At 41.0% G+C, this 143,857-nt stretch overlaps 6 protein-coding genes across 13 annotated transcripts in view; 1 reads left to right on the top strand and 5 right to left on the bottom strand.

Moving 5' to 3' along the window:
• The window catches only part of raph1a (Ras association (RalGDS/AF-6) and pleckstrin homology domains 1a), a 62,271-nt gene extending 56,307 nt beyond the window's left edge, over window positions 1–5,964 (top strand). Inside the window, 4 exon segments of the mRNA XM_054615078.1 lie at window positions 579–677; window positions 902–1,022; window positions 1,215–1,343; window positions 3,109–5,964. Of these exon segments, the coding sequence (XP_054471053.1) occupies window positions 579–677; window positions 902–1,022; window positions 1,215–1,343; window positions 3,109–5,441 (2,682 nt within the window). The 3' untranslated portion in view covers window positions 5,442–5,964.
• Window positions 5,965–16,846: 10,882 nt separating this feature from the next.
• rif1 (replication timing regulatory factor 1) lies at window positions 16,847–38,904 on the bottom strand. Of its 5 annotated transcripts, none has more exons than XM_054615209.1 (36): window positions 38,817–38,904; window positions 36,976–37,024; window positions 35,904–36,041; window positions 35,705–35,783; window positions 35,485–35,581; window positions 35,248–35,378; window positions 35,029–35,123; window positions 33,815–34,004; window positions 33,470–33,562; window positions 33,150–33,288; window positions 32,895–33,046; window positions 32,322–32,436; window positions 32,040–32,210; window positions 31,795–31,905; window positions 31,124–31,186; window positions 30,157–30,260; window positions 29,611–29,697; window positions 29,448–29,521; window positions 28,917–29,097; window positions 28,532–28,639; window positions 28,273–28,422; window positions 27,670–27,769; window positions 27,296–27,585; window positions 27,010–27,212; window positions 26,284–26,377; window positions 26,064–26,195; window positions 25,096–25,238; window positions 24,896–24,985; window positions 24,758–24,812; window positions 20,409–23,942; window positions 20,187–20,315; window positions 19,989–20,075; window positions 18,905–19,020; window positions 18,642–18,792; window positions 18,386–18,512; window positions 16,847–18,092 (listed from the first exon to the last, which is right to left on the bottom strand). In XM_054615209.1, the coding sequence occupies exons 3-36, from the start codon at window positions 36,020–36,022 to the stop codon at window positions 17,764–17,766; spliced, it is 7,839 nt and encodes a 2,612-aa protein (XP_054471184.1). In that variant the 5' UTR covers window positions 36,023–36,041; window positions 36,976–37,024; window positions 38,817–38,904; the 3' UTR covers window positions 16,847–17,763. The 5 variants fall into 5 exon arrangements, with proteins under 5 accessions (XP_054471184.1, XP_054471187.1, XP_054471186.1 ...); XM_054615212.1 differs by having other exon boundaries at window positions 30,157–30,257; XM_054615211.1 differs by having other exon boundaries at window positions 32,040–32,207.
• Window positions 38,905–41,508: 2,604 nt separating this feature from the next.
• tnfaip6 (tumor necrosis factor, alpha-induced protein 6) lies at window positions 41,509–49,640 on the bottom strand. Its single transcript, XM_054615741.1, has 6 exons — window positions 49,494–49,640; window positions 47,384–47,521; window positions 46,618–46,779; window positions 42,461–42,689; window positions 41,824–41,864; window positions 41,509–41,737 (listed from the first exon to the last, which is right to left on the bottom strand). The coding sequence occupies exons 1-6, from the start codon at window positions 49,591–49,593 to the stop codon at window positions 41,640–41,642; spliced, it is 768 nt and encodes a 255-aa protein (XP_054471716.1). The 5' UTR covers window positions 49,594–49,640; the 3' UTR covers window positions 41,509–41,639.
• Window positions 49,641–61,698: 12,058 nt separating this feature from the next.
• On the bottom strand, window positions 61,699–109,411 carry itgb5 (integrin, beta 5). The gene is made up of 16 exons (XM_054615124.1): window positions 108,900–109,411; window positions 106,253–106,338; window positions 105,519–105,726; window positions 105,109–105,358; window positions 103,710–103,878; window positions 101,865–102,026; window positions 100,135–100,230; window positions 99,396–99,485; window positions 97,426–97,560; window positions 90,985–91,159; window positions 89,556–89,810; window positions 69,587–69,809; window positions 67,854–67,954; window positions 65,354–65,473; window positions 64,224–64,390; window positions 61,699–63,593 (listed from the first exon to the last, which is right to left on the bottom strand). The coding sequence occupies exons 1-16, from the start codon at window positions 108,964–108,966 to the stop codon at window positions 63,495–63,497; spliced, it is 2,403 nt and encodes an 800-aa protein (XP_054471099.1). The 5' UTR covers window positions 108,967–109,411; the 3' UTR covers window positions 61,699–63,494.
• Window positions 109,412–110,709: 1,298 nt separating this feature from the next.
• Window positions 110,710–118,423, bottom strand: rbm44 (RNA binding motif protein 44). Of its 3 annotated transcripts, none has more exons than XM_054615472.1 (20): window positions 118,129–118,423; window positions 117,977–118,004; window positions 117,802–117,908; window positions 117,313–117,387; window positions 117,160–117,226; window positions 117,043–117,071; window positions 116,685–116,830; window positions 116,397–116,608; window positions 115,407–115,989; window positions 115,263–115,324; window positions 114,353–114,502; window positions 114,068–114,233; window positions 113,695–113,729; window positions 113,513–113,591; window positions 113,227–113,356; window positions 113,013–113,141; window positions 112,857–112,924; window positions 112,562–112,635; window positions 111,978–112,185; window positions 110,710–111,291 (listed from the first exon to the last, which is right to left on the bottom strand). In XM_054615472.1, the coding sequence occupies exons 1-20, from the start codon at window positions 118,262–118,264 to the stop codon at window positions 110,998–111,000; spliced, it is 2,778 nt and encodes a 925-aa protein (XP_054471447.1). In that variant the 5' UTR covers window positions 118,265–118,423; the 3' UTR covers window positions 110,710–110,997. The 3 variants fall into 3 exon arrangements, with proteins under 3 accessions (XP_054471447.1, XP_054471446.1, XP_054471448.1); XM_054615471.1 differs by having other exon boundaries at window positions 110,714–111,291; window positions 113,013–113,144; window positions 118,129–118,422; XM_054615473.1 differs by having other exon boundaries at window positions 110,717–111,291; window positions 113,013–113,144; window positions 118,210–118,422.
• Window positions 118,424–128,043: 9,620 nt separating this feature from the next.
• etv5a (ETS variant transcription factor 5a) lies at window positions 128,044–138,590 on the bottom strand. Of its 2 annotated transcripts, none has more exons than XM_054615002.1 (12): window positions 138,513–138,590; window positions 138,265–138,358; window positions 138,089–138,136; window positions 137,506–137,556; window positions 135,285–135,408; window positions 134,883–135,185; window positions 133,888–134,219; window positions 131,914–131,976; window positions 131,357–131,425; window positions 130,891–131,060; window positions 130,662–130,769; window positions 128,044–130,180 (listed from the first exon to the last, which is right to left on the bottom strand). In XM_054615002.1, the coding sequence occupies exons 1-12, from the start codon at window positions 138,558–138,560 to the stop codon at window positions 129,950–129,952; spliced, it is 1,641 nt and encodes a 546-aa protein (XP_054470977.1). In that variant the 5' UTR covers window positions 138,561–138,590; the 3' UTR covers window positions 128,044–129,949. The 2 variants fall into 2 exon arrangements, with proteins under 2 accessions (XP_054470977.1, XP_054470978.1); XM_054615003.1 differs by having other exon boundaries at window positions 130,668–130,769.
• Between the last annotated feature and the right edge of the window lie 5,267 nt (window positions 138,591–143,857).

The raw sequence follows: 143,857 nt of genomic DNA, 5'->3' as shown, positions 1-143,857 counted from the left end.
AAAATTCACATTCATATTCCCCGGTTTAGGAGTCGCATTCCAGTTTGAATTCGATACAGCAGAAAAAATAAATTGCATAAGGAAACATTTCTTTTTATTTATTTTAAATGCAAAAGTGCAAGTATCGAAGGCAGACAGAATCCTCCTGCTGAGGACTGAGGTAACATTTTGCCCACTGGCAACTATGGTGAACAGTTTTTTTTCAATTAAAAACAAGGAAAATTTCAAACCTTTCTGAACAAACACCGAAAAAAAAAGGCAACAGGTCACAGTAGGCTATGATATTGAAAATACCAAAATGCATCGAAAAAATTGAAAGGTTTATGAATCCTGTGCATTAGGAGAAGTTTTTTTTAATAGCTATATTTAAACATTCAAAGCACCCAAACCTTTATCATCCCATTGATCAGCACATCTGGTTGCAGCATGTTGGATGTGTTTCCAACGGCAACGCACTGTCCTTGTCTCATTACTGTAGCTGATGAGCTCTCGCAGCTCCAGCGTTTCATGTGTGCTCGTGTTTTCTGCCTGCACTGAAACCATGACAGTCTTTCAGAGTGTGTGTGTTTTGTGTGTAGCATCCTCAGATCCAGAAGAAGTCTCAGTACATCAAGTACCTCTGCTGTGATGATGTCAGAACCCTCCAACAGTGGATCAACAGTATTCGCATCGCCAAGGTAAAAGCGTTTCCTGTTTTAAAACGTAACATTTAGCTGGTGGTATCTCATCCTGTAGAACCAGTGTTATTAATACCGTAACAGTTCCCATGCTGCACTGTGTTTAGTGAGATGAACATGCAGTAAATTAAATCAAACTGTTTCCCTCAATGATGTTATGTGTTTGCTGTCATTTTCATGTAGTTGCATATCCGCTGATACCTGTTTGTCTGTCTGTCTATCAGTACGGGAAACAACTGTACATCAACTTCCAGGAGGCAATGAGGAGGACGGAGGCGGCCTATGATTGGTCCTCCCTCTCTTCTTCCTCCATCAAGTCAGGATCCAGCTCCTCCAGCCTTCCAGGTCAGTCAGTCTGTCTGATTTGGGTCAAATGTTCCATTTATAGATATTTTCCACTGGTTAAACAAGCAAAAGCAGCAAAAATTAACCACAGTCATTTTTTTCATTATTGATAATATACATTAATAGATCAAATAAAATAGGCATAAAAAAGTAAACCAAAACTCTACTTTTGCATGCGTGTTTTCACCTCAGAGTCCCAGTCCAACCACTCCAGCCAATCGGACAGCGGCGTGTCAGAGATGACAACATCGGGCCACACCCGCTCCCAGAGTGCTGTCAGCTCCATCTTCTCCGACGCCTGGAGGAGAGGAACGCAAGGAGAGGGTGAACACACACACACACACACACACACACACACACACACACACACACACACACACACACACACACACACACACACACACACACACACACACACACACACCCTCCTGTCCTGTCATTGTCCTGTTTATGTGTAGACTACATTTCCCATATTTCCCCTCTGCTTCCCTGCCAGCGACGAAGGGTGAAGGGACGTATGGCCGTTCCTCTCTGTGCAGGAGGAGGAGGGAGTGGAGGTTAGACAGGAAGTGATGTAATAGGCATGTTGACAGTTTGGCTGCAGCCTTTAAAACATGAAGGTGTTTGTGTTGGTGCTTTGAAGTGACCTTTTAAGACCAGTTAGCATCGCACTACCTTAATCAGCACTTGTGGATGTAGCGTCAGCAAATGCTATTACTGCATTATGATTTATTTTTATATAAATTCTTTCGTATAGGAAAAACTATGCAAGGTGCGCTCACCTTCTAGTGCTTGAGGTCGTGTAGCAGAGGTGCTTGTAATGCTTGATGTGCACAGTAAAAATTCTCGTTACATTAAGTAGCTGAGCTTAAACTCTGCTATATTCACATCTAACCATCAGCTGACGGTCTACATATTTATAGGAGGTCAGATTTCTTAGATTAATGAATTTGTCTTACTGGTGATATATTTGATTTATTAGAGCTTGCAAGTGTTTTTTTGTTTTGTTGAGCCACTTTTGAATTGATCTGACCTGAACTATGAAAGATTTAGGAAGATATTACTCCACAAAGACAAAAGACAACTGTTTTCAAACCTTCTATGGTTAATTATATATTTACATTTAGTCATGTTCACCAGTGTTAAACTGTACAAATCTAAAGAAGCCAAAAAAAAACAGCAAATAGTTCTCAAGCTGCTAAACACTTTGGAGTTGCTCTTTTCTGATAGTGGTTATTTACAATTACTGATGGCGTTATTAAATCAGAAACAAAAATCTTCAAATCAGTTTGTTGTGAATTTGACTGGTGTACTGTATGTCCCTATTTTTAAATGGCTGCAGCTCAACTGTTGATTTGTTCTAACCTCGTGGTGTGATGGAATGTCCTCCTAACAAACAAATAATACTTTTTTTTAAAATGACATTGTTTATCCTAAAACTTGTTTGACACATCTGTGACCAGATTAACACCATTAAGATAAATTTAATCACATTTTAGATCCAGTTCACAACCTATTTGACCCGGTTTGGAACCAGATAATTTGTTAAATGCTGTTAAATGAAGCTGCGTGAAGATATAGATAATATATTCGCCAACTACGGGTATCCTATTGACCCAGCGCAGAGGTTAAAGTGTTGTATAGCCTAAGCTACTGCAAAGCTATTTCATTGAGTTTCCTTTTAGCCAAATGCTCACATTGTAAAAGGTAAGAACAGAAGGAATAGATCTGCTCTGCCCTGCCTTTGTCACTGCTGAAAGGAGCGATAAAGTCTGCCGTCATGGTTTGGAGTCTCCCTTGGAACATGTTCATTCCACACAACTTGATTGGAAATATTGACTCTAATAAATATAGCCTCCATCCTCAAGGTGATTATTGTAGGACAGAAAGTTTCAGTTTCAGTGTTGCGATGTGCTTGGAGTTGGAGTTTGTGTGTCCTCAGACTGCACTGGTTTGTTGTTTGACTTCTAGCATCTTGTCTCGGATTGTTTGTTTCAGAAACGTGACAATGGAAGAGACTTTTGTACAGGATTTAATTGTGTTTCTCTTCCTCCCTCTGTGCTCCCTCCTCTCCATCACCCTCTCCAGATGATGAGGATCGACCCTATCAGTAGGCCGATCCCCGTCCAGATCCTCTCCCCCCAGCCGACCTCCCGGAGCAGCTACACCGACGACCTCGTCCCATCCGACGACTCCTCTCCGTCACCGCCCTCACCACCTCCGCCCCCTCCACCCATGGCGAGTGTGGCCCAAATGCCATCGACCACCCCCTCATACATCAAGTACAGCACCCTGGCTCGCCTGCAGAGCCAGAACCAGTCCAGGACGCAGCCGGCCGGCGCCGCCTCGCCTGCCCTCCCCATCCCGTCTGCCAAATCCAATTACAACACCCTCCCAGCCGTTTACAGCACCTCCCCTCCGCTTCCACCGTCTCCCCCTCCTCCTCCTCCGCCCGCCACGCCGGCTCCTGGCTCCGCCGTGGCCGCGCTGAAATTCGGTGCATGCAGCCCCTCCGCTCTGCCACCTCCACCTCCGCTAGACGAGGACATGCAGGAGCCCTCCTACCTCCCGCCTCCTCCACCGGAGAGCCCAGAGGCCAACGGGTTACCTCCGCCTCCACCTCCAGAGCCAAACTCCGACTCCTACGCCAACTTCTCCCACAGTGGCCTCCAGCAGTTCCTGGCGCAGAAGTTTCCTCACATGGTGTACGAATTCAGCCAGGAAACAGGCGAGGATAATTCTCCTCCTCCACCTCCAGCTGAGCTTTCTCCTCCAACCACCCTGCAAGTTTTCCGGCCTCTGTCCCCCAACGCGCCCCCTCCTGCACCTCCCAAAACCTTCACTGTTGGTTTTCCCCCTCAAACTGCCCGCAAACCCTCGGGTCCTTCTTCCCTACCGATCGCCCTCTCACCTGTGTCGCCATCACAGCCCTTTATCGGCCACGGGCCGGTCAAAAAGCAGCAGAGTTTCTCGACAGGACATTCCCCAAATCAGCCTCCTCCCACTCTGCCGAAGCAGCACAGCCTCTCCTCCAAAAACCTCTCCATCTCCCCCTCCGCTTCCTCTTCTTCCGTCTCCATCGCGGCCGCTACCTCCTCTTTGGTCAAACAGATTGTCAATCAGTTTCCTGGAAACTCTTCTGCTTCCTCTCTGTCCGCGTCCAACTCCATGGAAGGATCGAAGTTCACTGCTCCTCAGTCTCCTCCGGCGGTCAAGGCCAAACCAAAGTGGCAGCCAGGAGGCGTTGTGGCTCCGCTGTCTCCAGAGTTCCCCCCACCTCCTTTTGACAGCTCGATGGGAGATTTCCCTCCACCTCCGTCTTCATCCAAGACGGGTTCCCCCATAAAGAAGTCTCCTTCCACCTCATCCACGGGATCCAACAAGCGGGGGCCTCCGCCAGCCCCGCAGAGAGCCTCCTCCATCCGGTGCAGCTCAACTGGCGAGATCCAGGATGAGAGGCCAAAGAAGGTGGAGAGCCTGGTCAGCAAGTTTGGCCAAACTCCTCAAACGGGTACGTCCTCCAGCTCCTCCTCAGCGACCGGATCTCCTTCTAAAGATTCCTCTGCACTTCCTGCTCCGCTTCCCAAGCCGGGGAAGCTGAACCTGGCCAACCTCCCGTTGGCCCTCCAGGGGCTCCAGACGGGCCAGCACCATCAGCCCACGGAGTTCCCATCCCCTCCTCCCCCACCTCCCCCGCCCAGCCCCCTCACCTCGACTCCCCGACTACTTCCCGCCTCCCCCAGTGACTTTGAGCTTTTCCCTCCTCCTCCCCACCCGTCAGAGTTCCATCAGCCCCCAAAGGTCGCCGTGGTGAACCCCCAGCCTCAGATGCATCCACCTCAACAGTCGGCACCTTCCTCCTTGTCGTCGTCGTCATGGAAACAAGGTTCGTTGAAAAAGGGGGCAGTCCTTCCTCCGACGCTGAACCGGCGGACCAGCAACACCACCCAGTACGACAATACGACGTCAATGCCCCTCTCGCCGCCTCCTCTCTCTCAAACCCCACCTCCCTCCCTGTCCTCTTATTCCTCTTCCTCCTCCCCCATCCCCCCCACCTCCCCGAAATCCCCGGGGCCGAGCACCCTGGCACTAAAGCCCCACTTCCTGGAAGACCTCAACCGCACCCTTAAGAGGAAGTCGGTGTCTCGCCACGGCTCGCTCACGTCTTCCACCCTCATCTCCTCCTCTAAGATGGAGCCCGTGGGCACCATGGACGACATGGCGCTCCTACCGCCTCCTCCGCCCGAGCTCATGCAGCAGCAGGGCGTCCGAGGACACTCCCAAACTTTGTCTCGCCACCACTCGAAATCCCACTCCACCAAACACGCCAACATCTCAGGCTATGCAACGCTGCGGCGAGGCCCACCTCCCGCTCCTCCAAAACGGGACCAAAGCACCAAACTGACGGGTGACTGGTAGAGAGCGAGGAGAATGGGTGGAGCCTAAAGAACTGAACTGACTATTTAGGTCTCATGCAGAGAAGAAATAATCAATGTCTGTCTTGACTTGTCCGTCTCTCCTCATCCTAAACCATCCACCCTTGGATTTCCGAGCAAGTAGCAAGTCGTCTTTCCTACTCTTAATCTCAGATTATGATTGTTCCTATTATCCTCATTATTACTATCATTACCAATACATGTTTAACCCAATGACATGAGTACAAAAAAGTATATATATATATGTACATATATATCTGTATACAAGCAAGCCAGAAAAATCACCTATCAAGCTTTTTTCACAATGTCTGTGCAGCTTTGCATTGAAGTATACAAAAGACAAGACTTGAATGACAACAGCAACAGAGACTATTTGCTGCACAATAACTGGTACTGCATGGAGCCGTGGCAACGGAAGGAACGTCACCGACGAAGGGAAGGAGGGATCGATGGAAGGAGCGAGAGATGCGAAAGTGGGGGGATGTGTATAGAAGTGTATGTTGTGAACCGGGGGGGGGGGGGGCCGGGGAGCATTGCCATTTATTTCAATCTTTTTTTGTGTGTGTTTTTATATAAGATTATTTAATACTGGAAAGATATTATTATTATTATTATTATTATTATTATAATTATTTTAAGTTTTTAAGAAGTGTCAGAAGAGAATGAGTTTGACTGGACTTTGGGTCTGTATTCGCAAAAATAATGTCACAGATAAGTGTTGATCTGAGTTACGGAACTAGTTAGTATTTGAATCATTTCATCTGATTTTATGTCTTTAAATTAAGAACATCATGGCTTATCGGTTGTTTAATTCATAAATGCACACTGATTGAATACATATTTGTAAATCAGATAGAGAATCAGCAGGTAAGGCAGTGCTCAGATTACAGGCCTTCAATGACGATGCATCAAATTATGTTATTTCATAATTTGTTCTAACACCTTCTCTTCTCTCTGTAAAGTCAGGACATAGCTTACACATTTACATCTCCCTTGATCTCCCTGATCTCAGCTGTCCAACTGAAAGATCATCCAGATTTAAACTTGTTAATATCCATTAGTTTTGCATAATCATTACTGTCCCAAATCTGAGCTCAGCCTTAGCAACATTAAAACAGTTTGGAAACATTTGATTGAAGGTAATTCTTTGATAACCGGTGAAAGAAGGAGATGATAGAGATGCTGGTTGAAACAGGCATGTCTGTCATCTTTAACAACTGGTCACTTTTGCTAGTAGTTATTAGAAGGTGTGTGTCCACTTAAAGCATCTAAAGAGATCAGAGAAGCCCAGGGAACAAGTGCCTGAAAAAACGAAACGCTCAAAACTGCTCACAGGTGCACTGTAACGTGACCATAACGCACAAACTGTAACTTCTGTGATGTCATCCGTCAGCTTTCTGACATGGAGACATGAAGTCTGGAGTTTAGGGTTTGCTGTTCACACACTGCCATCTATGTCAAATACCGCAGACAGAAAAAGAGGAATTTGGGCCAAATGAAGGAAGCCTTGGAGGAGCTGGTGTGGGACCAGACCTTGAGTTAGCGCCACCCAGTGGTAGCATCCAGAGAAGCAGCAACGTGCCCATGCCTAGAGGTTATAAAGGTTCAAATTCTTTACTTCTAAGTTGAGGAAATGTCTGTGTGTTGCCTCTGTTTCTGCTGTAACTCCAGCCTCCTCTGCTGTGTTAGGTATTCTAATGAGTGACGTACACAGAGCCTCTGAGTTTTCTTCTTTTTTTTTGTTGCCTAATATCAGCCAGATATTTTAGAGTTGAAATCATAAGTTGATTAACCGATAAGTCAATAGACTAATAGGAAATTCATCTGCAACAGGTTTTATATTATTTTAAGTTATGCTTAAAGCAAAGAAAAATGTCAAGAATGCGCTGGTTGCAAATCTCAAATATAAATATTCATTTTCTTTGTCACCTACGATGGTGACCTGAAATCTTTTGTGTCTTGGACTATTTTTTTGACAAAATGATGACTCAAAATGTAGGCGCAAGCTATTCTCTGACCCTACTGACCTTAAGTGCTTTGAGATTCCTGGACAAAAAAAAGAATAAAGGAGTGCTCTTGTGTCAGGAGACAGTTGTAAGCACTCTGAAAGCAGCAGTGGCACATAGAGAACGATGCCTAATGGATACACCCTGAGTCGCTTTGGGGATTAGACATCTAGTAAGTCAGTACTTATAACAGACAGGTCGGATTCTTGTCTTTAGAGACATGTTTGACAAAATGTTGTCCTTTAGATAGCGAATAGTCACTATAGTATGTTCCAGTGGGGCGCATACATCAGATTAGATATCCATCTGGATAAACCCAGTCTGTTAAATAGTTAGCTAGTCTGCAAGCATCCTTACACACTTTTACAGTTACAGAAACATGGTCTGGCATTTTAAAGAAAAACTGTGTCCAGATCAGCTGATCGAGGTTTTTTTAAAATACACTTACTGGTCGTAGGTTTTTTGATTTGATGTGCAGCTGAGCTTGGGTTTCCTGTTTCTTATCTCCATTGCAGCAGATTTAATGGTCAGTGTGACATGTGACCACCAGTGCAACAGCACAGATGCCAAAAAAACGTGATAATACTCCAGTTCTGATTTTTAAATGTGCAATCGTTTCTGTTTTTTGAAGTACTCTGATTTAATTTGAATGTACAATAATCATGGTTAAAAAAATTGTTTCAATTAGTTTTTATGATCAAATCCGTTTTGTGATATTGTTGGAGGGGAGAATTCACCCGAGAGAAGTACTTCCTATGCCCACTGCCATGCAGGAAAAAGAATTACCAAGTCTACATCATGGTGTATTTCAGTGACACTCGAGAACAACTTACAGTTTAAAACTGATCAATGTCGTGAAATATCTTGCTCAAGGACACCCAGCAGAGCACATGGCTGCTGTGGGTGTCGAACCTGCTGTTGCATTTAAAATAAATGAGAAATGAGTCAAACTGAAGTGCAGATTCTTGAGTTTTTTTCTCCACAGGTGTCATGGGATTGTTATTAGGGATTGATATGATGATGATGGGTTCTTCAGTCTGTCTATGAACCTACTTTGATATCTAATGATACATGCATTTGACATTCTGAAAATAAATATTGCAGCAAACAACTATGTGAGCACAGAATGAGGTCCCGACCGACAGCGTCGACATGGAAACTTAGCAGCCACCCTCTGATTCCCACTCAGGTAAACTCTGCACTGTTAGAGCTGCTAGCACTGTTAGCTGTAAGCCAACAGCTCAGCCATCTCCATGTGGGAACCGCTAGAAATGCTCCCCATCTCTTTAAATTCTCTGTGACTTTTGTTTTAATTCCATTGCACTCTATGTTTAGGAATGTTTATGTTTATGTATGTTTATGACATACTATACTATGACTTTTTATGAAGTATTTATCATTTATCATATGTCATTTTTCATGACATACCATAGTATGCCATGAAAAAGTCTAAGAATACCGTCATATTAAAAGTCATGGTACTGTATGTCATAAACAAGTCATTAAAAAGGGCATAGTATAATATGTCATTAAAAATCACAGTATAGTTTGATTATACTTTATATAGTGAACTTTATATAATTAACTTGTTAGTGAAGTATCCAGACCTTTATGTTCCACCACAAACTTTAACCTGATTACCTGTCACATACACACACATTCAACTCATAATTCCTTGAAGGAAACACAGAGACTAAATAATAGAAAATCCAAAACTTACAACCTCTGTATGAGTGTTTATTCATGTTTCTCATAGGAGCTGGATCACTGCAGCAGCATTATATACAGGAATGTACATTAAATAAAAAATGCATTCTAGGTTAATTCAATTAAACTGTTTACAAAGGGAACAAATATAAATGAAAAATACTGTTAATGTTTACATGTTACCAAAGAGAAACACTGGATGAGGATTGTTTCAAGGTTACATGCTGGAACAATTCACATGCATTCATGAATCCTATGATAGGAAACGCTACATTTAAGAATGACTGATATATATAAATGCAATAAATAATAATAAATAGAGGAGCTGTACAGATTATTTAACATTATTTGAGTTTCAGGACACTGATCGCTCTCACTAACATCCACATCTGTAAGCTTCCCAGTATAACCACAGCCTGAGCTGGTGGCCACTGAGTTAAGGATCTTGCTCAAGGGCACTTTATTCTGGGTTCAATGGAGAGGGGTCAGTGTCTGGGGTCCTACTGGTCCAAACAGGAAGCAGCATGGAAACAGAAAGAGGAATAGTTAATAAGAGAATTCATTCAACTACACCTTCACTTGTACATTAGTGTGATTTAATAACCACTCTAGTGACTAATCAAACCAGTTAATGAGGATACATCCACTTATTTATATAACATGACTACTGTTGTCATGGTGATTCCATCCTGGTGGTTTTAATGCGTCTCCAGCTGTAGTTACCATCACGTTGATCCACTGAGAGTCAGAGTAGATGTACAGAGCTTTTTTGTCTGTCCGCAGCACCATCACATTCTCCGCCCGAAGCCTCCTCATCTGTCTCTCTCCGTCAGCAAGAAAGATCTGGAGGGAGACGGATATTTTTTTCATTTGTAAGGGGCCAGAAAGCATTGTAAAGAATGGAAGTCACACATCGATATCATTTTTTTAAATAAGTATTATGCCAACGAACGCAAATATTACACAGTGAAAAAAGGGGAAATGTTAATTTCTTTCTTGAACGAGGTTGAATTCTGAGAGCTTCCACAATGCAAAGAAAGACATGAACCTATCACGTTGTGCTTCACCAATTCAAAAAATAATAAGAATTAAAAATGTTTTGAATTATTTCATTTTATCTCCTTTAAATGGCCAATCAGGGGATCCGTAACCACCAGCTGAAGAGGAAAACTTTAGGCTTAAACTTCAGATAAGTGAGTTTAAGTGTTGTTTATATCACAACACTGACTACAATGTGGTAATCAGTCAAAAATGTAATCCATTTCATAATGTGTGTGTGTGTGTGTGTGTGTGTGTGTGTGTGTGTGTGTGTGTGTGTGTGTGTGTGTGTGTGTGTGTGTGTGTGTGTGTGTGTGTGTGTGTGTGTGTGTGTGTGTGTGTGTGTGTGTGTGTGACACTGACCGCCTGGACTCTGTCCCACAACCTCTCTGGGGTTTGAACCTGTGAACAGTTGCATTTGGCTGAAGGACCTCGGTTTCCTGTTTCTCCCTGCAGGCCTGGTAGGACGTACACTACAACACAAGTTATCATTGAAAACTGTTTCCATTTAATTATGATGATGTTATGTTGTTTTATTGCTATGTTTGTGTGTATTTATGCATAAATATATATATGTAGAGCAATAAAAACCAAAGATCAGAGTCATGTTTGGTACGACCGGTTGATCTCACAGACCTTGTCCAGGTAGTCCAGCCTCTCCATTCACACCAGACAGCCCTGAAGGACCGGTGTGACCCAGCCTTCCTGCTGGTCCACGAGATCCCTTTGACGCCTGAGCACAATGATGTATTTCATTCATGAATAATTGATTGAACAGTAAGCTGGTTAGCAGGCAGACAACCAGAGCCAACCAGCTCTATCTCAACAGTATGATGGGGACAAATTGTTAAATATGATCGAACAACACTTTCTTCATTTTTGTTTCAGATTAAAAAATACAAAGGAAACAACAGCTGTCACTGGTTTACAAAATATCAAGGACACAGGGGACCGCATGTTGAAATAATAATAATTTAATAATAATAATAATAATAATAATTACTACAATCGATAACAAAGGTAATAACTTAAATTAAAGAAAAATTAGAAGGCAAAATGAAAAGCGAGAGAAAGAGAAGAGGAACCCTTTCTTATTTAGAATATTTTAACATACGACATATCATTACACAAGTCTAGAAATAATAATCATAATCAAACTGCATTAATGCTGAGTTATAGATGACAGACTTGCAGGATATTTGTTGATAGATTGTTATATATATGCATAATCATATATTTATTTGTTTATGCATCCACTGTTTATTCCTACCAGGGCTCCTCTGCCTCCAGGCTCTCCTCTGGGTCCTAGCTCACCCCTCTGCCCTGCATATCCCCACTGGCCTGGATCGCCCTGGAACGGCACAGCACAGAACATGAAGCCTTCACAGCTTTAACTTTAACTCACATTCATTCTTTGACTGTTAGGTGTATCGTGTCAGCCGGTGTTCTACCTTCTCTCCTGGCGCTGCAGCGACTCCACGCTGACCCTGAAGAGACACACAGACCGACTGACACAAACTGTTTTCAATCATTCATAGAATCGTGTCATATTTCCAGATTTCCCCTTTACCTTCTCTCCACCAGGTCCTCTGTTTCCTCTCACACCTTTATCACCCTGATGGAGAATTAGAAACAAATAAAGACCATGAGAAATAAGTGATGATAATGTAAGTGTTGCTCTTTGGAAAAGCCAGCAGTGTTTGAAGTGTACATAACAAAGACATGCAGCGTAACTGTCACTCACCCTGAATCCTTTACGTCCCTTACTGCCCTGTGGACGAACACACAAGGGCTATTAGTTCTGTCATCAACAAACTAACATTAAATTCATATTCAGATCAACTTTATTATCCTACACGGGAAAATGAGTTTGGTCCAGTGCTCCAGATATGACAACCACATAAAGCCCAGAGTAAAAACAATAGAATGACAAACACAACATAATCATGATAGAACACATTTGATCACAAATAAACAAAATTAAAAACCCAGTCAATCCACTTCAAGATCAACTGTAAGATCAAAATATGATACGAAAGCTAAGAAACCTGTTGATTAAGCCGCATGTTATACAGGCTGATGGCTTCAGGAAAAGAGGACAAGAGTTCTTATATATTCTTGTTATGATTTTATTAATATTTAACTCTCTTTCTCCAGGTGGGGTTTGTGATTGGAGCAAAGAGGATGGGTACTATCCTGGAACATTATTTCCAGTTTTTGCAGGATGAGTTTGGTGCACAGGACAGTGGATGTTTGTTGGTCATTGGAGGTGATGTTTTCCCGGCTGTCCTGCTTTGACGTTGCAGCCTGGCTTAGCACTAATGTGTTATTCCTGTTCTTTAAAGCAGAGGATGAGCTTAACGTCTGAGGGGAGAGGCTAAAAGTATCAGAGCATGAAAACCTCTGCTTTAAACCTTTTAAACCAAACTAAAGTATTGGTTGTTGTTGCCTGGCTTCCATCATGCACAGGTAGTCTAAAATGTCTGTAAAAATGTAAAAATGTTCAGAGAATATAAAGTCTAAAAACTCCCAAAAGGCACTGCACAACAGTAACATTTTCTACAGAGCATGCATTGCCTCAAATTCACTCAGGCAAAAACAGAATTTAAAAGTTAAACTCAATAAAATCCAGCATATGAGGTCATGTGACATACATCAAACCAGGTAGTACATGATGTGGAGACATGAAGCTACGATGTACCTTTATCATCCCAGGAGTTCCTGTGTCTCCGTACAGACCCCTCCAGCCTCGCTCCCCCTTCTCCCCCTGAGGAAGCATCAAACCACAGCATGGAAAGAGTCACGTTCCAATCATACAGGTACGTAAATTAATGTAAATAAACATTGTTTTGCTACTGTAAAACTAATCACAATGGTAGTGAAAGAGAACTCTAAATGTGGGCGGACTTTGTTACTCTGTTTTGTCTTGGCTGGATATTTTGTGACTTTTGAATATTCTGCGCCCAATGGTTTCAAAATGTAAGACAATGGATAGTCTTTCTGTGACCTTTTGACCTGGCTGTCCCATGGGTCCTTGTGTTCCAGGTTCTGCCTGTGGACCCGTCACACCAGGTGGCCCCTAAAATACACAGTTAGACAAAGCATGACTTTTCATTTTATTGTGGGGAGGAGCCTACACATGCAGAAATATGGGGTTAAATGTAGACTGTACCTTGGGTCCTCTGGGGCCTCTGCAGCCCTGTAAAGAGAAACACTATTAATGTTTGCTGCATAGTGCCAACAGCAGTGACGGAATACGGAAAAAAAGAGTAATCTACTACTTTACCTCACGCACAACTCATTAAATAACACATTTCTTGATTCCTGGTCCCAAACAGAAGCAGAATTCATAACTGAGGTCTGACATACCTTTTCCCCTTTTGCTCCTGTGATGTGTTCCGTCATATCAACCTGAAGAGTGAAATGTAAATCAGCATGATTTAGTTAGAAGTCATGCATTTAGTAAAGCTTTGTTAACACATTTTACATTTGAAGCCAACATGTGGAGGGTTTGAAAAGTGCAAGGATTGAATCTACAAACAGAGGCTTTTAACTGAGCAATGCACTCTTGATTAATCAATGTGTGTGTGTGTGTGTGTGTGTGTGTGTGTGTGTGTGTGTGTGTGTGTGTGTGTGTGTGTGTGTGTGTGTGTGTGTGTGTGTGTGTGTGTGTGTGTGTGTGTGTGTGTGTGTGTGTGTGTGTGTGTGTGAGATCACCATCAGCTCTGCTTTCCGTTTTACTGTAGGAAACACAGGCGGTGGAGGTGGAGGAGGGAAGAAGGCTTCACATTTTGGAACGGACCACCTGCTGTCCTTTCTAGATGGAAACCCTACACAGACAGACAGACAGACAGACAGACAGACAGTCAGACAGACAGACAGACAGACAGACAGACAGACAGTACAGACAGACAGACAGACAGACAGACAGACAGACAGACAGACAGACAGACAGACAGACAGACAGACAGACAGACAGTAAGACAGTAAGACAGACAGATAGACAGACAGACAGACAGACAGACAGACAGACAGACAGACAGTCAGACAGACAGACAGACAGACAGACAGACAGACAGACAGACAGACAGTAAGACAGACAGACAGACAGACAGACAGACAGTAAGACAGACAGACAGTAAGACAGACAGACAGACAGACAGACAGACAGACAGACAGACAGTAAGACAGACAGACAGACAGACAGACAGACAGACAGACAGTAAGACAGACAGACAGACAGTAAGACAGACAGACAGACAGAGTTAGTTCTAAAACTCTGTGTTTTTGTGTCCATATGTGTTTATTTTGTGTCTCTATGAAGTTCTTTGCTTCTCTCAGTAGTTGTGATTTTCTTTGCATCTCTTTAGCAGTTTTCTTAGATCTTTGTAGTCCGTCTGAGTCTCTTTGTGATCTAAAGGTCTGTTTGCCTCTGGCTCATGTTTGTACTCACGTGAGGCAGCGGCCGGCTGCAGTCCGCTGAGCAAGGCAGTCCATCCCAAAACCAGCTGAGTCAGCATCTCCTTCCTGCAACAGTGACTGAACATTAACAAAACTACACTCAACTTTACATAATGATGAAGAAATGTAAACTTTTTGATCGTGTTTCCTCAGGTTCCCTTTTTCCTAATATAGTGTTTTGTCTAAAGATCTGATCCGAGACCTTGTTTATAAACCCTGACTTCAGTACGTTAAATAGATTTATTCATTTCTTGTTGTGCTTGAGAATGTGTATTAACTTATCACCGCTCCTGACAATACAAACAATACAAACAATACAAACAACACCACCACCCACTAGTGGCAGAGAAGAAGCAGGAGGATGTAAAGCAGGTGAGATTCATGCACGCTTGATAAGTGATGAATTTCTTTGCGTAATGGGGAGTTCTGCTAAAACAGATTAAAACGTGTTCCACTGATGCTCTGATAAATAAAGCCACTGAAAGCTTAATCTTTAATTCTTCAGTCCTCAGAGTGCAGTGTGAGCGTTCTTGCAATAAAAACAGATTAAAAGTCGCCTAGTCAAGCTTTAAATCTCTTGTTCTTCTAACAAGCAAAGTGCTGTAAACATCTGCGATGACGGGGAGAAAATCTCACTAACTTCAGATTCCAGATGTTTACAATTTTTATAATTCAAGAATTCATTTATTCCAGAAATAATGCAAAAAAAAAAAGGCAGATCACTCTAAACTGTTTCCTAAAAGGTAGCGGTAGATTTAATCATGCAAACCATGTGATTTGAATTTTCAATAAGTCAGTTAACTAACCCCTGCTAAGCAATTTTCAAAATCAGCATCGGCATCTAAATAAACAGACTTCTTAAACATGTGTATCACGATCAATGTGATACTTAGAAAACTGCTGACCCGCTCAAACAGAGGCTGCACCTCAGGACATTCTCCTCACACATCCTATCAGGATTGCCAAGTGAGAAGCTGTCCTCCATTACTCTAAAACCCCATGAGACCATTAATCAGGTGGCTCTAGTGAGGGGTGTGTGAGGGAAGGCTCTGCTCTGACACACACACACACACACACACACACACACACACACACACACACACACACTGATGCTCCTCATAGCTCAGACACCAGAGCATTAAAATGACTGTGTGTTCACATGCGTTGATCTGTGTGGTGATCTGAGTGATCTGAGTGGTGATCTGAGTGGTGATCTTACCTCAGTGTTGTCTCCTCTCCACGGCGCTGTGTGGCGGCTCTCGTCCTGCAGCAGTAGATGTCTGTTGGAGCCGTTTCCCCTTCCTGGTCATCTTCCAGCAGGGCTGGAGTCCAATCTGCTAAGCTTGCAAGCTGAGTCCGACTTATCTCGATAAACTGAGGAAATGCAACGCAGCCTCTGGCAGCACTCTGCAGAAATAATCAGATAATTACTAACACAGCGAGCCAAAGAGAAGCCTGCTTATCAAGAGAGGCTGAAACGGTAAGAGGAGTCAGCTGCACCTTCTGTCACATTCTATTATATTATCATTACCATGGTTTTATCCATTTACATTCTAGGCTTCTGTCCAAGATCCTCACAGCGATCATACAGCTTAATGTAATTCTATAAAGCTCACTGATGCTCTGATCCAGAGACCTCACAGTGAGGTCAGTGGGAAAACAATATTGCATATACATGCAAATATGTCTGCTAAACATGGAGGCTTACACACAAAACATTTATAAACTCTGAACCGAGAAATAGAATTGAAACATGTTTTGTTGGACTGTAAGTTCCTGATTCTGTCCTGTAGAGCAACTTTAAACCAGTATTTCAGTGTTTTCCTAAACCATGAATCCAAACCAGAAAATAACACTTTGTTCCAATAAGTGCATGTTTGTGGTGCTGGTTAGTGTCGGCCAGTTAGAAAACCAGCTACAAAATGGGTTCTCGAGGAGAAATAGAACGAGGAATATGAAGCTTCTCTAATATCTTAGCCTGAATATGGAAACCAGATTTATTGTGTCGGTCAAATTGAGTGGAGATGTTCAAAATTAGACTTTTTGGTTTGAAGGATTCCTCAACCGCAGCTCAAAAAAGAAAAACTGTCCAGGAAAACAAAGAATTTTACATTTATTAACTTGATATCTTCAGATTAACTTTTGAAGACAGTTTTACTTTTTGTCCCCCCCCCAAAAAAATACTTAAAAACATCTGAACTATTGAGCTCCTAGTCTGATTCTATATCATAGCATTTGTACAGCGTCTCTGCAAGATGATCAACTTTGGTCTTTAAAATGCAAATTCTAAAGAATTTATATATTTGTGTATGGACATCCATTAAAATGTTAAAGATTGCACCCAGGTCATCATCACATTTCATTTTTTTCTCCCCGAAAAGTGGCAGCATTGGGGTCATTTTATGAACAACATGTTTCTTTATGCAAATCAACAAGTTTAAAAATGCAATCGAACTTATAAAAAAATCTAAGTTGTCTTTTATTGAAGCATTTTAAAAACAGATAAAGACAGAAGTGCAGACTGTCTACCACCATCTACAGTATGCGTCATGACTTAAAAAAAATGCAAGAAGACGTTAAACTGAAATGACAGAAAAATGACTAAAAATAAAAAATATACAAGAGCACTGTGTTAAATTGTAAACAGCCTAAAAACAGGCACATGGAGGATTTAAATGACAGGAGAGAAGGCATATGTACAAAATTGGTACAGAATGGTGAGAAATGATATTTTTCTTCTAAATACATTTGTAGTCATACATCAGTCTTCAGGATAGAAGGAATAAAACCATCCATGTCAGGACTACAACTATTAAAAAAACCATTTCATCCTTTTGACACAGCTTAAAAAAGTGTAACTGTGCTTCCCTTTGAGTGTTTCTTAAATTCATATAAACTATCCAACATCTCAGGCTACAGATTGGAAAAAGTGCTGCTAGAATTTATTTAAAAAAAACACTTTAAGCCAAAAAAAAAAAAAAAAAAGGCCAAGGCATTCTGAGTTAAAAGCATAAAATCTTTCTTTGTAAAAAAGTTTGTTGATTTAACGATAAAAGAAAGGGTCATCCGTTAATGCAGAGTCCTCTCGTCTCTTTAGTCTTTTAACACTTGGGTAGGGGAACGGGCTCTTCGGGGTCGGCCTTCGGTCTGGCAGAGGCGCGTCTGCAGCTCGACCACCACGCTCCTCATCAGGCCTCCTAACCGGTCGTGCATCTGGACGAGCTGCTGTGAGGAGCAGTAACTGAGTTCTAGTGGAGTCATCCTGCCGCTCAGGACCTCCACCTCCGACTGCAGCCGTCCCTCGGGGTGCAGCCGTTCTACAGGTTCGTGTTCTCCGGTCGGCGTGTCGGGGGTCTGATTCCCAGAGCCGTCTTGCTCCGGCCTCTCATCTGCAGGAACGGGCTCGTCCAACAGCTCGGTTGCTGTAAATGGAAAGGTGATGTTAACAGACTTAATAAAAGGAAGTGAAGAGGATCAATACCACTAAGTTACTTCATATACACTGTACAGGTAGTTTTGGTAGAGTGAGTATGGTATTTATCTTCTCATCTAACCATCTGCAAGAAAGAAAATAGGCCCAAAATGTCAAACTATTTCTTTGACCTTAAACCAATACTTTGGTTAAATGTAGATTTGCGCAGAAAGTAATAAATACATTTCAAGATTGCTTTAAAATTTGAGTCACAGCATACAGTGGCAGATATTTCTTACACACCTAGTGTCTCTCCTGAGGTCTTATCCTCCTCGTCCTGGTTTTGAGGAGCTGCGTTCTCCTCCAGTTCAGAGGTCATCATCTCCGTTTCATCAAAACTCTTCAACTCATCGACACCTCGTCCTTTACGCTGGAAGAGAAGTGTTCAGATGTCAAATACAAGAACGTCACTTTCATACATTTTGGAAAACTGCATTTTACCAACATCTTGTGTGTGTGATCTCAATGCTGTTTGCAGCCCTCTAATCCACAGCCATACCTGTTGTTCATAACTTCTAAGTGCCTTTTTGACATTGGAGATCTTCGGGGAGCGGATTGGCAGAGTCTTGATTTCGCTGGGAGTGAGAGCGCTGAGGTCACCGACCGTTTTGATGTTTCTCGCTCGAACAAGCTGCCCGAAACCACGAGACCTGTGAGCAGGATCAACACCGTTAGCACACAGACGCACCTGATAAGACGGTAGATGGATAGGATGAATATTTGATAAACCATTTCCTTTTATTAACCCTGTGCTGTACTCACCACATGTTGGAGGATATCTGAGGCAGCACAGCTTCCACAGGAGTAGAGCAGCCAACCAGGGCGGGATAGATACAGTCTCTGGAGACGGGCCGCGGCTCTTGGCTCATTTCAGAAATCTGGGGGAAGAAGGGTTGCAGGTACCGTTAGGACCAATAGTCTCCAACGGTTACCAGACTTAACCAATCAGAACACTGCAGAAGTGCTTCGTGATGCACCAACAGAACTCTATGAAGCTTTTAAGACACCCACTGATCATAGCGACTTCACAGCACATTAAAAAGGGCAAGTGTCACTTGTCAAGTTGCATTGTGGGTAACACAGGCGCCATGTTTTATCAGGTAAGAAGAATGTGTGCTATGCTATGAATGATAATCATTGCATGTTGATGTTTAGCAAGTATAATGTTTACAATCTTCGTTTAGTGTGTAAGCATGGTAACAGTTGCTAATTACAAACAAAAATATTGTACAAACAGAAAGTTGGATTGGTTGAGTAAAGACAGGGGATCATTGGGATTCATCGACGTCTGTACGAAGTCATGGCCATCTATTGCTCTATGGGATGTTTTTATTGTAAAACCTAAATATATGATTGTGTCCTGTGGTTATATAAATGTCATTTATGGTGCTGTTAGATTGCTGCAGGACCACTCTGCTAATAAAGCTGCGTTCCTCCCTTTGTACTTCTAGACCGCAGTGAAAGTCGTTTTTGAAACAGATATGGATTGAGGCGGAAGATTGTGTTAAATAAAAACTATATTTTTCAAATACATTCTGACTTTTGGAATGAGACGATTACAGAGACGAGGACCGAGTGCCACGTCGCTCACCAAGTGTATAGTTACTGTGTTATTAGTAATAATAATTATGTCAACGTCATACATTTTGAACTTCAAAAGATTCAGTACAGCCTTATAGCCTTGCATCCAACAGTTGTTGAAATATATATTTCCATCCCGAAGGTCACAACTCTAGCACGGCTAAAAACCCAATTACTCAACTGGTTTCTGACCTTAAGTAACCGCCTCCCAAAGAAAACGCTGACAAGAACTAATGTTGATTTGAAGTGTCTTATGGATGCATACCAGGCATTTCTTGGAGCTCTTGTAACCTGGACTGTGCAGATTTCTGGGACTCAGGATCAGCAGGCCCTTTGTCGGTGTAGTCACATACTAGAACGAGGAGCAGAAGAATGTGTCATGTTAGCTCGAAGCAGATCAGCTGCTGGAGAAAAATGTGGGTTTATTTTGATCAGAAATATGGCATTCAAGAACAAGTCATACCTTGGGCTGTGGGATCCCGCTGACCTTGGATCTTCTGGGGGAGCTGGTTCTGACGGCCGGGCTGCGACGATCGATGTCGTCTGCTAGTTCCTGATGCTGGATTGGATCGGCAAAAGAAACACGTCTGGACTGCAAAGGTTAAAAGGAGAAAATAAAAGACTTTAATAGCAGCACTTGTGTTTGAAATGCATTTTAAGATTGTACAAGTACTTTGTCTCTTACTTTGACAAGCGGTGAGGTGGTCTCCTCCTCTAGCGGTCTCTTCAGGCCCTTCTTTAGAATACTGGTTGATGGGGAGGCTGAGGGAGACCAGGTTCCTCTGGTCCTTCCACTGCTGGGGCTTTCACCAACATCTGCCGCCATTAAAGCCTCCAGGTCCTTCTGCTTCGCCGGAGAATCAGAGAAAACATCTTTGCTTGTCGATTCCGTGAACTCTGAAGCATTGCCGACGTCGGCCAGAGCGGCATCCAGATTTACAACCACGTCGTTCTCAGCGTCGGCGGTTTGAGTTTCCTCTCCGTCGTTACACTCCGCAGTTTCCTCTTCGTCGTTACACTCCGCAGTTTCCTCTCCGTCGTTACGCTCCGCAGTTTCCTCTTCGTCGTTACACTCCGCAGTTTCCTCTTCGTCGTTACACTCCGCAGTTTCCTCTCCGTCGTTACGCTCCGCAGTTTCCTCTCCGTCGTTACACTCCGCAGTTTCCTCTTCGTCGTTACACTCCGCAGTTTGGGCTTTGTCGTCTTTATCGCTCTCCTGCAGCGGCGTGATGACGTCGTCTCCCGCGTTGGCCTCCGCTTTCTGGGTTGTCGAGTCGTCTTCATTGTCCGAAGCAGACGGTTCCTCGTCCTTTGAAGAAGTTGGACACTCGACGGGGGTTTGTCCAAAGGACGCATCGTGAACGTCTTCAGCTCTGTCCTCCACTGGAACAACTGGATCTTCTTGGTGGGTTGAATCCGAGTCGTCTTGTTGTTTTCCTGTAACATTGTCCCCGGATTCTTCAAACACTTCTTCAGCCTTCTCCTCTGAAGGCTCGGAGACCTGCAGTTTCTCTGTTGTCCCGTCAGGAGGCGCTAGTTCGTCCTCGGCAGATGACACAGACGGGTCACAGGGCAACTTTTCATCAGTCTGCTCAGAACTGGTCCCGACTGATTCAGGCAGGTCAGCAGATGGCAAATCACCAGTGTCACCTTCCTGTGAAGAGGTATTCTCAACGTTTGAGTCCTCTTGTGTTTGCTCCTTGAGAGGCGACACACTGGGTGATTCGATCTTCTTTAGGTCCTCAGTCTCAGTTTTCTCTACAGCAGCCTCACCCTCTACCTCCACCTCTACCTCCACCTCCACCTCCATCGGTGATTCTTCATTACTTTGCTCCTCAGCGTTACACGTAACCTGGAGCGATTCAGAGTCCTGCAGGTCTTGGGATGCCTGTGAATCCTCTAAATCCGTTGTAGTTTTAGCTTCTATGCTTTGTGAATCGGCCTTTTGAGAAGTATCAGAATCATCCTTTACCATACTTTTATTCATTTTGCCTTCTTTAGATTCAATGGTGAGAGGACTTGGAAGAGACGCTCGAGGTTTCCGTCCTCTCTTTTTGGGCACGGGGAGATTTTCTTTGACCTCCGAGGATTCAGACTCCGAGGATTCTTTGGCGGCTGCTGGCAACGCCGGAGAAGATCTTCTTGAGTATCGGCCCCTTCCTTTGGAGGATTCTGATGACCCTGCAGGCTCTAATGACTGAGAACTCTCTGGGGTTGCGGTAGGACTTGACTTTGACTGCTCCTCTTGTACCATGCTCCTTCTGGTCCTACCTCCAATTCTGGCCTCTGGCTGAGAATTAGACCGCCTCTTTCTGTCCAATGAATCCTTATTTTCACTTTTATCTTGCGACTCTGCTTCCTCAGATGATGCCTTGCTTCTTCTGGACCGGCGCAGAGACTGGCTTTCAGAAGATGAGGGTGTGATCACTTGAGAGTCTTCTTGACTAAGGTTGTCGTCTGTGCTTTCACTTGTTATGGGTTTGTCTTTGTCCTCTGATTTATTCACCAACTTTTTTGATTTGTTGGTTCCATCTTGGGACTCGTCACTAGCTGGAGGGGCAGCGACTATCTGAGAATCTATCTCGTCCTTGTTGGTCTTTTCTAAACGCTCAGACTCTTGGGATAGGTCACCAGTTTGGGAGGAAGACGTGATAATTTGCGAATCTTTGTTTTGCTTAAAATCGTCTTTTTCAGCCTGTTCTACAATCTCAAACTCTTGGGATGTTCCGCCAGTTTGAGGAGAAGGAGTGATCGTTTGAGAACCTTTTTGCTTATCACAGTCTTTTTCAGTCGGTTCTACAAGCTCAAACTCTTGGGATTTAACACCAGTTTCAGGTGAAGGAGTGATCGTTTCAGAATCTCTATTTTGTTTATCACCATCTTTTACAGTCTGTTCTACAATCTCATACTCTTGGGATTTGCCACCTGTTGGAGGGGAAGGAGTGATCGCCTTAGAATCTGTCTTTGGCTTATCTTCATCCTTTTTGGACAGTTCTACAAGATCATGTTTGGCAGTTTGGCTGGACTCTTCCTTGTCAGGCAAAACCTTTTTCTTCATTTCAGCATCCTCCTTGGTCTCCAACGACGCTTTACTCCGCCGTCTTTGCTTACCCTGTGACTGGCTTTCGTTATCAGACGGCAAGTCAGTTTGGCTGGACTCCCGCACACTGCTGCTTCTCCTTTTGGATTCAGGTTTATCGAGGAAGTCCTGTGAACTGCTGAACAGCTTGATCTTCTTGTTTGATCGTCCCTGAGAGTTGGTTTGGCTCGACTCACGCTTGTCCCTCTGAGACCTTGTTCGTAATCCACTGTCCTCCTCAGCAGCCTGCATACTTCTCGTGTTTCGCCTGTTTTGCGCTGAGCTCGACTTTGGAGAATCCCCTTTAAGTTCCTCTCCAGAACGTCGTCTCTTCGACAGCGTGTATTTCTCATCCCGTTCCTCAGGGTCCTCTCCGGGAAGCAGAGGTTTGACTCTGTAGCGTCCGGACCGCCTTGGTTCTCCTGGAGAAGATTGAGAATCATCCAGAGATGGTTCAGATTCCTCTTCCTGGCTTGATTTTTGTATTTCCTCTGATGAAGTAGCCAATTGTGTACCCTCATTGCCCTCCACTTCAGTCTGGGTGTCCGGGATAAGGTCTTCGTCTTCTGTTGGGTCACTGGGCAGTCTCTCAGTCAGCCTTACCGGCTCACTTTTTGTCATAGAGTCTTTTGGCCTTACAGGGGAATCAAGAGGATTGTTCACAGGATACTGCGAGTTCATGCTTCCTGTCTGGGAAGACTGGGAATCCTGAGAGTGAGGACCAGTGGACGTCCGGGAAGCCCGAGCGGACGACTTCTTGCTGGCTTTGGAGCGTTCTTGGCTGTTGGAGGTCTTTATGAGGGGACCTGTGAAGGAGGACGAGCTGCTGGGGCTGGCAGGTTTTCCCTCAGCATACTTCTCCAGGGTGATAAAGGACTGACGGCGACTGTTGGGTTTCTGGGGAGTTCCTGTGACCAAATCTGAAGAACCAGAGATGTTAGGACTTGTGCCTTCTGTGGACTGCAGGTCCATGTCTTCTGCTGGATCATCACTCTTGGCTTTATCCTCCATAGAAACGTCAGCCGACTCAGGAATGATCTCCTCCTGCTGCTGCTGGTTTTCTTGCATGTTCTCCAACGCTTCTGGACTGGCAAAATCTTGAGTCTCTTCTGAATCTTCTATTTCTACTTCCTGAGGAACCTGAAAAAAAACAACAAATGCTTAAAACTAAGTCTGTCTGCAAAGGACAAAATCATACACTTTCAAAGTGTTTATATGTACACAATGCAAGTTTGGTGACATTGAGTTTTTTTTAACTCAGGACTAGTCTCAAATGACAATCAAATAGTGATGTAAACGTTTCATTGCTCCATAATATGTCACTCATTTAAAAAACAAGAATATTCTGGGGTTCTCTACTCATAACAGTAACTTAATCTGTGTCTGTGTGGGAAGGGCACACCATAAAGACAATGCATTTAGGCTAAAACATGTTTTTGTACTGCTTAAATGAATTAAAAAGCTTTTTTTTTTCTCCATGCGTTGCAAGAACATTTGGGAGCTATTCCCCCATGTGATCAGGATGTCTCCTGGATGCCTCATGGGGCATACATGTGAGGAGACTCTGGAGAAGACCCACAACATACTGGGGAGATTATACATCTGGTTTGGGAAAACTAAGGATCCCCCAGGAAGAGCAGTGCGGGATCCCAACCGCAACCAAATATTGTTAGACTATCTGATTTCTGCTTTTTTTTGTGCCACTTTTGTGGGTAACTTTTCCAACAGTGTTAGGTCAGTTAACGGTAAAAACTCCAGTTGCAGTTAATACTAAAATACACTTGGGCTGTGTTTACTATTAAGTGCTGCAAGTAACAATGTACAAAGAGTTCCTGTTCTATTCATTCTCGTTTTTGCAGAATGAAAAACAGGACAAAACAAGCCCCCAGTGGACTCTTTCCTGGTGTTTTTGTCTTTTTGACCGCGATGGGTACTGTATGTGTGTTTTTCATTACCTTGCCAGGAGCCTCTTTGGTAACCTTGTCAGCTTGTTCAGTTGCCAGTTTGTCCCTGTGGGAAAGCATTTTTTATTATACGAATGCTGTGTTAAGAGAGATTTATCTTGATTCTTGTGGCAGAAGCTCAGGACTTACAAAGAGTCTTCTTGACTCTGTGTGTACTGGGTGAAAACCGTTGTATCCAGAGAAGCATCAAGGTTGTTGTACATGGCGGGGATGTCAACCCTGTGTGCCAAAGAGAACATTAGCTCTACAGAAGACTGACAACATGGACACTTTGTCCATCTGTGGCATTAATGAAAAAACATTCAATCAGACAAGAGGATAAATCTGACCTTTTAGTCCTTTTCACCTCCTTCTGGTGCTCAGTCAGAACTCGCTCCTTCGTCTCAGGAGGAATGAAGACAAAGTCGATGGAGGCCTCTTCCTCCAACACTCCTCTGGGAGGAGGCTTAGGAGAGCCAAAGTCCAGCTTTGTCTGTTGAAGGGAACACAAAGGAAACCAGTTGTGCAACGGTGGAATGATGAGCAATGAGAAACCAAACAAGTCTGAGTCAAATATTTAGCAGCTGTAACGGTCGTTGCATCCTAACGAAATGCTTTCTCTCATTGCAAAATTGGAGATTTCTCATCTTGTTTTTTTACATTACATCAACATTGAATTAAAGCTTCAAGCAGTGAAGATCTGGCCCCTCGTCCACATCACAAACAAATAGATAAATAAATAAATAACGATCACATTTGAAGTCGATCTGATTAAATCTGCAGGAGAAGTCTGTTAGAGTAAAGCGCCTGTAAAAGGCTAAAGTTGGCTAAAATGGCACGTTATTCAAAAAGGACAGGCATTCGGGATACCTTTAAGAGGCTTTCTTGTACGTCTTGTAGGTGAAGCCCCAAAATTAGGGCTCAATTTTAGGGGGCCATTTTGCCCCACCCAAGCCTGAGACACCTCAAAATACAAAAAGTTAGTGTAACAGTGTCTCTGTATTCCAATAGTGTCCTCACAGCTTGTCGGTGCCTTAATAAACATATTTTGCAGCACTTCACGTTCCCAGTGATAAAACATCTGGCAAAGCTACTGGAAAACAAAATCCCTGTCTCCCTTGTTGACTAAAGAATGTGCCAACACAAACAGGTGACTCTGTAGATACAAGTAGTAAACATTAACCTTTCCATACATCTAAATCTCTCACATTAAGCTTTATAGTGTGTCTAATATGTTGGTCTCTAATGTAGGTTTTAACATTTTGCGCAACACAACAGGTTCCTCGTGAAACCTGGTCTGGTCCGAGTCTGAACTTACAGAAACTGACTTGGAGGCCTTCACGGAGCTGCTGTCCTTCAGCTCAGCAGCCTTTTTCAGCAGCGAGTCCCTCTTCCCCACGGACGAAACCGGCATCCCGCTGAGGTTTGATTCCATCTGGGAGCTCTCACTCTGAAGACACGAACAAGATCAGCCACAAATAACAACAATGAGAGGATAGAGAGTATAGCTAAAATCACAACACTAAAGAGCAACTCACAGAGTAATGTCCGCTGAGCTCGTCGGGAACACTGACGACCTCAAAGCCGGGAAGAATGATCGGGGTCTTCTGCTTCACTTGGCTCAATATTGGTCTGTGTAAAGAAAATGGCAACTTTTAAGATTGATGTCAGCACACCGAAATTAATATTTTTCTTCATTTGTTCAGTCATAAAACAAGAAAGTTTCTATTGTTACAGTCCCGTTGTAGCAGTATGTCATCATCATGATTTTATAAAGAAATCGCCAAACACATGCAGAAGAATCTGACAACAAAGGTTCAATGAAGTCGCTCCTTCATTTTACCCTCCACCTCTGGGGGTGGGTATGGTAGGAATTTATCGATACTAGTACTCTTATCGATACTTCTTATTGCTTCAGTTCCTTTTTGATACGCATCATTTTTTTTTTTTATGAGGAAAAACACTCAATTAAGAAAGAAATGGACATTGCTTGAAGATTCTTGTATGTAAACAAATAGTCTTTTTTTTAAGCAGTGATGCAAAAAGTTCCAAACTAAACAATTAGCTAGGTGATAGTAGAACCGTTAACCTTAACAATACTCTGAGTTTTCACTTATTTAGAACCGGTTGCTGTTCAGAACGCGGTTTTGGGACCACATGCAGCAGGTGCGGTCATCTCGGTCAACTTGAATAAACGTGCATTTGACCTTTTGCTCGGGTCAAAATGTGAACGCGGTATTAAATGTGACCCGAGGATCTTTTACCTGATCTCGTCGGGGTAAGTGAGGCTGACTGAGTTGCCGAACGTTGCGTTCCAGAACTGGGCGACCGAGCCGCGGAGCTGCTTGTTCTTGTGAGGAAACGCCACACAGAGCAGAGGAGAGAGCAGAGCCAGGAGGGCGTCGTCGTACGCCAAAGCAGAGCGCGTCTGCAGGCAGCCGAGAACGTCACAGAGGAGCTTCTCCAACTGAAAGAGAAAAGCAGATCGTTAGTATATTAATGCTTAAAAGTAAAAGAAACACTTGGGTTGTCGTCTGACAAAGAACCCACCTTTGCCTGTAGCTGTGAGGAGAACTTAGACGGCTCGCTGGCTGCTTGTTTGTAGAAGAGGGTCAGAGGTCGAACCAGAGAAGTCAGAGCTTCCTTGATGGTGTTGGCGAGAGCGAGGTTGGTGAAGAGAGCCGACAGGATGGACACCAGGGCGGCTCCTGTGGCTTCAGAGGGAGACTCGGGTCCCTCCAGATAGACCTCTAGACATTGAACCAGCAGGGACTGGAAGGTGGACAGATTCCCCAGAACCTTATTCCTCTTCCTCGTCCAGTTTACTGGAGTGTGAGGAGCTGGAAGAAGGAGTGAGTCAAGATTAAATCCTCCATTTAATCCAAGTGTGGAGAGTGAAATACGGTTAGCACAAGTTCTCTTACACTTCATCTTTTGTTGAAACTGAGGCGTGAACGGCGAGAAGTCCACACACTCCACCATGACTTGGAGGATACAGGCAACAGCATTTAACGTAGAAGGAACCTGGAGGATCAGAGAGCATCGATACATTAAAGCAGGCTTGTTTTCAAAACAAATTAAAAAGGAATATGTTCACCATTTATATGTGCAGCTATCATGTGTGATAAATAATAAGGTTTTTATTTTTGTCTTTTCTTTCAACAACAAAAAAGTTCCTGAACCTACAGACATGGATTAAAGGTTCAGTAGCAACAATCGGAATTTTCAAATGCTTTTATTTTGAAAACACATTAAAAAAGGTTTTAGCAAGAATTATATTCAGCTAGATGCCATAAAATCATATTCACTGGTTCCTTAATGTGGATGAATATTTTAAATTTAAAAGCAAATTCTGACAAAATGTGAAATATGGACCCAAGTATTTCCACAGCAATTTTTTTTATTTTATTTTCACGTTTTTTCCCCAAATAGTTGTTTTTTCTCTCAGGTTTGATAACTTCATATTTCTAGATATCACCATGTCAGTGTTTATTGTTGCTTTACAGTGATGCTAGTTTCTGACTCACCTTCAGGGCGTCTTTGTCTATCGCAGCCGTCATCTTCGCACAGAGCTCCTCGCAGCAGATGTTCTCCTCAGCCGTGACCACGAGAGCGGAGCAGCGGGCGAACACTTTGTACAGTTTGGACCACGAAGAAAGCATCGACTTATGGGCCGCCTGAACAAAAGACAAAAACAGAGTGAAAACAGGATCTCTGGATCGGTAACTCGTGGCTTTCTCAAGGACAGTTGGTGATTAAAAAGTAAGCCGGTCATTAAGAACAGACCTGCTGTAGTGGTGTTCCATGTAGTAGGTGTGTGATGGGGAACAACAAGGCAGAGTTAATGGCGCTGAAGTTGTGCTCCAGAGCGTCACCTTGGTTCACTTCATTCGACTGCACAAAAGAAGAATGAAAATGTTAATGTAGCGTTCTGCTGGCATCACGTAACTGGAGTAAAAAGCTTCTCCAACGCTCATTATGTTCTGCAATTGTACATGTATTGCTACGCTTTAATTCAGTTAATAATTAAATAAAAATAAACTAATTTTGTTCTTCACTTCCTGCTGGCAAAGTAAAGCTAGCTATAAAAGCATTCTACTTGTAGGGATCTTTTAAATAATGCCAATAAATGACAACATTGATGACCCGTTCCTTCCGTTTCTCCGCCTACCTGTGTGATGGTGTCGGTGAGCGGGCTGACCATCACGCTCCACATCCTCCACAGCTGCTCCTTGTTCTGCACGGACCCGGCGCTGCGTCTGATGGCGGCCAGCACCGCCTCCCCAAACGCCAGAGGGGAAGTGGGGCCCGACAGACCGCAGCCCACCAGAGTCTGAAGGCTCTGGAAGAACCTGCAGACGGAAAGACACGAAGAAACACTTTAATGTGAAGAGTGGGTACCACATTTATGAATGCACACAACTCCAAAGCAAAAGATTATTTGATAAAGCTTAAAAGGTGTATTATGTTTTTTTAAGGCTGGGAAAATATAAATAAATAAAAAAAAAATCAACTAGGTTTTTAAATTGGAAAAAGCACACATATTGGCAAATTAATTACCACTCATCCTGTAATTTACATTTGCACTGCCAGAGGGCGGCAAACTTATCTATCACACTGTAAGCAGGTTAAATGATGCATTAGTACTGTATTTAAAGTGGTATACCTAACAACACTCAACCTCAATGAACATCAGACCCACCTCTCGTCCTCGATGTAGGCGGAGATCAAGCTGCTGTTGTAGAGGAGGAGGATGAGGAACAGAGCCGGCGTTCCCTGAGGAATGAAATACACATTTTTAACCAAATCCTCTTTTCATAAATGAATACGAACATGAGCTTCACATAGAAGAGAGAAGCACTCACATTCAGAACATCCATCTTGCCCACTTGGTAGGAGGCGGAGCCGAGAACTCTCTGGGGAATACCTTTCACTGTGGCCTCAAACAGGATCTGAGGAAAAAGATTCAACAGATATTTAGCTTTTAGCCATTTCAACTTCTAAAAAAACCAAATGAAAAAACTAACAGAACAAATCAAATTCATAGATATTCAAATAACAGTTGGTTAAAAATCAGCCAGACAAGCAAGCTGAGATTCCCTGAAACAGAAAATCAATAAAGAAATCATCACTAAAAGTTGACAAATGAGTTCTACTAAGGAAAAAAAAAATTGGCCTTTAAATAGAGGTTACCCCCCCAAAAAATGACCAACTATGTTTAATAATGTCAATATCAAAAGCCTTAAAAGTTCTACAGTGCATCATTAAATACTACCTGTTGGTGCATGAATTAGTATTTATTTTGAGGATTTATAGAAATAGTAACTACATGTATTCTGTGTGTACCTACAGTGAGAGAGGTACATGAAAGATGAGCATTCACACTTTAAGGTTTGGGATCTGGGTCTTACCAGGACTTTGTCTGCAGGCAGAGCTTCTGAGGCGACGATGCTCTGCAGAGCCTGAAGCATCAGCGTCAACACCTCCCCGCCCTGACGGTCCTTCTTACTGCCTACTGACAGCCAGGGGAGAGAGTCATCACAATGACAAATGCAAACAAAAAACTGATTTTTTTTTAAAAGAGGCTTTTTTTGCAGGAAATGTTTTAAATTTTAGAGAAGAGAGTCATCATTGGGGACGAACCCCTCAGTGTTTGTTTCTCTTCACGGCAGTCCAGACCACGAGGACCTGACCGCTCTGACTTAAACTGATGTGACAGTGGGAATGGGCCGGGCAGGAGACGAGGACGAGGTCTTACTGGTCCTCGACCCAAAGGACAGAGCCCGGACCCAATCAGAGTGCTCTATGTGGAGCTACGAGGCGGGAACCACAACTGTAAGATCCCCGCACTGCAGAACAGCAGCCACAATAACAGTTAAAAGAGTTCTACTGAGACAATAACATAAAGGAGCGGGAAAATCATATATGAGCTCTGATTTTTCATGTTCCTTTATTTTATAGCTGGAGTTTGCAAGTTATAAAAGTGTTTCTTGTGGTAATAAAACTACAAGAAATACCAATGAACAAACAAATAAAAGCCCTTTAAATGCCTTTAGCGTCTACTCAGTATTAAAATCGTACTTGTAGTTCATGAAGTTAATAGAATCCGTAAAATCAACAAGTCACTCAAAATACTGACAAAGAAAAAAATTGTGCTTTTTAAAAGTTATCTAATTACAGACACATTTTAAAAAACTGCTTCTAAAGATGTAACAAACCATAATCGTGCATGTTTAGCTTCTGGACTGGAGAGAAGAAGATTGTTTGATTGACTATTTGATGAAAATATGGAACAAATGAAAGCAACATTAAATTGCTTTGGAGAGTTCTCTTCATAAATCACATGTAATAGAGATGACTTAACGTTAAAGTACTCACCAGATTCTATAGTTAAGTTGACAAACCGGACAAGACTCGTCCATAAAACGGCCAAAAGAGCATCTGAAGGACGAGAAGAGATGGAACTGTTAGTGTGATTATGCAATTAAAGACAGCAGGTTTTGGGTGAAAGATGCTTATGGCAGGAAATATTAGTAGAACACTTACTGCAAAAGACAGATTTACATTCAGATGATCAGCAATCAGTACCCTTATTTTTGAACCAAGTCTTGCATAGATCAAGTGATATGAAGAGCTCTAACTTCTTTAGCTGGTATTTCATTTTCCCACAAGTACGATAAAACAACCCCCCCCCCCCACCCCCACTGCAGTCAACTGTGTTGTTTTAACACGGGGCTGAGTTTGTTATGAACTCCTGCTAAGAAATGATGCAGAGAAAGCCAACAACCAGATTACGAAAGCACATGTAAAAGTTTGATTTACTGCCACTTGCTACCAACAATGATCCTCTTAATATTTTTATTACTTCACTAACATAAATCATTAAGAAACAACCATTTCCACATTTGTGAACTTTGAGTATTCACGCATGTATAGCCAACTGCGGTTTATATGGAGCTTCTGACATTAAAACTGGCTTAATTCAAAATCAGTAGAAGGTGGAGAGAAAAAAAAAAAGTGAGTGTTGGATTTCAGTGGACTCCGTTTACCTGGAGCTTCTTTGCCGACATTGATGAATCCATCTCTGATGTTGGAGGTAAGAATGGCAGCATGTTTAGTGAAAGAAGAGGCGCCGGAGAGGAGTGGGTGGTTCAATGGCTCTGGAATGAAGAGAGAATCATGTTGCAATAAAACTTTTTTTTTTCTTTTTTTTATATCATCTATCCAACACTGCAAATGTATGAAGAAACTCCATCATGTACTAGTAGGTAAAGTGTGGCTCTCTGACTCTCACCGAGACTCAGGATGAGTTTTTTCTTTGCCGCTGTGGCGATAACATCTGGTCCCAGAAAATAGTGGAGCAACATCTCCAGGCCCAGCAGCTGGATGGAGGGGAAGGTGGAGGGGATCTGGACGCTGGAGTTCAGGCTCATCCGGGACGTATTGGCCGGACTGTTGAAGCCTGCTGCAGGAGGACCACACAAAAACATAAATCACAGTCTCCGTTATTGTTCATGCTCACTCTGATGCAACTTGTGTAACGCTGTGTGTGATTGATGTGCCTGTGTAAACGGACCAGACATGGGCGTGCCAGGTGTGACGGCACCGTTTTGAGTGACGGCTCTAGACGGAGTGCCTGGGACCGAAGAGGAGTCGGATCCAATGGTGCAATGAAGCAGAGGAACAGAAACCTGGAGAGAGACAAATCAAATGAGAAAAGTTGTCAGTAGGAGAATAAATATATTTGAAATATAGATACAGAATGCCTGAGAGCCTCATATATATTTATTTTGCATAGCCCAAAATCACAAGTCAACACACAACATCCTCTGTCCCAGGACCCTCACTCCGTTAGATTTTTATATTTTGAATTGTCACCTGAATTTAGTTTTCCTTTACATAAATTAAAGAAAGAAATTTGCTCACAATTTCCTGAGGAAGGACACAGCCCCCCTTGCTATAAAATATCTTTAAAATAATACAAATCTGGACCTCACTAACTTCCTACCGATGGCTACAACTCAGAATCTGTCCTACAGATAAGAAACATACTGGTGGCTCTACGTCTTGTTTCTGCTGGGGGCAGATTGGCAGTGAAAGGTGAATGAGTGGTAACAGAAGTTGAGAGAGACAGAGGGAAATGTCCAACCTGATCAAAGTTTGGTGCCAGGTTGGGCCCGAGTTGGACCACCAGGTACCACCAGACCTCCACCTTGGTGAGCAGCAGGACTTCGGTCCGGACATTGATGGATGCGAGCGGCTGCATCAGGAGCTTCATACGTTTGGCACTGCACAGGATGTCTACAGGAGGGACATGCAAGAAAGTAAAACTCAAGCCACGGAGAGACTTTGCAAAAGCTGAAGTGAAGAGCTCAAAAAAAAAGAAAGTGAGTCAGTGGCTCACCTGGATTGAGGGCAAAGTTATCTATGAGACTCTTCCAGGCGATGAAGGCGATCTTCTTGATGGTGGGAGAAGAGCTGCGGAAACCCAGTTCCTCCAGATGCAGCAGACTGTTGATGAAAGGACCTCCTCTGTGCAGCAACTATGAAGGAAGCACATTTCAATATGCATGATGTAAACAGCTAAATACTGTATCCTTTGCAAATGAAGACAACTTTTAGTTTATTTAAGATGCAACCTACACACTGCAAGTAGTCAGTCACACACAACATTTCAGAGACAAAACATGCAGACACACACACACACACACACACACACTTTACCTTCCCGAGCAGTTTCACAAATAACGGCCAGAGCTTCAGAACATTGGCTTCATTCTTGGACATGAAAAGCTTCTGGAGCTCTGGGATCAGTTTCTGTGAAGACATAAAGAGTTGCTATTAAATTCCTTTTCCTCTTTGCAGGTGTTCATTACTAAGAAGTCAGGCAGTAGGTTAATGATTCATCTTTAAAATACATAATTCCTCATGAAAATGTTGCTGTTGTGTTAAAACCGGGGCTGAATATTTCCAGACGTTTTGTGCAGTCCATTAACATTCATTCCACGTGGTATGAAAAAAAACCCAACAACTACTGAAGCACTGTTAGTGGCAGGCAGAGACACTCACTGAGGACATCATCGGCTCCATGATACCGGCCACCTCCATCTGTTTCTCCAGCAGAAGAGGCATGCCCATCTCCATGGCGGCTGCGGCCCGTAGACGCACCTTGGAGGCGGAGTGGACAACGAGCGGGATGATGAGCTTCGCCCACCTCAGAGCTCCGTCACCCATCTGGGCCGGAGCTTGCTCCAGCATCCTTTAAAACACCGGGAACAATCAGAGCCAACTCTTATATTCACAGTCAATGTTTCAGCTTGGACAACAAAATATATTTATACGTGCAGTAGTATTTTTCTACCATGCAATGTTAGACTTCAACATTCCTGTTATTTGCATTAGAAATTGGCTGGTGTTGAATTTTTAAAAAAGACAGATATAATAAAGTTAGTTCGGAGCAGGAAAAAGACGATAAACGATTAATGAAGACAATCTTTGACTCCATTAACGCCTGAACAAACTGGATAACCGTTGAACTGAATATATAAGTCAAAGTAATAAAACCTAAATCTGGATCACTGAACATTAAACGAACCACAAAAATAGTTAAAGCAAATTGCTACGTTATCACAGAGACATCAGAGTCGGAGCTTATGACTTATTTTACATTATTTTTTCATGAATGGATAGTTAGTTAGCTGGATTATGTGGAAGAGAGAATGCCAACTTGTTAGGGGATTTAAAGTTACATTTCCTTTTCCCACCTCTCTGCTTGTTTATGGTGGACAAAGAGCTGATAGAGTTGCAATATATATTCTAGAGATATCTTTTGTGGGGAGACATACACTGAAAACTGGTCGGAGGTGACATGAATACCACAAAATCAGCTGTGTCCAGGGAGAGGAAAGTTTACCGCACAATTTCTAAAACTATTGCCAGAAATGGAGACATTTTGAGTTTTTATGGAGTGGAGAACTGCTTTCCGAAAAAATGATGTAGTCTACGTTGAAAGACATAATTCAAAGTCTGTCATGCATTTAGAGACGGAGTGCAGAGAGTGCCAGCTGCCCTTTTAGCCAAAGCGATTAATCAGAGACCTCTAATTTCAAAAAGAGGCGGAGTGATCCTTTCTTACTGCAGACAAAGAACTATACATCTCAATTGACACAGTACGTCATGTATTGGTCACAAACTAATAACAATGAAGACTTGTAGGACTCACATGTCCTGGTTGTAAATATAGATATTCCCATCCTTTAAAACACCATCTCTTGTTCTCTTACCTGATGATAACATTTAAGGCCTCGTGCTCCATCACCACAGACTGGATGTCTTCTCGGCTCCACACACTCTCCAGTGTTCCCAGTATAGGCGACACCTGAGTGAGGGAAGCAACATGGATCAAAACAGCAGCACTGAAAACACTAAAAAAATCATCACCACTACTACTGCCTGGCTTTTCAGTCATATTTCACTGTTTGTAAGCCTCTGCAGATGTTCACCTTTGGGCCGACCACACCTGGAGGAAAGCTCTGTTTGGAGATGACCCATAATGCTCTGGTGCACGTGTTCTTATCTGTCGACTTCACTACCAGGGAGCAAAGTGCTGAAAGTATTTCTGCTGCAAAGGTTTCTGGAGAAACAAGCAAAAGAGAATCAACCTCAGAAGCAATTATACTTCCAAAGAATTTATAAACAAGTGAATAAATAATTCTGTTTAAAATATGTTTATTAATTACCAGGCACTGCTGAGACAACGTGAGAATGGTACAAACAAAACCCTAAAGCTTGCAATGCTGCTTGGCTCAACTCTGCAGTCGGACTGTTTATGTGGGCCTGGACACAACAGGAGACAAAAGCAGAATTATGAATCATATATAGAAGAGATTTTATAGAAATATGGAAGATTTAGGAGCTTCCTCCAGCTTCATATGCATTAATGATGTCCAATAGACTCACCAAGATGGCTTTGCCCAAACGAGGAAAGTGCTTTTCAACTGCAGGGAGAAACTGTCGGCCTTCCTCTCCGCTGAGCCGACTGGAGAGGAAAAATAAATGATTATGTTTACTCATAATGTAGCTGTGAATGAGGCAACACATCCTCTCACACATACAGAGGACGGCCAAAGCATGGACAGGCAGAACATTAGTGACGTACTTTGCGATGGTGAGGTAGGCGTCCGTCTGTTCGGACTGTCCCGCGGCGCTGTCCTCCAGAGACTCCAGCAGGGGAAGGAAGCTGGAACTGCTCGGCGGCTCCGCCGTCGCCATCATCATTACTCGCCTCCTCAAGGCCCTTTAGAAAGAGACACAGAGAGCAGGATGGAGTTAAAGCTCGGGTTGGTAACTGGAAAATAGTTGAAGCACTAGCTCCAAAAGTTGTTAATCTGGCGAGAAAGTTGCAAAGTCGTCAACACCGAGCCCGTCCCTTCATGCCACCCTCCAAATCCATCAATACTTGCGTGCTATATGCAAGTCTCAAAAGTCATTGATGACTGTAATTATTCCTTCTGTCCATCCATATGTGTCATGAAGCGATATCTTTCTAGTGCAACAACTGTAGACTACTTTCTAAACAAAAATGCATTTAAATTAATCTAATATGTCCTTAGTCTAAAACCAAAGGTGACTGCTATTTAGCTATTTACAATCTCCCCCTTCACACCTGCAAAGTGTGTTGACAATTTTTATATTCTATACATTTACCAGTCCAAGGATAGATCTGTGCATCTTTCTTTGTCCTTAAGTGCGTTGCATTCGCATGTTTTTTTTGTATTAATGTCTTTTCTGTATGCGCGGTGTGCTTTTGAATTAGGGTTTTCTTTTCTACAGTTATTGAGAAGTTAAGTTTATTTAGTTTATTTGCACAATTGAAAAAAAATATAAAAACATAACATCGATAAATAATATTACAGTGCAGGAAGAGGCAGAAAGCCCACTGGGCTTTTTTTGAAGCCTCCACCTATATAATATTTTAAAAATAATAATATACAGAAGCACTGTGTTACAACCTGTGTCCTTTTTTTAAATAAAGTTTTACTTACTGTGCTCTGTGTGAATTAGTGTATAACTTGTGAAAACACTGCTATATTTATAAATAAACAAGTGTGTGGCCTATTTGGTGGTATTTGGTTTGCATCAGCTCTATGCACCATGGCCACCTCACAGAGATGACATCATGAATCAAAAACAAGAAAAGCAAAGACAGAAATAAGAAACACATAACTCACCTCAGAGAGATCTATGTAGAGCTGCGTCCACCCTCCACTGTATCCAGAGCTGTGGTCATTAAGGGGTCAAATGAAGACACAAAGGGTTAGGAGAGGACAGATGTGAGAGGACAGATGTGAGAGGACAGATGTGAGAGGACAGATGTTTAGAGGACAGATGTGAGAGGACACATGTGAGAGGACACATGTTTAGAGGACAGATGCGAGAGGACAGATGTGAGAGGACACATGTTTAGAGGATACATGTGAGAGGACAGATGTGAGATGACACATGTGATAGGACACATGTGAGAGGACACATGTGAGAGGACACATGTGAGAGGACAGATGTTTAGAGGACAGATGTGAGAGGACAGATGTGAGAGGACACATGTTAAAAGTACAGATGTGAGAGGACATGTTTAGAGGACAGATGTGAGAGGACACATGTTTAGAGGACAGATGTGAGAGGACAGATGTGAGAGGACACATGTTTAGAGGACACATGTGAGAGGACACATGATTAGAGGACAGATGTGAGAGGACATGTTTAGAGGACAGATGTGAGAGGACATGTTTAGAGGACAGATGTGAGAGGATACATGTTTAGAGGATACATGTGAGAGGATACATGTGAGAGGACACATGTGAGGACACATGTGAGAGGACACATGTTAAAAGTGAGAGATGTGAGGACAGATGTGAGAGGACAGATGTGAGAGGAGGATATGTGAGAGGATACACGTGAGGATACATGTGAGAGGACAGATGTGAGAGGACAGATGTGAGAGGACGCATGTTAAAAGTACAGATGTGAGGACAGATGAGAGAGGACAGATGTGAGAGGACAGATGTGAGAGGACACATGTTTAGAGGATACATGTGAGAGGATACATGTTTAGAGGATACATGTGAGAGGATACATGTGAGAGGATACATGTGAGAGGACACATGTTTAGAGGATACATGTGAGAGGACACATGATTAGAGGATACATGTGAGAGGACACATGTTTACAGGATACATGTGAGAGGACAGATGTTTACAGGATACATGTGAGAGGACAGATGTGAGAGGACACACGTTTACAGGATACATGTGAGAGGACACATGTTTAGAGGATACATGTGAGAGGACACATGTTTACAGGATACATGTGAGAGGACACATGTTTACAGGATACATGTGAGAGGACACATGATTAGAGGATACATGTGAGAGGACACATGTTTACAGGATACATGTGAGAGGACACATGTTTACAGGATACATGTGAGAGGACACATGTGAGAGGACACATGTTTAGAGGATACATGTGAGAGGATACATGTTTAGAGGATACATGTGAGAGGACACATGATTAGAGGATACATGTGAGAGGACACATGTTTAGAGGATACATGTGAGAGGACACATGTTTACAGGATACATGTGAGAGGACACATGTTTAGAGGATACATGTGAGAGGACACATGTTTAGAGGATACATGTGAGAGGATACATGTGAGAGGATACATGTATACAGGATACATGTGAGAGGATACATGTGAGAGGATACATGTTTACAGGAGGCTACCACAGGCCAGCAGTCCCATGGACAGGAACCAAAACCAGTTCCTGTAATCTAACACCCACCATCACACCTAAACGCACGCACTTTAACGCCAATCCTAATGGGAGCCCCGTGACGTCACCGGGAGCCCAGACGTCACAGCACTAGCATTGCAGCCTTGCTAACGACACCTAGCTACCCCAACAGGTTAGCTTTATTGACACTGCTGCTGCTGCTCACCTCTCAGGAAGAAACGCAGAGAGACAGACAAACCATTGGAACCAGTGCAACCACCGGACGACCAGTTCACCTTTCAGTAAATCCGATGCTTCAGCCTCTTTCCTCTTTCCTCTCTTCTCTTCTTCTCTTGTGCTCTTCTTGCCCCCGCGAAAAAAAAACACTGCTGGCGCCAAACCACCACGCCGACGTACGAATTTACCTCTGACCCCTCCTACGTCACGTCCGGCCCCGCCCCCTTTCTGCCTTATAAGGAGAACAGCGAGCTGACAGTGTTCAATGCAAATAATAATAATAACAACAAGGAAACAAAACATCAAACATAAAAAGATGAAGGAATATAATAAAAAAATGTTTTTAAATAGAATGATAAAATATACATAGATATATTCTTCCAAACATACCTCAAATATATATATATATATATATATAATATATATATATATATATATATATATATATATATAGTTATGAAGAAAATATATTTATATATATATATATAACATGACAGTGTTCAATGCAAATAAAAACAACAAGGAAATACTTTATGAGAGAAGACACAAAAGTTAAAATTAAGATAAATTAATATGAATAAAGATTTTTTTTTAATAGAAGAATGATAAAATATAATAGATATATTAATAATATATATATATATATATATATATATATATATATATATATATATATATATATATATATATATATACATAAATATATAGAGAGAGATAGTTAAAATTAAGATAAATTGATATGAATAAAGATTTTTTTTTTTTAAAAGAATATAAAATTTTATATTAATAATAATATATCTTGTATACCTTTATATATATATCTTTAATATTAATTTATATATATTTATAAATGTTTGATGTTTTCAATCAAATAATAATATATAGGAAATACTTTATGCTTTGCAGAAGACACAAAACATCAAACATAAAAAGATAAAGGAATATGAATAAAGATTTTTTTTTTAAATAGAATGATAGTAAAAAAAAAGTAAAAGTCCTGCATTCAAAAGTACAAATTTTTGCTCAAAATATGCTTAAAGTACCAAAAGTTAAAGTAGTTATTATGCAGAATAATATATATATATATATATATATTACTGGATATATATATTATGATGCATTATATTATGGATTAATATTAATAAAACATTTTTTTAAATTTATTTAATATTGAAGCTATAGTTTGTGAATTTTTGCCTTTTAGCGAGCTGACAGTGTTCAATGCAAATAATAACAACAATAAATACTTTATGCTTTGCAGAAGACACAAAACATCAAACATAATTTTTAAAATTTTTTTAAATAGAATGATAAAATATACATAGATATATTAATAATGCAAATTAAATATATTCTTCCAAACATACCTCAATATATATATATATATATATATATATATATATAGAGATAGAGAGAGAGAGAGAGAGAGAGAGAGAGAGAGTTTGGAAGAAAATATATTTATATATTATATATATTTATAAATTTGGAAGAAAATGCTTTATATTTATATGAATATATATATTTATAAATATCTCAAAATATGCTTAAAGTACCAAAAAGTTAAAGTAGTTATTATGCAGAATAAATATATATAAATATATATATATATATATACATGGTATAATTATTCATTTGCATAATAAGTTGTTGTATGCAGAATAATTTTTTATTTGCTGGGTAGTTTGTGAATTTTTGCCTTTTAAGGAGAACAGCGAGCTGACAGTGTTCAATGCAAATAATAACAACAAGGAAATACTTTATGCTTTGCAGAAGACACAAAACATCAAACATAAAAAGATAAATTAATATGAATAAAGAATGTTTTTTTAAATAGAATGATAAAATATACATCACATCTTGTATTAATAAAAATGCAAAAATATATTCTTCCAAACATACTTTTTTTTTTTTAGATTAAAATATAGGTGTATACTATATACAATATTTAAATCATAAGTCAAATTACATCTTTAGAGTGAGTAGAAAATGAGAGAGAGATTAATAATGCAAAATATAGTTTGGAAAACAAAATATAATATATATATATATATATTATATATATATTTATTAATATCTTAAAAAATCCTGCATTCATAATTATACTTAAGAAAAAGTTAAAAAAAATTGCTCAAAATATACTTAAAGTACCAAATGTTAAAGTAGTTATTATGCAAATCGCCTATTTCAGAATAATATATATATATATATATTACATTGTTGGATTATAATTATTGATGCATTAATGTGTTCATCGCTTTAAGGTTGCAGTTGGTAAAGGTGAAGCTCAGTTTAATTACTTTATGTATTGCTGGGTAGTTTGTGAATTTTCCACCAGGGATCAATAAAGTTTTATTTAAATCCATAATAATAGATCATCAGTTTATTTGTTCACAACGGCTCCTCAGAAACCTACGGGATACTTTGTCCGTGTTTTATAGTCTATGATTTAACACCAGGGTGGTAACATTTTAATTATTCATAGCAGTGACAAGATCTATGTTAGCACTAAATGAGTATTATTTTTATTTATTTTTATACGTGTATCATTCGTCTTTTGGAGAAACAGACTTATAAGGTTGGCATAAAATGCTTTGCAATGTGAAAGTCTTTGAAATTATAATTGTAATAACAGAAACTAGGTTGCTTTTCCATAAAGTAACCTTCAGGATGAGCTGAACACAAAGGTAGGATTGTTTATTTTATCTAGAACGTAAGGTCATCGTCAGAAACTTCAACACAATTTATTGACAGTATTGTTTATTTAATCAGCTATAAAGACATATTAATTACAGTACACAATGCAACCAGTAACATAATGAGCACAGCAACAGGATTACATCAGTGTATTAAACCATCGGTCAGTGGAAGTAATGGGAGTGATTCTATGAAAACAGAGAACCATTAAAGGCGATGTACTCTAACTGGAAGCCGCCGGCCGTGACCGAAGCGTCAGAGAGGAACTTCAACGTCATCACGTTTCCTGTAAAAAACAAATAAGACAAATTATTAACAGATCCATCAGTGTGCAACAGAGCAGAGTATGAAATAATGAGGAGGACATCTCACCTGTACTGATGATGTCATCAGGTAAATAATCACCACAGAATCTGCAAACAAACGAGATCACAATTAAACCTTCAGGTCTCATATCTCCAGTTTAAACACAGTTCACAGTTTGAGCTTGGTTACTGTTTGACCACTAAATTAATTTAGTGATGAAACAATTAACCAATTTATTATTTAGTTTTGATAATCAGTTCATCATGTCAGAGATTTAATGAATACAAACACCAAAAGCCATTTTTTCAAGCTTCCCAAATGTGATTCGATGAGTATTTTTCACAATTTTCTGACATTTTATAACTTCATTAATTAAAATAAAATATATATTTCCATTCACAAAAATAATTCCTTAAATGCTGCTTTTGAAAAAGAATGGGAAGTGGACCTCCACTGATTGTTATTACTGTCATTCATTTTTTTTTTTTTTTTTTTTAATTTATTTAAATTTGTTGAATATTTAATGTGGCTCACATGTTTTGCATGCATATATGTACCTTGCTTTTCATCATATTTGAGTTGAGAAGATCCTGTTCGAGTTTTTAAAATGTTTGGAAGCTACATTACATTACATTACATTACAGTCATTTAGCAGCTACATGTTTGGATACTTCCTACGTTTTCCCCCTCAGAGAGCCCTCACCTCCCAGCGAAGCCGTAGACGTCGTCGTAGCTGTCGTACACCTCCAGGTAATCTGCCAGACAGCCCGTGTCCTCCTCCACATCCAACTCCAGGAAGTGGAGGCGGATCTTCTGGCCCAGGCGCACACGGATGTGCCAGTAGCAGATCTGCTCGTCCTGGTACTCCTCGGGGAATCCGGGGGACTGAATGAGCTTCTGCTGGTCCGTCAGCACCCCCCCACACTCTTTGGCTGTGAGACACATACATGGACGAGATGGACTAAGTAATCAGCATGTTAAAAACATAAGTAAAATTGCTTCTAGGAAATTGTGTTATTCACAAGATCAATGCATTTTTGTGAGTTTATTTTAAGTACAGCTGATCAGAGAGTAAGAATACAGAGAGAGGTAGAAGATCTTCTTGACATTACATTACAGTCATTTAGCAGACGCTTTTATCCAAAGCGACTTACAATCAGTAGTATATTACATATCATTCACCCATTCACACACTGATGACAGGCTACCATGCAAGGTGCCACCATCAGACGCTAACTAACATTCATGCAACATCCAGTCCACACCGATGGCAAGCCTTCAGGAGCAACTTGGGGTTAAGTGTCTTGCCCAAGGACACATTGAAGCCAGGTATCGAACCACCGACCCTCTGATTGGAGAACTACCTTGCTCTCCACTACGCCACAGCCGCCCGGCATTGACATGTGCATACCAGAGCGTCAGTGTAGTTAGTGAAGGAACTTCAGAGAGAGTTGCCATATAAAAGGGCGCCTGGCATCAACGTACTAGAAACAGGCTGCAAAGGTGAAGTTTGGCAGGAGATTCAGTTATAAAAACGCCAGAGACTCTCAGTTACGTCCATGTTTTGATTGTTGACAAATCAGAAAACATCCTGACCCATCAGGTGAGACTGGCATGAAAAGTTTAAAAAAATCGATGGCAATTAAAAGTTATACCTAAAAAACTGATTCATTTTTCTATGTATCAGTGTATCAAGCCTGAACAGAGACAAGAGAACCACAACGCCATTTCCAATATTACTCCTAAATGATCTTACTGTTGGGGTCAAAGGAACATAAAACAGAGATACTGTATGAGCCAGAAAGAAACAAAAAACAGTCTCTCCCCCAAACTAACCAAACACAAATGACGATGTTGTCAAATCTGTATTGCAGCTAAAACAACAGGGAAGTTTGTAAGATGCCAACAGGTCCACTGCTAGAAGACCAATGAGTCAGAGAGTGTTTAAAGAGAGATAATTGTGAAATTATTAAACTTTTGGATCCTTTAATTACTTGAATAATGGTGCACAAGCTATCATGCTGCAGCTTTACTTATATGGCTTTGGCATATTAATGTATATAGCAATAAAATAATCATTGTCATGTCTTACTATATAGGACTACACTGCTAAGAGAACAAAGCATAGAATACATCTAAATGCCTGGTATGAAGGCAATGTTTCCAATGAAGTGGGCCTTGTAAATTATTCCAAGTTTAGTGGTAATTCCTCGCTAACTGAAGGTATTACAACTGAAATGTGAAAAAGTGTATATAACTACACGCAAACCAGTGAAGCTTCTTATTTCACTGCAGCAAAAGGCAGCTCTGGACCATCTTCAGATGTTGACATGAGGATAAATGCTGTTTCTGTGTTCTCAAGCAAAATGACCTCTTTGAACTCTCCAGTGAGACCTTTAATCAGCTGGTGGGATTGTGCATCTGTTCATGTGAAGCGTTGTGGGTTGAAGGGAGGCCCGTCTGTTGCGTGTGAGCTCTGAATGAATTCAGATCAGGAATAAGAAAAGCTTTTTGTTGAATGAAGGAAATGAAACACACATGTGGAGACCGGTAATAACGGCATCAAATGTATTTCCACTACACGTCCTGCAGGGAGAAGAAATGTTTTTTTAACATTGTTTCTCATTTGTGGATCAACAAAGGAAAAGTAAGCTTCATCCATCATACATCGGTTTGTGGACTGTGGTTTTGAACCCTCAAGATTGCTTTCGCCATATTGTTTTTTTGCAATCAGAAGATACACAAGAGGAACAACGGAACACTGATTCAGACTTTTTTAGGAGACCAAAATGTTCCAATTAACTTTCATGAACTGAAAGCACACTGTCAAAGTTGCTTTATGGTCTGTTTGACTCTAAATGGAGCATCATTTACTAAATGAACATCATGCTGTATTGAAGAAGACTTGAAACTAGAGATTGAGACCATAAACTCATGTTTACAATGTTTACTGAGGGAATAAATCAAGAGAGAAGTAGAGTCATTTTCTCATAGACTTCTATACAACCAGAGGAGTCGCCCCCTGATGGACACTAGAGAGAATGCAGCTTTAAGGGACTTCCGCACTGGCTTCACTTTTCAAAACAGAATGTTTCTGCCTGATGTCAACCCATAAATTATTAGAAATGAGTGTTGCAATAACATAGTTTGTCCACCAGAGAGCACCTACACATTTATTTTTCTTACGTTAACTGTGCTGCTCATTACATATAATATATTGACTCTTTCATAACTAAGGTTAAAGCTGCTATATTCAATATTCTATATTAACAATAGACCAGATCACTGTATGTCATGTGAAAGGCGTTGCTTGTACTGATGAACCATCAGAGAATTATCAGTTCCTCTCAGCTCGATGGAGCCTGAATTTAAGCATTTTTCAGTTCATTGTTTTGAGGTTTCATTGCGTTAGTTTACTCTCACAGTTCTTGCAAATCCATGACTTTATATTCTAAAATAATTTATACTTTTATTTATTTTTTTCTCCACATTTTTCCCCTAGCACCCCCAGCTCTATATGTTATTTTGTTTTTACATACAATGGCCCTAATACTCCCTCGTACATTTTCCTTACCTGTTAATGTACACTAAAGTATATATACTTTTTTTTTTTGTAATCACAGTGGCAAATTAATTCAGAGCTGCTTTTCACTTGGGTGTTTTTTATTTCTAAAATATTGATTTTAAATGATTTTCAGATAAACTTAAAAGGACACAAGTCATATAAATATGATTTGGCTCAAAAATGAATCCGGCAGATTGTAAAATCCTTATAACATTGATTTTAAACCGATTCATTCCGCCGTGGTTGTTTCTAAAACCACTCACTCACTGTGCAGCCTGTGTGTCAGTTATCACAGTTGCTCCACTGACATCTTATCCACACTGATGTTCTTAACGTCCTCCAGGTTTATTCTTGGTCCCGTCATGATAACTCACTGTGAGATTGTGGCTTTGAGTCAAGACCTCCCTCCCACTGTGGTGGTTAAGTTCTCTAAGTCATCTCTCATGTTTGACTTTAAACCTCCTGAGTGAGTCTGTGGAGCCTCAGACATGATGACATGATGACTATTCTTAACTCACTGGGACTTGACCCCAGCCATGAAGTCATCACTTACTGTTTAAACCAGTTTCGTTAAAGCCATTCAGATATTTTATTTCTATTATTTTTATTATCTATATCTATTAATTCTATTCGGCTTTAATGCCTACAAATGAATTGTTCCCATCAAAGCCATTTTCAGCAATAAGGTTCTGATGAACTCACTGACTGTTAGATGTCTAAATAGGCCAGAGTTTGCTAACATAAAAAATCAAAACAAGTTTATAAGAAGGTACTGTCAGCTTTTATGTTTTAGTTCTACTGCCCCCTCCTGGCCAACATTTGATCCCAGGTAAAAGTATCATTATGCAGAGTCTCCCTCCAGAGTGTTATAAATAACAATGCATCATATTTAAATAATATGTTCAGCATTTGTCAAATAAATGTGGTTGAGTAGAAGTAAAAAGTAGTAAAATAAAAGTTTATTTTAGGCCACTTGATGGCAGCAAAAACCAGCTGTAAAGACATAATTGACATATTTTCACCATATAGAGTTGGTATGATGAACGTCAGCTCGACTTTCTTTACCAGCTGGTTGCTAACTGTGTCTGTCTGATGTTTGGTTCTTTGAGGGAACCAAAACAGTACATTTGCGGCCTAGAAAACCCAAACAATCAGCAGAAATCTCTGCAGTCAGCTGATAATTCTGTGGGTTTGTCACTATGTCAATATTAATCCGTATAAAATAAGTTAAATACAGTACCACAGTAAATGTGTTTTAGACAGCGTTTACTGCTATTTATAAATGATATACTCACAGTCTGGGTTGTAGCAGTAAACATCCCATCTCTCGCTTTTGTTCCGTCTGGGTCCGTAGTCGACGACGCCGACCTTCCCAAAGCCACAGTTGGCTCCAGGTTTGACGATGGGGTATCCAACGTGTCCTTTGTGGAACCATCCAGCAGCACACACATGGAAACCTGAACGAGAGCGGGACAATATGTGCTTCAGTCACTGATGATAAACTACTATTATGTGTATTCTGGCAACCAAACACAGAATGTCTTTCATTCAACTCTGCCAGCCTCAAAAGTCAAAACCTGGATAAGAGCTTTTCTGGAGGCCAGTGCTGTTGATTTTGCTGTTGTCTTTAGAGTTTAGCTCTGAGTTACAATCAGCAGACCCCCAAAAGCCAGAACAGCCCAGATAAACGAGGGACCTCCCAGGTGGACCGAGTGGCTACATTCAAAGTCTGTGCCAAGTGATGTTACCCACCCAAGAAGGTGTTAACAGGCTCTAACAATACTCGAGAGGCAGCTTCAAACTTGGCACGGAGTGACGAAGTGTTTCACTCTCATGCTTCCCAACGACCTCTTAACCTGTGAACGTGTGAATCTCCTTTTCCTGCATGTTAAAAGCATTCCAGCCAGGTTTAAGAGCTGTTTAAAGGTAAACACAACCCTCCCTGGTTTTAATAGCAATTACAAAGAGTCTGTAAGTGAGTTATGATGGATTATGATCCGTACAGCTTCTCTACAGTAACTCTCCTCTAGCTTGGAGCTCTACATGTGTCTCGTCTCGGACCTATTTGACGAGCCGCCTCCAGCTGTTCGAGAGTGGCAAGCTTCCCTCCCTCGTACTTGCAGACGGCCTGGGCCTCTTTATATGTCAGCTGGTATCTCCCTTTACGTGATTCCCGGTGGTAAACTCCAGCTGCTTGTTCTGTCAAAGAGAGAGAGAGAGAGAGAGAGAGAGAGAGAGGGAGAGAGACAACAAAATAAAGTTGCTGCCACAGTCTGAAGCCAAGAGAGGAAGGGATGTCTCTGCAACCACAGTGATCTGCACTGGTGGGATAAAGAACATAGTACAAATATGAGATACTTGGACTTTTCTTGAGTTTTAACATTTTATGCAACTTAATACATTTTCTCCACAGCTTTACTTTACAGATGACATTTTTTCATCCCCTTCCTGTCCAGTAAAAACCACGTATCTCCAGATGTGTTTATGTTGAATGTTTGTGGTAAACTGAAGGATGAATCGTTCCTTTATGTGTTGAGAAAATCCTCCTACTTCTTCAGCTAAATAAACTCTTTAAGTTTATTTAGGCCTCTCAGACCAGCTCGAAAATGCATGGTCACAAAGCTGAAAACAGGCAGTTTTTTCTTTATTTAGAGGTACGTGGTTCTCATCTTATAGAATATGATGCATTGATGTAGATTAAACTAGACAATAGGATATAAGGGAGTTATCATGCAACATACACATTAATGCAGCAGTAATATTGACCCATAAACATCAGATATAATAGTAAAACACTGACAGTGAGCATTTCACTATACAATCAATACTTTTACTTTTCATTTTTCATTTATTTTTTTTACATGGCTTAACGTAGCAAAAAAACACAACGCGGAGCTTAAGCCATGCAGGTGACTATGTTTTTATCGAGAGGTTGAAGGTCAATTCAAACTAAACATAAAAGAAGAACGAGAGAGGCCATAACTGTGTGAGATTTCTTTTCTACATTCTGGAAGTTCACCAACAATTTGGTCACTTGATCCCTTGCTCTCATCAGCGGGGAGTCGTCTGCTGATCCTGTTTTGGATTTACGCATGCATGACTGCAAAACTGGGCAGAAAACACTCTGAAATAGTCGATATTTTTGATCTGTTTAACCTGTTTTATGAAAGCTTTCCACACTAATTAAACTCCAGTGCTCACTGCTACAGGAACCCTCTGCCCTTTAACCCAGATCAGGTTCTGTAAGAGCGAAATACTATTAAAAAGAAAAGAGAAAAGATTGAGAACTTCAAAAAGTAGTTGCATGAATATTAGAAAATGCTGTGCATGTGATTTGTAAGGTAAGGCATACTGTTAGCAATATGTTCTCTAACTTTAACCACATGAATACATAAAAATGGGGTTCATAAAGTCAGAGTCAGACGTGCATGTAGAGCGACTAAAGCAGCTATTAAGATTAATATGTCACACATGAGGAGAGACTCAAAGCTGTGATGTGTCAATATCTTTACCAGTTTATTCCCAAAGTGACATAAGTACCGACCTATACAAATAAATAGGTAAATAAATAAGCTGAGCTATACATTTTTTTTAATTACCTAGATCTGTTACATTTTGGAGAGCTCTGAGATGAGCTCATTCCTGCATGTTTACTGGCCTCCTTCAGCATCCAAGCCAGGCTGTAAACATGCAGCTTGGCACAAGTGAAAAGCTTCTGGAGTGTTTCCTTAATCATTAGTCCAAGTGTTACTCCTCACAGTGAGCCTTTATGTGAGGGTGTTTGTTGCTGGGCTTGCAAAAACGAACAGAAAAAAAAAATCTCAGGTAAAAGAAGCACATTTTGGGGGAAATAAAGTATATTATTTGCTAATATATTTAATTAAAATCGTGATGAAATGCAAAGCAGCACTGGTTTAAAGTCTCATGATGGAAATAAAGTGCAGATTGTACTGGTTTTGATGAATAACAGAAGGAAATAGTCCTATCTAGTAATCCACAAGAGTTATGACTATGACAGATTATATAAATATTCGATAATTTCGGTTTTTAACTTCATTACATGAAGGGAAAAGTTAAAGTGCACGTGGTTCCTCACAAAGTTGTCCAACACATAAACACCTCTTTGTTTTCTATCAACGACAGTAATAAGAAAGCAGTTTTGTTTTTTTACCCAGCCATATGGAGTTATGAAATATTCCGTTTTTGAAGCCCCACGCCTGCGCCTCCTTCAGCAGGAAGCCGAGTGTCCAGAGGAGAGTGAAGACGTGCATCCTGCAGCTCTCAGTGTGCAGCTGCTCTCTCCAGATGTTTCCAGGAGCTCGTGCCTCTGACTCTTTATAGAGGGAGGTGTGACTGCTGCATGCTGCCCCACACAGAGCACAGAGGTGGGGATCTGGGTTCACTCAAGCACTGCTGCTCAGACTACTTTTGAGAAGTTTGTATTTCATCTTGTTTTGTTCTTCCTTCTGTTAAAACATAGTGAACATTTATCTGAGAGCATGTGCTTTACAGCTTCATAGTTATGCTTTATTATAAAGTCAGAAAATATGCAGTTTTCTGGTGAAGAAAGTCTTGTTATTGTGGAATGTCAACCTGGATGTTCTTTTAGTTTTAGGACACAATAGTAATTACTTTTTTTAGTTTTAGAGGGGACACTTTTTCACACTTGAGTGACGGACCTTATTAGATGATTACATGATCTAAAATAGAGATTCATATAGATGAATGTACGGATGCATAAGATACAAAATAAAGACAGCAGCCTTTTTCACTCATTCCACAGTGTCTAATAGTGTAATAGTTTTTTTTTTTTTTAATCAGGGGTAGAAAAAGGAATAGATTATGAGTTAAAATACATCATAAAGAATCAGTGAAGACATCACCTGTGGGAGAGATGCAGTAAAATGAAGAGTAACACGTCACAAACACAACTATAAGAACAATAAACATACCGGCTGCTTTTATCTCCAATTTCTTCACTTTCTCAGTCTTTGTATTCTTGATTGTTTCAGTCATTTAATTTAATGTTAATGTGATAATATTGATAATGCAGCACAGGACACTGGTGGGATGGTATTGCTGAGTAAAAAGAGAGGAGCAAGAGTTCATGTGTGGTTTTTTTCCCAGATGTTATGCGTCTCCCACAGCTTCAGTGATGGCATACACCACCAGGAGAGAACAGGGACTGTGTGTGTTTCCAGCAGTTTGTAAACTGTAGTGTAAGTTTCTTCACAGCAGCCCGAGGGATTTTCCCAAAGCATGATTTATTTATTAAAATAATTCTCAGTTAACAGCAACAATTCAACTAGTGAGCAATAATTCAAATAAACATTTCACATTTGATTGTGTTTTTTCCAAATGTTTTTACTTTTCATATAAAGGTCAAATAAAACAGTAAAAAAAAGATAATTAAAGCTGCTCAAATTAATTTTTGGACATTATCAGTGGGTAAAAGGTCAAATGGGAAATGAGCAGCTTGTGGTGACTAACCCTGAGATGAATCACCTAATTCTGCAGATCTCCTCATTCCTAAAGGGCACTCTTTGTTTAAAAAAAACTCTGTTTAACCAAATGTACATGACCTGGTTAGCGCCAAACCACAGACGGACACAGCTAGTGACTAGCTGGTGAACAAAGTAGAGCATTTAGAGAGTATAAAGCTAGATATTTCCTTCAGGAGTTGGTGGAGACCAAAAACAGAGCTAAAAGTGGGTAAAAGTGGGTAAATATTGAACATACATTGTCCAGGTAGCCAGAAGCAAGACTTCAAATGAATATGAATAATAATACCACTGCAAAAATAAGAATATATGTAATTGTTGTCTTTGCTGCTTGTTTTGTTGTCCCACAAAAAGTCAATTACAGAAGGTTTAAAGTTTGTCGGAGAAATAATGAAATCAGCGAACATCTGTGGAATGATGAACCAGCAACTGTCAGAGATCCAAACATGACGATTTTGTATAATTTCGTTGAGATTTAACACTCATGTATTTAAATTAAATCTATCACCAAACATCTGGATGGTGTAATTAGTTGGGTGGAGTCCACGGGGGTACATGGCCTGCGGTGTTACTATAATGATATCATTGTATACAGTATATTTTGTGTCCAACAATGAGGTAATGGATGAAATACATTAGACTTTTACATTAGACGTCTTTGGAAAACCACATTTAAATATTTAGACACTGAATTTGTTTTTCAGAGAAAACGATGTGATACTCCAGTTTGAAACATGATCCCTTCCTCAGAATCATAGGTTAATGTGAGAGGGCACACACACACACACACACACACACACAAATTGTCCTGAATTGGTTCCAGATCTGGGAGGAAATGATCTGTAGCTTCTTAACTCTCAGCGAGCCTCTCCCTTTCGATCCCACAACACGGAAAGTCCGTCTCAGAAGCAGCAATTGCGACATACTGTATATTACAGCTGTGTTTTAATAGGAGACGCATCAATATTTCCATGTGTCCTACAACTACGGGAAGGGGAAACTGGTTACTCAGTAGTCTGTATCATGATTACACAACAATAAAAGTGCTCTAAATTATTTTTACTACTACGACATCATGTCTGTCAAGAGTTATAAATGGAACAAAAAGATGTTAAATGTGCTCAGGAATATGAGGACAGACAGCGTAAAGTTGACATATAGGAGACTTAATTTCCTAATTATGATGGCAAAGGTTTCACATACACATTTGAGGTTTCCCTTCCTTATACCAGTTGCCTATTTACCCATCAAACAGACATGGCATTACAGAAGGATTTAGAAAGAGTCATGTTTCTGGCCACCCAATGAAGTTATGTCTAAAATGTTCTCTCCTTTTTGCTCCATTTTGGTCAACTCCTGATGTAAACATCTGGTTCACTAGCTGCTCAATGCTCCACTATGTTCACAAGATAGTCACTAAGTTCGCCTGCGTTCCAACTGTTTAGAATCTCAATATATATATATTTTTATATATATTGAGATTCTATGTCAGTGTTTGTTTACAGTTTATTTCTATTGCTATAAAAAAACAAAACAGTTATTGCAGCCCTAAAGGGACAGTACGTAGGATTTGGTGTCATCTAGTTGTGTGGTTTCAGTTTGCAACCAAGTCTTTCAAAGACTGCGGCTACGTTAGCTGCCGATTGCAGAACCATGGTAACAATGTTCGCCTAGTCCGAGGCCATCCATACCATAATAACACTACTTTAGAGGCAACTGAAGTCAGATGGCGACTGGCAGTACCACAGTTTCGAACTCTGGGCCTCACATTACCGCAGTTTCACAAGCGTGTTGGAGAACTACGGTGGCCTTCAGGTAACGTAAAGAAACGCAGAAGGTTCTCAGTGTCTGTTTTGTCCGTTCTGGGCTACTGTAGAAACATGGCCGACTCCATGAAGAGGACCCGCTCCCTATGAAGATATGAAGAGCTCATTCTAAACAAAAACACAACCATTCTTAGTTTTAGTTGATTTTACACCACTGAAAACATAGTTATGAATATTATATTCCATTTCTGCTAATAGATCCCCCAAAAAGCTGGGCCTTTAAAGTTATTCACTGCAAACCGAGTTTACCTTAGTCATTACATTTACATTACATTACAGGCATTTAGCAGACGCTTTTATCCAAAGCGACTTACAGGAAGTGTATTCAACATAGGTATTCAAGAGAACTACTAGTCACCAGAAGTCATAAGTGCATCTCCTTTCTTAAGCAAGCATCTTAAAGCATAAACCAGAGCAAAAGTATAGTGCAGAGGCAAAATACTACGAAAACAATAATTGCAACAGACTAATACGAATACAATAAGTGCTACAAACTACTACGAATAGGATAAGACATATAAGAGAGCTTGAAGGGAAAACTTTGTATGATTTAGTTTTGTTGGGAAAAGTTCCAGATTTTGAAATCACCAGCAGTAATTCTGGAGCGTTTCCCTGAGCGTTGGGGGTAAAACAGTAATTACTGCCCTGAAATGACGTAACAATCCTCTGCACACATGTCCAACACGTTTTAGGAGCAGAGGTTGTTTTATTGTTCAGACTCTCTCTCTCTCTCTCTCTCTCTCTCTCTGGGTGAAATATCTCCACATGCAGGACTAATACAACGAGCCCAGATAGAGAGAGGATGGAGAGAGAGAGAGAGAGAGAGAGAGAGATGTGGAGGATAATAGTGCCTTTGTTCCTGGACTGTTTGGCTCAAGGCCTCTGACTTCTATGACTTAACATCCTGGCACTGGAGCTGCTGCTGGTGGTCTATGACACACGTGCACTCATACATGCACACTCATACACACACAAACCCACCCTCTTCAATTTATCGTGGTAGATCCCTCCTGCAAATAAAATGACCTCACCGGAACACATCATCATGTCTCTAGTTAGTAGATCCTTCTTCATTCATCCACCCAGAAAATGTGCATGTCTTTGGTTTCACAAAATATACTTTTTTTTTTTTTTTTTTTTAACAATATTCCTTGTTCATTTTAAAGAACATTTTTTATTAGATTCTCTATATTCAATAAATCCATCCTGTTTGTTTAACTTTTTTTGCATAAAATAAACTTTTATTTCTACTTAATTTACTCAAGTACTGTACATATCTTGAGGTACTTGTACTTTACGTTCTTTTACTCCACTACATTTATCTGACAACTTTATTTACATGTTACTTTGCAGGTTTAGATTAATACGACTAAATATAATCAATAAATGCATATGGATGTATTATGATTATGGATAAAGAACTTTATTGATCCTGCAGGGAAACCCACAGGCTAACCAGCAGTAAATACAGTCATTAAAATGAGCTTTTTACAAGCTGCATTTTTGGAGAATATTATAATAATGTATGTATATATATATTTATATATTATTGCATAAATCATGAATACATTTAAATGGCATATGCAGATGCTGAATGACTAGTTCAACAAGTTCATTCTATGACGATCATGACTGTCTGAATGTGATGGACATCCGGCCAATAGTTTTAAATCTGACTAACTTAAGACGTCGTCACCTCTGGTTGGTTTTATGGTTTTGGGCGAGGTCCCATTAAAGCCAGTAGAAATTGCTTTTAAATCAAGTTTTTTTTACTGTAATATTAAAGTCAGTTTGAGTCGGTGTTTTGGCAATATTTATTAAGAGTTTAATACTTAAAACTACTTTGAACTGTGTGGATGTTGTTTGATTAGGTTTGACCCCACATCATATTCTGATTTAAATGTGTGAAGTATAGGACAACAAAAACATTTTTTTAACATTATTTTGTGTTCATGTATCGCTACTTTTGCTTTACCTCCACCAATAAGTCATTTTGTATTATAATTTATAAATATTGACATAATTAATTAACCTGTATGATTTTTACTCCTTTGAGGAGCCAACATACTTCTACTTAGCTTGCATAGCTTTCTTGATCCAGCAGAAAGAGTGGTGCATGATTAAGTATGCAGACTGATTTCCAATCCACAGAGTCACATTTACAATACAAAGGCTTTAGACTGGGACTTGTAGTTTTAGGATACAGCTGACTCCCATCATGGTTACTTCACCTCCTGCCACTGTTACAAGAACTTCCTCTGCTGTGAACTCTCACAGTCAGATGAAGTGCTGGAGCAGAAAAACTTTTACTTTTAGAAAGTTCTGGCGCCACCTGGTGTTCAAAGATTCAACCAAAAGAAAAAAACAAGAGTGGTTGGAACATCCTCTGAAAGAAGTACCCAGATCCTTTACTAATGTAAAGTAAAATATTCAGCAAATTGCACTTAAAGTGACAGTTTTGTACCTTTGCCCTCCACTTCTCAGCCTCTAAAGTCTCAAAAGAAATGTCTAAGAGGAAAGTAGAAAAAACAAAGTTCTGGCACATAGAATTGAATTTTGACTTTTCTATAAACTTTGCTTTAAATGTTATTTCAACAAAACCATTTGAGAGGTTAAGAGCAGAAATGTCTCTTTGGTGGAACTGATAAACATCTGAAACATGGCAAGTTAACACTTCTCATAAGCCTAAATGTTGGGAGACACTTGTTTAATCTTTAGCAATGTGTTGTGTTTAATTTAGTTTAATTTAGAATCTTAATCCGTTGAGTCACTATATCTGTCAAACAAATGTAGTAAAGGAAAAAAGTACGATAATTTCACCTGAAATGTAGTGAAATAAAGGTATAAAGAGGCAGAGAATAAAAGTAAAATATTAGCATTTTAAAAATGTACTTTAAAAAGTTCAGTATTTGAGTAAATGTACTTTTTTATATTGCCAAAGATAGTTTATCGTTTCAGCTCAGCTCCTGTTGAATTAAGTGCTTCTTGATAATCTCACTCATACTAATATGTAAGACAACACTGATTCAAGACCAGTATGGCATAAATAGTTTGCTGTTCATCTGCATGTTTACTCTCTCTGGCCATACTGACAACCTGCAGATTGATGATATAATAATTAACAAACCAAACATGTTCCCTCGTCCTCATATTTCTGCTCTTACATTGTTTCACATGAGAGCCAAAAACAGCATAAAGGTCAATTCAAAGGCTTCACTGACGGCTGTCTGTTCGCTAGATGGCAGCAGAAGGCAGAGCACCGTGGATCAACCAGACTTCTCCTCAACAACAAGCCAGCAGTTGAAGCCATGAAGACACTTTGTACCGACATGCTACATAGCCAAAAGTATACGGACACCCATGTGTGATTGTTGAACATCTCATTTGAAAGCCTTGGGCATAAATCTGCTGCAACTCTGGTCTCTGGAGCCTTTCAATAAAACAATGGAAGCGAGTTGTCCCCCCCCGATGTTGGAAGCACACTATTGTTTTAAATGATCATGTAATGCTGTAACAGTAAGGCTGCATTCCATTTACCTTGGAAATCAGAGCTGGGAATGAGATCACACCCAAATTAACTGTGTTCCAGTAGAAGTTCGAAAAACCTGATGGGGTTTGAGTCATCCAGGTTAGCCATTGTGAGCAATAACAGCTGAAAGAAATGTGTTATGTGCATACAAACCCGCTCTTTTTTAGTGTACTAACAACTTATTTTATATTTCTTAATTGATTTATTTTAATGTTGGTAAACATTTTGGTTTAAATTTGGATTTACTAAACAATTATTTGTGTTTAATTGTGCAACAGAGGGCTGCTTAATTTTAAATCTGGGTATACTCATTTTAAACCTAGTTTTTGCTAAACTTTGATTGGAACTAATCTTAGATTTATTTAATCCTTTTTGGTACAACCCACCCTAAAAAAAAAAAAGTACACAACAATGTGAAAATAGTCATCCACACGGGTAAATGGGAATCAACGGCATTCAGCAGCAGGAGGTCAAAGGTCAAAACATTGTGACTTTCTGACAATTGTTATTCTACACGGAGCTTTTGTGATGTCAGAATGTGTTGCATGTGAGGTCAGAACACATCAGTGTTGTGTTCATAGAAGCACAAGGACGAGTGACGGGTGATTCACTGTCACACTCGCTGGGGTTCATGTGAAAATCTCCCATTCCTCCCCCGAATGGTCTCTGCTTTCAGACCTGGGAACCAGACCCCAGCTTAAGCATTTACATCATAAAGAGGTTAACACTTCTTTTCCTCCTCCCCATGTGGGAGGGAACAGACACCCGTGCTTCCTGCAAGATACGCTTCTTTAGAGAGGACTGTTTGATAAATTAGCCTGATTATTAAAGTTACCACATCAACCCTGGATCTTTGTCATCCTTTTTCTTTCCTTTCATTTCCTGTCAACTTGCATTTAAACATTCATAGACAAACGCATTAAAAAATACAAAAAAAAGTAACTCATCAGATCTTGCAATCAGCATGAGACACGTTCAATATCGGTGTGTAAATCTTGTCTCTGTAGAGATTTCTTAAGAACTTTGAGAAGAATGTAAACAATGCTGGATTTAAAAAAGTAAAACAAAAAAACAGCTTTGCAAATGTTTGACTGTAAGGTTGCACAAAGTGAGTTTTGGTTAATAACGATGAATATAAAAGTAACTTTTGTTTGTTTACTTAAAAAACTTAAACTTCACAGGGCACCTTTAATGCTAATTCTACTTAAAGGACCAGTATGTAGGATTTAGTGGCATCTAGTGGTGAGGTTGCAGATTGCAACCAACTGAATACTCCACTCACTCTTCCCTTTCATAGCGTGTTGGAGAACTACGGTGGCCTTCAAGTAAAGTAAAAACTTGTGTCTGTCACTAATACACACACACACATGCACACTGGAGTCCATAGAGTTTATTATTGAGAACAAAAAACAAAAGCAGGGTATCAGAGAGTCACTACGACATTTAAATGAAATATGTTAACAATCATTTTAGTCAATAAAGTGTCAAAACAAAGTGAAAACCATCAACGGTAACTTATTCAAATGAACTTCAAGAGAACTAACAAAGTTGCTGGATGTGGGTCATTTCTCAGTTGGCAAGAAAAAGTTATGTCACCACCCAGCAGTGAAATGTCCCAAATCAGAAGTGTATTCAACTTTGATCAGTTTTCAACAACCTCTGAATCCAGAACTTCTAAGCTCTCTGTTATGTCACCCGGCTGTTATTTCACAACCTTGTCTCTCTCTAGAACTAGTGTTTGGTTTGTCCTTTCTGGGCTACTGTAGAAACATGGCAGTGCAATATGGCTTTTTCAGGGTCATTATAGACTAGTGAAAAAAATTAATTTTAATTTGATTATATTTCATTTCTACTAATACTACCTTAACACTGGTCCGTTAATAAAAAAAAATGTGAAGGACCGTAATATTTAAACTTTTACTTAATGTGCGACTGTACATTCTGAAAGAAGAAATAACACAATCTTCCTCTTGCAAATGAAAGTTGAATTCTTGAGTAACAAAAACTTTTTTTTCAGTTCAACACACTCATTTGGTAAGCTAAGATGGTTATTCTATTCACCAACATAATGACTCTTCTTTACTCTAGTTAGTGCTACACTAATATTTAGCATTATGCCATGATTGTAAAGATGTTAATGCCTTCTCTACCACTAAGCACAATTACCATCATCCTGATCCAATAGCTGTCGGTGCTGACTGATAACTCTTGGCGAAGTGTAGCTTCATTTTCAATTCCTCTAAGTAGTAGAGCTGTCAGTCTGAGTAGAACCTAAAAAGAGAAATGATGCTGAGAATGCTGCTGGAATGGAAAGATGATGTGTTGACAAAATAAAGCAGAAGGATGGGAAAAGGGAAATCTTTTTTAAACAGGGAAGCCCACAAATAAAAGGAACTGAAATGAGGTTCTACAGCGGAAAAGCTTTACTCAGACGGGTGTGAAGTGTGAGTCGAGAAAAGTACGACATGTGCTATGTGTACATTAAAATACAGACACACACACACACACACACACACACACACACACACACACACACACACACACACACACACACACACACACACACACACACACACACACACACACTAACATTAACATGCTAACAAGCTCACAATAACAGTGTTTAGGTGCTGATGTCCAACAGTTTTAATGTTAATAATTTTAGCTTAGCATGTTAGCATGCTAATATTTTCTGATTACCAATAATCAAATTATATTGAAGCTGATTTGAACGACAGTATTTGGTGATAAATTAAGGTAAGATATGAGCTTATGATGGCCCAGGATGAAAAGTCGGAGGGTGACCAAAGTTAGTAGGAATGAATGTCTGCACAAAATATAGTGGAAATCCATCCCATAGATGTTGAAATATTTCAGTCTGGATCTTGGGATCATTGCATAACCAATGCATTTGTCACAAATGTAAATGATCAGATGTAACACTCCCTTTTAGTTTCACTATGCAGACCATTTAACAATACATTGCTGATTAACGTTTACACTAAACAGGTGAAAAACACTGTCATGAACATCAAGAAAATCTCTCAAAATATCTGTCAAAGGCACAAAAGGAGATTTTAGAGTTCCCCAAAAAAGCAGTGAAAGCTAAAAGTGAAACAGGTACCTTTGTACGAGCGTCTATAAAGTGCTGTTTACAGTAAATCGTCAGGTTATGTAAAATATAACAAATGCATATTCAGCAGAGAAAATAATTTACCCTCTAAAAAAATACATTTTCAATCATCCCTCTGAACTGTGTGCTGAGCCACTTCAGCAACTGATAATTAGGACATTGATTTTGTTAATGAGGTTCAGACCTCTGTACACCACTAGGGTTTTCCTCCCTCCCACAGTAATGTAATGTAATGTAATGTAATGTAATGTAATGTAACAGGCAGATTTAACATGAGCACTGCGACTTTACAAGCATGTCAGTGTGCTGGCAGAAGAGCCAGTCAGCATTTTGTGGGGGAGGGAGGGAGGGAAGGAAGGAGGAAACCCACCCAAAAGCAGAGATTTATGAGCTCACCTCAAACAGGAATAACGGAACAAACATCGACTTGTTCCACATCACAGCTGTAGTTTCCTCCGGCCGTACATGAGACGACCTCAGAAGTTTTGTTTTCGTCTTAAACTTTTGTATTTCTGGGATTTCCAAAGTCTGAAAAAGTTCTAAAAGACCAAGAAATGGTAGAAATTCCTCAACAACCCACATCAAAACATGTAAATCTGAGACATATTCAGGCCTTTACTGGAGTTATATTATATGCAAATGTATGTGGAAAGTTGTCAAACCATATACACATGCATGCACAGATTTGATTTCCTAATATGTACTCAGTTCTGTGTACACATTCACAGATGTGTGCACACACAAATCTGTACGCATTCACAAATTTGTGTAAACATTTGCATTTACAGATTAGTGGACATATTCACTTGCAAATAATATTACTCCAATAACGTCCCCATAGAGGTACGCTGGCTTTAAAATGGGAAAATCAGGACTCAACAGTAACAGTTGCCAGGTTGCCAATAGCCACCAACTCTTGACCTGTTGCTGCAAACAATGTCAACCTCTTTTTCAAATATAAAAAAACTACAAAAAGTAAAAATTTGTACCGTAAAAAGTGGTATTTGAATATTGAATATAGTGTCAGAACCAGACAGCACTGCATGTGCATTTGATTTAGAGACAATGGCGAATTAAATTTAGTTGTTTGACTGTGGGATTTTGATTTTGTTTTGAGTACTATAATAAAGCTTTTATCTTTTCATGTCACATATTCATTATCAAGCGGACGTGTAACTGCATATCATCTAAATTGTTCAAAATAGAAGGTGACTAAAAATGGCAACAAAAAGCTGATGCCACTTTTAAAAGTAAGTGTTGAGCCCTGAATGTGATAATTCAAAGAAAAAAATCTGAATATGTAATTAAAGGGTCATTTAGTTAAAGAAGTGTCATAATAATCATCAGGTTGGGAGGGGTCTGACCAGGGAAGTGTTAAATTACAGCATCAGAGGACACATCAGCCCAGCCTCCCTGTCTGTGTGATCACACATCAAACATGTGTGATCACGGTTAGAAGAGCAAACAGATGTTCTCCTAAACTTTGAAGGCTGCAGACACACAGACAGCGTCATGTGTGATGTTTAAAATTAGACCTCAGATTGAAGCCCCTCCTCCCAACGCAGCCTCTGTAAATATGGAACGTATGTGTGAGCCAAACACAACAGACCCACCGGCTTCTTTGACATGAGACAGTTTATTGTTCTTGCTCCGTGTGCAGTGTTACATAAACATGTAGTGGTGCGAGTCTGTTCACCCATGTGGAAATGTTCACGCCTGTACAGGAAGAACAATTAGAGACTTATGTTTGAGCTGAAAAAAGGAGTGTGTGGGTGGATGAGTTTGTGTGAACTGTGCCAAGACACGCAGCCGAAACTCCACAATTGAAGCATTTTTTTCATTTCATTTGGCACTGTATGTACATCCATACCCTGGTTATAATATTTACACACACTCTTTGCACATACAAACTCCAAGTCCTTGCCACTTTTACTGTAAGAGCGTCACACCTTCTGCAACATGTCTCTCTGCGACGGTTCAGACCTCACCTCTCACTGTGGGAACAGTGACGGGAGATTTATGACTCTGGACGCCTAGGTTTCCACCCACTCCCAGTGCAGACAGGGTGGACCCAGCCTCACAGGGACTTTATACTGTGTGACCAAATCCACACTAACTCACAGTACTGCATGTGTTTGTATTCCATGTTAGAAAACTGTAACAAATCTACTCTATCGTCACATGAGAATGATTTAAGGCAGTTCAGATTGTGAGGTGTTGTTAAGGGTTCAGAAGCTGGTGATATTTTATCCATGTGTATATATATGTTTTAAATCCAACACAAAGACCAAAACCAACAATGCTCCAAAACAGCCAACAAGAATTGTCTGTGTAGTCAAAGCCTGATGTAGCTCCATCAGAAAACAGAACAATGAGCCATGCACTGCAACGATTTATTATTTTAATCATAGATTAATCTACCAATTTGTTTTTGATTAATCGTTTGGTCAAAAAAAACCAACAGAAAATAGTAAAAACAGAAAAAAAAGCCTGTCAAAATGTCCCTAATGCCCACAGTGACATCTTCAGATTGTTTGTTTTGTCCGGCCAACTGTCCGATTCCAAAAGATATTCAATTTAAAATAAAACAGGGAAAAGCAGAACATTCGGGCACTGACTGGAACAAGACAATACTTTGTGCTTTTGAGAAAGAAATAATGATTAATCCATTAGAAAAACACCTGCAGATCAATTTAATGCGTGCAATTGCTTTAGCTTTACTGCAAATACTCACAAGAGCTCCAAATGTGTATTAATCCACTGCTGAAAATAGTCCCCAACAAACTTTCCTCGTATTTAATTAATGTTTACCTAAAAAACACAGCGCCCCGCTGTTTTAGCGAAAAGATTCTGAAAATGTAACTTTATATATGTGACATAATTTTAAGGTGCTCAATATGAATTTCAGAGCATTGCAATTGCCTCCACACAGCTCTCAACATGCACTGAAACCACGCATAAGAGGCTCGGCTACGTCAACAGGAACAGAGAAGGTCGGCCACAAACATACACAAAGGGAGAGTGACTTCATTACTCCACTATATCTTTAGATCTTTACATAGAAAATAGTTGTTTGCTTTTATGTTAATACTCTGAATGAGGCTGCAGGAATGAGTCCTAAAACTGGATTGCTAAACAAAACGTGTAAGTATCATAAACGTTTGTTTGCTTCAGAGCATATCTTCTGCAATAATCCAATAATCTCACTTTTTGTTGAGGGAACCAGTGCGATGCTAACTTCTCAGTTGAGCTACAAAAAACATGTCATCCCTGCACAACTGAGACTATTGAGGGACGAGCACATTGTTGGTTTTGCTCTTTGCATTTGCCGACAAAAAGACAAATATAGAGAAATACCTGCTGCTTCATTTCAGTGTTAAAAGGCTGGGAGTGAGTTTGAAATCCCACACTTCAGGGTAATCGAAGGGAGGTCAACTGGAGCGCACAATAACACACACACACACACACAAACATACACACACACACAACATAGAAGAAAACTTAAATCTTTACTTGACTCTTAATATTCTCTGTGCAAAACGAGGGTAAGAAGTCTATTGCTTAGTAAATGTTAGTAGTACCACAACGTCATCATAGCCACCTTTAGAAAACTTTTCAATTATCCTGTGAATTTAAAATGGTCTGATGTGGAGTGAAATTTATTCAGAGTCCTTTTGGGTGCAAAGTTTATACAAAAAAAAAAAAAAGAAAAAGGCATTTTTAGTGTTTATAAAAATATACAAATATAAGCCAATGTCCTGCCTGCTCTGTGCAAAGATTGAAAGGTGGTTTTATGTGGTTGGAGTCGTGGTTTTCATGAGAGTTTGTTTATTTTGTGTAACTGCAGACAAACTCACCGCTAACTCTACTCTCTCTCTCTCTTTCTCTCTTTCTCTCTCTCTAAACAAGACCGAGGAGTTCGTGCTTCGTTGCTCTTCCACCAACTTCCACTGCTGTCAGCGAAAAACACACAGATGCGGAAAAAGAAAAAGTCACATCATCTCTGCGGCTGTAGGCTTGAATCTCCTGCGTAAAGATTTTAAAAAAAGGCCACAGATAGTACCACTCCCCCCCCTCTCCTCGGACACAGTCTAGTTCATTTCAGTCCGCCGTCCACCTCCCGACCCGTCCTCCGGGGATCTGTTCGTGTCGGACCGGTCCTGCCGCGCCCCGTGCTGACGGATCAGTGGACCCCTCCGTTGAAGGAGGACTTCCCATACATGTTGAAATCTGTCTCTACGAAATGTGTAGTCACGGGCTGCTTGTACAGAGGGTTGGAGGCCTGGAGGTGTGTGAGAGACACAAAAAACAGAAAGTCATACAATGGCTAAAATTATAGATTTGAATTCCAAAGTGAGAAAGTTCAGGGTTCTAATCAGTAACAAAATACAAGGAATGATGTTTCGTAATTAGGATACAAGCTGTAATCAGATTACTGATGCATTCAGTAAAAAAGGGGTTTATTTGCAGAATTATAATTTTAAAATACATTTAAACAATGAAGAACAATATACTACTATGCAGATTCGCACGCATTACAACACTTTACAACACAATGGCCTCCAACGGTGGAAATTCACAGTACAGTGCAATGCAAGTTTTGGCTTTCAACTGTGAAAATGCATGCGAGGTGTGATTAGCCTACTGTGCAAAGTCGTTTCTCCACATTGAAATGTGAATAATGTTAATTATGTTGCAGCCAGAGACAATGATGCTGGGATGTAGTTACACTTGTAGTGTTTTAACAAAACAAACCAGAACACATTCCCAGTCTTAAGTCTGCCGAAAGGTTTTTTCTGCTACCAGTCAAAATACAAAAATCGATAAAAAAAGTTTTCTTTTTATTGATTTTTTTCCTCTTGTCTTTATTTGCATATTTTGTATTGAGGTCAATTAAAAAGTAAGTCCTTACCATCTCGTATCGGGCTCGTGAGCGTGCGTTCTGGAAGCGTGTAAACTCTCTCCGGTCATGAACGGTGATCACCAGCTTCCAGACGGCGAGCAGCACCACCCCCACCAGCAGGATGCTGCCGACCACGGCCAGCAGCACCATCATAGCGTCGGGCCCACCACTGCACTCTGACACGGGGAGAGGAAAAGTTAGAGTCAGATATAATCAATCACTGTTGAGGACAAATGTTAGCATCACCCAAAGGGATGAGCTACAAAAAATGACCCTAGTTGGAATAAAGCACCATCATCCTTTAATGGTGTTTTGTGTTTGGAATCCTGTAATGGAGGCTAATCTTAAAAGTTCCTCCCTTAGTTAAGACAGTTAGTTAGACACTTGGACAGAAACGTCCCAAAAGGTTCATATCTGGACACGTTATAGAATCCTCAATGTGATATATCTTGACTTTTCTTAAAAACATTGGAACTCAGATTTTGGAATAAAACTTCTTTGTTTCCTATGAAACGTCTGGACCACAAATGTGTTTGTACCTTAAGAGAAAATTGGAAATGATAGAAAATTGGTCAATGCCGCAAGTTCCTCTAAATCACTCATAGAAAACGCTTAAGAACAAATCTGTGTGTATGATTGGTTCTTGCATTTAATCTATTGTTCTCAAATCAATTCCTACACATTGTGCCTTTAAGTTTGCACGTAATCATCAAATGCATCAACGTTTCATGTAACAAGCCACAAAGAAATGAATCATTAAACATTTTTCATACTGATATGAATCCGTGGCAGATTTTAGGAAAGTAATGCAGATATGTCGTTATCAAAGTCATTCAGAGGAGTCAGAGTCTGTGCTATGAAGTGACGGGTTCAAAGCAGACAACATGGGGAAAAAAATCTGAAGTTAAGAGCCAAGAATGTCAACCTTTAACAGTTGTGGTGGTGTTCAAGGTCATTTTATTGACAACCAAATGTTGTAGTCCCTCATAAATCTTCAGAAGAAAAATCTTCACAAAATGTTCTTTATATTAGAGTGGTCGATCTTGTTGCACCATAAATACATATCTAACAGCAGTGGGTTCTCATCCGGTTAGAAAAGGGCCTGAATACGTAATGCGTTGCTGTTTCGGGGCACTGACCTGGCTCTTTGAGAGCGGTGAGGATGGATTGCCCGCTGGCGTGCTCGGAATACGTGAACTTCATGACACAATCGTTGTCTGTCTTATAGAGACAAAGAACGGCACCGGGGTCCTCCGTGTCTGGAAGGGAGAGCGAGAGGGAAAAGCAGAGAGAGAGAAACACTTCAATCAGTTACAAAAAGAAACGCTGATAAGAATTTTGGATCAATTTCACATTGGATTGGTTAGAAATTATTAGAGATCTACCACAAAAGGAGAGAAGAGAAAAAACGTGGAAAAAAGCCCAATTAACCATAATTGTGAGAGTATCGTAAAAAAAAAACAGCCTCCAAAACAATGTGGGACTTTATTAAAATGAACTTTTATTGACTTGTTTTTATAGCTACCTTTAAGCTTCTTTACTTTCATTTTGTGAAAATTCTTCTGATTGAAAAAAGAGAGCAATTAGATTAATTCCTCATTCTGTCTGACCTCACTTTCTACTGTTGTTTTAAAGGAATTATCATCATATTGTATCACTATTATCCATCAAGGTTTGTCTTCACTATCAGGAACAAAGAGAGAGAGAGAGATGGGGAGAAAAAAGGGTGAGGTAACTCTGAAGAGGAATCCGACACTGAAGAAAAAAATAATCCTCACATAGACGGAATTTCTCTGCTGTGAAATCACAATTTAAGACTGATATTCTGGGTTCCCCTTGTTCCCTGTCAATCTTCATCATCCAGAGACATCTCACACAGGAGAGTGAGGTCATACTGCCCTGGTCCACCCTCTCCCCATCAGCCCCTCCTCCCGCCACTATTTCATGCACAAAGTATCTGGAATGTACATGTGGAGTCCATTAAGGCCAGTTGGATGGCTGAACTAGCAGCGGGGGGGGATGAATGCTGCAAAACCCGTCTTAATAATAATCTCTAGAACTAAACACACCACCGCAGCCTCCTCGCTCTCCTCTGTGGAACGCCGTGCAGCATCAGGGTGTCACGGAGGCCATAAATCATAAATCAGTGTGCGCTTATTAATGCATTCCTAAACGTTTCCCTCCCGCTGTGAGGGATGTAAAAAAAAATCTATTGCAGTTACATCACAATTACACATTACATTACAGTCATTTAGCAGACGCTTTTATCCAAAGCGACTTACAGTCAGTAGTATATTACATATCATTCACCCATTCACACACTGATGACAGGCTACCATGCAAGGTGCCACCATCAGACTCTAACTAACATTCATGCAACATCCAGTCCACACCGATGGCAAGCCTTCGGGAGCAACTTGGGGTTAAGTGTCTTGCCCAAGGACACATCGACTGCCGAAGCCGGGTATCGAACCACCGACCCTCTGATTGGAGAACTACCTTGCTCTCCACTACGCCACAGCCGCCCCCTTAACACCTGAAACTCCTTTTTAAACATGAGGTTTGTTTGGTGGGTGGAGATGAGCGAGGACGGACTTTGTACTTGAGCTCTTTGAATGAAATGACGGGGTTGTGCTGTACTGGAGGTTCTCTGTGGAGCTGTGAGAGACCCAGACGGACACCTGCTGCATAATAAGATAAACGCGTCTGATTAACGCTCGCCGGGTGTTCTTTCATTATGAGGTGTTAAACAAGGAAAGATGTGGAGCAGCAAAGCCCCAAACAAAACACAGAGAGATGAGTAATAACAGGACCAAGAGTCACGCTAACAACCATGCCCATTATGAGAAAAACATGGATCTTTTCTAATAGTTGCACTTTCGCATAATTTGGAATTTGCCGTTTTGTGCGATTCTGCCTTTGAAACATTATAATAAATCTTTTGTCAACAGTGACTTATCATACTGTTCATATTGTCCTATATAGAGTATTCATATTTAGACCACTGTCTATATATACTGTATACATCAGATTCTTATTCAATATATTAACACAATTTTCTACAGTTCATAATGTATTTGGTGAAATCAAACAGGGAAAATAAATGCCATTAGAATATTAGCCATTACTAATTTAACAGAAATAAATATAACAATAATTCTGGTTATATAATATTTTAGTTATTGTTGTCTTTTTACTTATTTAGAATACTTGTTTTTACTCCTGTTTGCCCTATCCACTCTGCTGCTGTTATCCTGCAAATTTCGCCGCTGTGAGACTAATAAAGGATTATCTTATCTTATCTTTAGCTGCCTCTTATTATTAGAACATTGTCAGTGTGTACATATTTAAAAAATGGCTATTCTTGGAATGGCATCATGGTGTTGTGATATTATGCATCACATCAGAAGTGTTAAATATGTCACATTAACTGAAATCGTTAACCGTAACAACATGATTATTAAGAAAAAGACAAGATAAAAGTCTAATAATTAGTGACAGTGGAAGACGTGTGAGGTGTAAAGTGAGACCGACACAGATGCCACTGGTGTGTTTACTTGTTTCTGCCAACCAGCAGGTCTGCGTGTGTGTTTGTGTGTGTTTGTGTAGTAAATGTGTGTGTTCTTGTGTTTCACTCACCGAGGGTCTCCACAGTGATGATTTCATCCTTGCACAGGCGTTGGCAGGTCTGGTTGTCTGCGATACGTCCCGAGTTGAAAAGCCGGCACTCGATACACTCCCTGAAGCAGAGGAGAGCAAATTGAATGGAAAAGCAGAGTATAATCTTTTTAAGAAATGTCTTCTTTCATCTTTATTCATTGAAAGCACTCAGAGAGCACAAATCTAAACGAGGCCTGCACAGTCTTCCCTACTCCGGGTACGTCAGCTGTCAGAAATACCCCACTGTGCTCCCTTAAAACACTGGAAGCGTCTCTGCAGAGAACTGTGGGCAGCTGAACTTCAGATGAACCGTGAAGCAGGCAAAACACAAATAAACTGCAGCCGGGGATGTGACTTTATCCGTTAGCGACACTGGTACAGTCACTTTCGGTTTCATTTAAATGATCTTATTCTAAGAGCTTTTTGAGACATTTGAGACATTTTTCTGTTATTAAATAACCGCAGCAGAAACTAGAATGCGTCTCTTAAAAGAGATGCTGTTTGAGGCAAAGCAGCGTAACTCCATTGATTATTTATATCTTTTTTTCTCTCACTTAGGGGAGCTGTATTCATACACTTTTCATGACTCGGCTGTCATTGAAACCTGTCAGTGCATCCAAATATAAAGGAGAAATCTCTTTTAAATGCTCTTCAGACTCTCTGAAGATGCTAATAATTTCACTGCGCTAACTATTGTCGCTAATTTGCATAGAAAGGGTTCTGATTTTGCGCCAAATGTCTACATATAACCTTATTTAAATATGTGCAAAATGCAAAAATGAGCACAGAGATGCAATTTACTTTGCAGGGCAGTTAGGTAGCTAGTGCTTTGAGAATCAGAGAGTTTCTCTTTGTCTCATTTGTGAAGGTTCTGCGGCTGCAAAAGCTGCGCCAATCTCTTGAGAATTTGCCACTGAGTTGTCAGTTTATTAGATAAATCTAGCTAAAATATTTGCAGTCTCATGCATTAAATCCTCCCCTCATGAACTTTAATCATCCGTCTTTTTTGATACCCTGCTAACTAAACATGCTGCAGTAAAACATAAAGCCCACAGAGGAGGTAACAAACTATAAATCAAGCAGAAATACACTAATAGAGAGAGACATTCACAGATCTGCATGCCTGTGCAAGATCTTAAGCTACCGCACGGCTTCACCTCATCCCTCAAATACCATCTAAGTGGTCGTAATATTGATGACGTAAAACACTGATGACACAAAAACACAAATCTGGTCAAAGGTGAAAGGTTGTTCCATTTATCATGTGAATGTAAAGAGGACACAGCAGTTACTCTGTCCTCACAGACGACTACTCTCTTTACTAGAGGCCTGGTGGGCGTTTTAACGATGATTTCATTTCTCCAGGGTCATAAATGGCATGAGAGTTATCCGGACGACTCTCTTATGACTTGATCATCAAAGCTGAGATAAGCCCATAAGTGAGTGAGTTATGTGAGGCGGGTTGGACTCTGGTTTTGGTCTCGTTTGACCTTTATCTCTATATGGATGACTGCGTCTCATCGCTGTAGATTCCTGAGGGCACCTTGTTTCAACATTCCACCTTTTTCTCCCTCATTTGATAAACCCATCTGCCATCTCCAACAAATGATACAAGCGTCACAAAAATACATGTGATAATTCCTCGTTTTTTAAAATTTCTTTTTCTCCCTCAGTGGACGTGAGGCGCTCATTCCCGAGCGGTCCCACTTTACCTTTTGGTGCCACAGGCGTCGGGGCAGGTGGGGCATTTCTCACAGGTGTCCCCGAAGGCCCCGGGCTCGGTGCACTGGCAGCGGCCGCACACGCAGCTGCCTCGCCCGCTGCACATCTGGCCGTCGTCGGCGATGCAGGAGGACGTCTCCGTGGAGCAGTTGCAGTTGTCGCCGACGTAGCCGGCGTGGCATTTGCACTCCCCGCAGTGACATTCACCGTGACCTGGGGACCAGAGGAGAGCAGAGGTCAGCGGAGAGGTCACTCTGACGTAATCTGATCCGATATCATCCAGAGACAGATGTTAATACTTTGAAGAACACGACTAATTCATCATGTGACAACACCAGTAGCTAATCCAGAGCCAGCAGAGAGCAGCTGCCAGCTGTTGGCAGCTGTGTGGATGTATTTAATGCTGGAGGGATAGAAACCAAAAAGGCAGAATTCAAACTCATGCTGTGATAAATGTTCTGGGAAGGTTTTCAACTGGATTTTGGAGCCCGGCTGCAGGGATTTGCTCCCATTCAACGTTTCAGTAAATCCTAAAGGCGATGGATTGGGGTTGAGGTCAGGACTTTGGGGCCAGTCAGATCATTCCACATGGAACTGGGAAAACCATGTCTTTATGGAGCTGGGTTTGTGTAAGTGTCGCGTTGAAAAGGAGCCTTCAGTAGCATTACACATTACATCAATCTTAAAGTCTCCGCATTGGCTACCTGCTTTCTATAAAAAATGATTTAAACGGTCCTTATATTGGTTAATAAAGCTCCTAATGGTCTTGTTCTTATTTATTTATCAGCTTTGCTTTTAGCCTATGAACCCTCAGAAAACTCTCAGGTCTTCTGGTAGTGGCCTTTTAAATATTCCTAAAGTCAGAAGAAAAATTCATGATTTTTAATTTCAAAAGCAAAGTCAATACTTTCTTTTATTGTTGAATGTTTGATTAATTACAAAGTATTTGAATGCTTTCTGTGTGGATTGAGGTGTGTGGATTGGGTTTGAATGAAATGGGCAACACAAATAACATCTCATTGATTGATTGATTGATTGATTGATTGATTGTAGCATTAAGATGTATTTTAACTGGAACTAAGGAGCTTAAGTCTATAAAATGACAAGGTTGTCCAGATACATTGGGCCATATATAATGTATTACAAAATGTACACACACACACACACACACACACACACACACACACACACACACACACACACACACACACACACACACACACACACACACACACACACACACACACACACACACACACACACACACACACACACACACACACACTAGAGAGTCTAGCTCTCAGTTTCCTCTTCCTGAGAGAACAGTCTGACCTTCCTTCCCAACAGTGAACAGCTGGAGCAGCTGGAGCGTTGCATCCACACCGAGCTAACTGACCCCTTCTGTGCCACACTCAGTAACATGCTATCTGCACTGGAATAAATCCAACAGAAGACAAGCCGTGTACCCCCGGGTCTTGTTTAAACTCTGATTCGTCTCGGTCGTCTACGTGACCGCTGTGCCTCCACAGACCAGAGGAGTCTTTGATGGAGGGAGGACAGCGGCTGTAAACAGGGAAGAGTCGCTTGACGAGCTTATTTCACACTAGCTGTTCCAGGACCCTCCACAAAGACCACATTCATTAAGCTGCCATCTCAGATGATAAGGAAGCAGATAGTCCACACTTTATCAACACATCCTGCAGAAAGGGTCAAAGCCAAGAATTCATGGTTTGTGTCAGAAGAAATAAGCAGAACAATAGCAGGAATAAACATCAGCACTGTGACAATCCTGCAGCGGCAAACTGTTTGAGCAGAACTCCAAATATGGATCCGAACGGTTGTAAAAAAAGTAGCATGTGGCTTTAACATGGAAACCCTTCTGAAAACTACAAAACCAGTGTTCTGGGAAGGTTCCTCGACGTATTCTGAGAAACTGGACAATAACAATCAGTTAATTTATCAATTCTAATAATGCACGGAGAATAAAATACGTTAAGGTTTTGGACTGTCGCCTCTGGCTTTAGAAACTTGGGATGGGAAATATTCACCATTTAATAGACCATACAATGAAATAATTGATTCATTATTAAATTAAATCAGTATTTGTTGCAGCCCTATGTCAGTCATATTTTCAGACAGGTCAGTCATGTTTTTCAGGGGTTAAAAGTCACTTATAATCAGAGAAAATACCTATACTTGTTACGTACTGTTTGTTTTTGCTTTTGTTAGTGTTTTTATACTGTAATGTCATTTATCTGCTCTGTATATATATTTATTGCTTGTACTTTTTCTGTTTTTAAGATGTAAAGTGCCTTTGAGTACCTTTTAAAGTGCAACAATTAATATTCATTATTATATAATAAATAAGGTATGTTTAAAGGGACCCTTACATTGGGCCTTATGCAGCAACATTCTCTTAATTGTCTCCCATATTTCTCCTAATTGTCTGTAAAGAGAGAAAATAAATCAACTCCAGATGCACCAAACTCTCTAAACCCTCCAAATCTGCTCTTAATCAGGTGTTCTTGATAATGAATCCCACTCCATCATAAAAAGTGATCACAAACATGTGATTTTGCAGAGTTTCATTACTGACTTTACAGGAAAATATAAAAGCATCGAATAGCAGAATGTAATCCATTCAGAAGCCGAACGAATGCAATATCAAAGGGTTTTTAATAGTCCTATTTGGACCAGAATTTCTTTATTTATCTAATCATTATATAACTAAGAAACATATAATAGTCTAAATGTGATTATATGATAGTCATGTGCTTTTTTTATATTGCTTAAAACTTGGGTTTCTTTGCTTTGGACTGTGAAAAAAAAAAAGTGTATTATCTTGGTCAGAGTGGTGAAAGTTTCTCTTCAGAGCATAAATTAGAAAACACTGGTGAAATCCCACAAATGAATGGCTGCCAGCAAAATAAGAACATCCTGTGGAGACGTACAAAAATAAGAAGACATTTGTTCTTACATCACTTCCTGCAATGAGTGCTTGTTATGTTATAAATCTTTTGAGAAAAAAAACCCAATAAATGAAGACTGTTACTTTTCCAATTGCTGCCACATTACATTTCATCTTCTAAACCCTGTAAATGGAAACACATTGAAGAAAGACTTATGCTCCAACGGAGGAGTGAAGACTAGTGAAATCACTGTTTGTCTAGGAGTGGCTTCTTCTCCTTCCGTCCAACATGCAGAATCTGCTGCCACTCAACGCCAGACACGACGAGGAAGAAAAACTAAACAGCTGATTAAACCCAGATCCTCAAAAGGAGGTCACGGAGACTTCTCCAAACAAACGGGAAACATGCAGTTTAATCATCAACCTACTGGTCAGGGTTCTGCAACGCACTGTCTGGACTCACAGACATGCAGTACATTCTTTGTACTAACAAGCTCTTGATTAAATGCATTTTTTCATTGCAGTTTGGTGGAAGGTGGAAAAACAGACTGATCAAATTAATCCTGAGTCTGGAGCACCACTCCCAAAACCTCGGTCAGTGGAGGCTGGCATGATGAGTGGCATGTGGCTGAGTCATAGTACCAACACTGGGAATGTGTCCTTAAATGACACAACCGCTGGAGCATTCAGAGGACAAGAAGGCTGATTTTTTTTTTTCTTCCGTTGGTGAGAGTTTGGCGAGGATATAAGAAGTGAAAGTTGCTTTGACATCTGCTTATTGTTCACTTATTGTCCTGACGAGCTTCTACCAGGCGTGAGGTCTTCAAACACTCTCTACTCTATGTTTGGGTGAGAGATTTTGCACGTTTTCTGCAACTCTGAAGCTGCATTAATATATCTCTGCAGAGTGTTTTGGTTCTAGGCCCACAACTTTTATCTGATTATTTTGGTTTATTTCATAGAAGCCAATGACCATCAGTATAAAAATGCGAGGCATAAACATACTGGAGTTAGCTAGAATGTAAATACTTCAGCAATCCCTTGGCAGGAAACTCTACTGTTTTGGTTCAGTTTCATTGTTCTCATCAGCGCTGTGATAAACCCACTGAACACTACCCGCCCAACACAAAACGGCAGGCAAACATAGTTAGCGACTAGCTGATAAACAAAGCTAAAGAGCCAGATATTGGCTGGTTGGTGGGGAACAAAAACAGAGCAACAAGGAAAGTGAACATTGGACCTACATTTGCCAGGTAGAAAGAAAAAAGATACAAAAAGTGAATACTTATGTCTGCTGGATGTGTGAATAGGCAACTGTTTGCTATAAAGTCAAAAATAAAAACTTCCCACCAACGAGATAAATCAATTAAAGGTCCGGTGTTTAGTAATTGATGGCATCGAGCAGTGAGGTTGCATATTGCAGCCAACTGGAACTACTGTGGCCGATGCAAAAATACGAAAGGTCCTATCTAGAGCCGGTGTTTGGTTTGTCCGTTCTGGGCTACTGTAGAAACACAGTGTCCATCTCGGTGAAGAGGACCCGCTTCATATGTAAATATAAATGGCGCACGCACTCTAAGGCAACAAAAACAGAAGGATTCTTTAAGTTCAGTGGATTTTTCACTAAATAAAAACATAGATGATAATATTCCATTTATGCCAATACATGTCCCTAAATGCTGCACACTGCACCTTTAATGCAAGCTTATAGCAACACAAGTTTATATTAGAATCACGTCAATTAGTTGTTTGAATGTGTTTGTGTGGGAACAAACATTTAATGCATCAGAACTAACGACTAAAAAGACTTCCACTGACAGAACCTGCAAGGAGACATCTAATCTTCCAGAATAATGCCCCAAATAAAGATCCTGACATAGTTATGTTATATAAAAGCAGTCTGAGAGCGCTGCATGAGTTATTGCTGTCACCACACTTGTCAAATCATACTCAGGTACTGCCTCTTTGTCCAGATGCTGATGGCTCTTGGCTCACCACGCCTCAGATGAGCTGACCGAAGAGAACACCGGCACTTCTCGAGCACACATTCGATAACCATCGCCACAAAACAGATGTTTGGAACAAGTGCACGGGCTCTTTTCTCCTGGTATCACTTTTCGTTATTGAGCTGCTGGGTCGTAGTTTGAGTCGACAGTGAGATTAAACAGTGCTTGTGATAAACGCAGCTGTAGCAGAGGAGGAGGAGGAGGAGGAAGGAGGAGAGATGGAATGTGTCCAGATCCTTCAGAGCTGTGACCTTCCTCTTTTTTACGAACTTTTCCATGACGTTTCTCCAGACGTTCAGTCAGCCTGGACGGCCAGCCAAGCGGAGGTGAAATGACAGAAATAAAAGGCCGTTAAAGACGACTTTTAGACCGCAGGATGATTTCTAAACCATCCATTCCTGTAGTTCAGATGCAACACAACTGACAGTTCCAAACAGAAGTATATAGAGGAAAAACATAACAATTTGAGTGCTACTCAGTCTGCGAGTAATCCTTTGAGAGAGCCCATGCATGGTTTCATAAATTGGGATTTCGATTTGTATGCAGGGGAGGACTGAGTCGTGAGCGTACACCGATGATTTGAGCATGCAATCGCTCTCAGAATTTGTTTTGTGCTCTCTCAAATCCTTTTTTTGGTCGCTATACTTCCACAGAGGGACACGTGTAGCAGAGAATGAGCAACTCCGAGCAGGAAACCAGGCTGTCAAAGTGCTCAGCCTGCTGCGTCGGGGTCGACCTCACGCTGCTCACTTCCTCCGCTGAGCAGATTACAGATCACTGAGTTAATTCACATTCAGCTTCACGACTGCTGAGCGGGATGAAAAGAAAGAAGAATGAGTAGAAGAAAATAGTCTTGTCTTCTAGTTCTTCTCACTACACCAGTGACTTAAAACCATGTCAATTAACAAAGCTTCAATAAAGCTTTAGAGTTTTTATTTACTAAACTCAGTAGAGAAGATAAAGTGGGAAAATATAATATGATAATATGTGAAATATGTAGAGATGTTCCAATAAAACATTTTTCTTATATCTGAAGCTACATTTTAAAGATTACATTTGAACACAACATGATTACTTTTGAATTTTCCTACGCCTGATACTTAACGGTAGCCAAGCAGAACTGCTACAGCATTTTTTTAATGCATTAAAGGCATTTCTGATGTCGATATCAGAACAATTCTCGAAAAATATGTGGATGAAGATTTGCTTAAAGTCCTCAAAGGAAATATTTATTTATCATCAAACTCCATCTGCTGATGAAGATCATGTGAAGTGATCGAAAGCTGCACAACACTTACTAAAAGGAGCATGAAGAGAGATTGCTACGTAAATAGGAGCTACATAATCTGAGTTACACAACAACATGTGAGATTATAGATTTTCACAGCAATTAAAAGCCAGTAAATACAGTAGGGAACAGCTTTTGAAGAACTGTGTAAGACTCAAACACTATAAAGGTCTGAGATTACTTTACCTCCTCTACATCTCCAGCCCCATAAAAATATAATGGAGGATGAATAATTGGCTGCTTTTAAAAAGGGCACAATTATGGGATCAAGAATATCTTTTTCACTAAAAACCAAGCCAGCTCTATTAACAGTACAGAGACAGCCTGCATGTAAATGCATTCCCACATGTTCTGCCTGGAGACATGCTGGATTTCAACATCACATTCAAACAGGCTTATGTAAATGTTTGGAGATTATATAAAAAGGAAATGAGCTCTTGGGTTATTTTAAGAAGCATAGTTGTATCATGCAAATGTGCCAGACAGTCAGAGCTCGGGATATAAAAAACTAAAGCTGCCCTTTTTATGAAAGCACTTAAAATAAACAAAATGTTCCGAGAGCAAATTACATCTGACATCCGGGAGCAACAGACCTTTGTGCATATCCAAATATTCCCCGTCTGCAGTGATGGAGTGCACAGGGAAGCGTTATCTACTGCATGTACTGTGGGGGGGGGATGGACTGGACGCAGATGTGTAATCTGACAAATGTCTACAAACCCGGTAGCAGATGTTTGACAGCAGCTGGGCCTCATATCCATCCTTGTGAGGTGGAGATATTCAACTCAGTTACTACTATTGTGATTTTTCAAAATGTCTAATTGTGACAGAGGCTAGCACAAATACACTAATACACTGTGCAATACAACAGTTATCATAGTTTCTGTCTGTATATATAATATTTCAGTTTCTGTGGATTCTCTACTGTTCTTTACTGTTTTTTATTGCTCATTTGCTTATTTATAATACTTATTTTGATCTTGTTTTATATTTATTTACTATGTCTCTTGTTTGCACTATCCTCTCTGCTGCTGTAATCCTGTAAATTTCCCCCGCTGCGGGACTAATAAAGGATTATTTTATCTTATCTTATCTTAAATGAAACCAAACATCTACACAAAATGCATCAGGCTTCTTTCAGATTTATTACGGAGCCATTTTTTTCTTCTACAAAGCCACAGAGGTCGTCACACTGAACTCAGTAACCCTCGTTAGGAATGCGGCGTCTCATATGATGTGGCGGTATGCGGAAGGGGCTGGAACGGAGGGGCTCAGTGTTGATGCAAAGAGAGAAAACGGTCACTTCCTGCAGTGGCGGTCAAAGAGCTGCCTGTGTCCCGGAGGCTGCCGAGTGTTTGTGTGTTTTATGGAAAAAGGAAACATGGCCTCCATCCTCTCACGTTGCAGTCTGAAGCACTGGCCCTATTTTCTGCTCCCAGCTGAGCTTGATGGAAAGCTCCTCTGAATATGTGAAATAGTTGTGGTGCACCCCTGGTTCGCCAGAATTTGTATATTTTGAGAGAAAAAAAAAAAAAAAAACAGTCTGTCTCAGGGAAGATGAAGAAGACGAAAAGGCTTCATTTACTGCCTGTCGGTTTCCTGTGGGAAATCCTACAGCACATTATTGACATGCCTGTGTATGATCTTTGAAATGATGTTGCTACAAAAATATGAATGAAGGGGCTACAGTGAACGAAAGATAATATTAGATATTTTGGGGATTTGGCGGTCTACCACTAAGAAAATATGAAGGTTTTTGACTGAAACTACGCAATTCCACATCATTTTGGACTAGTTTAATAATTATTTTCACAGCCTTTATCTGAACATTCAATTCTTCTGGAAATGTTTGCCCTGTAAAATCATACTAAATTCAGAGAACTTTTAACTATACGTTCCCTTATTATTTTACAAAAAAGGTCATCAACATTGGACCGATAAGTTACAGAATCCTCGTTTGAACCCGTTTTGGGCTTCGGCTGGTCCAGATATTCTCCACAATGTTTTGCAGTCTGTCCCCCATCGCATAGTGTTTCCCTCCTGTTAAACTGATAGCAACGTCTTAGGAGGTTATGGTTAGGAATAAGGGTCGGTTCAGATTTGGGTAGGGGGAAACTCACATTGACGAGGAAACGGTATTCGAAACATTTGAGAGGTGGAACCGGTCATTATTCGGCATAAACAATGAATTGCTCATCAAAATAGTCAGATATATTTTGGGTATGTTGACAAAGTGATTCATTTTTCAGCTCTGTAATGGACACTTTCATACTTTGTGTGTCTGCACTGATAATAAAAATTCACCATTGAAATCCTTTGTAGTGTAATTCTGTCTGTGACAGACAAAAGGTTCAGCCTCCACGTTCCAGCATTCCAGTTAATATTACCACATCCAGTGTGTGTGTGTGTGTGTGTGTGTGTGTGTGTGTGTGTGTGTGTGTGTGTGTGTGTGTGTGTGTGTGTGTTTCTCCTTTTGTCTGGCTTTTAAAAATCCATGACAGATCGCTTTGTGCAATAATTTCAGAGAAGTTCCTGCAGACAAATGTGTGATAGCTTGCAGCCCCTCCCTGACCTTGGGAAGTAACGCAGACTATGACTGTTTGACTTTAAATGGAAGCTCTGGCAGCAGAACAATATCCCCAAGAAACACTCCACCTAATTACACAGTAGGCTGAGGGGTAAGATTACTGTTTGGTCACAGGCTCAGACGGGCCAGACAGTCTATCTCTTCTGTGTGATTGAGTGAAAAACATACGGAGGAAAAATAAAACAGAAGCGTTGCATTCAAACTCAGTCCAAGGTCACATTCTACCAAAATGAAGGTCTGCTTTTCTTTGGACTTATTTCCTCTTTGAGGGGAACTATAAAACGATTTACATATCAAATACACACACTTATTTGTAACTTCAGTAGAGAGAATCCCGCACATTTGCGACCGCCTATTATTTCAGTCTCTCAAACGTTTCAACTGCACCTCAGCAACGCTCTCCCTGCCAGACAATTTTTGAAAAATGAGACAGTAAGAAGAACCACAAAAACAACCAGCAGAGAAAACCCTCTAAGTAAATAAACCCTGAAAAAACCTCTGGAGTGACAGTGGCTTCTGCAAACAAATTGCTGACGAGGCAAAAGTTTCTTTTCTTTTTTTTTTCCACAGAAGACATTACAAAATCATATTTAAAAAATCAGTCCCTGTTTCTCATTTCCCTAAAACAGAGAGGGATCTTTAGAAGTCGTTGGTGATGAATGATCACTAATCCTCCCTGAGGGCTGGGATACAAACTGCTCTGATAAGACAAGAGGGAGACACAGCCGTTCATTCTGTCTGCCTCCAAACTCACAGCTGCTGAAGCTTTGCTACCCGGGAGGGAAAATAAGCACAACTGGAAATGGAATTATCAAAACGCCAATCTGAGGGACTAAATAGGTCGTTATATTAATTTAAGAGGCACATAAAAACATTAAAAGTCAGATGTAGCTGATAGATTATGAGGATTTGAGTTATATATGTTGTGAGATTAGAGGAAAACCAATGATTCATTTTTATAATCTAGATAGTGTTGTCAGATTTAGAGGCCTGGAAGCACACGGCAACAACGTGCTGCTGATCCAGTGTTACAGAAGCAGCCAGGAGCTCAGTGCAACACAAGAGACGAGGCTGGAGAAGTGAAACAATCGCTACGAGAACAGGGAACTTTCTGTGCCCGTTTCATGACCAACACTTACAATGCTCTTGTCAATATATCCTTTAATAGACAGGAACCTCATAATGTCATCTGAGGAAGGGGCAGACTAATATTAATATGCACAAATGGGAAAATAGGCTCCTTGTTATCACCAGAAAAAGGACGTGGGTTTGTCATTTTGGTAAATGCAATTATTAGCTTTTTTCCCCATCGTGGGTTAAACGAAATTATTGACACTGTTCTCATGCCTGTGTGCTATGAAGCTAGTGCCAGAGTGTGCTTAGTTTAGCTTAGCATTAAGACTGGGTGCAGGAGGAACGAGTAAGCCGGGCTAACTCCAAAGTTGGGAAATATGCAGACGAGCATCTCTTACGGCTTTGCCCCCGTTTCCAGCTTTGATGCTAAGCTAAGCTAAGCTGGCTAAATCTCTACACACATGAGGGTCTTGGGGATCATCTAACTCTCAGAAACAAAGAGTGTATTTCTCTAAACGTCAAACGGTTTCTTTAAACCTTCAAAGTGAGCTTTAAAAGTTAAAAAAAGACCACAGTAAATGTCTGAGGCAAAAGAATGTGGTGAAACAGAATATTGTTCTCCACCACTCATATTCAATACATCTTATGGCTACACTTCGACTCAACTCTGTTTTCTACATGTTACCCAATTTTAAAGAGGGCTGTTAAAACACCATTACTACCCTGTCTTTGTGTGTGTCTGTCAAAGTAAAACAGCTAAAAAATGTGGCCTATTAAAACGTGCAGGCCAAGACAAGCTCCCTCTTGTACGCTGAGCCGAGCTGTTCGACATCAGAAACAGACAGAGAGTCGATTTCTGCTCTGTAAGAGACGTTCGGGGCTAAAAGCCTTCGAAGACAAACAACTCCTTGTTTTATGAGTTTTCCGTGTGTGTGGCAGTAAAAGAAGAATAATGCCACCCTCAAAATAAGCAGCCTGCAGAGCTCGCTAAAACTAAAAGAGCGTGAAGCGGGATCAGATTGGGTCACGATTACAGGCATCAGCAGCTCTGACGGGTGGTTACATCGCATGGCTGACGGACAACAGTCATTACCAGCCGTGAAAACATTGTTTACTCAGTCACAGGACACCTCAACATCCAGTGACATCACTCACAGTAAGCAGGAGACAAACGCCGATGAAAAAGAATGACAGGGGGACATTGTGGAGACACAATGATAAACTCTGTGACCAGAAACTCTGACGCAACCAGCTGTTAAATGCTGAGTAAGCATTGCATATGCTGACACTCCATGTAGTGCTGAGGGGAAGTCTTAGTTTCTATAATCAAAAAAAAGTATAGATATAATGCAAGCTATGTCATAATGTGTACAGCGATTTAGGGTTCTTTTGTGTTGGATGGTCATCAAAAACCATAAGTTCCACCTCCTCTGCTAACTGGCCTCTGCTCCTCTGGTATCTTTGAACTTCAAGGGTTTTCAGCTATTTAATCTGGGATCATATGAACGGAAACTTTTTTCTTTAACAGAGCAGGTTGAAAATGGTTCCTCAAACGTTTTCAGAAAACACATTTTGGTGATCCACTTTCATAAGAAAAGGAAAAAACGAGCCGCCTTGTTGATCCGGTTTGAAAACCAGGAGCAGAGAGAGCGAAAGCGTTCGACTGATCGGGCATCCACTGCTGGTGTTTTTGGTTGGTCCTGCTCTTCACTGGATTTGGGAAACTTTACCCAAAGCCAAACTCGCTTCTTCTGAGTAGGAAATTCACGTAAGCTCCAGCCTTTGCCTTTGCTACATCCTGACACAGAAGCTTAAATGTGCCTTTAATCAAAGCATAAATAAATATGTGATTGGAAACTAAAACAATGAAAAGTTCCATAAAGGTGATTTTTCAGTAATAAACAAAGCACATAAGAATATTGCGTATAAAAGCTTTAAGTAAAACAATAGATGAGTGATGATACTTTCTCTTACATAGGACTGTCTAGCACTGCTTCCAGGCCTCAGCATGCCAGTGTTTACTAAAAGCTGAATTTGGAAGCTCCGCTTTATTTGTTTTCTCCTCAGCATCCTGCTTCAACACACTGAGGATGGACCAGCATGCTTCGGACATCGAGCGAGCAGCTGTGATGTGAAACAATTACGGTCAGCTGTTGATCTTTAAGGATCTAAATCTTTGGGGACCTGCAGAGACTCTTAATGCTGGAGAGCCACCCAAGAAGCTGAGCTGGCCAGAAGACTTCAGAATAAGCCCTGAAAACAGCTGTTCAGCCCACAAAATGAAACCAAAGCACCTTCAACGCTTTGCACTTGATTGCGTATAGGCAGATTTGTGTGCAGGTACATATATACATGCCTACGTCTGACCTATTATGGGTCGTTTGTGTGGCTCCACTGTCAAACTGGGGATAGCCGTGCATGTGAACAGCACGTGAATATTTGAGCCACAACTCCAGTGTAGAGAAAAAACACCTGCAAGGTTCTAAGGAGCTCCATTAGTCTTCAGGGTGTGGTTTAGTATCTGCAGTGTTTCACCAGAGCCTCAGGTTCTTTGTGTTCAAAGCTCAAGTTCAGTCAAGTCCTCAAAGTGGAGAGGAGAGGGAGGAATCATCCGGTGTTTGTTTTTCCTCTGGCCATGAGGAGCGAGTGGCAGCTGCTGCTCAGGTAGCTTTGTTCAGTCAGTCACTGCACGGTTCTCAGAAAATACACCTAGAGGCTGATTTTACATTGACGTTGGAACCATTATTGACACAGAATTGTATATTAAATACTTGCACATAAAGCAAGAGGTGAAAATATTTGTAATTAACAATACATCTTTTCACCAAATGGTTCCCAGTTATTGATGACATGAATGCTGAAAAAATCTTGGATTAAAATGTCATCTACACTTAATGCTATAGTCATTATTTGCTATAGTCAACGAAAACGTTGGGACTACGTTGCGCAACAAGAGGAAGTTAGTTTTAGGCAACAAAAGCACTGTTAGGTTTTAGGAAAACCGTCACAAACGCGCAACTTTGTAACAACACTTTGTAACAACACTTTGTAACAACACTTTGTAACAACACTTTGGGACACACGGTCTTGTAATAGAATGTTTTTCACTTAAAAGATCCAATCATCAAAGCACTATAGGTCATGCAAGAGAGCCAATAAAGAGAAATGGAATGATCAAAGTTGTCATGATGACGTTTAAGGTGTGTTCAATGATTCACAACGTCAACTCATGCATTGAAAACACTCCACCTTAACAGTTACCGGCAGCCTTTGAGCAGCACAGTGAATTAAGTCACACTAACTGCTTTGTTCGCTCAGCAAAAACAAAGTAAATAAAATCCTTCCAGATATAAATTTGGTGTTTTCAAACAAATGATATAAGCGTTTATTTGAATATAGAGACGGGGAAGTGAGATCCGATCAGACGAGGTTAACCTGAGACGCATCCTAATGCCAGATGTGAACTGGATGTGAATGTAATTTACATATTGAGAAAATATTGAATTGATTACTGATGTATTTTGGACTATAGAAGTATAGAAGATACAGTTCAACTCATGAATGTGGAGAGAGAAAGTGAAAAGCTACAGGTAGTAACTGACAACCTCAAACTGGGATCGATTGTTTCTACCTCACTCTCCCGCTGGTTTCCCGCTACTGTTAGGGCGGGAGAAATTACAATTGTATGGTCCTTTTAAGCAAAAGAGAGTTTAGTGACTTCACAGCCATCTTAGGAGAACTCCACCTAGCCTCACACTGAGAAGAGGTCCATCCAAAAACACTGAGCTGGGCCTTTAAGTATGAGAATGAGAAGTAAAGGAACTCTGCCAGTGAATGCTCCAGTAAAGTAAAAGCAGAATTACTTTTTTTTCTCCCCATACTGTGTATTGTTTCTCGGCAGTAATGAGTCTGGTGTTGCCGGTGATCTTTTGACTGCCTGGGTGGCTGCCAGCCAAACGTTAACAAAGACCAGACTCACTAATTGCTGCATGTTTAAGTAAGTACACGTAAAACACTAATGTGAACCGCAGACACCCAACCGAACGCACTTCACAGGAGAGAGACCCGAGCCCCTTTACTGAAAACAGCAGCGCGGATAGAAAGCAAGTAAATGATTTATGTCCAATGCATCATGTTCCCAAATTACAATTCACAACTAATGTCATATTACGAACGCCATTTAATAGACAAGCTACAAAGAAATCAGAGCTGCCACAGAAGAAAAAATGAATCATTGGAAGACAAATCACTCTACTTTTATCCAAAGTTCAGAAGACAACGGCATCTCAGAGAGCAGAACAATGACGACAGAACAAGATTCCCAAACAGGAATAATAGAACATCTGGAATGTCAGTTTTGTTAACTGAAGGTAGAATCTTCTCCCATCATTTATTCTCTTTGCAACATATTGCAAAGCTCACCCATATTTCTGCAGCTCAGTGGTGGCATCGGGCTTTACAACAACAAAACATAGTTGTAATGAAGAACTGATGTTTTTCCCGGAATGGGAACGGTTGAAAGTTTGCTTTACCTAACAACAGTATTTGTGTTATCGGGATGCTTTGCTTGTTGTAACGACACACAGATGAGAATATATTTTATTGATGGGAGTTTTTGTGCTGAAGCTGCACATATTTTCTCAACGGTAAAAGTGACTTTCAGGTGTATAAGCTGTTTCAACACGTCTTTGCTGCAGCGAAAACACTTTGAACCTCTCTGTTTCACCTGCGCTGCACCTTCCTGTCAGTCTGGACTGTTTTAAATCTAAAGCTAAGAAAAAGTCTTGTCTCTTGTTTTGAACAGGCGCGTCCTGAAGAGAACCGTTTCCCTCAATGAACTGCAGCTCCAGTAACGCTCTGCACGGACATGAATAAACACACATGTTCCCATTTACCCTATAAGGAGACGCCGGCGTGCGTGCATACACATGGTGTACATGCATTACACACACACACACACACACACTAACAGGACACCAGCTTTGGGACAGCAGTTTTATTTATGAGGTAAAAGAGGCGTTTGTGGAAGTCTGGAAATAAAGTCGCTCTATTTCTGGCAACTGGAGACTGCTGAGCGCTGAGATCATTATTTAGAACCAGCTGGAGAGTCTGCAGAGGAGATGTGGGTCAGGGAGGCAGCAGGACTAGGAAGTCAGGACTCACTGAAGCCTTGTTAGAAACAAGCAGGAGATAGGAGCCCGAACAACACAGGACTCTTAAGGCCGACAGTGAGATCAGTACTTATAGAGTAAAAAAGACAACTGATGAAGATATATCGGCTGATAGTGTTCAACAAACACTTTTTGCCGATGACCTCTTTCATTTTGGTAGTGGAAAGAAAGCCTATGACCTGAGGAAGTTTATTCTGCAGTTAAACAATAAACACGTACACTGAATGAGTAATGGAAAATATAAATATATTCTTTAAGAAGTAAGAAAGTTTCTCAGCCAATAGGAACATTTATTCCTTTATCGGTTTATCTGTAAAATTTCAAAAAGCGTCAATAAAACTGTTTATTTTGAACATTTGAAATCATTAAAAGAATTTAAAAGTAAAAAATAAATATTTAAAACAAATTTTAATAAACAATAAAGGTCTAAATTAGTCCTGTAAATCTTTATGTCCTGCATCACTTATATACTGATACTGATGCATCTGTAAATAGCCAGTGATAGCAGATAATATCAGTCTGTAAATATATATTCAGGCTCTGAAAGCTCAGCTAGTGACTCATCCTTCCATGAGTAAGGGAAACATAATAAACACAAACAGATATCAGTGAGTAATTCAGCACATTGACCCACAAACACAACACTCACAACATCACAGGGGTTTGAACCAAATCCTTCAGGACTACGTTAGTCAAACCAGGACAGTGTCCATGCAGCACACATCCGTCTGCATATCTTTCACCTTGAAGATCCTCCTCAGAGAGCCAGATACAGACATAAACACAAAGACAGATGGCCGTGTGGATACTGAGGATAAGATTACCGGGACATTCAGATACAGCACGTCCTCCTCCCGGCTTCCTGCAGCTACCTCCTCTACATCCACCTAGCTCTTTTAATGTTCTGTAAATGCATGTTATTACAACGATACTAAGGCTTAAATATACGTTGTTGTAGAGATGATTTAGGCCCGTTTCTCCTTGATTGACTAATCTCTCAAGACTCAGTGGTTCAGGACGCCAACACGTCTTTCAAACACTGATTTTAAACACTTAGCAGATCAATAAAAACAGGAACAATACAGTGTGAATTTTACATAAATCTACAGACACACAAACGGCTCGGTGGCTTCTTCATCATAATGAAGACTCATCTGATAATTAGCCTGAAATTGAGTTTAACTGCTCACAGCCGAGCATCACAAAATCAAGTTTCAGTAAGATGTTATTATGTCACATTTCACTGGAAAGAGAATTAAAGAAAGCGATAAGCAATAAAGTCTGTCTGTTTTTTATTTTCCATCAGACAAGCATCTGCTGAGTAGAGCTCCCAGTTCACCAGAATAAAACTCTAAATAAAAAGCAGCCTGGGGAGCAGTGTGTTCTGGTGGTTTTTGGACGGTTGGGCCTCCCTTGTGTCACCACAGTGCATACACGCCCAGTTAATGTGTGTACAGTACACACAGAATTACAGACAGACCCAGCAGCCGGTCTGCCCAGCAGGTGTGAGCCACAGCTGGGTGTGGAGAGCTGCTGATGTCCTCACGTTCAACTCTGACTGGATATCCAACAGATCTCAAGTGGACAAGGACTTTGATATCACGATTTCTCGATTATTAATTATCTAAAATATTTATGGTCATCATCAATTATATATATATGTGTTTTACCTTAACTTGGGTTTCGCAAAGATGATGGAACATAATCAAAAAGTTTGACCCCTTTGCGGTCCCATTTTTTCAACGGCATTCTTTCCATCTTCGACAACAACTTTCTGGTCATTTAATAGGAATCCAAAATGCTCCGACATTGCTGATTTAAAGCCTTCTTCTTCTTCTCAATGTTTCAGGTCACTGGTACGACTCTCACAAACACCAAACAAACCAGCGCACACACACGGATATGTGACTGGTGCCTCACAAAACAGGCAACGTGTATGGTACACCATAGATCTTAACAGTTACAGAGCTTGCATACCAGCAGATCAATCAAACTGAAAAAAGTCCATCCACGTGACCACGTGATAAAGACCACGTGATAAAGACCACGTGATAAAGATGAGGTTTTGATTTTTTTCTCTTTAGTCAAACTAGATTCTTTCAATTAGAAAACCAATTATGTGTTGCTAGTTTCCATCTTATCTCTCCCCAAAAGATGACATTTAAATTGAAGCAAAGACAAATATAGTACTACTGAGGAAGATGAAGGGAGGAGGAGGAGGAGGAGGAGGAGGAGGAGGAGGCTGAGAGATAACAGAGGAGCTCAAAGTGCTGACAGAATGACAACATCAGAGAAACAGCATTTCACTGAAAAACATAAACGATGAACTGAAGAGATGAAGATGAGAAATAGCAACATGACCACCCACTTCAATTACAGTTGTGACTTATTGGCAAAACATTTAACTGCCAGAAAACAGAGAAACACAAGATTGGATCAGAAATATGACAATGTATTGATTATTTTAGTTAAGAGGTTTGTATTAAAAAAGGCAAGAAAACCATAAGAAATGTCACAACTGTTACCAGACCTGATCTTGTGATGTGACTGGCTCACTCTCTAACGAGCATTTCAGATTCTCAGGCCGATGGCTACACCTCAGCCAGCTCCATGGGAAAACTGCTCTCAAGACATTCAGGGAGACGAATAGCAATTCTAAAAAAAACATGGATACCGTGCCAGCTGATTTCCTCTTTAATAAAACCTGCTCCTCCTTTAGGCAGTTCATCAGCCTGAAGAATCCAGATTTTCCCAGACACCAGACCACATCTCAGCCGAGTGTGTCCAATCCAGCTGAAGCACAACACTATTTACAAGATATTGTTGCTTGCTCAGGGGCTCGGAATAAACCTTACGAGTACACGACCTGTGGTTTCTTATTAGAACCGTCACAGAATAGTTTTTACAGCATGTGTTACGCAAGAGGCACCCCGCGATAATTAACTGAGAAATTGGGAGGAAAAGTGTGGAGGAGGCGTCCCGTTTGGTATCATTAGGGAACTCATTATGGCTCCACGCTGGGTGAGCGCGCTGAGAGAGGCAGAAGGTAGTGGACTGTTAACATTTAATGGCTGCTTATGGACGACCGGCACAAACAAACAGGCATTCTGCGTCTGTGTGCGTTCAGCGTGTCCCGGCCTCTCTGCTGACTAGACGAAAAAGACTTCAGTTTCTACCGGGTTGGAGATAAATAGAGGTCGGCATTGTGTTAGGGGGATCGCGCCAAAGCCGGCCCCCGACTGTCACAAAGCGCTCTCTGTGGTTTCACAGGAACAGGCTTGGGGATGAGCCAGTGGGTGCGCACCCCCCCCCCCTGTCCGTCCGTCCATTGTTGAATCCAGGAGGTCTCGAACCAGAACGCAGAGTCTTGGACCCGATGTTCTGGGAACACAACAGCCTCGGCCTGTTCGGTGAAGCCGGGGCAGATACACTGAGCCAAACCTGGCTTTTTCATGCCGGGGCCTCTTTTCTGGGCATCAGAGTAAAGCTGGGACGGCTCGGCGAGAGGTAGAGGACTTTAAGATGGCATCGGTGCATGAATCGCTGATTAACAGAGCATATTTGTGCCTCAGGACGGAGAAAATTAAAGGCTCAAAGCTTTTTACGTCTCTTTGCTTATCTCCATTCCAGCAAACAAGAGCAAAGTAGAAGTTCTTCCACCTCTCTCAGGTCCTCGGTATTTCCAGCATCACACCTAAATATTCCCTCTGAGGCGAAACAACAAACGAGCTGACCATCTGAACAACTACTATTACAGCTGCTACCCTGAGCTTCCTTTGGGGTTGAAGCCAGCAGCTCTGCAGGTGACTGTTTTAGCTCATTCTGGGTTTGGCTGCAGTGGAGTCAGGCGTCCAGCCAAACCACAGAGACACACCCAGAGCAGGTATGGGAAGGTGACTCAGCACCATGGATGTGTGTTATTATTATTAATTATAACCCACGACAAGCTGCAGATCCGAAGGGTTGACAGCGGTGTTTGATGTCAGCTTGTATTCTCATTAAGTTCAATACTCAGGGAGGTGCGGTCTCTCAACAGCTGGATTTCAAACCACCACCTCACTGCGAGCACAGCAGCCGGATTTAAAAACACACAACTCAGGACTACACAGCTTCAGTGGAAATGCAGACAACATGTGGGGGATATTTAGAGATGTTCGGATACCATTTCTTCCCTTTAAGATACCGATTCAGACACTTAAACTTGCGTATTGGCCGATACAGAGTACTGATCTAAAAACAAGAAAGTTCAACAGGTCAAAAGTCCCTCTCTAATAGCTATTTTACATTGCTGTGAAAACAACTGTGCTTATTCAAGTGTCTCGCAAAAAACGACACTTTACAAGACAACATCTGAACACATCATAATAAGGTTACCTTCGCCCAATACTCGTATTAACTGAGTGGAGCCTAAACCCAGCATTATGCAACTCAATCATGGATGTATTCAATTATCTGGATCTTTTCATCTCCCAGCCCTCGGTCCATCTTTTTTCTCATTCGAATAACCAGAAGAAGGAAAATAACTACTGCTATTGGTGCTTCCCCCCCCAACATTTATGACCTAATGATTTAAATAATGGCTATTCAAGTGTTCCTATTGGGAAGTTGATTAACCTCAAATAAAATTGTACACTTAGTTACGGACGTCTCTTTCCCAATTTAAGTCCAAGAGGCAAGTCAGACCATTTCTTAAATATACAGACTATGGATTAACCACAGGGGAGTACTTCTAGTTTGCACATGTGCAGTAGGTGATTACGCAGGATGTTCGGATCAGTAGCAGGCGACACGTGTTGTTCCTGCGTAGTTTAAATAAGCTGATATTTGATGTGATACCATACCCGCCAATACCCGATCCAGCATTTGAAGCCGTCTCTGAGGCGTTTCTGATGCTGGTATCGGAGCACCTCTGTTGCTATTCCTACCTGAGCAGAGGATGCCTTTGTGCCGGGCGCAGGAGAAGTCGTCACACTCGCAGTAGCTGCCGTAAATCTTGCCGAACTCCGACTCGTAGCACAGACACTGGTTGCAGCTGCACTCTCCTCGCCCGCTGCAGACCTGCTTGCCCGCGGTTTCCCGGCAGGCGCTGGCGTACATGCTGCTGGCCTCGCCCTCCTGGCACTCACAGCGGGCGCCCAGGTAGCCCGGCTCACAGCGACAGGTCCCGCAGTTATAAGTACCTGCATAGGGGGCAAAGGTTACTTCATGCTTCTGCAGGACTATTCGATTTAACCAATCAACGTCAGTCTCTAGCTGTTATCATCAAGTCAAGCCCTCCTAAAGAGTCGTAGTTCCTAAATCTGAGATGTGTGTCCAGATTATAGTGTTTAAAACTTACATTCCCAGTTAGTCATTTGACATCTGAAATGCTCACAGACATAATTGAATGTGTTGATGATAACTGATACCTATCTGTGTTTCAAATATCTCAATATAAAGCTCAAGTTTAGCTTTATGGATAGGGTATGATTTTGGCTTTTACGGCCATCATTACCTCAACAACAATAACCACAAGGGAGACAGCCTCTCCATAATCATGCCAAAGAAAGAAGTCAATTTATGGGGTAAAAGCAGGAGTTTTCCAGTCATAATAGCAGGTCTGACATGGCTGATTGAGGTGTTCAACTTCCTTGATGGTTTCAACCTACAGGAAGCTGTACAGAAGCAGCTTTCTGTCCAGAGTGATAAACAGGGCTGTCCTTCTTCTTTTTTTTTTTTCTTTAGGAGCTGTTTTTCACCGGGGTTTTGATGTCAAAATTGTCGCATTTCCTGCTGCAAAAATATGATGATCTCTGCAGTTTAATTTACATAAAAAAAACAGCTAAGAGGAAAAAAAGTGAAGTGAAAAGCAAATAAGATGCTTATTCTGCACCCAAGCTTTCTAGGTTGGTAAAAAAAAAAAGAAAATCACCACTTCCTGGTTGTAAGCCACTGCCAACCAGTCACGTGGCAGTTTATAGCCATGTCTACTTCACCATATGACTCTATTAGACATTTCTGTGAAATTGTCGTAGTTAGCATATGAATGCTTCAAGTTCTAACCGAAAATGTGTTTTCACAGTGACCATCTAATTCTAATCATTTCATCATGGAGTCCGAGTGGACATTTGTGCCAAATTTGAAGAAATTCCCTTCACATGAATATACTGGGAAAACCACAAAACAAAATGCCTCTGGCTGCAGCATTTGTCAGGCCGGATGTATAAAAAACTAAATAATGAAATGAAAACTGCAGAATTGTGTTCCCATGATCATATTTTCAATATAAGAATCTTATAAATCCACGTGATACAGTGAGAGTTTGTGATCTGATTGAGCTTCTATTCTTATACTTGTTTAACCATATTTAACTACCTAGGGAGCTGCAGATGCTGCTGTTGGTTTGCGCCGTCCGGCTGCAGCCGCAGTCACACTGATAATCCACAGACACCTCCAGACGGTCTTTGAACCCCACAGGCTTGATGGTGAAGCTCTGGTCGGCGCCGCGGGGAGGGCAGCTCCTCGCCTCCACGCTCACGTTGAACGACACCTACGACAGATGGTGCAATTAGAAAAGAAAATAAATACTGATACGCTGATGGAGAAGAGATAATGACTTCCTGTTTGTGGGATTAAAAAAAGGGTGCATTTCAAGTTCAGATGATATGAGGGATAAAGAGTTGAGTTTTCTACGTTTCATTTGAGCAAACAGACGCCATACAAATTCTTGGCAGCCAGCCAGCCCGTGGACTTGAACTACACATAACCCTGTGTTGTCACGTTTACATTAGTGTGCTTGTTTCACACAAAGAGAAGTTTACAGCATGCAGCTGATGTGGCTACGCCTGTGAAGAAAAGTGGGACATGACACAAGACCTACACCCATTTGATTGCTCTGAGGAAGGAAGTCTTGACATGGAGAGAAACCCAACCCCTGCTGTTTCTTTATACTGCTCCAACATGAGCACTCTGCTCTGGTATTTTGCTCATAATTACTCCAATTGAGCAGACAGCGTTGAGGACGGTTGCTGCCATTGAGAGCTCAGAGTTTTTCTTTGATGTTGCCTTGGCTTTAACTGATCAAATTTGCATAATTATAATAATTAATAATAATAATAATAATAATGCAGGTTCCCCCCCCAAACACCACTTGTAAAAATAAGACATAGTGCTTAAAAACAAAAGGACACATGTTGCTGCTGGTTTGGCTCTGTACTCGGGCTCATTTGATCTGACATAAAACAATAATTGTGACGTGTACGTGCCACATGTTAACGTAACAAAGCGTGTAAAAAGAGCGAGGTAAGGTTGCATATTCTCATCTATTTTGGTTCAGTGATCAAAACGGTTCCAGAGGGGAGGCGATATTCACTGCTTTGAAGCTCTGACTAGAAGCACTTGACCTTCAGAAGATGGACTGAAGTCTTGCACCAAAAGCAAACATTCCACCCTTGCAGCAGCTGCTGTTCTTGGCAGGAACATGGAAGTGATCTCCTGAATAAAGGGCATTTTGAGACCAAATATGTCACGACCCCCTGCAAGGCTTCTCCTGAGTGTGTTGGATAAACACGACTTCCTCCGATTAGTTTTCGGGTGTGACTTTCTTTTTTTTTATCAATTTATTTATTCAGGAAATATCACACGGGGAATTCGGCACTTGAAAGGTGTGAATAATGGAAGTCAAGAATAATCTCCATTGTTACAGGCTGCTTTAAGTGACTGTAACAGAACAATTAAACAGATTATGATGGAAAAACAGAAGTTAAAAAGATAAGTAAACACTGTTGTCATCATGTATTGATGTAAAACATCACAACTCATATTGTACCTTTATCACTGGCATCCATCACTTTGTCGAATCTTCAATTTTAAGACTTACTACAGACACTGAATGCACCAATGATCATCAACAACATCCTCAACTTTGGCATTTTAAGACCAGAATGATGAGCACTGACGATTATTTCTACTGAATATCTTATCATGCAACAATACTCACCAGTACAAATGAGCATGCATGAATCTATCAGTATCAGGGGTCAGGGGGATTAAAAAATGGAGCATTTGTCTTTTACTCCGGTCCAGCATACAACACAAACTGATTCAGGCTACAGGAAGAGCCTACGTCACATGTTCCCCGGATTCCCCCTCCACTCCAGCGCGGGAAGCTTAACAAGTTAACGAAGGACGCAATTAGATTTACTGTAAATGGGAGTCGCGAGGAGGCCAGTTCACCCAATCATGTGGCCGGTGGGGACAAGCATGAGGTTGTGGAGGAATACGGGGGGGAAGGGGGGGGCACGAAAACATGGGAGGAAGTAGTAGTAGAGCGGGAAGAGAGAGAAGATGATACATGAAGACTACACAATGAGAAAATGCCTCGACATGCAGTTGGGTGAGTAATGTAATTCAAGGAGAGATGTAAAGGAGGGGATGAGATCAGAGACGGATAAGAGAGGAGCAGTGTGTTAGGTTGTACTATGGTATGGTGCAAGAGGTAGACGGGTCAAAAGATGGTTGTAAACGGTGTTAGCTTCAATAGAAACAAGATTCTCTATTTGTACAAATTTGAAAAAAAAAATCTGTGTTACCATGGAGAAGTCTTTCTGGACTATGGGAGTCGTACGACTGCCTGAAATTCAATTAACTGGACAAAAATATCTTTTTTTGGACAAAAATATCTTTTTTTGGACAAAAATATATTTTTTTTTTCTTAAAAAAGGACCTGTGGCACGTTAGCACAGACTTGGTTTCATTCATATGCATGAGGCCTATTCAGAGGTCATACATTCCTGTAGCGGATGCCGGCTTAACTACATACACTCCAGCTAGCATTTCCCCTCCTGCCAGCTCCCTTCTTTCATGGCGTGCAGTTTCACAGGCCTCCTCCTGCCCACTTTTTGTGTGCGAGGCCATTGAGATGCAGCATCCGGCTCGGCGGCGAGCTCCCACAGACGCACAGTGACTGACACCTGGGAAGTTTGGCAGCCGGCGGGACTGAGCCGCTAACCTCCACTCCATTCTTTCACAGCGGAGGATAAAAGAACTGGAGCAAGGCCCATCGCCCTAGAGCCCCCCCCACCTCCCCCCCACTCTCCCATTCACTTGCTGTTATTCTGCCTCCATCACCCTCGGCTCCTCCGCCACCCGTTCCCATCCTGAAACCGTCCCATGGCAATAAACCAGCCAGAGAGAAGAGCACTGTGGGGGGGTTTGGGAGAACAATTCCACCTCGCTGAAGCTCTCTCATGTATGAAGCTGCCCCTTGCTAGCATTTTTCAATAGATCCAGGACTCAGTACGGATCTCATTTGAGGCCTGTGCAGAATATAAAGCGACCACCAGAGAGAGGTCCGTGCAAAACTCTAAGCAATTAAGATGTTCTAGCATTCTGTGTCACCTGACCTCGGCTTTTGTTCAGAGAGTCAGCCACCGAGAAAGCTTCCTGGCTAACAGCCATGGAAAACACAGCAGTCTTCAAACATTCAATGTATTAAACCCATGAAGAAGAGGCTCTCTTACTGCTGCTCATGCTTCATCCATCAGAGCCGGATAACTGGTTTCACAAGGAACTGTTAGCCTCAAATATCCAAACTGAAGTAAAAGCCAATTACATGCAACATGAATATATCAAGTTTATATCCGTGATATCAGGTTATTGTGGAGACAGAAAATAACATTACTTGAGTCGGAAAACAAGCTGAAATCTGTTCAAACTGTGATTGTGCTGGGGAAAAACATGCAATCCCTATCAGAGGGAAGAATCTGCTACAAAAATGTGAATTTAAGACATTGATTGGTCGGTAGTGAGGCCGTTTACATGTTTTGATCAAATCCTCTGAGCTGGCGTGCAGCATAGGTCAGCATGCTACCTTGGTTAAAAGCCAGCTCTGGTCTGCTGCATTTAGATTCTCACCACCTCTCTATGGCTCTGACCTTGTTACCTCTTTGGCTCAACAACAACACAATCACAAACTGGGAGATTGATACTGGAGCATTTATAAAAAAATAAAAAAAATGCAATGTCTCTGTTGATGCGAGCGAGTTGCTACAGGTGCCAACAAGCAGGTCCAGAAAGTCCAGTTTGAGTCAGAGATCTGTGAGCAATAAGGTCTTTCAGACACCCAAACAATGCACAGCTGTTCATCATAACACAAGACGGGTCCCACAAGTCTGGGGGATTATCACAAGAATAATCGACTGTATCTATGATGACTGTAAGTCAAAAGGTCAGCCAGGGTTTGTCTGGACGCAGCCTGAGCTAAAGCTTTTCCCATAGCAGCTTCCTCTGTTGAGTGAATCCAGCTGAGATGGTAAAAACAGCAAATATCAGTCTGTGCCAAGAGAGCTGTGTGTTGAAAACTGGGTCTTTCCTCTGTTTAGATATAGCAGATAAGCCTCATCAAGTAGTTAATATACGATTTACAAATGAGTAAATGATTAAGAAGATTAGAGAGCCACACCTTCAGGAAACACAGGAACACTGGTTCAGGTAGGGAGACGGCTACAACACGTGTGTCTGAGAAACTCACTCAGTCTTTGTGACTTTCATTACTGTGGCTACTCTTCCTCACTGGTGCCAACACTGTGTATTTAGTTACAGTAAGCGGGAACATAAACCCCGTCGCCCTCCATCTCAGTTTGATTTAATCAGACAGAAACTCCCCTTTAAGAGGATTCAAAGGTCACACTCAGTGTTTTTCCCAAGAGTGCCAAGTCACAACTTGCTTTCTTTAAACATTGACTGGGATTACTAATAGCACTTTGAGCTGCGCAGAAAGATTAAGGCTGGACGAAATCATCTTAAATCTATTTTAGCATTCATTTTTTTTACATTTACCCTTTTATGTAACACTGTAAAATTAGTAAAAAAACAGTAAAACTTCAGTGTAAAAAGATTGTGTGTTGCTCTCCTCTGGACTAGACTCTGGACATTTGACTAAACAGTAACAGTTGTTGTAGCTATTCTCAATTCAAAAAAGGTGTTCAATTTGAAATTCCGGGCATATTTATTGTTATCAGTGCAAACAGTGCAAACAACCGCAGCAGTGCTGACAGAGCCAACAGTGTTTCCATCAGGAGGATCTGAGGGTCTGGACAGCTAGATCCTTTAGGGCCCGGCCCTCTCATATGTACTGTCTCCACCTGCATAATGAAGGTCTTCTACTGAAACAAATGAAGATGTTTTCCAGCTAAAGTTCCTGGAGATCGTATTGATAGCAAAGCATCACAGCGTGCATACAAAACATTAACATGAAGCAGAAAGATTGAAAGCCACAGAGAAAATATTTCCCTCTCGTACAATTATAACTCAACAGTCACACTTCCCGAAAACCCATTAACTCAAACTCTCAGATCCTATAAAACACACGCACACACGCACACGCACACGCACACACACACACACACACACACACACACACACACACACACACACACACACACACACACACACACACACACACACACACACACACACACGCACACACACACACACACACACACACACACGCACACGCACACGCACACACACACACTTTTTTGTTTTTATACATCTGCTGCTGCAAAAATGCATAACAATGGACTAGGAATGCTTGCAGTGAGAGCACCAGCTATAAAGAATGAATTCTGATGGTAATAAATGAATAAACATTTTCTTAGGTTAGAATAACCTTCAGCTGCTTGAATCTGCAACAACCTCTCCAATGGTTGTTTTTAAATCTCAAAACCTCAATTTTGCAACAAATCTTGGTCTGGAATGTGCTGAAAAAATGATTTGAACAAGCCAGGGACTTTTCCATCCTGTGTCTTGACATTTTGTCAATTCACGAATACAAACTGGTACTTTGTTAGTTGCAAAAACACCTTAATAGAAAGGAGTGTATTTATTTGTATGTATTGATAATATTACAGAGTTATAAACTTACAACAGCATCATTATTCACAACAAAAAAAAAAGTCACAGAACTGTGTGTTTTTCCAGGACTATGCTGTAATCTGAACAGCCCATAGGTCAAAATTTAAAAACGAATGCATCTGACAGGGACACAGCTTTCAAAATATGATTTAGTAAAATGAAGTCATGGAACATCTGGTTCATTAAAAACACGCGTCCTAAAGATGACAAACACAGTAAATCATCTCCTTAAAGGGGTAGTTTGAATATTTTGCAGGACTGACTATCAGTCACTATCTATGCTCTCTTCAAAAACACCGGACTCCATTGACATAAACAGTCATTTTACCTTGCAGAACACAGTAGTTAATGGTCAACATCAGCCTTGATTAAGCAGGTTGTTTGTGTTATTGTGTGTTTCAGAGGGTTACTTTGGATTCCCCAAAGTCACACAATAACACAAACAAACTAACCATTAAAACGGCGTTAGACCAGCAACTCCTGTGCTCTGCAGGGTTCCATTTGTAGTTTTGTCAAAAACGTATGGTGGCTTTGAAGAGAGGATAGATTACAGCTTTAGTTCCCCGTCAGAAAGGGCTTTCTGATAGTAAGTTAAAGGGGCGAAAATATTAAAAATAGTGTTCATTCAGATCTGAATATCAAACTGATATTGATTATTTAATAAGTTTTGCTGCTGCCATCGTCCACAGCAGTTTTTCCAAACTTTTTTTACCGACTACAACCCTTCTCCAAAAGATCCAAACTATCCCTTTAAGATCTTAAATCCACTGATAGTCATAAATAACTAAAGGCGAAGACAACCAGGCTGCAGCACTACTATTTCAGGGCCAAAAGGATTCATAAAACGTTTAGAACGTGAGGTGAGTTGGAGAGGGGAGGGGAGGGTGGACAGGGACTCACCGTGTCTCCGATCTTCAAGTCGGCGCACTTCCTGAGGCCCGGCAGCGGCTTTCCGTCCTGGCAGGTGGCGGTGAAGGAAAGGCTGATGTCCTCTGGGTGATCCCACACTGACAGCTCCACTTTAGAGCGGATGTTCTGAGGAGAACACACCCAGGAGAACACGGTTAGAATGTGTTAGTGACGCAGGGCAGATTACCTTTGTTGCATGGTAAACGAAACCTTCTCCAGGCTTCTTAGGAACACTGAACAGAAGATTTCAAGCAGTTGCCATCATTCACATTAACATTTTCCAGAGTCATAATATGATGCCTTCCACACAGACATTTATAATAAAACCACCTCAGTTTATCTTTTCAGGCTCGTAACTCTGGTTGAGCAACAGCGTGGAAAAGAGTGAAACATGGGGAATGTGCTGCCTCGGTTAGGCACATTTTTATAGTTCGTCTTACTAAAACCACAAGCGACGTGCACGCAGGCAGGTTGCATGTGTGTGTGTGTGTGTGGATGTGAAATGCCATGGCTGTTTGCGATGCCAGCCGCATGTGGGCTCCGTGCAACATGTGCAGACCCAATCTGAAGTCACTCGTGCACATTCACTGAAACCTAACTGTGCCAAGGATAAATCAGGAGCGTCCTCGGTGCATATGGATAAGCACGCCCTCATTCGCTCTGGCTCTCTAACCATTACACTTTTCTGACCCGTAACACAATCACAGCACGGAGCAGATTTGTGCCGCACAGTCAAAACTTGAGGACAGATGAGGTGGTTACACAACGAAACATGGCAGTCTTTGGCAAAGCCTATCTAGCCAACAACCCCCAGAGTGGTGGATATAATGTGGCAGCTGGAATGTTAATAAGGACCGTGAGTCAAAGCGCTTGATTCAGGCTCACTCCCACATGCTGAGCGTGTCAAGTCTGCGTTTGACACGAGTCTCTGTCATGGAGAATACGCTGCAATGGGCCAAAACAGGCACGCAGTGCCTCCTGACTGAGGCAACAACAAGCTGTACACCCACACAGGAAAACAAGTAGGAAAGGTTGACTCCATGCAGTGCAGTTCTTTGGTTTCAAAGAACATACAAAACCAAATTCTATAAGATGAATAACAGGCTTCATCCTAGAGAATAATGTGATATGTTACTATTTCTAAATCATATAGTTTAAAGTCACCTCAAGATATTGCAAAAAGCTGCAGTAGATTTCTTGGACCACTTCAGTGCCCATACAACAACCTTTAATAAGTTTACATAAACACATCTGGTTTATGTATCAGAGATTATTAGTTGTTCCTGACTGATTGTAAAAAAAAAAATGGAATCAAGGAAAGTCTGAGGAGGTAAACATAAGCTTGTTTGGCAGATATCAGTTTTTTCTGGCTCCTATCCTGTTCATATTTTTTTTACGCCTTAGACTTATTGCGCGAGCCCTCAAGAGGGCCATGAACCCCAGGATGGAAACCACTGACATACTAAGTAGAAGAAAACAGGAAGACATCTTAAAAGTGCTCAGCTTTGTCTGACCAACAGTATAAAAACCCAAAGATGTTCCATGTCCAACACATTCCAGAGGCTGATACAATAGTGCAAGGCAATTTTGTTTGTAAAGTGATTTAATTGATTCTTTTTTTGTAATCAACTAATTATTTATATCCCTATGAGCAATAGCGTCATGAAAGAAAATCTAATTTACTACAAAGTCAGCTGTTAAAAGCACTTCAGCACCGCATCCTCTCCACAAAAATGAGAAATCCAGCTTGTGTGCAACCACCCATGTCAGCTGGAGGCTCATTAACAATGTCACAGTAGTGGGAAGACTTTTAAGAAAGACTTTTCCTCCCCCTCTTCTTATCTCTCTTCTGTGTTGTCACTTTGACTCTCTCTCTCTCTCTCTCTGTCTCTCTCTCAACACACACTAACAGGAAACCAGACACACTGACAGTCACAGCAGCACAGGATTCCTTTACTCACATTGTAAGCCGCGATGATCAGCTGAATTACATTCTTAGAGTCCTGGTCCAGGATTTCTACTGTAGTTCCAGGTATGAGTGCTGTGAAATTCTGAGTAAGGGGAGAAATGAAGAGACAACATTAGTAACCTAAACATATGATTGATAGTAAAAAGTCTGTATATCTGCTGGCTGGTTTGATAGAGATGTTTTCTTTAGAATTGCAAATTATTGTTGGGTTTTCAAATTTCTGACAGTCCTTGAAAGTGTTACAAACACTTCCATCAGGAAACCAACCAAATCAAAGCGTAAACTAGTGATATTTCATCAAAATCTCTTTATTCTACATCTCTCATTTAAATGTTGTCAAAAGTAAAACAGCTTTACCTAAACAGATGCTGACAAAAACATAAAATTCTGCAATCCTCAGCACAACTACAACTAAGAAGCCATGTTTGACAAAAACCCAATGAAACTTGGACTAAACTGCAGACTGTTTACACAGAGAGGTTGTAAAAGTGTGGTAGTTTATGTAGAGCATGTGGAGCCTGTATTTAACGTCAATACTGGTAACACTTGAGGGCAAATGTTGGTTATATAGAATCGGTTGTTTTCCAACATTTGAAAAAATAAATATAACAAAATTCATCTTTTTTTTTTTTCATGATGTATGGAACTTGACATTTTTGAGTTTTCTCTACTTTTAGCCATGATAGTGGTGTTTCAATAAAGGTACAATAAAATAGTAAAAATAAAAGTACCTTGTAAATAACGTAGAGCCGTTTTGTGACGGCAAAGATGAGGAAGATGTTATTTTCGGCCAGTTTCTCCCCCAGAAGAGCCAGAGAGGGATAGTCCTGTGAAAGGAGATGACAAGATACAGTTCAGTTCCCAATCAGGAAGCTAGCCGACGGATGTTGGTGCTCTTTGACCCCACGGTCAAAAGTGTTTGTATTGCTCTGCTGGCCCTCTGCCATCAAAGTGAAGGTTGATATGGATTCTTTTTTGAGACAAGAGTCTATCTTTATCACATTTCAGCATCCAAAATAGAGTCTTAGAGCATTCCAGATTGAACTATTGAAATTTGATTATTTTCATTGGAAGCGATTCAGTTCCTACTGACATTTATATTTCAGATGAAAAAAACTAAAAGAAAACTCCCAGTGAGCTGTATCAAATACCAATCCAACACTCAAAACACAAAACAGCAAAGTGGAACAATGTGTCCCACCAAATGAAAATAAATCATTGCAACTTATTAAAAAGGGAAAGATAAATCTAGGATAAATTCTGCCTTTAGTGGAAGATAAACCAGAAAAACCAAATGGAAACCAGATAGGCTTACTCAGAAGCGTGAGGATCTGTCCCCAGTTGTTTTGAGAAAGAGTGAGTCACCGCAACCACGAGAGGTCCTTGAGCATGCAGCCATAACTGGGCACCCAAAATATTATGCAGTTTGCTGCAACAGAATGCAAATCAAGCCGTGGACAGACATAGAGATGCACCCTCACTCATGCACGTACGGACGCATGTGAGCGGTCTTATGATTAAAATCCCCTGTTAAGTGGGAGCACAGTGACATCCACATGATATGGATCCATTTTTATAGCATTAGTCCTCTGGCATCTTCAGACACTATAAACGTATCATGAGAGTAAAACTTTATCTGTGTGATGATGCTGCATCCACCCAGAAAACTCATTTCCACTGGCTCCTGATTAGCATCATCACTCATTTCATTGGACAAGTTTGGTTAAGAATTTGGGCCAGACATTTCAACTGTAATATATTTACCTTTTACATTACATTACATTACAGTCATTGAGCAGAGGCTTTTATCCCACGCTCCTGAGCTGTATATTTACAAGTAAACAGTCTATGCTGTGGTTTTACTGGCAGCCTCCAGGTGTGGAGGGGTGTATTGGCCCTTTTCTAGCCAACCCCCCCGCAGGCTGTTGCTATAAATAAGCATGTGTTCTAACTCAAGCTGACGGGTTGAATAAGAATTGAAAAATGCCTGATTTCACTTCAGCTCTATTCACTCAAGTATTTATTTGAAATTAAGATGGAATTAGCATTTACGTTGGACATAAAATGTTCTTAAATCTAGTAATATAGTCTTGGAGAACGGATCAAATGTAAACTGTACTCATTCTTTGGGTAAATACTGGAAATTCAAATGTCCATTCACATCTGGATTTTGTATGAAAAAGTACCTGAGATTGACTGAACAATGGGAATGTGCGTTACAGTAAAATCTATTTTAAAGTTTCCACTTTCTTAGGACGTTTCAAGCTGAAGTTACTGCTATAAGATATCTCAAAATCAAAATTTAACTACAGTAGCTAGTACAAATTCCTAACACTGCTCCTTTTTCTTACTCTTAAGGCTACTGTAATGTTTTATTTCATTTCATATAGTCCAATATACTCCCGATATAAAACCCTGCTTTGTTTGTGAGGCGAACAGCAGGGAGGTCAGCTCCTCTTACCATCTCTGTGGAAGCGCTGTACTCGTTCTTGTCATCCAGGTGACACTTTCCATCGTGGGGCTGGACGAGGCCTCCCAGCCTGCCGTCCAGAGCGAGGTGAGGAACGTCGTCTGTGGCGAACACCAGCAGGTGGTAGGCTTCTTTTCTCCACCCGATCTCCTCCTGTTCACAGGGAACAGCAGAAGATATGATGTTCGGATCATTGTTGTTCATGCAGAGAGGTTAAATCTAATCTTGCAGCTATGATTTGGTTTTGTTATTAGCATTACACTACAGGATTTTATTTGGTTAGTGATTAGAACCAGAGTGTGTGGAGGCAACTTAATTACAGATGACAGAAACAACGCATTAACGCATCAGTGAATGGCTTTACATCCTGGCTTCTACAGGCATCGTTATTCAACTGAAACTCATTATCACCGTCAACAACATTGAGAGCTGCTGATCCAAACACGCACACAAAACAGTGAGAGTGTAATAACAGCCAGAGTTTTCTGCCCCAGGCGACATCCTGGCCATTATCAAAAGGAAACAACAGGCAAACGGCGTGGATGGAGTGCTGACTAACGCACGCCACAACAGACGCATAACATTACAGCGGCTGAAGAGAGGGATTTCTGTTCATTATGTGGGCTGTGCAGTAAACAATAGAGCTGTGCCCCTATCAGAGGCCTCTTTGAAGAGAAACTACTGCAAGTGTTTAGTGAAAAGGAAAATAATGTTTGTGAGAGAATGTGGAGATTTGCTCAAACCGAGGACCATTTCCTGTTATTGACGAGGCAATTATGTTGCATGAAGTAAACTGTGTTCAACTCGTGGGCAAAGCGCGTGTATTATACAAATGTTTATCAAAACTTTTCCTCTTCTGGTCTTATCTAGAAATTGTGAGAGGAGGGAATTTGTGCGTAAATAAAAGTTCCGGATCATATTCACCGCCTTTATTATCTTTAATCGGTGAACAAGCCATTTCAAAATCACAACTTTGTTTTATGTGAAATGCTTTATAAAATGATGCCAAATAAAAAAATGCATGTAGGCAGAGTTAATTGGCTCTCGTTCTTTCATTAAACAAATAGAATGAACGCTAGTTTTCATATCAGATTCAATGTAAAAGTAGACTACAATTATCAGTAGATTATCACGTTCCTCAAAGGCTCCAAGGTGAACAGCAGATATATTAGTTATATAAAAGACTCCGGAAGAAATTCTGCAAATGTATTTGCGACCCCAATATTATCTTCAAAACATATTAAAGATGAGAAATCATTATTGTCTGCTTCTATAGTTTACCCGAACAGGATCCACATATGCATGACAGCTAATCAGCTTTGCTCCCATTCAATAAAAAACATTTCTCTTGAGCCAACAGCTACTATTTGATTCAATCCATTCATTTTATAATCATGTGATAACCTTCCCATTCGTTTGCTGACCTGACTTGCACTCCATTTAGAAACCACTCGTATCTATCAGGTCCTCGGATGGACTCAGTCCGGCCTCACTAACCGGAGAGTAAATTACAAGGCAGGAGCTACTTGGAGGGAGTCATTCTCTTCCTGTAGAAAACAATTAAATGGGAAGAGGAAAGCAGGGATATGACTGGGCCTGTGAGTGACTTGTCCTCTTGTTTAACCAGCTGCACCAGACTGCACTTCCCCCCCCCCCCCCCCCCCGGTGCCTTTAATTAACAAGCAAATAGGCCAGACGCTTGTCACGGGGTCATCTCTGTAGTTTGTTCCCCTTCCATCTGAACCAAATGTGTGCCGTCACTCAATGCAGCCAAGTCATGGTTACTGCTCACGAGTGCAAAACCTCCATTGATGAAAGAAATGGGACGCTGGTCACCTTACAAACAGCAGCCTGCAGGATGGCGTCGAATCCGCCCTCTGGCGCGTCCCGGTTGCGAGACACCATCTGCTTCTGCACCTCCTCGTTAAAACGGTCCACTTTGTCCGTCAGGGAGACGATGTGGCGGAAACCGAAGGTGGGGACACAGTTGGGGAACAGTTTGTATCTGTGGACAGAGAGGAAGAGATTTAGGTATTTCATTCTGAAAGTCACATCGGGACAATATCAAGCAAAGCAGAAAGAAAGGTTTGGTTTTTTTCTGTATTTATCTTTGGCATTTCTTTCGTAAAACATGATAAAGCTGACTTGATTTATCCAGCATTCATGAGACATTTGCATCAATCCTAGAAGCATTCATTTAGACTGTTCATTGTGCTTTGATAAAGGCTTCAAATGTAAAATCAAACATTCTTCCAGTTGATCTAAATGTGGGTCGTGCTCTTGTTGGGATGAGCAATGGCAGAAGTAAGCTGGGTTCAAAAAGCTGCCATCTATCCCTTTTAATATTGTGTGACTGACACACACACACACACACACACACACACACACACACACACACACACACACATATGCGTGCACCCGACCAAAGCCATAACCTAGATGGGTAGTGATGCGCGATGGTGGGCGCCGGGTTAGTGCAGTGCATCGTTACCTCCGGGGCAATCGTGGTGTGCCACAGCTTTTTAACCTTCTATCTGTTCTGCTTCCTTTCAGCTTGCCCTCATCAACAACCGGGAGGATAACGGGACGTTCTGTTGATTCACTCTGCTCTACTCTCTCTCATATCCTTGGAACTGCGGGATATCTGATCATACATGATTCACGAGTGTGCAAAAATAGAATGTGTGGGGTTAAGAGTCAATTATTATTCCATCTACTGAGGTCCATCAGAGAGCAGTGCAACCTCAACCTTACTTTTCAATATCAGTGCACAATATTACTTTTCTATTAGGTACTGGTGTTAGTATTACTTCTTGTACACTTTATATTTTTACTCATTTCATCTTGTTGTTGTGATTTACTTTTTCAATTTTAGTTGATTTTTTTACAATATTGAATTAATCTTATTGCTACCCTATTTTGCACTGGTGTCAGTATTTCTTCCTTCACACTTTATAATTATTACTCTTTTTCTTCATAAATGTTTATATCTTTATTCTGTTGGGTTTTTTTCTTGTTCTTCTACTGTAAAATGTGATCAATCTCTGGCACAAGAATTTCTTTTTGGATTAAGAAAGTTCTATCTTATCACATACAGTCACCTTGTTGGTAAAGCTATATTTAAACTGGGCTGATGAACCCTATAATATTAACATATCCATAAGAATTTGAATGCAACAGTCACCAAAGCAGCGCTGCACTTAAACACGAGGTGAATCCTGCCGTCACCACTCACCCACTGCATGGATTCTCCTGATACTTGGGCGCTGTGTAGGAGAAGGGGGACATGTTTTTGTCCACGAAGGAGCCGAAGCCCAGCCTGAAGTTGCTGGTGAGCTTGCCCATCTCCAGGGCCAGCTTGGTGCCCAAGTTACGGATGGTGTCCAGGTCGTCTTTCATGGAAAGAGAGAGGTCCATCAGGTAGTAGAGATCCACTGGGTAGTCCTCCACCTGCCGCACCTGCAGCCCGAACCACGTCTGGTCTCCTGGATGGAAACAGGTGGAAGGAACCATTAGCTGGTTTACTCACAAACACATTTACTTAATTTCAGAGAGGAAGCTTTGTATTATTTATAAGAAAACTTTTCTATTCCAACTCTATCTTCTCTCATGCACGTGCTTGGTTGTCTAACAGTGTATTTTTACCTGGCCGCAGGCTGACAGAGATCTTCTGAGGCATGATCTGGACCACATCGTACTGGGTCGACCCGGACCCTTTAGAACTCAGAGGCATGTTCTGCAGGACCGAGACGCTGCTGGTGGGATACTCAATGAAGCGTGCCTCGCAGCCTCTCTTCTGCAGGTTTTGGCTGAAGTCGCACCGCAATGTGAGAGACCGCCCCCTCCCGAACTCCTGAGGGAGGGAAAGCAACAAACGCTGCATTACTGGAAAAGGTGGATGGGTTCGAAATCAGAGCTGCCACGATTAATCAATTAGTTGTCAACTGTTTTGCTGACCGATTGATTGGTTTGAGTCATTTTTTAAGACAAAAAAAAGTCTAAATTATCTGATTCCAGCTCCTTGACTATGAATATTTATGCTGTCTTTCCTCCCACTCTGTGAAAGTAAACAGAATATATTTGAGTTGTGGACAAAACAGGACATTTGAGGACGTCATCTTGGGCTTTGAGAGACACGGATTTACATTTTTCACCACTTTCTAACATGCAATACACCAAACAACATATCGATTAATCAGGAAAATAATCAACAGATTAAATCGACATTGAAAATAATCTCTAGCTGCAGCCTTTGCTGACATATAATGACCCATGTGGCCTCCTATCATTATTTCCAATCTGTGTAAACTGTTCACTGTACCTGCACAGTGTATTAACCCTGGCAAATAATAAATAATAATGCAGGAAGTGAGTTGTACCTCTTGTGCGCACCAGGCGCAACTGGGGTGGATCAGGAGGCATTCTTCACAGGACGTAGCGCTGCCACTCATACACATGTTAAGACCTGAGGAGGGATGGGAGAAGATCAGAGACAGTGCTGAGACTGAGCCGGGAAAACAAAATCGCTCATGCAAAAAAACAGTAATGCAATAATAAGTCATCCAATCTGATGTCTCACTGTGTGGAATTAATTTAGTTTTGGTGGATATTGTAACTGAGAGGTGTTTATTCAGCTCAATGGAAATGCAAGCTGTAGTTTGTGTTGCATTCGAGTGCACAACATAATGGGATGTTTCTAGACTTTCTATTTATCTGTAATTGGTTGGACACAATGTCATGACCCCCTAACAACACACATGCAGATCAATACAATAAACCGCAGGCAGGAAGACACTGATCTGATACTGTGCAGGTCAAAATGATAATAGTCACTGAGCAAAATTTGCATGACATTGCATATACAATACCAGTCACAACTTCTCATTCAATGGTTTTTCTTTATTTTTTATTTTTTTCTACATTGTAGATTAATATTGAAGACATCCAAACTATGAAGGAACACATATGGAATTATGTGGTAAACAAACAAATGCTCAACAAACCAGAATATGTTTTATATTTTACATTCTTCAAATTGAATGAGAAGGTGTGTCCAAACTTTTGACTGGTACTGTATATAAATATATAAATGTATGTCTTCTTTTGTATATATAAATAAATGTATGAATATGTATAATATGTATATATTGTATATATATATATATATATATATATATATTTATATATATATATATATATATAAATGTATGTCTTCTTTTATATATATAAATAAATGTATGTCTTCTTTAATATATATATATATGAATGTATGTCTTCTTTAATATATATATAAATAAATGTATGTCTTCTTTTATACAGTACCAGTCAAAAGTTTGGACACACCTTCTCATTCAATGGTTTTTCTTTATTTTTATTTTTTTCTACATTAGTAGATTAATATTGAAGACATCCAAACTATGAAGGAACACATATGGAATTATGTGGTAAACAAACAAATGCTCAACAAACCAGAATATGTTTTATATTTTACATTCTTCAAAGTAGTTGAATGAGAAGATGTGTCCAAACTTTTGACTGCTACTGTATGTGCTGCATATTTCAATTTTTCTGGTACGCCAGTGTCTGTGGTACACAATGTTTACAAAGTGTTTGCATTTATTTTTAGACTGTGTTTGTAGTATATGTTAAAGTAGATCTTGCATTATACATCTCCTTTATTTGTTTAAAGGAGGGTGCTATGATTGAAACATATGTTTACCTCTCAGAGGCATCTCACTACTGTACACCAACAGTAAACAAACAACCAAATGTTGATCCTCCATCCTCCATGTGGCTCCAGTTTACAGTAGCTGTGTGTGTGTGTGTGTGTGTGTGTGTGTGTGTGTGTGTGTGTGTGTGTGTGTGTGTGTGTGTGTGTGTGTGTGTGTGTGTGTGTATGCATTACTGGAAAAGGTGGATGGGTTCGAAATCAGAGCTGCCACGATTAATCAATTAGTTGTCAACTGTTTTGCTGACCGATTGATTGGTTTGAGTCATTTTATAAGACAAAAAAAAGTCTAAATTATCTGATTCCAGCTCCTTAACTATGAATATTTATGCCGTCTTTCCTCCCACTCTGTGAAAGTAAACAGAATATATATTGAGTTGTGGACAAAACAGGACATTTGAGGACGTCATCTTGGGCTTTGAGAGACACAGATTTACATTTTTCACCACTTTCTAACATGCAATACACCAAACAACATATCGATTAATCAGGAAAATAATCAACAGATTAATCGACATTGAAAATAATCTCTAGCTGCAGCCTTTGCTGACATATAATGACCCATGTGGCCTCCAATCATTATTTCCAATCTGTGTAAACTGTTCACTGTACCTGCACAGTGTATTAACCCTGGCAAATAATAACTAAATTATCTGATTCCAGCTCCTTGACTATGAATATTTATGCCGTCTTTCCTCCCACTCTGTGAAAGTAAACAGAATATATTTGAGTTGTGGACAAAACAGGCATCTCACTACTGTACAGCAACAGTAAACAAACAACCAAATGTTGATCCTCCATCCTCCATCCTCCATGTGGCTCCAGTTTACAGTAGCATTCTTGTTTTGTTTTGTGTTGTTGCAGATTCAAGCAGCTGTTATTCTAACCTGTGTTTATTCATTTATTACCATCCAGAATTCATTCTTTATGCTGTGCTCACTGCAAGTGTTCATTGTTATGTGTGTGTGTGTGTGTGTGTGTGTGTGTGTGTGTGTGTGTGTGTATATGTGTGTGTGTGTGTGTGTGCATTACTGGAAAAGGTGGATGGGTTCGAAATCAGAGCTGCCACGATTAATCAATTAGTTGTCAACTGTTTTGCTGACCGATTGATTGGTTTGAGTCATTTTTAAGACAAAAAATAAAATAAAAACCAAATGTTGATCCTCCATCCTCCATGTGGCTCCAGTTTACAGTAGCTGTGTGTGTGTGTGTGTGTGTGTGTGTGTGTGTGTGTGTGTGTGTGTGTGTGTGTGTGTGTGTGTGTGTGTGTGTGTGTGTGTGTGTGTGTGTTGTCCTACCTCTGGCAGTGTGCAGCAGGAGCGTCTCCAGCAGCACGCAGCTCAGCAGCGTCCTCCACCTCCACATGGTGCCTCCCCGACCTGGTGCGTAATCCCGGCTCTGGCTCTCTACCGACTACCTCACCGGACAGACCTCTCATTGGGTTCAGCCCTCTGATGTGTGCAAAGCATTACAAAGAAAAGAAAAGAAAGGAAAGGGAAGAAGTAGTGCGCACAGATCCTCCTCTGCTTATGATCCTTGTGGAGGCATTGTGCGTGTTTTTAAAGTATCCAGAGGGATCCGCACACTCCTGTTGATCCGGTTCTAGAGTCCCTGTGCTCCAGCCCTCCTGATTACTTCACCCATAGCCGACACCAAGTCCAAACCTCCCCCACAGGTCTCATGGCACCACTTGATCCAATGCGCAAACACGCACCAACCTGTGCGTAATGGAGGTAGAAGATAGAATGAGATTAACACTCCAGCTGAGGGTTTTCTCCTCCAGATCTCAGTGTTGTCTGCTCGGTTTGAGTCCCGGCAGGAATCTCCGCCCCGTTCCCTGACTAGGGATTACTTTAACCCCTTCACTGCCTGCGGCCTGCGGACACCTAGTGGTGAGACTGGTCCGGGATCAGGGGACACTGGTTTGTTGCTGGGGTCGACTGCAAACATGGCTGGTAGTGTTCGTTTCCTGTCTGTGGTTATTAAACTGGCTGGAGAAATCAATACAGGCTGTTAGAAAGCAGTGCAGATGAATGGTGATGTGGTGATGTGATGATGTGGTGATGGTGATGTGATGATGGTGATATGGTGATGTGGTGATGTGATATGGTGATGTGGTGATGTGATATGGTGATGTGATGATGGTGTGGTGATATGGTGATGTGATGATGTGGTGATATGATGTGTGATATGGTGATGTGATATGGTGATATGGTGATGTGGTGTGGTGATATGGTGATATGGTGTGGTGATATGGTGATGTGGTGATATGGTGATGTGGTGATATGGTGATGTGATGATATGGTGATATGGTGATGTGGTGATGATGTGGTGATGTGGTGATATGGTGATGATGTGATATGGTGATGTGTGGTGATGTGATATGGTGATGTGGTGATGATGGTGATATGGTGATGTGGTGATATGGTGATGTGATATGGTGATATGGTGATGATGTAGTGATGGGACAGACACTGAAGAGGCCCCACAACCTCTGCTACACAGGAGACAGACACTCATTATTCAGCCTCTTTCTCTGGTTTGGATCTCCTTGAAGTCATAGCAGCTTCCCTCTTTGGTTTTGTGTCTCTTATTCTTTGTCTGTGGTAGTTTTTACCCATTTATGAAGTGATTTAGCGTCTCTTTGTAATGGCTTAATCTCATTTTGTGTCTTTTTTAGTAGTTGGTTTGTGTCTCTTTGTTATTGTAGCTGTTCGGTGTGACTTTTGTCATTATTTTGTAGGGTAGTTATTGTTTGGCCGTGGTAGTTTTGACCCTTTTAATCTAGTTATTTTTCATCTCTTTGTCTTGTGGTTGTGAGGCTCTTTGTTTCTTTGCAGCTGTTTTGCATCTCTTTGTAGTTCTTTGTTCCTTTGTGGTCATTCTGAGTCTCTTCCTGGTTGACACCAAGGAGGATTAAGAGAGATGTTGAGAATCATGGGTCGTATGATTGATATGTACAGAGAGAGGGGCTAATGTTGAGCAAAACAAAGCTGAAGTTAGGAATATGTTGAATTAGTGTCCTTTTTATTGATACAGGACATACAATACAAACAAAGATGGTGTATATACAACTGTATGCAACCTTACACCTTTTAGAAATATTCATAAACCATTAAAAAAAACAACTAATTAAACTGCCGAATAACTGGCAGAGGCCCTTAAACGTTCAATGTACTTACTTTTAAAGAAAACAACATGCAATAACAATCCAAAACAATCCACGCTACTTGAAAAGAACACATGCTATGGTAGATTGTAAAAAAAGGTATGGAACAATTTAAGGTAATATAATTCCTTATAGATTAATATTAATAGTTGAGTTTGAATTGTGATGCTATTCAAACAAATAACACGTAACAACAAAACATATTTGAATCATTGGACACAGCTTCCTCATAACTCTGTAGGACTCTCCGGCCTGGTCAGAAGCTGGGACGTCATCTCCCGGATGGTCCTGAGTGGCAGCCCGCTGAGGACGCCCCGGTGCTTGGCCTTCAGCTCCATCAGAGCGTCCACAATCCTCTGCCTTCCAACGGCCGGGTGGAGCTGTGTCAGCTCTGCCATCAGGGTGTCGAAGCTGCCCATGGTGCCGTAGTGTTGGGGAACACAGGTTCCCTTTGCTGTGGGGGAGATGCAGACCACCTGCCTGTTCTTGATGCTGGAGCTGAGCAGTGGCTGAGTTATCAGCTGGAGAGAGGACAGAGGAATGAATCAAAGCATAAACATTTCTGCACTGTTGGCGCTGTTAGCACCGTTAGCTTCTAGCTGACGGCTCTGCTGTCGCCATGTTGAGATTCGGGAGTTTCGTATAAAGAACCTTTACATTTTCAGGATTATGTCCAATGAATACTGATCTAAAAGGCCACTATATGCTTGGGCTGCAACTAATGATTATTTTCAATATGGGTTTTTTCTATAAAATAAACCGATAATTGCGCAGTACAACGCTCCAGAGTCCAAGTGCCTTCTTTGTTTTGTTTGACCAACAGTCCAAAACCCCAAAAATCCTCACATTTGAGAAGCTGAAATTCGGTAACATTGGACACTTTTGCTTGAAAATTGCAGATTCATGGATTTCATTTAACAATCATCACATGGCAGGAATGTTCAGGGGCCCTGGCTTCACTAAATACACAGGTCAAGTAACATCCAACCATCCTGCGAAATGGGACGGATTTAAAAGAAGCTTCATCTGTTTGACAGCTCTAAAGGCAGACTTTTGCTGATAGTACAGCATGTACAAAAGACCTTTCAAAAGGCCAATCACAGATGCCAGAACTTTTACTTCATTGCTTCAACATTTTCTACTCAATTCAGCCAGTTTATCTACTTGGAGGACAATGTCATTCTACCTTTCCTCCTCATATTCTCACCTTTATTTCAGTTTTGGAGGTTGGTGGCTCGGTGGAATCCTTTGAAGACTCCGGCCCGCTGATGGAGGCTGAGCTCTGGCTCTGGCTCCCACCAATGGATCCGTTGATGTGCTCCACATGTAAAGTATGGCCTTGCTTGCAGCAGCCGTGCAGCTCTCTCGCTGCAGCCTCGGCAGATTGGGGTCCACTTACCGTCACTATGGCAACGCTGGAGAAAGCAGCCAGCAAGGAGCAAGACAGGCATTTGTTCCCTCACAATGTGTTGATTTGGGAAGCAAATTGCTGTTCTGACATCAGAACTTGCAGCTTGAAGAGTATGACTAGATTGACTGACACTGATGAGTAACAACTTAAGACCACACAGGTAACAAAACCACCTGGTTGTAAAATCTGGTATACAGCTCCGCTCCGGTGTTTGTATTAATATCAAACCAGTTTGAAAACGTGTACGCCGCCCCAACCATACCTTACTGAAAGTGGAAGAACAGTTGGGACTGCAGCACATGAATCTAATACATCGTCGAAAAGGAAGAAATGTAACAAGTGATGTGTGTTGTAAAAGATGTTCTCAGATAGCAGCTCACCTCAAATGATTCTTTAGAGCAGAGATGCTGACTTCAGAGGGATGGTATTTCTCAAACCACAGCATCACATCACTCTGGAAGAGACAAAGTTATAGTTTAAGTCTGTACTGCCCTCTGCTGGCTATCATGGTATTATACAATGTATTCACGTTACAAAATGTGAATTACTATTAAAATGTCCAACATATATCAATATTGTGTTACATTTGATACCTGTAATAGCACTTATTCTTGTGAGCACAACTTTGTGATGGTATTGTTTGAGCAGTCAGCAGCAGAAATAAAACAAACTCACCTCAGTCACGTCACTGGGCAGATTGGAAACACAGAGCACTGAGCTGCTGACCTCCTCGCTGGCTATTTCTGTGGTTAAAACAAATTCACCACTCAGGATTTAATCCAAAGTAAATTCTCTATATGTGCAGCTGTAGTTCATTCACTGACCACTTACCATAAGTCTTGTCTTTTAGCATCACTGTGGGGTCCTGTCCCGTCTCAGCCTCTACTGCAGGCTCTGCAGGCTGCAGGTTTTCTTCAGCATCGAACCACGACTCACATGTGTTGAGCTCTTGGCATGCCGCTGCTGTCCACACAAAGAAAGATTGATTTAAATCAACTACTTCCTTGGTAATCATTTAAAATGTGGGAGTGATGCTTTTGCTTACGGGTCTGGTTTTCTTCTGGCTTGTGTGCATTATGGGTAGCATCTCCATCATGGGGGACAAGAGGGACAGCTCTTCCTGCTTTGCTGTTCTCCATCTTTATCCGTTTTTCCTTTTCCTTTCTCTCACTGTGCTGTGAAAGAAATGAGCCAAACACCAAAAGCTGTTCAAACTTATGAGGAACAAATTCAACAATGGGTTCAAATAACAGCAATGAAAGCAACACTGAGCTGCTCAAAGGTTTGATTTTAGCTTCACTCTTCTTTGATGTCTCGGTTTGTAAGCATACCTGGGAGCCGTTTGTACTTTGAATATTGGGGCATCCTCTTTCTTCTCCTGTTTTAGGTCTCTGTGGCTCCTGGGAGCTCCTTGGGATCAGAAAAGACAACATTACAGCTTCTGGAGCGTCTACGCTGCTAAACCATTGAAATTGATTTAGTTCAGACACATGCATGTCTGTGTTAAACATACCCAGATGGAACATTTCCCAGCACATCACTCATGATCTAAACAGGGACAACGAAAAATTAGACCATTACTATCACAGTTGCGGTTGAAATACAGTAGCAGTCAAAAGTGTGGACACACCTTCTCATTCAATGGTTTTTCTTTATTTTTATTTTTTCTACATTGTAGATTAATATTGAAGACATCCAAAACTATGAAGGAACACATATGGAATTATGTGGTAAACAAACAAATGCTCAACAAACCAGAATATGTTTTATATTTTACATTCTTCAAAGTAGTTGAATGAGAAGGTGTGTCCACACTTTGGACTGGTACTGTATAAGATAACAATTGTGAGTATTTTGACGTTTTGGAGTAGTATGCTGAGTCTTACCTTTGCAGGGATGTAACTTGCACATGTTGTAATCTTCTCAGGATCAACGGACAGAGGCTTAAGCTTCTCCAGAGGAACCCCTGCCCGGATCTTCCCCCTCATCTGATTATAGTCAGATTCCAGTTTTTGCAGAACACTTGCAATGTTTGCAGAAGGGTCCTTTGGCCTACAGAGAAAAGTAGATACTAGTTGATGTGAATCCATCTGGGTGAACACTTATTAGGGTTTGACACCCATTAACAGTCTCAGTGGAGCAGCAGAGGTAAACAGGTGAAGCGTCCTTACATTGCGGGGAGCTGGCCTCCCTCAGAGGAGATGTAGTGGAGCCTCCAGCAGTGCTGTGTGCACATGCTGTACTGCAGAGCCAGCAGGCCAAGCTCCGCCCGCTGAGCACGCTGGAGACAGTCGCACTCCTTTCTCAATTTACAACCAGCACTGGAAAAAATATGAATACACTTAGACATATAATTAAAGATATACTTTATTTATTTTAAGAGCAGGCTGTGATTTCTTTCCCCTCTGGTCTATATACCCCTGCCTCTGCCGAATTACTTTATCCCCTCCTCATAGTGACTAATGCTACTTCATCTATAGACCGTATAAAATACCTAAAATTTAAATGTTTCTAATATAAAAATAAAGCATGTCTATCATGCAAACATGGATTGCATCATAGCAGCTGTTTTCATAGTCTGACAAGTAGGCATATACTGGATCCTTTTTATTTTTATGTTGACAGGAAAATGTGCTAATTCATTTTGAGATTATGTTCTCAACATTCAAGTTTATATATAGTTTATAAGATAAGTGTTTTGGCACTATTCATAGTACTGAAAGGGGGATTTAATTCTGATGTGTTAATTAAGCATTTAACCTTTTGATTTGTTGCGTACAATCGCAAACAATATGTGTCTTTATGAGGAAAGGAAAAGGCAAGAGAGGGAAATTGTCAGGCTACTTGAGGAATTAAATCTAAAGAAATGGATTTAAAAGTATTTCTGCAAATGCAATGGTTAAGTTCAAGTTCGGAAATTGTTTAAAGTTCACAATTGTTTGAAAACTTGCACTTTAAAAGCTGCAAAAAAAAGAAAGCCTTCAGTTTGTGATTTATTTTCATGAATAAATAGTTTCAAAACTTTCCCTGCTTCTGATTATTTTCACAAATCCCACCCTGTGTGTATCTGATACACAGTACCTTTTCATTTCCTCTTTTTGGCTTCGTAGTTTCTCTCGGACCATCTTGAGTTTGATAAATTCCTTAAAAAAAAAAGAAAAGAAGAAGTTTGTGTTATGTTTTGCGGGAGCCATCATAATGATTGCTCTTTAGATTCAGCCTTACCTCAGCCAGATAGTCCAGATCTGCCATGTGGACTTCAGTAATGATGTGCTTGTCAGCGGTTTCTGGATCCTCAGTCTGTGTGATGGCTGACGTGCTCAGTGCCAGCTCGGTGCCAACCATAGTGTCACAGGTAGTAACGCGGGGCACAGGGGAGCGGTCATCTTCTGCAGCGTTCATCTTGGTGACACACTGATCAGACTTGGAGGTCTCACTGCTGGCTTCCAGTGCTCCACTATCAGTTTGGACTGGACCTGAGTGAACCCCAGCTTTGAGTGCTTTCACATCTCCGCTGGTCAGGCAGACCAGTATGCTCTTGTCGTTCTCCATGATGCTATGGAAGTTGTCACTCTGATCTCCAAAGCTTAAGCTGGCTTCATCATCACCTTCAGCGTACTCACAACCACGGACCATTTGATCCTGCTGCCGTTCCTCTGTGCTATTCTCCTTCACTGGGTCCAGAGGAGAGCTGGCCTGTTCTATCTCGGCCGGCTGGATAATGCTCCTGTCACTGTGCTCTCTACCACCCATTTGAATACTATCAAAGCTGTAGTACTCAGAAGATTCAATTGTGGGCCATTCTGACCTGTAACATAAAACAATGTGGCTCATATCAATAAGAATTCATATTGCACTCTGGACAGTTCTGCATGGTATTGAATAATTTCGAGTAAAACGGTGCCAAATTTCAGTAATTTACGGTAATAGCGTTTTTGCCTTAGGAGAGAAAGACCTGCCTTCACCTGCGAGCAACGTCAGAAACATTTCAACAAGTGATCCAAAGTGTGTTTACTGAATATTTGTGCAACGCTGCTAAAATGTCACAAACTGGATCTTAGACTAGCTCTCAAACTGATAAGTAACAATGACAATTTTTAGTTTCCAGATATGTATAACGAATACGTAAATTATAAAAGAACGTAGATAGGAATAGCTGAGTCCAAGAAACTAACAGATGACATGCTGCGTCAGCCATAAGAAAGCAATACTCACTGCAGTAGACTGACTTCGGTGTACGAGCAGGTGGCACTCTGGCCTTGTGTCCTTGCAGTCTGGCTCCAGACATCCGGCTGCCACCCCCGTCTGTGTCCATCCAGCTCCGTGTCCAGAGAGAAGCTCGACAGGGCGGCTGAGTCCTTGCACACAGCGGCGCTGCAGTTGGCCATCTCCCACGATGGCCGTTGTTCGTACAGATGGGATGAAGCCTTCAAAAATATAACTTAACTTAGAAACAGTTAAAGACTTTAGAGGTTTCATATACAAACAGAAAACTGTTTCTACCCTCATCGTGTGGACCTTCTGCTGGTTTAGTTCCTGCGTGGTGGAGCTGTTGAAGGCTGTTGGAGGTTTTTGTGATCCATCCCCGCTGTTGTAGCAGCCAAGCAGGTTTAAAGTCTCCCTCACATTGTTGGGGAGTCTCTCAAAGTCTAGATGAGTACCAGGCATTTAATGCAAGAGGAGCAAACAGACAGACATGTAGGTAAAAACTGTTCTAGTATGAGAGTTGGGTTTTATGGTTTAAAATTCTGAATAACGTCTCGGCAATCTCACAAATGTCATGCTGCAAATCATATTAAGCGCTTTTAAAAAATTATAAAATAAGAACATCACGGGCAGTGTTTGAGATTTAGCAAATTACCAGATTGCGTTGCTCCTGATGTTCTTGATCTGAGAATAAAACAGTTTCAATGATAGAATCAGTTTAAAACAAACGTATATCATTTGATGTGACGCGTTATCAATTCACTGTATTTACTGTGAGACATGCGTAGGCCTGTTGGACGTCATGGTTGGCTGGGCAGGTACGACACTGGGAATGTAACCTGCATTGTAAATAAAAAGCATAATTATATTATAAGTATCTGTGCACAGCTGTAATAAGATAATATCATCATCTTAACAGACTTACGCTTCACATAAACATGATGCCGGGACAGCTCTAGGGCGGGATGTCTTAGCAGGAACTGTTGAAACCCTCCTCCATCTAGGAGAAAAAGAAAACAACAATAATCTGAACGGATATTAATCTCTTAACTGTATCCCAATTATTACACAATGGTGGGCACTGGCAGGTAAACATGGCTTTATAGGCACTATTCTTTTCATTGCCAGATATTTCCCGTTTCCAGAAGAAAGACAGGGGAAAAAGAAGAAAGGAAACAAGAATCCCAGGATAAAAACAGTGTTTTAACAAGTGATTACTTTTTACTGGCATGCTTGTTCAATCAAAGACTAACAGACTCATTGTTTGATGTATTAAATGTCAGAAAATAATGAAGGAGACCAAGCTGACCTCTTCAAAAAAAGTCTTGTTTTGTTTAACCAACAGTTCAAATCATCACAACTGCATTTGTTTTTTTAAATGATATAATAAACTAAGAAAAGCAGCAAGCCATACCTTGTATGATCTTTCTGTCCTCTGGAGACAAACACAGATACCAACCCAGCAGCTTTGGGTCAGTCAAGGAAAGGAATTTGTGATCATCCACCAAATCAAAGACAGACCTGCACAATAACACAACAGCTGTTAGTTATTCACAGACATTTCAATATTTATATAGTGATCTGCATACCTGTCCAGCAAGAATATCCTGTTCTCTTCTGTTGATGAAGAAGCCACAGTTAGATTTAAAATTCAAACTTAAACACACATGTGCTTTACCACAGACAGCCTCCTCTTTGTAATAACACTGTCTTTGGGTGGGGTGGGGGGGTCATGACTTACTTGGACTTGGCTTTTCAACCACCATATTGTAAAAACAGGGTATCACGTGATGCGACGGCACCACCACGCCTGCATACTCACGGGCCATGTGGCTGTATGAAGGCCAGCCAGGCCAGCCTGTGTGGAAGGCAGCCATGTGTGGATCCCCCCACCACCACCACCACCACAAATACAATGTCAAAGCACAAAAAATAATTAAAAATAAATTAGAGCAATAAACGAGTTTCAATTGCAAATAGTGTTGCCTGTTTGCAGGTGGTGGTAATTGTTTAAAGCTGGTAAGCCTAGGCGAGCCAATTAAGGTAATTGGTAACTACAGTATGGTGCGGAGGGATTTGGTGTGGGCAGATCACTCAGTCAAATGGTATCCTTCCGCGAAGTCTACTACCACATGTAGAATTAACTCACATTTTTTTTTTTATTATTATTATTTTTTTTTATTACATTTTTAAAAAAACAACTTTTTGATTGTGAACTGTTCCCATAGGGACTATTTCTTCAGTGAAAGTAGTTCCAACATTATTCTGTATTTCCAATTAATCTTTTTTTTTTCTGTTCTAGGAGATATATATATATATATTTTAAAACCTCATAAATCAAATTTATAACTATCTCCATGACTACCTGTTATATGCACAATAATAAGGTGTCATTTGGGTGAAATAGCCTTTAATAGTAACATACCTGGAGTCTCCTGCAGGCGGTGATATCTTACAGGCAACTGTATCCATAGCAACCAAGTTGTCAATTAGAATACTGAATAAAATATATTTAATAATTTTTAAATATAAATTTCTCCAATCTGATATTATTTTAATCTGGTATATTTCTCTCAAGGATTTTCTTTTTTGTTTAAACATTATTTTTGAATCCTCTTGTTTATATTTACCAAAGTAGTAGTAGGTAGTCTATCTATAGGAAGTTTATTTGGTAAATCTAATAAAAGTATTGTTTTGGTGTCATACTGAAACTCAGGTATTGTATTGAATATATACAGTACCAGTCAAAAGTTTGGACACACCTTCTCATTCAATGGTTTTTCTTTATTTTTAAATTTTTTTCTACATTGTAGATTAATATTGAAGACCTTATATATATATATATATATATATATATATATATATATATATATATATATATATATATATATATATATATAAATGTATGTCTTCTTTTATATATATATAAATGTATGAATATGTATAAATGTATATGTATTATATATATAAATATATGTATGTCTTCTTTTATATATATAAATAAATGTATGTCTTCTTTAATATATATATATGAATGTATGTCTTCTTTTATACAGTACCAGTCAAAAGTTTGGACACACCTCATTCAATGGTTTTTCTTTATTTTTATTTTTTTTTTCTACATTGTAGATTAATATTAAAGACATCAAAACTATGAAGGAACACATATGGAATTATGTGGTAAACAAACAAATGCTCAACAAACCAGAATATGTTTTATATTTTACATTCTTCAAAGTAGTTGAATGAGAAGGTGTGTCCAAACTTTTGACTGGTACTGTATGTAGAACTATAATATCATGTATAATTAAATTGTCTTTGTCTAAAAATGTGTATGCAATTCCCTTATTATGTGACTGAAACTTTTTTTTTTAAATATACCATCTTAATATCCATATTTTTGTTCTATAGAAAGATCATGAGGGTCCATCTAAATCTAATATATATACAGTACCAGTCAAAAGTTTGGACACACCTTCTCATTCAATTTTTATTTTTATTTTTATTTTATATATTTTTTTATTTTTATATACAGTTTCAAAAGTTTTTTTATTCAATGGTTTTTCTTTATTTTTTTTCTACATTATTAGATTAATATTGAAGACATCCAAACTATGAAGGAACACATATGGAATTATGTGGTAAACAAACAAATGCTCAACAAACCAGAATATGTTTTATATTTTACATTCTTCAAAGTAGTTGAATGAGAAGGTGTGTCCACACTTTTGACCGGTACTGTAAGCCATGTAGCCATAACTAAACACAAATCTTATGTTATTATAGTAGTCTACAATATCACTGCCATCTCATGAAACTGTAATACAAAATAAGCATTTGACCTTAACGCTTCAAAATGAGCTTTAACATGTGATTTTGCTGAATGTCAGCACACATAAAAGAAAGGATAAGTAAAGTTGTTTGACTCTTTAAATTAAGAGTTTTGCACACTGAAAGCAATAACCAAATGGTATAATATTCTGTGTAGACTTAACTTCAGTAAGCACTTAGTTGAATTAAAAGCAGACGTGTTACTGCAGAGTATTTCTCACACAAACACACCTGTTGCTCTTCAGTGTAGGATGCACAACATAGCAAAAGCAGAATAAATAGGTTAACCTAAACTCTTTCTCCTGCATATTTTCCTTATCTCTCTTCTGTTGTTTACTCTGGCTCACGCAGAGAAGAACCATGTACTGTAGAGGAAGTTCACCAAATATAGCATTATTCAATATTTTAAGCTCTCCTACTGTTTTTGTTTATTCTTGTGTAGCATAAAGGGAAATGTAATGACAATACACTTTGAGCCTTGAGGTCAGGAAAGTTGTTTTTAAATCTATTTACTAATTCTTAGTGGTCAACACCCCAGCGCATAATTAAACGATGCTGCTGTCGAGGTTCTCTCCAAACAGCCACAAGGAAAAGCATTATGTAAAATTGACATCAGTATATTTAAAATCCAGATTTAATAAATGTAGCGTCTGTGTAGCTGCGCCTCCAGGACAAACTCATGTCCCAATCTGATAAGTGCTGCATTTCAGTTCAGCACCTTTATTGTCCTGGTGTGGAAATTCAACTTGAAGCTGAGAGAGAATAAACACATATTTCAACAGCTTCAAATCTCAACTCCCACACTACACCTACGATTATACAAAAAAAAAGAAAAAGAAAAGGCAGAAAGCTGCAGCCTGTGAAGAATTCAGCTTCAGTAGAGAACAGTTTGTCCATCTTCTGCAAAGTGTTATTTGAAATTGTGAAAGTATTAAAGGACAGATGCTATATAACGGTGTAGCTATAGTCTGGTGGTAGGCTACATATTCAACAACGTATAATGTCACAAAGTACAAAACATGTACCTCAATTTTTGGGCTGGATTGTGCATAATACATATCAGCAGTACGGAGAAGATGAAGTACTGTTTGCAGCAGCCAACACAACACATGCTGCATGGCTGCAAGTTGAAATAAGTGTCAGAACTCAAACTTACACAATGATGCACTTACTTACAGAAGAAATTATGTTTATAGTGTTTATAGATCGGTGCAGAAGGTCCACTTATGCACCAGTTACATTAACTGGGAAATAATCTATTTTAGGATATACATCAAATCCCACAACCCAGATAATGGTCGTCTTTTTTTAAGGTACACTATGCAGGATTTCCATAGTGTCACATAAAAGTCTCAATCATCACATATGACCTGCTAGAAGTGTGTGGAGGTGTCTGTATCTGCAGGGACGTTGGGTGTGTAGCCCCCATGCATAAGCAAGCACACAGCCAAGAGTAAAGCTACAAAAACGGAGGACAAAGCACCGGAAAAAACACAAATAAAGCGAGATAACTGGACAGAGCTTGTGTTTACAAACAGGACATTACAATTTCTGCATTCACTTAACAGTTTTTCCTCCCTTATATCACCTCATACATGCTGGTGTCTAAAGGTGTTCAGAGGGAAATGAGGATAGTGTGATTAGGGAGTCCTTTTAAGCACTTGAATTTCTTAAAGTGCTCAGAAAAAATGATGTTTGAACTTTTGAAGCTCCATCTGCTGAGGAAGATTCGGATTGTCGACAACTGAAAGCTCCAAAACTTCTGCCAAATGGACTTTGTGCTGAGATTGTTTTGTCTCTAACTTTATGTCTCAACATTATCATAACTATTACAATGCTTTTTTTTCTTCCATATATCAGCCTTTTACAAGCTGTTGCTATCGCCCTGCTGCTTCATCAGCATGTTGAACAACAAACACCTCCCCGGCACTGATATCACTGCTCACTGAGAGCAGATATGTAATGCCTAACAGCATGAGTAACGCTCAGCAGTGCTGATGAAACATTTTGGCAGAGCTGTCACCTCAGATGTAAATGAGCTGAATCAGCCTGGTGGAGGAGAAGAAGAGAGCTGAACTCAGTATGAGATAGTGATGTTCACGATACAATTTTGCCCTACTTATGATATTCTATGCTTCAATTTCATCAGGAGGATACGAGAAACCAGGGATTGAACAACCAATAAGATTAAAGGCCCATCCATTCAGCATATACAGAGTATAGAGAACAAATTTAATCTACAACGTCCATTGTTCATGAAGATACTGTTTCTTGATATCTGACACGAACACAATTTACAGTATATGTGAATGTCTGAACGCAGCCCTGGTGTCTGCTTTAATGCTGGAAATCATCAAGCAGAATATGTTCTACTTGCCAGGTTGGGCAATTGGATCAGAAATCTACTTGCCCAAAGTAAATTATGACTAGCCCATATACAAATTGTTTTTATTTATTAGCGGTTATCAAATAACAACAAAGACCAACTTTAATTGTCATGTTTAATCTTAATTTAAGTAAATTAATCTGGAGTTTCTCACACATTCTCGAACACCAATCGGGCAAGGTAGTTGCTAGATTTAGTCATTTTCAGTCACGTTGTCTCTTTGTGGTTGTTTTGCCCCTTTTCATAGTTATTGGGAGTCACTTTGTAGTTGTTTTGTGTATCTTTGAGTCTCTTTGCAGCTCTTTTGCATCTCTTTGTTGTTAGTTTGGTCTTGTAGTCTTTTTGTAGCCGTTGTCTTTCTTTGTGGTCTTTTAAAGTCTCTTTATAATTTATTTGTAGTTGTTTTGTGTCTCTTTATAGTCATGTTGTGTCTCTTTGTGGTTGTGTTGCCCTTGTAATCGTCGTTGTGATTCTCTTTGTGTCTCTTTGCAGCTGTTTTGCATCTCTTTGTACTCGTTTTTATGTTTCTTTATTGTCATTTTGAGTTTCTTCCTGATTGATGTGTGTCCAGGACTCTCGTACTTCTGTTCTAACAGGACAGGTACCCATCCACTAGAGGGCAGCCATGGTCAACGATACAATAAATATGAGCTCTCATGAAAATCTGAAATAAATACTGACTTGTGGGTGGTGTGTGTGTGTGTTTGGTGTATGTGTGTGTGTGTATGTGTGTTTGGTGTGTGTGTGTGTGTGTGTGTGTGTGTGTGTGTGTGTGTGTGTGCGGTTTGTGAGAACTCAGTTACGTAACAGAGTTTTAGGAGCTGTTTCTCACCATGGTAATTAGCATTGTGCGAACACAGCGTGTTGGCCAAATAATGTGAAAGATTTGTGCTGTTCCCTTCCCGGCAGCATGACCCATATTTCTCAGTATTCGTAGCCAGAACAAAGTGGTTCGCTTTCTCAAACTGCAGTAGATGCAGGCTGTGTGTGTGTGTGTGTGTGTATGTGTGTTTGTGTATTGACACACTGAGTGCCTGCCATGGTCTGGAGATTCAGAGCTGAAACCACATTATGCTTGAGCTGCCTTGTCTTGTGTCAGGATCAATAATTTACTTGGAAGCAGCTAGTGGTCATAATGTATGTTGAAGGACTACCCATTTGATATGTCCACTTTTCTCCCAGCTCAAGCCCAGGGCCATGTATCAAGCACTCTGTAATAGAGTATGTATTGATTTAGTATGTTTATGATGCAGCTTTATTTGTTTCATGTGTGGAGCCTTACCTTAGGTCATCCCTCCAACATGAATACATATTGTACTCTACGTACCTTACTGCCGGCCTTTGGCAGCTCATTATCTTCAAGGAGGATGCATTCTGTATCGGTGATGGAGCGTCTCCAAGGTGATGGGACCTTTCCAAGACGTCACTCGCTCCTGTTAAATGGATCAGGATCATCATGTTAGGCTCATGGCTTAATCTTAACTGTGGATAAAAGAACGAAGGCCAGTCTGTCAGTTCACCAGACAGAAATATCCCCAAAAAGATGGATTCAGATGGATTGTAAAAACTTGCATGACCCCCCCAGAGGATGAATCCTATTGATTAATAATCTTCAGCATAAGGTTGTCATTTGTGGTTTTGAGCGAAATATTGTGATGAATTTCCAGGTTATTTGTTACAAACATTTATGTTCCCCACGGGATGAATTAGTTATAACTCTGGTGATCCCCTTGATGTTGATTTAGTTCCACCATAAAGTCAAAGTTTGAACTTTGGTTTATGACCAAACTTGTGTTATTCCCATCAGCTTCAGTTGTACTTTGGGTTTAGTGCTAATGTTTGCATTAGAGGTGTCAAAATATTGACGATTACCATTATATTAAAGATGAGAAAACGTTGATATCATCTTAATAATACACATATGATAATGTTAATCCAGAATGAATAATCAAGCGTCTCTTAAAGGGACAGTACATAGAATTTGGTGGCATCTAGAGTTGTGGTTGTGCAAAACCATGGTAACGCCGCTCACCTCGGTCAAAGGTCATCCTTACTGTAATAAAACAACAAGGATCAAAGGGGGTCAGTAGGCCGTACCACAATTTTGCACCCTACCCCAGTGTCACAAGCTTGTTGGAGAAGTACGGTGGCCTTCAGGTAACGTAAAAACATGAAAGTCTCTCTCTTTTGTCCGTTCTGGGCTTCTGTAGAAACATGTCCGACTCCGTAAAGAGGCCTCGCTCCCTATGTCGATATGAAACGCTCATTCTAAGCTAACGAAAACAAACAAAAACTTAATTTCAGGTGATTATGCACAAATGAAAACATAGTTATGTTTATTATATTCCATTGCTGCTATTAGATTCCCTGAAATGCTAAACACTGCGCCTTTAAATCACGATTTTGTAACAATTATTCACAGACTCTTCCAGCATCGTTCACCAAAACAAAAGAAAATGCACAATAAAGTTTTCCATAGATATTATGAAATGATCATAATCATGAATTCTTTTGGACATGCTAATCGTGTCTCTGAAAATCTGTTATTGTGACCACCCAAGTTTGGATGCTAACACGCTTAACTGTGAACATAGTTAACATTACACCTGCTGAACTTCACCACACCAGCATCTTCATTGTTAGCATGTTCTGTTAGCATGTAGCACAAAGTACAGCCTCACAGAACAAGGATGACAAATAAAAAATATACACGTTTTGTGTTAAAAAGTCGGAAAAGCTAGCAACTGAACTTTTGTGTCAAACTCCTTATTCCCAACTTCACAAATGAACTTCCAGGCTGAAAACACTGGACCGTCTAAAGGTGTGCTCCTGACAGTGATGCATTGTTTCATCTGAATCTGACAAGAGGACTGTGGGCGTCTGTTTGAGGATTCACAGCCAAGGTGTGAATATTCTTATTCCAAATTCTGCAATAAAATGCATTTTTTTTTACTGTTGTTTTAGTGCTCAACAAATAAAGAGGATAGGGGATGATGCTTGCATTTCTGCCACAGTGTTGCAGTGCTATACACTAACACAGTGGTTCTCAACCTTTTTTCAGTGATGTACCCCCTGTGAAATACTTTTTTAGCCAAGTACCCCCTAACCAGCGCAAAGATTATTTGGTTGAAAAAAAGATGTAACACACAGCGCTGTGCCATCAGTGTCTGATTTATTAAACTGTCAACACTGACGATTGCATTGTTGCATTAAATTCAGTTTATGAACTTACACTTATATTTTATTGAATATTTATTAAATAGCAATCTTTAAAGGATTTTTGAATGGATGCTAATTTTAAATATATTTTTTAAAAATCTCACGTACCCCCTGGAGTGCCTTCACGTACCCCCAGGGGTACACGTACCCCCATTTGAGAACCACTGCTCTAACATGATGGACGATATCTCCACTATTCATAGACCTCAATCTGAAGTGGACTTTTCTAAATTCTTACACCTCCTACAGCTGACACATAGAGCAGATATGAGTACATATACATCAACAAAAATATACATGTTATGAGCGCTGGCAGCTACTATACACACACACACACACACACACACATACACACATACACACACTATCAGGGCAGAGCAGCTCCCATGAGCGCACTAAAAGGTCTTTCATGGCGTTCAAAGGCACTCTGCTCTCTCAATCAATGCAGAGTTGCCTGGCAGGCAGACTGCGTTACTGGAGCTCGGCTTTAGTACTCTCAGTCCTGCTGTACTGCAGCACAATAACAGTGTAAAGCTGCACAGTTTTATCACATATCAGACACCGTTATGCTACGCAGGTTAGTTCAAGACACATTTAACAACACGGCGATGTTAGAAGGCAGACACAGTAAGCAGGACTACACAAGCCTGGGGGGGGGAGATGCTCAGACGATTGATGGGATGTTAAAGTGAAACAAACATCACAAGATGGTTGGAAAAAAACAGCCAGCTCACTGCTCAATTCAAACAATGCACACTCAGATCCAAGATACGTACAACTTTGGGGTACTTGTAGTTACTTTGTACTTCTACGACACATTTCAGAGGGACATATTGTACTTTTTACTCTGCTGAATTTATTTTGACAGCGTTACTTTTCAGATTAAGATTTTATATACAAAATATGTTGCAAATTTTTCTATATTTAAGTTCGTTTTTTGGTTTGAATGCAGTACTTTGACTTGGATGCAATTAAGTATTTTTCTAGCGTTCATTGATACCAAACCCTTTTTAAATCCCTTCTCTCTACATCCCATTCAGAAATATGTAGTAGTAATTTGATGTATTTAATATCTTTAATATACACTCAACACTTACATAAAATACCTTTTTTAAGATACTCTTTTTGTTTATTCTTTTGTAAATCTTCATATTTTTATTTTCACATTATGTCTTAAACTATTCTACTGTGTTTACTGTCATGCAGCAATCACCAAACCACATTCCTTGTATGAGCAAAAGTACTTGAAATAAACCGTTTCTGATCATGGGGTAACATTAATCTAGCCAACATGCACCATGTAACTATATGTATTGTAAAACTAGGTTTTCTCACAGGCCCCCCAAGGTTGGATAATGTACCAGGACAAACCTGGGGCTCTTGTCACTATAGGTTTTACACTTTGACTATGAACAATATTTATGTGGTTAGACGTCAGTCCATTAAAGGAAATGTTGCAACATACAGGAAACAGGAGAATGTAGAAAACAGATACGTATAATTTTTTTAATGCAAGTTTAAAGTCTTTTACCACCTGGTGTTATCCCATCTTGCAGACTGCACTTTAACCTCAGAGTCATTATACAGGGTCGCATGTATATAACATATTAATATTTATGGCTTACTCGGCGCTCTGTCATGTCTCATATTTACACTCATGAATAATTCCATGCTAAAATACGAGCATAACAGCCATACTTTTGGGGCTCACTGAAGTGAATTATTCACCGCGCAATCGTGCTTGAACACGAGAACATTCTTTTGTTTTAATATAATGGATGTATAATTGATAAAGTGTAACTAATACATAAATATTAAACTGGGCGATACATTTTTGCTCCTACGCTCTGCTTCTGTATGCGTTGGCAGCAACTGAACAACATTGTTGTTGTCAAAAACTACACTTAACCTCGGAACCCCCAACAATGTAAATGAAACATACGTAATTGTAAAATTGTAAGCATTAAGATAACGTTTAAACGTATAGAAAAGGAAAAATGAAGTGGTTTTTTTTTGCTTCTTGTACACAGCAGACATTTGCCGAGGAGTTAAAAGAGAGTAATCATTTACCCAGAAAGGTATCAGGGGAAGCATGTGACTCAAGAAATCAGCCAGGTCAAGCGCAGTGACTGCCAGACCACAGCAGCCAGTCAGCTGACCGGCTGAGCAGTAGGGAGGAAGAGAGCAAATTATGAAACACACCAGGACTTCAGGCGGTGAAGCATAAAGGAGCGTTTATTGTACCCAGTACAGATTATCATAAACTCAGCAGTGTAAGAAACACATTGTGAGGGGGGGGGGGGACAGGATTGAAGCCTATACAAGTGCAGACAATCCCATGATATTATGTGTGTCGTCATTGTGGCCTTTGGTGGAACTTCGGCCTTTAAAAACACACAAACACACACACACTCACACACACACACACAACTTTACAGGCAAGATCATATCATCTTCTCATCCATTCTCCAACCTTGAGGCCTCTTAAAGAAACAGTCTGCAGTAGTAGCATCATAAGGATCGGGATTGTTTTTTTGTTGTTTTTTTTAAAAAGGTACATGTCTATTAGAGCCTAAACTATACAGCTTATACATTAAAATCAAAACAAATGCAGCCTTATAGCAAAAATATATACTTTATATACGTTTTGTCTTCGCCCCCCCTCCTCCGACCCTCCCCTTTCAGAAACATAGATAATGAACACAAAAAAAAACAACAACAAAAAAAAAAGAAATGCAGAGAATATCACAAATATCTTCTTTGTCCAAAAGACAGTTAAAGCGATATGTTAGTGGACACAGAGTCTTGACTGATTACACCATGCAAAGAGAAGCAGAACTCTCCTGTTGACAACGTGTGACTGGCAGAGAGGCGTCCAAAAGAAGGGTCATCTTCTTCTTCTTCTTTTTTTTTTTTTTTTTTTAAACTTGCATGCAACACCCTGATGCTCCTGCCATACTGGTGCATCAGAGGAACTAGTACACTGCCAAGAAAAACATCAAGCACCCAGACTGAAATACAAAAAAAAAAAAAAAAAAAAAAAATTTAAAAGGAGCAACGGGACCATTTGTCATAGATAATAACCGTTTTTTAAAATGTATCATTAACGCCTCTGGGGAAAATATGTACTTATGTGTCCCTTTTGAAACGGAGGAGATGGAGTGCTAATCATCTCTGAACTTGAGGACCCAGCAGGGATGAGCAGACGAGAGAGTCGTTGGACTGTATTGACCGTGTGGGCTCCCACCGTGCTGTAAGGTCTCTAAAAAAGGGAAAAAAGCGGATACAATCACGCACACGGGCAGAACGATTAAAAGAGCGTTTTACACGTTTACACGAGAGCGGCCCGACCGACTAGCCTGAAATACAGCAACGCACCCGAAACCTGAGAGTTCTGGGTCTCAGAGAGAGAAAAAAAAAAATTTGTAAGTGTAGAACAGCTGGCATTTATAAAAAAAAAAAAAAGTCTATCTACAGAAAACAAATCTGTGGTTTTTAGAATATGTTGTGTGTGTGTTTGTGAATCCGTTTTATGCAAATTAAAGCCCTTTCACGGATCTTGTAGTTCAGATGTGGCGACATTAAAATGGGGGGGTAACCAAAAAAGGCAACTATAGAATAGTGCTGCATTTAGAGTACTTTTTTTATGTTTTGACTCTGTTTGGTTACTTGATTGTTTTTAAGAAAAGCAGATTGTCACAAAATCAGAAATGCAACAGCTCTCGCGGTACAAACGGGGGCCTTGGCAGTTCTGTTTAAAAGATGGCGGCGTGTGGCCTCGCTCCGTTTGGTCTCCGTAGCAACAGCAGCCCCCTTTTGCAGTCCAGTTCACCCTCACCGCTTTCACAACCCTCTCTCTCACAGGCTTCCCCCCCCCAGTCTGTCATTCATTCTTAGCTTTGGGAGCTTACAGAGTTCCATGAAGGTTTTTCCAGGGGAGCCGGAGAGGAAACCATGAAGGAGGCAAGAGTGCGAGGCCTTTCCTTCCAGGCGGCTCAGCAGTTTCCAGCTCTGGATTTGCTTTGAGAGTGGGCCGTCGAGAGAGACTTTTGGGGGGGGAGTGTTTGCGTGTGCATATGTGTGTCGTGCGTCAGGAATCCCCCCCCCGCCTCCTTTCCGCCGCTCGCTAGTAGCCGTAGCCGTCGGAGAAGGGCAGGCCCACCACGCACTGCTCCCCGGCGTCCAGCAGGTAGGGCGCCGTGTCCTCGTAGTGGGTGAGGGGCACGGTGTCGTCGTCCTGGCCCGGCAGGCTGTCCGGGTCCGCCTTCAGGTTGGGCCTCTGGTTGTCGGGGAAGGCCATGGAGAAGAGAGCCTCGGGGTCGCACACGAACTTGTACACGTACCTCTCACCGGCCACCTGGGAAACAAGACCAAAGACATTAAACTCACATTTCAGAACGTCCTGATTCATACTTGTGTGCATTTTTGATGCATTACATCATATTTCTAAATGTGTCATTTTCTCTGCAGACTCTTGAGTTAGGGATATAGTAGTCTGATTTCAAGAAGATTTTTTCTTCTTCTATCTCTTCATTTTGATCTGGTTGAGGCAACAGACACTAAACGTAAAGATTAATATATTCAATTTTTTGTATTTGTTATAGTATTGTGACATTTTTATAATATATAGGTGGAGCCTTTTCCTGCACTGTAATATTATTTATCTAAGTTATGTTTTTATATTTTTCAATTGTGCAAATAAACTAAACTAAACTAATAGAAGAGGTGTGGCCTGCAGGCTAGCCTTATCAGAGCACTCCCTGTGGTGGTAATCAGACATCTCTATCTGAGGTCAGAGGGCGGATAGATGGAGGGAAAGGAAAAAGGGGTGAACGTGCCTTTACCTTCTGCATGATGCCCTTCTCGTAGTAGTAGCGCAGTGAGCGGCTCAGCTTGTCGTAGTTCATGGCCGGCCTGTTCTTCTGGATGCCCCAGCGACGAGCCACCTGAGGCCAGACAACACAAAGACTTGCTATTAGCTATGAAGAGATGGATACGTATGAGAACTTGTAGTTTAGAGGAGTGGAAGTGGAGGCGAGGAGGCATGTGGACAGTTGGTGGACTGACCTCCTCGGGCTCAATCAGTTTGAACTCCATGCCGCGGCCGGTCCAGGCTATGAAGTGTCCGTTGGCCGGGTCGTCCAGTAGTGTGACCAGGAACTGCCAGAGCTGCAGGGAGCCACGGCGCTGGTAGGGAGGGCCGTCCCGATAGACAGAGGGTTCCTGTTTCACTTTACCTGTGAGCGGAAGAAGAAGGAGAAGAGTTGGGGAAGAGAGGAGAGAGAAATGAGAAGGAGGAAGAGTGAAGAAAAAGCGTCAGTCAGCACTGGACTCCTCCACGACCACAGTGTGGTGAGACATTCCTGCCAGATGGTGACTGTGAAGTGGACACGCTGTTCATTATGCACTGCGAGCAGGCAAAAAGGACTGGACCAGCCAACTTCATGTGAATAAAATATCTCGTACTTTTGCTCTAATCTTGGGTTTATATCAGGAGTTTTTTTTAATTTTTTTACCGTTTTCTCGTTCTTACCTTCTAATCTTTCAGGGACCACACAGGTATCGTCAAAGTACATCTGAGGATCTCTGTCAAAGGAGAAGCCTGTAATAAGACAGAAAAAAAAAAGAAAAGAAAAGAATGCAACATGAATGGGATGAAGGTGGAACGGCAGATAGAGCGTGGGAACGAGGATTCTGTTCTGACACGTTCAACCCGGAGATCCAGACTGCACTCAAAAGACAATACAGCCGGCCAGCTTTCCCAAGAGTGGAAGCTCAGCTCTCATTGTGCGGAGCGTCTGCCAGCTGCTGACGGGAGAAATGTAATGTATGTGTGGAGCAGCTACACCCGATTCATTGACCCACTCCCTTCCCTTCCCCTTTGAGCTGTCGTTTCAATGCTGCTGACCGCTTTGCTCCCCCCCCCCCCAATGCTGAGCTTTAAGCAGCTCGATAAGTCGTCGGGGTTCTGGGTCACAAACGATTGAACTTGACAAGTTGAAACGATTCAAACATCTAAGACACACACACACACACACACACACACACACACACACACACACACACACAAAAAAAAAGACAATAACTTACTTTCATGGTTATTTTGGTAGAAGCTCCCCGCTCGCCCAAACGACGACTGACAGTTAGGCACTTCTGTAAAAACAAAAAGAAGACGGGTGTGTAAATTTAGACCAGAGACATCCTCGCTGTTCATATCAAATATGTAATGCATCAAAATCCACCTCGCAGCTGACAGATTTATTTGGATTGCTGCCACTGTGCACAAAGATTACACCGCTTTGCTCCATGTTTACAGAGGAGACGTTCAGTCCAAGCTATATACCTATAGATATCTATATCTATATAGCTTGGACTGAACGTCTCCTCCTCTTATCACCTTGATAAATATACAGTATACGTATGAAAATGTATTCATCTGCAGCTCCAACAGCTGGGCACACACACACACACAAAAACACACACACACACACACTCAACACACACACACCTAGTAGTGGACTAAAGCCCTGCTCAGTGTACACTGCACAACACACAACAGCCCACGCATGTTCACCAAGCCTTTAAATGAGATTAGCACCGTGGCTGCTGTATTAAATCTCAATGACAATCGAGTTACACCAGTCCTCTCTCTCTCTCCTCCCCCCCCCCCAGGTCAAGGCCTGTCTTCCGTTTCGCAGCAAAGCGTCTCTGCAGCGTGTACCGACCCGTCTCCATCCATCTCCCCCCCCCATCCATTATACTGTTTCCTGTCTACTGATAAGGCAACCAGAGATCAATCATGAGCAAGTGTTTCCTCAAGTCTCTGTCTCCTCTTGTCCTCACTTAAGGGAAGAGTCTGCAGGAAGTCATAGTTATTGCCTTGCATGTAGAGAACAGAAAGAGGGGATTTAAAAGAATAATTCTAGCCCTGTGTCAAATGCTAATAGTGCTAATCCATGGATTCAGACCCTGGCTTTATAGCTAAACACTCTCCAGACCACCAACGCAGATGCAACAAATGTTACTCCCAACATGCACTTCCTCCCTCCCTCCCTCCCTCCATCCATAGATACTAGGCCTCTGTGACGTGGGTATTTAAAAGGCCATAAGGAGCTAAGAGGATTTGTCATTACATCACTGCCCTGGCCAGCCGGTCTCCCACCATGCAGAAAAGGGAATGAGAGTATATGTGAGTGCGAAAAGATTAATAAATAAAAATAAATAAAAAATAGTTGCAGAGTTTCAGGAAAAGAGGGGATGTTAATGCATCAGAGCGAGGACAACAGCTGGGCGTGTGGGCGTCAGGATCAAACAACTCCGCCGCCAAGTCGCTCTGGCTTGTTTGAATGTAAACCGAGCGAGTAAACAGTTTGTTTGACGAGGCCCTTTTTTTTTTTTTTTGGGAGGGGGCGGGGACTGGCACAATTCGGCCCCCTTTGTGTACTCTCTAAAAAAAAAAAAAAAAAAAAAAAAAAAAATACAAATAAAAACCCAGAGATGAGAATTTTCCAGGCTCTTGCTATCGACTCTGCTGTGCTGCGGGTCACTAAGTCCTCCGAGGGCTTCTGGCCGAGATCTATTCCAGGTAGGCTCAGTGAAGAGGTGCTCCTGGCTGGGTGACCCATTTACTTTCTGCCCTTGGAGGCTTATGCTGAGCTGAAAGACCCACTTTTACTTTATTGGCGTGACTCTGGAGGAGCGATGCAGATTAAGCTTTGGGGGGGAGGGGGGAGTGTGTGTGTGTGTGTGTGTGTGTGTGTGTGTGTGTGTGTGTGTGTGTGTGTGTGTGTGTGTGTGTGTGTGAAATGAGCACCTCTGCTGCATGCTAAAACTCGCGGGCGTGCGTTAGTGCCCAGAACAAACACGGCCACATTCCTCACCCTCTGCCCGCTCTGCTTCCACACAGAGCCCTCGACAATTACTTTCACGCGGCAGAGCTTTAGAGAAACAGATATGCAGAGAGCTCCAGGGGGACGTTTTAGAGAGGTAATGGACTCGTCTCGACTTCATTTTCACCAACAACTACTCCTCCTCCTCCTCCTCCTCCTCCTCCTCTCTGCTCACCGGAATCGAAGCAGAAGTCGCGTGGCTCCGGCTTGATGGCCATCGGGTGGAAAGCAGCCTGTCTCGGAGCCCCCGGGGGACCCATGGTGGGGACGCCCTGCTCTGTGTAGCGGGGGTCGATGAGCTCCTGCTTGAATCCCTGGGGGGGCACCGCTACCAAGGGCTCTGACATCTGGCGGTGGTACGGCGGCCGGCCGTCACGTGACAGACTGTTGCTGCTGCTGTTGTTGTTGTTGTTGTTGTTGTTGGGAGGCTGGGGCATGAACTGGGGTCGCCCTTGCCTCTCTGAGGGGGGGAAAGGTAGACATGGCTCTGACATCTGCCGCTGGAACCTAAAGATGGAGGAGAAAGTGTGAGGTTCGGGTCAGAAACTTTGCTCGCTACATTAAAACAGGCCCTATTATGCTATTTTCCGGGTGCATATTTTTATCTCCAGTTACAGTTACAACATGTTGACATGCGTTAATGCTCATAATCCTCCTTGTTTTTCTCATCCTGGCTGTCCTGCAGCACCTCTTTCTGAAACGCTCCGTTGTAGCGCTTGCTACTCCCTCCAGAAAGCAAAGTCTGCTCTGATTGGTCAGCTAGCCCGCTCTGTTGTGATTCCGTCAATGTTTCACATTTCAAAAAACTCTTCCTCCAGAGCTTCAGCTCCGTCTCTCTCTTTTGTTGTTTGAGGGCCAAACTAGCCGGAAGGAGTTTTACGTCACCTCTGTAACATTATGACCTCATAAAGTTACATTATGACCTCATAAAGTTACAGAAGTGAAGGAGAGAATTCAATGGAGCCGTTTCAGGAGCTCAGGAGCTTCTGAGGGGGAGGGTAACTCCTTTTAGGCGTGGACTTCAGGTTTTACACTCTACGGACCTTTTACATGTACAAAAATATATATAACACACTAAAGAAGAGGAGAAAGTGGAAAAGCATAATAGGGCCACTTAAAACACTACGATGAAAACCACTCCACACATACAGATTAAGAGGTTCATCTCACCTGTGCTCAGGTGTGAAGTTGTTGGCATCCTGGTTGATGGGGGCGCAGGGCACGGCGAAGGGCGGGCTGTGGCTGTGGACCGGGAGGGCCTGCTGGTTGGGAGAGCTCGCCGTTATCTGCTGCTGCAGGTGCACCGGACGTGGCCCCGGGGTCGGGTTGGCTACATGGGGGTGAGGAGGAGGAGGAGGGGTCTGCTCGCTCAGCGGGTGCGTCCCTGCCGTGCTGGTGGGGCCGCAAGGAGAGACTGGCGTGGAGGGGGGAGTTAATGGCTTGAACCCGGATGCGGGCTTCCTGTCACAGGCACTGTGGACGAAGAGATGGAGACACACATGGTTAAATTCATTTATCTGTGGAAGAGATAATCAATACCCAGCGTCGTGCCCTTGGTAGACCACCACATACCTGTAGCTGTAAAGGCACTTCTCTCCGTAGGGCATGGGACTCCGGTCCTGGCGACAGGGAGAAAACTCTTTGGAGGGAGTCAGCTCGCGTTTGATCTTTGCTGGCGGCGGGCCATGAAACATCACTGGCCAGGAGGAGACACACAGAGAGAGAGAGAGAGAGAGAAGAACAACACAGTGGAGTGCATTAGATGGACTCCAGATATCACCCTAATTGAAGCCATAAACAGAAGTGCAGCGGTTATCTTAACCACATTTTGGAACTGATGGATAAATGGACGCATGGACAACGTCTGCGTATTCCCTCGGCTGACAGAGCCACTTAGAGCCGATTTATCCTCCTCCTCCTCTAATGAGGGTTGACTCTGTGCTCTGAAGAACAACAATCTCTCCACCGCCACCACCACCACCACCACCACCACCAGCACTAGGTAGCACGTTACCAACTGCACTGCTCACACACACAAAGAGCTATCAAACTTATCTTCTGACTCCCATTAGGAGCAGGCCAATAGCAATAGCCATGAATCAGCGCGGCTGTAATCTAATGGTGGTGAATGATTTTTTTTTTCTTCTCCCGCGCACTGTAACCATTAGACACTAGCTGCAGCTTTCTGCGTATTGGCTGCAGTTTCCGGGGCGCCACATAATAGCCAGGCCAGAAACTAGATCCCTTGGCACAGAGGAGCAGGGGGGTGGGGGTGGGGCAAATAAATCACTCATGGCGCTGATGGACCGGAGCACAGTTACAATGGGCACGTGAGCTCTGCTGTGTGCATCGTTGAAAAACCTGATGAGACTCAATAGAAAAGTAAATAAAGAAGAGATTAAGCATCTTTTCTGGATTAATGGACGAAAACTCGACATGCAAACTCCTCTCCTGCACCATCCGAGCTCAGAACTGGAGCTCCACGCATCTTCTATAAACCGAGAGTGCTCCAGAGTGCTCCGGAGTGAGAGTGAGAGAGAGAGAGAGAGAGAGAGCGGTCTGCAGCCTGGCAACAGAAGCAACTTGCAAACTCACTTCTCAGTATCACTCACGCACACACAGCAAACTGTCAGTACAAGGTCAGGGACTGTACGCCACAGCAGCACCTTACAGTGAGCCGACTCTATACGCACACACAGTAGAAAGCGACCTTGGATGGGGGCTCTTATGAAAACACATACATGTCAATGCGTCAGCCTCAATGGTACGTTACAGCAGAGAGGACAGTGGTCAGTTTACAGCTCGCTTTGCCACAAGATTTTAAAAAGGAAGCTCTGACAAGGACACGCAGCCACACCACACCCTGTCTCCACCTCCTACGCATCAGACGAAAACATAAACTCAGAGAGGCCGAGGGGAGGGGAGGGGGAGGGGGGGGGTCATACAATGCTCCACTGGTCGTAATTCAAACATATCCTCTCAGCTGCAGCCTAAAGGCGATGTGCAGATACAAAACAGGAGGCCAGATGGAGAAGTTTTGATGGGTTTTCTTTTTTTTTTTTTGGGGGGGGGGGGGATGCTAGTTCTGGACTGAAACAGGAAGCTCTGAAGCTGCCCCATCCGCTGGAATCTAGCCCACTTCAGCAGCAGGGCCTGAGTGCGGGAAAGTGTGAAATCAGATTAGGGGCTTGGCTCATGTGGTGCCCCATGCCAATCGGCTGATTAAACTCAAAATGGAGGAGAGCGAGGGAGAGAGAGAGAGAGAGAGTAAGAGTGAGGGAGAGGGAGAGCTGCCTTATCACCAGAGCTGTGTTTTGAAGAATGGTGTTCTTCCTTGGAAGGATGAACAAAAACTAAAAGATATAAAAAAGAAAAAAGAAAGGAAAAAAAAAAGAAAAAGGTAGGTGACTGGGCCATCTGGTCAGGGACAGTAACTCAAGGATAAGAGCACTTATGAAAGCAAAAAGAAGCCGGTGTGCAGAGGCAGTGCTGCTGGAGAATATGATTTTTTTTTTTTTTTTTTTATTAGAACGAATTGCTACTGCGGTTTGAATGTCTGCCCAAATCAGACAAGAACCAGGCTGAGCTAAAAACATCCAAACCGTGAGCAGGATTGACTGATTTAAAGAACGAAAAAGGCATTTAGAGAATCTCCACAGGACACACACACACACACACACACACACACACACACACACACACACACACACACACACACACACACACACACACACACACACACACACACACACAGACTGACAATTAGATGAACAATGAAAAACGAGGTACTCACAGCTATCCGACTGGAAATCTGGGACAAACTGTTCGTCATCAGGCACCTGGGCTGTGAAGATACAGGAGAATGGAGGCATGTGAGAATAAATAGAGCACATACCCCTTTTAATCTCTCAGACAAAAAAAAGGGTGAAACAATGGGAAAGAAAACTACTCTGCTGGAAACTGGCTGATTGAATAGCTTTTTTAAAAAAGAAGAGGGTAACAATGTAATGTAAAAGGGAAAAAAGGAGAAACGGCTGCTTTTAAGGCAAGACAAAAATGTCCTCTGTCAGCGGTTTCTTATGCATAGGACTTTGCTCTTCTTGCTCTAATTGCTAACATAAAAATAACTATATTACACATTCTTGCAAAGTTAATCTTTAATCTTAAAACTTGCCCCATTTCATGCCCCCCCCCCATTTAGAAAACAAAGGACCAAAAGGAACGAGATGTTTCCTAAAGTGGAACAAATAATCCCAGTGAAATGATTTTGCAGTGTTTTACAAGTGGAGGACTTGACATGCAAAAGAGGCAGAGCTGCAGAAAACATTGGCAAAAATGTAGAAAAAAAAATAAGTTAACTAATAAAAAGGATTTACCTTCTGCAATCCAGATTTCTTGCAGCTGACTGAGATCTTGGAAGAGTTCTGAAAAAAAAAAGAAATTGTAAAGACATTGAGGAAAAAGGTTCCCACCACTTTAATTAAAGTTCTAATTACATAAAACGTGTTATTTGTGGCGGTTGACGTGTGCACTCATTCACGTCCATCCTTACCTTCCGTGTCCTGGGCGAGTTCTGTGTCCACAAACTTCCTTTTCCTGTCGCTCAGAGGCCTGCTGTGCGACGGTTCCTCCACGTGAGACTTGTGCTGTTGGGAAGGTAGAAGATGAAGAACTGTCACGAGCATCAACAGGAAGTGTTTTATAAACGTACAGTGGTCTACAGTGACCCGCATGGGAGGTCCATCCCCGCCACACAAAGTGTGAGGATGTGATGTGTGAGGCTGGCATGTGTCCACTTACACTGGGTGGGACCATAAATGGGACCTGCTGGTCATAGAAGCCGTCCATGTTACCGCTGTGATTATTTATTTTTTTTGGGGGGAGGGAGAGGGAGGAGGGAGGGGGGTGCCTCCGATATTGAGGGGGGAGGGAGGGGGAGGTGTTCGCTTTAAAGCGACAGTGCACGGGGGTCACCTTGTGGGTCACTGGAAGAAACAAGAATGGAAACAGAGTGTAAGTCACAGAAATGTCTAGGAAATGTGAGCACATTTTTAGTTGTTTTTTCACTAGATTTCTCTAAAGCGATTTGGATTCTCTTCATTTTTGGAGGCCACACTGAGTTCTTCTTATTATTATTATTATTATTATTATTATTATTATTATAATATCACATCTCCTGCATCAAATTCTCAGGCTGCAACAAGGGCCTCCATCTTCCTCCCAGCCCAGTTATTTAACCAACAAACATCTCCTTTGAACTTGCAGCATGAATGTAAACACAAGTCATGATGGAGCGCATGTAAGTACACTTATGTAAGCCTCACTCACTGGCCATCCGTAGGGCAACACTTTCCACTCCAATCAGCTTGGAGATGGCGAGTTTTTTAAGAGTCTGTGGCTCTTCCAAACAAGGTAGAAAAAAGACAGTAATGGAGATGACAAGCATCTTATAGAGGCTTGATCTGCTACTATAAAGTAAGAAACAAGTTCCCTTTAAGACTACAACAACAACACAACACTAAGCCACTGCCCTCTCTCCATTCTCACATCTCCCTGAGCAGAGTGACATGACTCACTGCTCAATCTCCTGTTAATGGATGACGAACACAGATAGCTGCTGGGCAATAATTACAGGCACCGAGTACACATCATGCATCATACTTATTACATTAGAACCAACTGTACTTGTCCTCACGTGGAGCAAGCGGACACAGAGCACATCAACCAGAGAGCAGGAAGTTATTCTTATGTTGTATTCTAGTCACACGTAGTTGAAATAAAAGGAAAAGAGTAAAAAGAAAAAGATGGGAGACTTTAAATCATATGCATTGAAAGTTACTTTAAAAACAATATAGATATTAACTTCAACTATTACATTCTGATTAAGTTGAACTTTAGGAGCAATAAAAAACAGTATGGAAGATATGGTCCCTGAACGCACCAAAAACAAAGTTTTTTCACTACAGCTTCTCACAAAAAATAAAAAATAAATAAAAAAAGAGTAAACAGACAAACTTAGATATAACTTAGATAATTCACACCAACTTTCATCAGTGAGCAAATGGGTCAAAATCAGATCTTTAATTGGGTGTGTGGTGTGTGGGGGGGGGTCACCCGACACCCTCCTCCTCCTCCTCCCCGCCCTTCCCCCACCCATCCCTCCCTTGTTTTTCTCAATGAAGTGAAACTCGATCCTGAGTGGAAACAGAGGAAAGAGAGAAAGAAAAAAAAAAAAAAAAAAAAAAAAGCCAGTCCATTCATAAAAATAAAGAAAATCACAAACAGCCTCCTGAGCGCACTGATGAGCCAAAACCTCCACGCACATAAAACCAAAACATTTTTTTTTTTACTACCACAAACTAACACTATTTCATCACAAATAAAAACATTTTTTTTTTTTTTAAATGGTTGACTTTAGTAAAACATCTTGCATTAAGATGGCGTTTGTAGTCAGAAAAACACCAAAAGCTTCATAAAAAGCATGTTTTTCTACCCAAATTAAAAATGCATCTTACCTTGTTTGTGTGTATGAACGTCCTCTATGTTGAAAGATAGGTTATTAATATCCACAAACACCAAAACAACGTGTAGATAGTCTACTGTCTGCGCAGAGCTGCTCTGATGTCTCCTCTCCGACTCACAAAACTTGACTGAGCTTTCTCTTAATGGCCCGGTCCCTTTTTTCCCTCTGGGCTCCAGCGACGCGCTCTGATTGGCCGAGCAGCCCTGTCCGTCACGTCTGGTAGCCAATGGCGTTCAGGAGCTTATGAATTATGCATGAGGTTCGGGTTTGGCCAATCAGAGCGCAGCAGGAGCCTATTTTTATGAATGGCTGGATTTCATTCACATTTTTTTTTTTATCCCATCAGTGCCGTGATAGAGTTTGTTAAAGGGCCAGCTGCGGGGAAAACAAAGATATGGTTAAAATTAGATTATTACACTGTAAACTTTTTTTAATGAACACTACTTTATTGATTAAAAAAGTTCATTTTTAAAAGCATAGTAATGGAGCAGATGTGTGTTTCTAGGAGAGTGACACAAACTGACAAATAAATTAAAAGTATTTCAAGTAAATTATTAAAATTAATATGATTATAGAAAATACAGAAGTTAAATACCTAAAATGTTATATATCACCTGCATCTTAAATACCAATTAATCAAGAATAACTGGCCATGTTTAAATGCTTTTTGTTTGTTTATTCACTATAAGTGTAACATAAAGAAATGTAATTAACTTCAGTCAGCAATTATATTTGCACACAATCTGATCAGTTTTTATTTCAGAGATTTATTTACTTAAGAGGAGAAGAGGTGATGATGAGGTTAGTTAATCTGTTCATCAGAGGATAATGATTAACTTTAATGAAAAGTCTCTATTTCCTTTTATTTTTTTACATTGTATTTATTCATTTTTAAATTTTACTGTGAATTCAACATCAAGGTCTAAATCTTTGTGGGGAAATTGGTAAAACCTCCTTTTAGGAGGGCTCGAAGTACACAAAATAATTTATATTGAGTTAAAATAGTTGAATCAGCTTTTGAAATAAGCTTCCAACATGTGTTACATTTAAAACTTGTTTAATTTAAGTCCTCCACAAGTTATTACTGAGAGCATGACCTCTTCAATAGCTGCCTTTCACCTACTATTTGGTCCATAATAATGTTTTTCCTGTACCATGTTATGAATGTCTATGTTTACAAGACCAATCCCAATGTTTTCTTTTTCAAATTAAGCTGAGATATATTTTCATGGCCGATTGCTGTGAAGTAGCTCCCCAGAAGATGAACCATTTCCATATTTGACCATGAACTCACCTTTCTGCTCCAACAACAATTTCAAAAGGTCATACATTTATGTGCATGATATTTGTTGAGCACATTCATGCTTTCCAGATGATGAACTGCTTCAAAACCTACAACTGACAAGCCTTAAAACAAAGCTAAATGATCACAATTTTATTTATCCCATCAAACGCTTTTTTGCAATCCGTAAAACTAAAACAAGTGTTCTTCAATTGTAATAACTTCCCTTTTAACTTCCACAGTTAAAGTTTTAAAATGACAAACCTCAAGCCTTCCTAAATTGAAAGGCAAAAAGGTATCATGACTCTGTGACGCTCACAAATATGTGTGTGCGAAGGAACGGCTGTTGAAGCCCCCAAAGGTCAGAGGTCATGAATAAATAACCTATCGTCATTATCACCTCGAGTCACCAAAATTAGGAATCCCTTTTATATAAACTCTGTGTCACTACGCACACGGATTCCAGCAGCTGGTACGAAAAACTATAATCCCCGGCAAATCCCTGCAGCCATGATGCGGAGATTATGAGCCTGCTGCGGAGGCAATGATAGTAAGAAAAGACAAACACGCATGTAGCCGTGACATCGGACGCACAGAGCTATCTTTGTTGGTCCTCACAGAGGTCTGAGGCCAAAGGCAAACGGCTTGTCTTTCAGGATATAAACTCCACTCGGGAGATGTAAAGGCGCTGAGAAATGTGGAGGTGAGGGGGGGTTTAAAAATATCCCCTGTCAAAATTCAATTGCACATGTGCGTGAAGCATTAAATAGCAGAGGACATATCTCTGAAGCAGCAGCCTGCAGGCCCGCTGTACGGCTGCAGAACCTCTCCGTCGGTGCGGATGTGGTGGGTGGTCACTCGGAGGCGTGTGGAGAGCGAGCACATTGTGTTGCTGTTCTTACTCTTTCCTTAAATAAATGTGCCATATGCAAAGGGTGACATGCTGCTTGTGTACATACACTCTCTCTCTCTCTCTCTCTCTCTGGGTGAGTGTGAGAGTGGGCCGTTTGTGAAGGCAGGGCGAGATTTAAAAAGCGCTAATCTCCCCGTTCGCTCCAAGACTTCACTACTGTAGGTTAGTGTGACAATGACATTTAAAGCCAGGTCAGCAGTGCTGCCTTGGGCCCAATGTGGGCTAATCCAGATTCTAAGGAACCCTCACTAAACAAGGTGAGAACGCCACAAAAAACACTAAGCCTGGGACATCTCAAATGCGACCCTTCGTGTGCGTGTGAGACGCACTTTACCGGACAATCGGCCACAAATTTGAAGTTTAAAGTTCATGTTTTGCTCCAGAAAAAAGTTCCCCTGAGTTCCTTTATTAAAAGCAGACGTTTAAAGTTCATTTTTGATATGATTGACAGCAGAACAACTACAGGGTTCATGTAGTGATCCTCAATTTGAACATCTAATACTTCATTTTTATTCGTACAATGCGGTCAAAAGCTTCCAAAACTACTAAATGGACCTTATGGTGAGGTTGTTTTTTTCAACTTCCACTGTTTTGTTAATCTACAATACACAAACTATACATGTCAATATGAACATGGAGCCGTTTCTTCTTCCAGCATCCAAACTCGTAGCTATATACTATATATCGTAGCCCTTAGCCCATCAGTGAACCCGATCATTATTCTAATCACAGCTGAAATAACCGCCGCTGCGATGGAGCTGAAGTGGGTGAGAGCATGGTAATCGAGAGTCTTGGCAGTCTGTCCCGGCTTGCAAATGTCTGTCAAAATGCACATTTCAAAAAGAGTTAAAATGGGGGGGGAAGTAGTGCCTCTGGGCGCAGGATGCTCGCTCACTGAGGGACAAGATGTGACTTGCCGGCTATTAATAGCACTTTGGGAGATAATTCCTGCCTTGTTATCTTAGCAGCCGTGCTCACGAAGCCTAGCCAAAGGCAGACTCTTCTGAGGCTCCCAGTTGTATAACCGCGCTTTCTTTTATTCTCTTCTCTCTCTCTCTCTCTCTCTTTTGTCTCTCTCCCGTTCTCAACTCAATGCTTCCATCTTCTTTTGACATTTTTCTTTCTTTCTCTCGCTCTGCTCTTCCCTTCTCTGTTAGAAGCCACAGATCCCAGGGCTAAATGGGCAAAAAAGATAATGAGGAGCTAATAAAAAAACTTTAATTTGGTTTATTTGAAATAAGTGATTTATTTGATAGTTTCCTTTCAGGTTCAACAATTTAACTCAACAAGACAAAACACGTCTGAAAAACCAGGTGTAACCTTTAAGCAGCCGTGCCAGCAGCTCTGTGAGGCTGTACGCCACGGTGCTAATGTCAGAATGCTAAACATGACAATGGTATATTGGTGTTTAGCTTCTATGATGTTTG

The sequence above is a fragment of the Anoplopoma fimbria genome, chromosome 16, assembly GCF_027596085.1.
Source record: "Anoplopoma fimbria isolate UVic2021 breed Golden Eagle Sablefish chromosome 16, Afim_UVic_2022, whole genome shotgun sequence".
Taxonomy (NCBI): Eukaryota; Metazoa; Chordata; class Actinopteri; order Perciformes; family Anoplopomatidae; genus Anoplopoma; species Anoplopoma fimbria.
The sequence above is the reverse complement of the archived record's forward strand: the minus strand, read 5'-3'. Positions and strand labels throughout refer to the sequence as shown.

What these genes read in the sequence shown, in the direction of transcription:
- rif1 (XM_054615209.1), bottom strand. Translation starts at nt 36,022, where the DNA reads ATGATGATGGCGACGGCGGAGCCGCCGAGCAGTTCCAGCTTCCTTCCC. An exon ending in CAACTTAACTATAGAATCTG is followed by an intron (nt 30,261 to 31,123) that starts GTGAGTACTTTA and finishes CCTGGCTGTCAG; the next exon opens with TAGGCAGTAAGAAGGACCGT. An exon ending in TTAGAAGTTATGAACAACAG is followed by an intron (nt 18,513 to 18,641) that starts GTATGGCTGTGG and finishes CTTCTCTTCCAG; the next exon opens with CGTAAAGGACGAGGTGTCGA.
- etv5a (XM_054615002.1), bottom strand. Translation starts at nt 138,560, where the DNA reads ATGGACGGCTTCTATGACCAGCAGGTCCCATTTATGGTCCCACCCAGT. An exon ending in AGATTTCCAGTCGGATAGCT is followed by an intron (nt 135,409 to 137,505) that starts GTGAGTACCTCG and finishes CCTCCTGGCCAG; the next exon opens with TGATGTTTCATGGCCCGCCG. An exon ending in AAGTGCCTTTACAGCTACAG is followed by an intron (nt 135,186 to 135,284) that starts GTATGTGGTGGT and finishes CTTCGTCCACAG; the next exon opens with TGCCTGTGACAGGAAGCCCG.
- rbm44 (XM_054615471.1), bottom strand. Translation starts at nt 118,264, where the DNA reads ATGGCTGCCTTCCACACAGGCTGGCCTGGCTGGCCTTCATACAGCCAC. An exon ending in AGAAGGTCCACACGATGAGG is followed by an intron (nt 116,609 to 116,684) that starts GTAGAAACAGTT and finishes ATATTTTTGAAG; the next exon opens with GCTTCATCCCATCTGTACGA. An exon ending in AAAGTACAAACGGCTCCCAG is followed by an intron (nt 113,357 to 113,512) that starts GTATGCTTACAA and finishes TTTCTTTCACAG; the next exon opens with CACAGTGAGAGAAAGGAAAA.
- itgb5 (XM_054615124.1), bottom strand. Translation starts at nt 108,966, where the DNA reads ATGTGGAGGTGGAGGACGCTGCTGAGCTGCGTGCTGCTGGAGACGCTC. An exon ending in ACTTGAAGATCGGAGACACG is followed by an intron (nt 91,160 to 97,425) that starts GTGAGTCCCTGT and finishes CATCTGTCGTAG; the next exon opens with GTGTCGTTCAACGTGAGCGT. An exon ending in CACGAGCCCGATACGAGATG is followed by an intron (nt 63,594 to 64,223) that starts GTAAGGACTTAC and finishes ACACACCTCCAG; the next exon opens with GCCTCCAACCCTCTGTACAA.
- tnfaip6 (XM_054615741.1), bottom strand. Translation starts at nt 49,593, where the DNA reads ATGCACGTCTTCACTCTCCTCTGGACACTCGGCTTCCTGCTGAAGGAG. An exon ending in TTACTGCTACAACCCAGACT is followed by an intron (nt 42,690 to 46,617) that starts GTGAGTATATCA and finishes TGTGTCTCACAG; the next exon opens with CCAAAGAGTGTGGGGGGGTG. An exon ending in TGATGACATCATCAGTACAG is followed by an intron (nt 41,738 to 41,823) that starts GTGAGATGTCCT and finishes TGTTTTTTACAG; the next exon opens with GAAACGTGATGACGTTGAAG.